We start from the raw sequence: 144179 nt of genomic DNA, 5'->3' as shown, positions 1-144179 counted from the left end.
AATAATATTCACTTTGGTGAGATCGTAGTGTGGTCAGACAATGTGGCAGTCTTACAATGGGGGAGAAACAATAATAATAAAATTCCATACGTCAGCAATCGTGTTAGGGAAATCCATGAATTATCTGCAGGATATAAACTCAGACATGTTCGTACCAAGGACAATCCAGCAGATTACCTCTCGAGAGGTTTATCACTAAAACAGCTGATCAAGTCTCTGATGTGGTTTAATGGACCTTCATTGCTTGTTAGTGGTCAGTGGCCTAAACAGAAACAAGAAGTCATAGTGACCAATATCACTAATCCCATGACAGACCCAGAACCTCATCAGACCTTAGCTATTAACTCTCACAATTATTCCAACTTGAGTAAGTTACTAAGAGTAACGGCACATGTATTTGATTTTCTTGCTAAGATAGGAATCAGACATAAGTTTCCCAATCCTATCCTCTATTGGATCAAATGTGCAGAACAAGAAACGTATGGAAGTGAATATAAAAATTTTCCAGATAAATTAACTAAGTCTCTAGGTATCTGGTATGATGCCAACATCTATAATATATTAAGGTGTAGAGGACGTCTGCTTCATGCAGAAATTGATTTGGATACAAAAAATCCAATACTTCTACCACGTCACCACATTATCATAAAACTTCTTGTTTTGCACCATCATCAATATGGTGCTTTACATGGAGGAGTGTTAGACACTCTCACTGACCTAAGACAGAAATATTGGCTTCCCTAAGGTCGTGAAACTGTCAAATCACTTATTAATTCTTGTGTAATTTGCAGAAGGTACGACGCTCGAGTGTGTCCTTATCCAGGACCTCCACCACTCCCTAAGGAGAGATAATCCATCTTCGTCCTTTTGAGACCACTGGTGTCGATTACACAGGAGCCTTACTTCTCACTGGCACTCCAGATAAGGTACCAGTGAAGCCTTATATTTGCCTCTTCACGTGTGCAACCACACGAGGCGTACACTTAGAAGTAACTTCTGACATGAGTGCAGAAGTCTTTATCCAAGCCTTTCGTAGATTTGCTGCGCTCAGATCCTGCCCCAAACTAATGATATCCGACAATGGATCAAATTTTGTGGCTGGAACAGCCTGCCTACGAGAGATATGGCATCACCCAGAAGTGCAGTCTGTAATGCAAAGACGACAATGCCACTGGAAATTTATACCTCCCAGAACCCCCTGGCAAGGTGGTTTCTACGAACGTATGGTAGGGACTATCAAGAAATGTTTAAGTAAGACCTTGCAACGACAGAAAATTAGTTTCCCTGAATTAGAAACACTCGTCGTAGAAATTGAGGAACGAGTCAATAACCGTCCCTTAACTTACCTATTGGATAACTTCTCTCAGAGAGAACCCCTGAGTCCCTCACATTTAATCCATGGAAGCCTACTGAGCCCTCTGATACCTTTAGCAGAAGAGGATCCAGTCGACCCTTCACATGTGACTAGGAGTGATTTAGTGGAGAGTTATCAACATCTTTTGAGGGTAGTCAAAAAGTGAAATGAGGTGTGGACTCGAGAGTACTTCACAGCTCTAAGGGAATACCACTATGGAGCTTCGAGCCCCTATAACAAAGTTCTACTCAAACCAGGAGACCTAGTGTTGATTGATAGTGATGGACCCAGGTCAGAATGGTCTATAGGCAAGATTGTCTCTGTTCACCCAGATCACCAAGGCGCCGTGAGAGTAGCACGGGTTTTGTGCCGAGGCTACCCTAAAAAACATTAGAGAAGTTGGTACCTCTCGAATTAGCAGAATGAGAGTGTTCTACAGAACCAACTTTACCTACAGTTTCCGAGGACAACAATTCTGATCCACCGAGCACCCAACCATTTAGAGCCACTGCTCAACAATGCAAACGGAAACTACAACAATATTATAGCTCTGACTAAGGGCAAATAATTTACCATCCAATTTAAGGTAGTCATGATGATACCGTGTTGTGATGTCCAGTAACTAATCAGTTACAAGCCACAGTGACCAGGACATTCACCTCACTGTAGATTCTAAGTCTCCTTAACTTGCATGATTTAACCATTAATTTAATTTGTGTAGGCCACAGACTACACCATTATTACATCTGGAGAATATATCTGAGTTTACAAGACTTTAAGACTTAGTGACACAACCGTTACACGTCATAGTGACACCAGTCATTGAATACATTGTAAGTTTTAGTAGTTAATAACTTTAGATGATTTAACAATTCAATGTTTTACATTTAACATGAGTTCCCTGCAAGACTTAGGGTCTTATCTGTCTTTGACAAATACGGGATATCCATTATGTGCGTACTAACATAAGAATTGTGGGAAATTTTACCCACCATATCAATATTATCATTTAAGAAATGTATTATTTCTATATCATATCAAAATCATAGCAGAATCACTATAGATTCATTATACATCTTGATCCTAGATGACAATGCCACTAGGATCACGTACACCATAGGGGGCCCTATAGGTGCCTACGTAACTTTGTGCATGATCTCTCAAGGATCCAGAAGCTTCTAGAAGGATTTCTTAATTAAAAAACTATTGGAACATTAATCAACATCCGGTAGAGATTATAAATCGAATCCTTAATAAGAATCAGTAGTACTATCAAGTACTACTTATAATCTTTATATCCTATATCTAATTATATTATAATCACATCTTATCTCAATCATATGTCTAGACAGTAAAAATAATCAATCAATATTCATTGAAAGCTACCCCTCTCAAGGGAGAGGGAGGGGTATCTCAGGAACAAGAAGCGCCCACCACACTCCACGGCCAGAATTCGTTTGTTTACTAAGGAGTGAGAACATACAACAGTGCCTTAGCGAACGTTACTTAGCTCAGGACACCTTATCGAATTATCTTTATCACCAGTGATTACTTTCTACAACTGGGGAAGTACCTGGACAATATCTACAAGGAAAATTCCTTGAACATTTATATCAAATAAGAGTGTATAGTGGAGCACACAGTGACACTGTCTCCACCGCCACCCTCATCTTTTGTGCAACTGCAATTAAGGACAATCACGTAGCTATGCTACTAGAACATCAAACAGCAAAGCTGTAATATAAAATATCGTGCCTAAACTCATGACAAGAGAGTTATCCAGTCTGGCACACTTTGTCAGACAGGCACCCAGGCATTCAGAGAAGTATATTGAAGGTTATTTAGTATATTAATTGACCAATTGTATGCTTGTGTAACTTTGATATATCCTATAGTCTGTCTGTCGGTTATAGAGCGAGGCAACGCCTCATATTTCAGTAAGTTTATTAATATTGTAGTGCAGCAGTTGAATCTTTAAGCCCCAAACTTCATGAGTGTCCATTGTGTGAGAAAAGATTCAGTCGAGGTAAACAAATCCTCATGAGTGTCCATGGTATGGGAAAATATTCAGTCAGGCTGACTGAACTTCTTCATATAAATCTACATCTATATATATCCTTGAATATATCTGCATATATCCTTTAATATATAAATTAAGTTAACAATTGCTTGCTTAGTTATCATATAAGTTCATTTAATTAAATATAATTTCTAGTACTTAGTAACAGTACTTAGACTACATTTAAGGTGATTTATCATACTTATACAATTTAAATTGTTGTTTATAGTATAAGAATATATTGGCTGTTAATAGTTATGGAGCTAGGCTAGACTTTGTATGTTTAAATCCCTGATTTAAACAGAACCAGTTTTCAGTCAAAGAACTGAATTTATTAAATCTTATCCTTGTATAAAATACAAGCTGATGTGAGATACCTGTCTACAGGTGGACTGTGGATCTTCCATCAACCTATCAACTAATTCATTCACCCCACCTGTCCCTTACAGCCCACAATCTGTCATTAAGAAAAGAGGAGCTAGGATTTACGACCCTAGCTAGAGACTTTAGTTGAATTAATTTGCAGACAGTAATTTTTAATTTAGTTCAGTACAAGTCCCTGGTAGTTTTCTCATATCAATCCCAGCAGGTTTTTCCCACAAGAATAACTTCGGAATGGGTACGTCAGCACTCAACATTGAACTGCGACCCGAGTTCCCCCCCCCCCCCTGGGAGTTATGTTGGAAAGTTCCAACACTAATACATCCTTATTGTATCATAATACATCATCACTATTGTATACTAAGCATAGTATCTACTAACCCTACTAACTGTAGTACTAATATAAATTAATATTTTCCTATCCGCTGATCATTTATTAAAATTCTCCCCACATCGAGGGCAGTATTGCGTCAGATAATATCCAGGGGCCGGATTCAGAAAGGTACTTACGAAGGTTTTTCCTCTTAGCTAAGAGCGTTTTCCGTCTTAGTGCCTTCATGGCGGCTACGTCGGTATTCAAGTAACTACACTAAGTGGAAAAACCTTCGTAAGTTCATTCCGGGATTTAAGTGTGGTTTCGACCACTCGTAGCTTTACGTAAACTGGATATAAGTAATTTTTTCTCTACTACATAACACTGGGATCGATTTATGATATTGGACAACCCATTCTCACAAATTTAATAAGTCAATATTGACTTATTAAATATGTACATAGTTGACATACTTAACGTAATAGTTTCCCTTGAAAAGCTTCATAGAAAACACCGACCTTACCTAACCTACTTAGTATGTTAAGATAAGCATCTTATTGCTTCGTAATTACAATTATTACCTAACCTATACCTATAATAGGTTAAGTAGCAATTGTAATTACGAAGCTATAAGATGCTTATTTTAACATACTAAGTAGGTTAGGTAAGGTCTGTGTTTTCTATGAAGCTTTTCAAGGGAATCTATTATGTTTAGTATGTCACCTATGCACGCAACTAATAAGTCAATATTGACTTATTAAATTTGCGAGAACGGGTTGTATTGGAACATGACCAAAATATTATAGCTGGTGAATCTAGTGAAGAGGAGTCCTTCGTGTTAGTTATATAAGCATTCTCTGCTTGAAACTTGAAGTAAATATGTGTTTGATGATAGTAGAATTAGTTTTATAATAGCAAGATATTATACCCGTAGTTATTAAGTAAATAAACACTGGTGAACATGAAATATGAGAAAAGGTGATGAGCCCTGCCTGATGGGATCATTTACTATCACCAAATGCCCCTGTTCACCTAGTAGTAAGGTTGTACCTTAGCTATACATACCCATTTCTAATTTATTTAGTTTGGTTTTATTTTGAAATTAAATCTGGGTGAGACATAAAATAAAAATATGCTGCACAAATGATGTTTGGTAAGGAGAAGGGTAAAAATGTTAAAAACTTTATTCATTGAATCATTAAATACTTAAAGCTATAATTATGAATATATAGACTATTAAAAAAGAGAGAGGGAGGTAGGGGTCCAAGACCTCTTCCTGTTATACAATTTGGGTGTGGAACAAGTAATTATCAAAAGAAGGCACCATGCCGGGAAGGCTATGTAGCAGTAAGGCAGTGAGGTGAGGCAGCTACTTATTTGAGAAATGCTTATTTTATTTACCTTATAAGCTGAGGCAACTTATTTTATTTGAGGAATACTCAGCTAATTCCTCTACATTTAGCATGGAACAAATTTGTGTCCAAGACCTCTTCCTGTTACTCAATTTGGCTGTGTGTAACCAAACTAGAAGTGCTCTACAAATCGAGGGACCCAGAATGTGCAATGACCTCCCGAATCATGTCAAAGGCTGTACCTCTCTCAACCAGTTTAAGTTAAACCAAGTACTGCTTAATTAACTCCATGTAACCTAACTTACCTCCTAAATGTCAACCCATGTCTTGCTATTTTTTAAACAACGCTGTTCACCAACATGTGCAATTGCTGATTTATGCTATGTTAACCCCCCTTTTTGTATTTTTTATTCCTTCTTTCAACACAATTTATACCTAATCCTGATTACTATTAAGTTTTAGTCTGTTTTTTTCCCCACACCTTGCCCGAAATGCTATGAGTATTAGTGGCTTTAGGTATTGTATGTACTAGCTCTGTCTATAAATCCAACATTATGTTTGTCAGTCAACTGTATGTACTTTTCCTGAATAAAATGTATTTATCATTTATATTTTAATCAGTAAGTATTAAAAGAAGGCACCAAGCTGGGAAGGCTATATAGCACCATTGTGTGTAACAATAAACCAAATTTTTTTTAACAAATAATGCACCTGTATGGTAAAACAAATCCTGTCAGCTGTAAAAATATTGATGCAGTTATTTAAATGAAAAATATAATGAAAGAAATATTACTGGTTTATTTTTATCCTATCTTTTTGTACTGTACAGTATATCCAAGGAAGTGAAAAATTGAGACATAATGCACAATTTAATGAATGATTAGCATGGATTAGCAGTTCAAAAGAAATATGACTGTTACATATCAACATAAGATCTTAATGATCCATGGTCAACATGATTTAATAAGGATAATACAGTACTGTATTTGTAATAATACAAACTATAATTTAAAATCTTTATTACTGATTTTTTTTATTAAGAAGATTAGGTATACACAGCAATGTGCTGCTACCCTATTCTATATGGAATATTACACAGTGTAGATAAAAAACTAGCTGTAAGTTTATCTAATACTCCCATCTCACAGGATGGTTAGACATACAGTACTGTACATGGAATCAATTTAGAAAATACCAGCCTCAATACAAAAAACAAATCAACTCTGACTAAACAACTCTTCGCGATTTTCACAAGAGGTAAGCACTGAATCATGGAAACATTATATTATAATTACTCTTACCAGTTTCTACAAGACTCCTCTCAAACAATGTATTTTTTAAACATGTTTAGGTATACACAGCAATGTGCTGCTTCCCTATTCTGTCCCCCTCCCCGCTCAGCTCGTTGTCGCCGTGTGGGGGCTTAGTGGGCGGCTGCCGGAGTGTGATGCTCCTTAGGACAGTCCTCTGTCCTTTTCTAGCCTTGTGCTCCTGCTGCCGTCCTCTCCAATTCTGCTGGGCATCTTTTCCTTTTCCTTCTGTTTCGTTTTTCTCCCCCCTCTTCTCCTATCTGCTTGCCGTTTCCTACCGACCTTTTGCTCGTTCTGGTTCTTCCCTTGGACTTCTTCTATTTTGACGCCCGGGTGCTTGAGGAGGCATACTCATGCACCCGTAGAACTGCAGTACCCGACGTCGAGAGCGAGGGGAACCTTTTATTGTCAATCCCCACTTCGTCACTGAACCCGATCTCGACGGACTGTCGGTTTCTTAAGGTGGCGTTTGTGGGGCGTATACTCGCGACGCAACCCTAGGAGGCCCCGACAAGATCGGCGATAGCTTCTTGTTGGGTGTCCTGCCTCTAATTGTGGCTCCATGGTGGGTGTGGGGGCACATTCGTGAGTGAATTCTTTCTTTCGTCAAAATGATTACCCTGCTTCGGCTTCTTCTGGTTTACCTTCTCAGGCTCGTGGGGTGGGCGACCAAGCCCCCGAGTCGGTCCGTATTGGAAGACCGGGCTCTGTAGCCTCCGCTGCATTGGGCCCCGACCTTGCTCCTCCTTTGGCCTCTCTGACTCCTTCCTCTGGCTCCCCTCCCTCCTCTGTGGTTGGGTCGAGCCCCAAGCCCCCAGTGGTGACTACCTCGTCCCCTGGCGCGGCTCCTTCTCTAGTTGTAACTACTGCGCCTTTTAACCCCTCTCTCTCTGGGGGTTCTCACCGCCGTCCTCGTCACGGCCGCCCTCGCTCGATTCCTTCCAGTTCTGCTACCTATCAAGCCTTGTTTTGTCCCGCTTCGTGGGCCAAATATTTTGATCTCCTCCCTCTTGATTCTGCGCCTCCTGACGATTTCTCCCTCCATCGACATCTCATTGATTCCGTGGATGCCTCCATTACTTTCAACCCCACTAGTCTCGGTACACGTGTCGTTGCTGCTCCTTCTCAGGATGCTGCTTCCCGCTTGGCTGCCTTATCCTGCCTTGGCGAGACCCCCGTTCGGGTCTCGAAGAACGTTCAGTTGAATGCCAGTGTTGGCACTATTTTGCTCCCGCCCCATGTTGCGACCGGTGTTCGGGACCTGCGCGACTGCCACGACGATATTCGACATATCCTCGCTGCCCAGGGCCACTCTATTCTCCAGGTGGACACGTTTACTCGTCCCCCTCGTGGTAGTCGCCGTCAACCCCTCCGGGTTGTGAAGATTACCTTTGATGGTAGGACCCTTCCACCCTCTGTCATTCTTGCTGGTGCCAGGTGCTCTGTCCAGGAGTACATTCCTTCTCCTCGGCTCTGCAACAAGTGCTGGAGGTTTGGGCATGGTGCCCTCCGCTGCTCCGGGACTGTCTCTCTCTGTCCTTTGTGTGGTGGCGAAGGTCACTCTAAGTCGGAGTGCGCTTCTCCCCAGGCTCGTTGCCTCAACTGCGGTGAGGCCCATCCTACCTTCTCCCGTGCGTGTGTCCATTACAAGCTTGAGGCAGCCGTCCTCAACTTGAAGCACCGGGAGCGTTTATCTTTTCCTGAGGCGAGGCGCCAGGTTCGCCGGCTCCCGCCTTATGCTAATATCTCTTATGCTCGTGTGTTGCGCTCTTCCTCTCCTCGTCCTTCCCGCCTTCCTCAGACTCACAACCGTTTCCGGGCCTTGGACCCTGATGCGCCCACTGCCCCCTCCTCTGTCCCTTTGGGTTCTCTCCCGAAGGATCCTCCTCCTGGTCCTCTGTCTGGGGTTCCCCTTCCTTCTACCCGGTCTGTCGTGTCTTCTGTGTCTTCTTCCTCGTCCCCCTCCGATCCTCCTTCCCATCCTCTTCCTCCATCTATCGGCTCTCCCCGCCGCCTGTCGGTGCGGGCGGATGTCCATCGCTCTCCTAACGGCCGTCGTGTGTGCTCTCGTTCGGCTTCTCCTGTTGAGACACTGGAATCCGTTGCCCGGTACGTAGTTGCTGGGACACCGGTCTCTTTAAGTCAGAAGCGTAAGCCTGGCTCCTCTCCTTCCTCTTCCCCGGCGGGTAAGAAGGCTTCGCTTTCTTCCTCAGCTCCTCCTTCTGGCTCTGTTGCTCCTTCCCCTCCTGTTTCAGTGCTTGCGCCCCCTGTTCCTGCTATGGAGGTTTCTTTGGCCCCTGCTTCCCTTTCGGTTGCTGCTCTTGCTGGGGTGCGCTCCTCTCTTTCTACTCCCCCTCTTCCTGCTGCTGTCCTTGACTGCTCCTCTCCGTTGTCTCCTCCTCCTCCTCCTCCTCCGGACCCTGCCCGCCCACCTCTGATCTGTTCTCCCATTTCCTTCCCTCCGTCTTTGCTCAGTTTACCCATGCCCCCTAACCCTGACTTTGCTGACCCTGATCCCGACCCTGATATTCTTTAACGTGCTCTGTTGGTCTTTCGCCTTTGTTTCTTCCTTGTTCTCTGTTTTTGTCCTTTCTCTTCTCGTCGTTGTCCATTCTTCAATGGAACGTTCGAGGTTATTACGCCAATTTCCTCGAACTCCAACTTCTGGTTTCGCGGTTTTCGCCCCTTTGTGTCTGTCTCCAGGAGCCAATGCTTGGTGCTCGTCCTGGTCGTTTTCGTGGCTATTCCTTTCTCTCCCCCCCCCCCCAGCCATTGCTGGGGCTTCTAATTCTTCTGCTCTCTTGATTCGGGCTGATGTTCCCTTTGTTCCTTTACTTTTTCCTTCGCCTCTCCATTGTTCTGCTGCTCGTATCTTTGTGGGGAAATGGTACACAGTTTGTTCCATTTATCTCCCCCCGAGTGTCCCGCTCTCTCTCCTGATTTGAAACACCTCCTAGACTCCTTGCCGGAGCCTGTGCTCCTGCTGGGTGACTTCATTTGTCGTCATTCTCTTTGGGGTGACGTTCTGACGAATACCCGGGGTCGCCTCCTTGAGCCGTTTCTCCTCTCTTCTTCCCTGTCTCTTCTGAATTCTGGTGAGCCCACTCATTTGGACTCTCGAACTCGCACCCTTTCTTGTCTTGATCTTTCTCTCTGCTCTTCTTCTCTTTACTTAGATTTCACGTGGCAGGTTCTTGATGACCTCCATGGAAGTGATCATTTCCCCATCCTTGTTTCCTTTTTCTCTTTTCGCCCTTCCCTCTCTTTCCCTAGGTGACAGTTTGCTAAGGCGGACTGGACCCTATTTTCCCTCAGTGCTACTCTCTCTGACCTCTCCCTTCTGCCCCTCTCTCGCGCTCTCCTCCTTTTTCATGACACTGTCTTCGACGCTGCCCTCCGCTCTATTCCTCGCTCTTCCTCTCGGGGTCCACGGAAGTGCGTTCCCTGGTGGAATGCGGACTGTGCTCGGGCTGTCCGCTGTAAGCGTGCAGCCTGGAAGAAGCACCGCCGTAGGCAGACGACCGATTCTTTTCTTTTCTTTCGGAAAGCGAGTGCGGTGGCCCGTAGGGCCATCCGTACGGCTAAACGTGAATGTTGGGCATCTTATGTCTCGACAATTACGTCCGAAACCCCTCTGGCCCAGATCTGGAAGCGTATCCGCAAGATAGCGGGTAAGTTCGTTCCCGATGTTTCACCGGTCCTTCACCTCCATGATACTCTTGTGGCGGACCCGTTGCAGGTCGCTTCCGAACTGGGTTCCCACTTTTCTTCTGTTAGCTCTGGTCTTCATCTTCCCCAATCTTTCCTTCTTTGTAAACCTGTCCTTGAGTCTCGTCCTTTAGATTTCTGCACTCATCTTCAGCTTCCCTATAATGATCCCTTCTCTCTCTCTGAACTTCGTTCTGCCCTGGCCCTCTGCGGTTCTACGGCGGCGGGCTCCGATGGTATTCATTATGAGATGCTTCGCCATCTCCCTCCGAGCACGTCTCAGTATTTACTGAGTCTGTATAATCGGATCTGGGAGTCGTCGTCAGTCCCTGAGGACTGGCTCGATGCCGTTGTCCTCCCTGTTCGCAAACCGGGGTCTCTGGGTACTTCCCCTAAGGACTTTCGCCCTATTGCTCTCACAAGTTGTGTCTGCAAACTCTTTGAACGTATGGTTAACGTTCGTCTGATGTGGTTCCTGGAACACCATCACCTCCTCTCCCCTTCTCAATTTGGTTTCCGCAAGTGCCGCAGCACGACAGATGTCCTGGTGAACTTGGAGGTCTATATTCGTACTGCTTTTGCTGCGAAGACCTCCGTTGTTGCCGTCCTTTTTGACCTAGAAAAGGCTTACGACACCACTTGGCGTTATCATATCCTATCTCAACTTCATTCTTTTGGCCTTCGTGGTCATCTCCCTCTCTTTCTCCGCAGCTTCCTCTCTCGTCGTTCCTTTCGGGTGCGCCTTGGTACCGCTCTGTCTCCCTCTTTTCAGCAATACGAAGGTGTGCCCCAGGGTAGTGTTCTGAGCACTGCTCTTTTTCTGGTTGCCCTCAATGGTCTTCTTTCCTCTCTTCCTTCTGGTGTCTTCTCCGCTCTCTATGTCGATGATCTTACCCTTTGTTGTCAGGGTGATGATTCGCCTCTCCTTCAACGCCGGCTTCAACTTGCAATTGATGCCGTGTCGTCTTGGGCCACAGGTCATGGCTTCAAGTTCTCTACTTCTAAGACTTGTGCCATGACTTTTACGCGGAAACGGGTTGTTCTTCGTCCCTCTTTGTCACTTTATGGTCATCCCCTTGAATACAAAGATTCCGCGAAGCTTTTGGGGTTATTCCTTGACACTCGTTTGTCTTGGTCTCCCCATATCTCTTACCTCCGTGTTGAGTGCTCTAAGGCCCTTACCCTCCTTCGGGTCTTGTCCCATACTTCTTGGGGGGCAGATAGGCGCACTCTCCTTGCTTTACATTCCTCTCTCGTCCTGTCTAAGCTCGATTATGGTTGCCCTGCTTACTCGTCTGCTTCTCCTTCTACTCTTCGCCGTCTTGATGCTTTGCACCATACTGGGTTGCGCCTCAGTTCTGGTGCCTTTCGTTCGACTCCCGTCCTTAGCTTGTATGTTGACACTGGCTTCCTGTCTCTCCAGGACCGCCGTGATCGCTACTGTCTTCGCTATCTTGCGTGGTCCTTGCAACATCCTTCCTCTCGCCTCTGTCGTGCTTTAACTTTTACCCCTCCTGCGGTTCCTGTTCCTCTTCACCACCTCCCTCTTTCTGTCCGGTTATCTCGCCTACAGGATTCTCTTTCCGTTCGTATTTCTGATGTTTCTCCTCGTGTTGTTCCTTCTTTGCCCCCGTGGAGGGTCCCTCTTCCGCGGTTTTGTACATCCTTGACTCGTATCACTAAAGCTTTTACCCCTCCTACGGTTCTAAAACGCCTTTTCCTCGAGCACTTTTCTTCTCACTCCCGCTCCGTTTCTGTCTTCACCGATGGGTCTAAGTCAGCGGACGGTGTTGGCTACTCTGTTGTTTTTCCTGATCGCACTTATATGTGTCGCTTGCCTCCGGAGACTAGCATCTTTACAGCGGAACTTTATGCTATTCTCTATGCTCTTCGTCTCCTGCTTTCTCGTTGTCAGTCTTCCTTTGTGGTTGTTGTTGACTCTCGTAGTGCCCTCATGGCTCTCGGGTGCTTTAATCCAGTTCATCCAGTAGTTGTCGAGATCCAGCATTGGCTGTTTCTCGTTCACAGTAAATTTAAGTCGGTTGAGTTTTGTTGGGTTCCCAGCCATATTGGCGTGTCTTTAAATGAGCGTGCGGATGCTGCCGCTAAGGAAGCTGTCCGCTCTTGTCCCATCTCTCGTAAAGGCATTCCGTATTCCGACTTTTACCCGGTTATCCATTCCTCAGTCCTTACCCGTTGGCAGGCTTCTTGGTTGTCTGTTACTGGTAACAAGCTACGTACTCTTAAATGTTGTGTTTCCTCGTGGCCGTCCTCCTTCCACCGTAACCGGCGGTGGGAAACAGCTCTGGCGAGGTTGCGTATTGGCCATACTCGCTTAACCCATGGTCACTTGATGGAGCGCCGCCCTGCTCCTTATTGTCCTAGTTGCATTGTCCCTCTTACGGTCGTGCATGTCCTTCTTGAATGTCCTGACTTCCAGGACGAGCGTGTGTCTTGCTTTCCGACCGCCCCTCGCGGTCACCTGTCCCTCGATAGAATTCTTGGTGACTCGGATACTTTTGATATCGTTCGCCTTATGCGTTTTTGTTCTCGTATTGGCATCCTTGGTGATATTTAGCGCCCTCTGATTATTTTGCGTATTTGATGGTGCTACATAGCCTTCCCGGTTTGGTGCCTTCTTTTGATAATTACTTACTTACTTACTTCCCTATTCTGTATAAAGGACCACACAGTGTAGATCAAAAACCAGCTACAAGCTCATCCAACATCCTCATCTCACAGGATGGCCAGTCATACATGGAATTAGGAGAGAACAAAATACTTAATGCTGATCTATTAGCCTCCACTGGCAAAATCTGGGTGCAGCACAAGAATATCTTCCAATATTCCTGAGTGTATGAAGTAATTACAGAGCTCAAAATACCTCATACCATTTGGTATGAAGTCACTGATAACAGGGCAATCACAGATATAGTGTTGGAGAGTATGTTCTCTCAAGTAGGACTGAAAACAGATGTTTTTTTCTACCAAGAGGGCTATAAACCCATGGAACCGCCTACCCGCTGAAGCCGTAAATGCCAAATTCCAGCTAAAAAATATCAGTAGACAATTGGCGGGCCCTTTAACAAGCCGCCGGCTTTCTGTCCTCTTCGAGGCCACTAGATAGTTAGTGGCCCTTGGGTAAATTCAGTAAATATATACAATAATTGTCAGCGCATCTTCCGAGCAACATGGACAGCTACACAGTATCTCTTAGAATTACGTAGGTAAACAACAAATGTAACATATTTGTTTACTACAATGTCGGTGCTGGCTGTAGAAGTTGAAAAAACATTGTTTTACATCGAAATATACTAATTTTATAAGAAAATTTGACGTAAATAGGAGGCAGTAGAGCTCCGATAAGCCAACGCTAAATCTTCAATATGAATAATGTTGCTGCTCTCTGATTGGCCAAACGAAACACAGTAGTGACCTCTATCGGCACGCAGGTGAACCAACAATTTTCTTCCTAAGTGGACCTTATTGAATCGCACCTAAGCATCTTCTTAGGGCGCACTTAGGAACCTTCGTAGCAAACCCACTTACGAAGAAATACACAGAGCTTCCTGAATCTAGGTCCAGCAAGACATAATTATTGCCAACATGCCAGAGAATTGAATAATATTCTCAACTTTTATCAGTATTCTTTATGAAAATTAATACCTGATAATATAACAACTAATGATTCAATAACAACGAGTTATTAACTAAAATATCACTATATAACAGTTTATCTGTTATATTAAACCGTCATGGAAGAAACAGAACTTCTCTCCATTTCTCGTTAAATAAGAACACTGTTCATAATTATTGTTATTCAGCGAGAATGGAAACAATATTTAACTTCCTATAATTGCAACCCAATTCTCATTGACGTATTAAGTAGAGTAATTACAAGGAAAATAATTTTCCATTTCTACTAATATGTTGCGCATGCGCGAGAGAGGGGTAGAGGAAGGGAGGAGTCGGATGCCTGAGCTCCATGCGGTTGGACGACACTTAGACAATGTGGCGGCCATTAGTCCAGGGAGAGGCGAAGCTTTCATCAATTACACGATAGGCCCATGCTATTAATCGGCCTTGGAGTGTGCAACTACTCCATTAACGATCCAAGGATTGCATCGGTGGACAACCAGCAGGTTAAGTGTTCTAGTATTTTTATAGGAGCTCTCTATATTATTACTGTGCACTTAGTCCATCGTTACGTTATAATACCTTCCCTAACGCCATGTATGTCCGCAAAGAATTTAATTTGTCTCATCCATTGAATCGTAATGACATAATCTAATTTGTGTAGACAATTTTTACATTCTATTGGGTTTCCAGCGTGTGTTGGAGCTGCTGTGATAGCAACAATTTCCCACGCTATGCTAGTGGATCACGTGTTCCAGCAAGTCCCAGATGACGCCATCTCGACACCGCACCTCTGTTCACTGTTACAGCTAAGCAGCTGAAATTATTCTAATTTACTTACTATTTACTAATGAACGGTTGAAACCTAATAATAACTTGAGATTATATTTCATTTACGTGATTTAGGAAGTCAAGTATAATTTCATAGCCTCATGAACTTTAGATGAGAACAATCTTCTGATTTAATCATTATACAATATATTCTTTCTACTAACCAAATTATCAAATGTCTATTTTATTTATATCTTAGTAAGAGTTACTAACTTTTTTCGAGGAAGAACCAGCCTCGATGAACCGTACCAGGAGTACTCAACTTCTGGTATTAACCCTCCATTTGTGAAGTTTGGGAAAGTTTACCTCTTGAATAGTAATTTTATCTATAGTCCATTAATATTCAAGGAATAATTCTTAATAGTCACATTATCCACAGGCATGGATATTTCAGTCCTTTTCTATTGCTTATTTATCTGTTTCCCTTTTCAGTAAAAATAGGGTGGTACTTCGAGTAATTTAAGTCAATCAATTAAATATCAATATATTGAGAGTTAGCTTTCCTTCATGCCATGTGTAAACCGTTTTTCATTCATAAACAGGGGGTTTGGCGGGTGCATGGAATCACTTTTGCATCTTTGGAGGACGGGCTGGACAAGTGTTTTACTGACGAATTTTATTCGAACCACAATGCTATAAATGCTTCACCCACGTACTACAAATACAAATAATTGCCAACAGAACCTAAAGACCTAACCTTTGCCTATATATGAACAATATGCTAATTTATTATAATATTAATTTATAAATGAGAAAATTCCTGTTTTGAATGAGCAGCATGTTAAAATTTATGAATGCGTCTGTAGGCAACCACTGGATGTAATAAACTTGAGTCGAGGATGGGTTGCAAATACAAATAATCTCCAACAGAACCTAAACACCTAACCTCCGCCTAACTATACATAAAATTTTTTGCATAGTAATATTAATTTATATATGAGAACAAACTCGATTTTAATGCACATGCAGTATGTTAAAATTTATGAATGCGTCTGGGGAGAACAGATGCTGCTTTAAATAGCCTAGTTATTTATTTATTTATTTATTTATGTATATACAAGAAGTTACATTGAGATTGTGAGGATACATAATATGGTAATTACAATCTTGTAAAGCCACTAGTATGCGCAGCGTTTCAGGCAGGTCCTTAATCTAAGAAAATTTAAAGTAGGTAAATATGTGCAAAATTTATAAAAAATTATAACAGTTGCAAGGCAAGAAAAAAAAAGATGAGAGAAAATTGTAGGTGTATTAAAACACATAGATTGCTCAGATTGATTGCAATGACAGCTTGAATGGTACTTGACAAAAATTGGTAGGTACAATACAGCATATGGCTAGCACATAAAAGAAGACAGCAATGAACACAATGATAAGGTTGTTTGGGTTAAGTACATAAAAATTGGGAGATTGGGTAACAATAGATACAGAGCAAATTTAAAGCTCAGTGTAGGAAACTAAGAAGATGAAATTAGGTACTTTTTGCTTTTGCTCTTAAATATGGCAAAAGTTTGACAGCTTTTCAATTCACTAGGGAGTGGGTTCCATAGACTAGGTCCCTTAATAATTATCACTTTCGCCACTCAGTGGCGCACGAGCGCGTCAAGTTTTGTTCGGGTTCCGCAAAGCTGACTCTGACGGGAGTCACGAGAATAAATATTTGTATAAATTCCAATTTCGATCAGATCTACTTGGGGATAGTTTAGAAATGTTTGCCATGAAATTTACGTTCTCTCTAATAGCCGAAGAGCTTATTTGGGGAGAACGGCATGGCAGAGAATCATCGTGGTAAAACAATTGTATTACTGACACAACGAGTATGATCGACGTAGTTTTTATATTTGTTGCCAGTCGAACGCATCCTTATGTGATGTTTTATACTTATGTTCTTTTAGAACATTCTATTGCGAACACATTGGTACAAAAATGAAATACGTACATCGAAAAATAATGTCAGGACAGTGAATTGAATATACATATTTCGATGCGGTTTCGCCGATATGCCGCCGCGGGTAACACTTCGGCCACTTCCCACACTCTTGTGGGTCGGTTGTGACATTGATTCTATATTTATATGCATATGGCCATGTAGAGAATTTTATTGCAATTTCAGTGATACCAAAATTAACCCTGTAGGACAAGTATGAAGTTGACAACCCTGAAAATAGTAGAAACATTTCGTTGCTGTAGTTTCGCGGAAGTGTTTGCATAGAGTGTTTACACAGATTAAGTTTGACCCTGGGGATATCAAAAATATATTTATTTCTGGTGTGGTGATTATAGATCCTATTACATCTGTCCAGGGAGAGTTTCAGAGCATGGTTTGCATTTAAGAACAGGGTTTTGTAAATGTAGTTGACACAAGAGAATGTGTGGAGGGAGTTAATATTTAGCAAGTTTAGGGATTTAAACAAGGGAGCTGAGTGTTGTCTGAAAGCAGAGTTAGTTATTATTCTGATAGCAGATTTTTGCTGGGTGATGATGGGCTTAAGGTCGTTTGCAGTGGTAGACCCCCATGCACAGATACCATAATTAAGATAGGGGTAGATTAGTGCATAATATAGTGAGAGGAGAGCAGAGTTAGGAACATAATATCTTATTTTAAAGAGTATACCAACTGTCTTAGAAACTTTCTTAGTTATGTGTTGAATGTGGGTGCTGAAGTTGAGTCTCTTGTCTAGGAATAGGCCAAGAAACTTGCCATCATTTTTATTACTGGTGTTAATGTTGTCTATCTGTAGCTGAATTGCATTTGATGATTTGCTTCCAAATAAGATGTAGTAAGTCTTTTTTATGTTTAATGTTAGTTTGTTAGTTGACATCCATAAGTGGACTTTTTTTAATTCATTATTCATAACATTATTTAGTGTATGTGGGTGGAGTCTGAATAGATAAGGGTAGTATCATCAGCAAACAATATAGGTTTAAGAATATTAGAGACATTAGGCAGATCATTTATATATATATATATATATATATATATATATATATATATATATATATATATATATATATATATATATATATATATATATATATATATATATATATATATATATATATGTCGTACCTAGTAGCCAGAACTCACTTCTCAGCCTACTATTCAAGGCCCGATTTGCCTAATAAGCCAAGTTTTCCTGAATTAATATATTTACTATAATTTTTTTCTTATGAAATGATAAAGCAACCCTTTTCTCTATGTATGAGGTCAATTTTTTTTTATTGGAGTTAAAATTAACGTAGATATATGACCGAACCTAACCAACCCTACCTAACCTAACCTAACCTATATTTATAGGTAAGGTTAGGTTAGGTAGCCAAAAAAAGCTAGGTTAGGTTAGGTTAGGTAGGTTAGGTAGACGAAAAAACATTAATTCATGAAAACTTGGCTTATTAGGCAAATCGGGCCTTGAATAGTAGGCTGAGAAGTGCGTTCTGGCTATTAGGTACGACATATATATATATATATATATATATATATATATATATATATATATATATATATATATATATATATATGTCGTACCTAATAGCCAGAACGCAATAGCCTTGAATAGTAGGCTGAGAAGTGCGTTCTGGCTATTAGGTACGACATATATATATATATATATATATATATATATATATATATATATATATATATATATATATATATATATATATATATATATATATATATGTCGTACCTAATAGCCAGAACGCACTTCTCAGCCTACTATTCAAGGCCCGATTTGCCTAATAAGCCAAGTTTTCATGAATTAATGTTTTTTCGTCTACCTAACCTACCTAACCTAACCTAACCTAGCTTTTTTTGGCTACCTAACCTAACCTTACCTATAAATATAGGTTAGGTTAGGTTAGGTAGGGTTGGTTAGGTTCGGTCATATATCTACGTTAATTTTAACTCCAATAAAAAAAAATTGACCTCATACATAATGAAATGGGTAGCTTTATCATTTCATAAGAAAAAAATTATAGTAAATATATTAATTCAGGAAAACTTGGCTTATAAGGCAAATCGGGCCTTGAATAGTAGGCCAAAAAGTGAGTTCTGGCTACTAGGTACGACATATATATATATATATATATATATATATATATATATATATATATATATATATATATATATATATATATATATATATATATATATATATATATAAGAAGTTGTATCATTGATGGTTACACATTGGTGTCTGTCAGTAAGATAGGATCGGATGTAGTCAAGGGCAAGGCCTCGGATTCCACAATGCTGGAGTTTAAGTAAGAGGTGGTTGTGATTAACAGTATCAAAGGCTTTTCTTAGCTCAATGAAGAGTCCAATCGGAAACTCATTTTTGTCAAGGGCTGAGTAGATTACGTCAAGGAGACTAATGATTGCATCATTGGTGCTTGCTAATATACTGTACCTATAATTTTCTCTCATCCTCTTTTTTTTTCATTCCATGTAATCTGTTATAATTTTTTTGTCTATAAATTTTGCAAGTATTTACCTCCTTAAAATTTTCTTAGATTAAGGACCTGCCCGAAACGCTGCGCGTGCTAGTGGCTTTACAAGACTGTAATTACCATATTTGTATCCTCACATTCCTTATGTACATTCTTGTATATGCATAAATAAATAAATAAAATAAATAGGTAGGAATAGAGCTGTTTGTAAATAATTTTTTCAAATATTTTTGATAGAATGGGGAGATTTGATATTGGTCTATAATTGTTTATGTCCGCCGGATTGCCTCCTTTATGGACTGGCGTTACTCTTGCTTTTTTTAAGGATATCAGGGAAGGTGTGACACTATAGATTAGTTGAACAGTAAAGCTATGGGTGGGGCAAGGGCATGGGAGGCTCTCTTGTATACAATGGACGGAATTTCACTGGTGTTCCTTGCCTTGGTTTTTAGAGAGTGTATGATGGACACAACATCTGCCGGGCTGATTGGTGAAAGGAGAAGAGAGTTTGGATAGCTGCCTGAGAGATATGTGTTAATATGTGTCTGAGTCTGTGGGATTTTGCTGGCAAGATTAGCACCAACCGATGAAAAGAAACTATTAAATTTATCTGCCATTTCTAAGTCAGTTGACGGTATATCCCTATCCTTGTAGAGTTTTATTTGATTATGTGAGTGTTGTTTAGTTCCTAGGATACTAGATATTGTTTTCCAAGTGCTTTTCATGTTGCCTTTTGCTTCATTGAATCTATTCACATAATATGCAAATTTTGCCTTTCTTATGATATTGGTAAGCATTGATGAGTACCTTTTAGCTACTTCCTTTGAAACTAGGCCAATCCTAAGTTTCTTTTCATATTCATGTTTCTTGTTGATTATGTTGAGAATGCTACTTGTGAGCCATGGATTGCTTAATCTTTTGTCAGTTACTTGCTTGGTAAGAAGGGGACAATGAAGGTTGCAGAGGCTTAGAGTTTTGGAGAGGAAGAGGTTAGCTAATGAATTTATATCCTGGGTATTATTGAATTCAGAATCCCAGTTAATATTGTGAAGTGCATTTGTAAGATTGCCTAAAGCTGATTCACTGTGTAACCTAAATGAAAGTGTCTTGCTTTTTGGGGGTGTTATGTCCATGTTCGCTATGAGAAAGGTAGGATAGTGGTCAGTTGTTCTGTCGTAGATTATACCAGGTACAAGGGGAGCTGTTATGTTTGTTCATATGTGGTCCAAGGTAGTGGTTGATGTTTGAGCCTAGTGTGAGGACGGGTTGGATAGTTAGATCCTTGTGTTTCCCGCTCCCTTTTTTGATGGCTCCCCATCTTTTTGTGCCTCCCTGAATGTCAATGGGCTTCGTTCTCTGGCCACTCAGATGGGTCTGGACTCGATGCTTCATTGACACATGGTTGACATAGCTTTTATTCAGGAGTATAATGTCCGGGATGTGAGCTTGTTGCAGGGATTAGCTGATAGGTTTAGAATTTTGTTGATTCCTACCAGATTATTATAAGGGTGGTACGCTAGTTCTCATTTCCTAACGGGCTCCGATTTCGGTGTTGCACACGGATATGGATGAGGGCAGGATTCTGTTTGTGTGGATTTCGTATCTATGGTCAGTAATTCCTTTGTTGAATGTTTATGCGCCTTCTGGTTCTGCTCGGCACCAGGAGAGGGAGGCTTTTTTTAATATCGAGGTGTGGCACTTTCTGCGAAATGATACTCAATTGATGGTTTTTGGGGGTGATTTAAACTGTGTTACATCGGCTCGGGACTGTAGTAGTCCGATATCTGTAAATGCGTCCCCAGCATTGGTGGAAACTGTGTTGTTGTGGGTTTAAGAATGCGGCTATGATTCAGGGGGAGCTTTGGAATTTACTTATGTCTCTTGTGTTTCGTGCTCACTTAGGATAGGGTTTATATTCATAAGTGGGAGGAAGCAGTGCACTCCTTTCGAACAGTTCCGGTTACTTTCTCTGACAACGGTATGGTGTTTGTGAAGGTTGGTGTTCGGAGCCAGGTGCGGGTGGGGAGGGGGCTTGTGAAAGCTCAATTGTAGTTTGCTGCAGTGTCCCGACGTCCATGAACTGGTTCGGGTTCGATGAGCTTCGATAGTCTAAAGAAAACGTTGTTTCCCTTGTATTTTGGATTGGTGTAAGGAGAAGTTTAAGATGATGTTTATTGTATAGATTTTGTTGTGTAAGACCAGATTCGTGAGATTGGAGGAGGAGATGGCCGCGGGGGTGCAGGTCCGAGCTAGGATGGTGGAGCGGTTGTTTGGGGAACGTATTTCACAGTTCTTGCTCTGAAAAGAGGAGGATGATCGTTAGTCGGTGTTGTTGACTAGTTTTCGTATGCCTTATGGTTCAGTTTTGTCGAATACAGATAGTGTGCTTTTGTATTCTTGACGGAAGCTTGAAGTTCTTTATAGGAGGGTCGAGGGGGAGGGGGGGATAGGAGTATGGAGGAATTTTTTCTTGGATTTTGTTCTTGAGGGTTGTCTGTTGGACTGCTCGCTTTTTGGAGGGCACGGTTGGTTGTACGGAGGTCTGGGATATTGCACGGTCTTTGAGAAAGGACCAGGTGCCTGGGTTTGCTGGACTGCTGACGGAGTTTTATGTATCCTGCTGTGATATTATTGGAGCTGATTTCATAGAGGTTATCGCTTAGAATTGTGGGGCTCTATTCTAAGCCTAGCAACGCGTGCTTTACTAATTGGCGTCCGATAACGCTTCTAAATCAGGATTACAAGATCATATTGAAACTGTTAGCGAATCAACTTTAGTCAGTGGTGATCCTGCTTTCATGGGATCAGTTTTGTGGGATGCCCAGAAGGTCGTTGTTCCATTGCCACACCTTGGTCCGGGATCCGATTGTCTATCTGTTGCAGACTGGGGGTTCGGCAGCTTTGATAAATCTGCACTGGTCCAAGTCCTTGTGTGGCCATTAATATATTATTGTGGATTTTGGAGAGGCTTGGCGTTGCCCCCCCCTTCCCCCCCGGTTTATACTTTGGGTTCATATTTGTTGTATGAAGGGTGATGTAGTCGAGTGTGAGTGGATGGGTTGTTTAGTACTACGTTTTCCATTGGGCGCTCGGTTCGCCAGGGTTGCCCCCCCCCATCCCACTGTCGATGCTTTTGTATGATATATTTCAGGAACTGTTGTTTCGAGCGGTGCAGGCCAGTGGCTCTATCGTCTCCGCATGGTTGCCCAACGGGTTTAACCTGAGAGTGGGTGGGTATGCCGATGATATGACATGTTTGTGGTTACAGTGGTTTCGGAGGTCTGTGCACCACGTGCAGGACGTGGTGCATAGTTTGGAGCTGGCCACAGGTGCTGTCATCAATCGTCAGAAATCTTGTATTATGGGGCTGGGTAGTTGCGCTGGTCGGGAGTCGTGGGAGGGCTCGTGGCTGCCGGAGGTGCGATCAGTTCGTATGCTGGGTATCACATGGTTTGTTTCTTATGAGGAATCATTGTTGCATAATTGGGTGGCGGTTGCTCGCTCGGTGGTGGCGGCGGTGGGGATGCTGTCCAAGAGGGTCTTGACGATTTTTCAGCAAGCACTAATCATCTGTTGTCGAGTTCTTTCTAAGGTATGGTATTTAGCCCATTATTTCCCATTGAGCAGGGCCCGTGCGCTGGATTTAGAAAACAATGTTTTTCGGTATGTGTGGTGTGGCCGCTACCACCCGATGGTTCGCAGGTCCTCCTTGTGTCAGGGTCTGGCGGAAGGTGGGATAGTGCTGGCTGATGTGTATGTAAAGTTGATGGCTGTTTTTTGGGTGATGTTTCGTAGGGTGCTTGAGTTAGGGGATGGTCTCAATTCCTTGACTCTGTACTTTAGTTCGATGCGGGTGAGTTATCTAATGGAGGTGCCGGTCTGTATGGACGTAGCTTTCGTCACGCCGTCGGTCTACTCCTGTGCGGTACTCATTCTTCGCTCCTTGTCAAGGTATCATGGGTATGTCTTTTGGTTGACGGAAGGTGTATCGGGTTCTTTTGGGTCGTGTGGCCCACCGTGTGGAGGGATTGTACCCGGTATTTGATTGAGGGGCGGTGTAGGGCTCTCTGCGGGCGCCGTTTCTGGTCCTTAAACAATGGGAGTTGATGTTTCGATTTCTTCATGAGATTCTGGCTACCAATGAGCGGTTGTTTAAGTTAGGTATTGTGGGCTCAATTGATTGTGTTCATTGGGGGGGGGGCCCGAGTCCCAATTTCGTGTGTTTTACTTTTGTCGGCGAGTTTCTTGTTTGGTAGATTGGTTCGGGGTATGAATGTAACCTTCTGTGGGTCTGATTTGCGGGTAGATTTGCTGCGGCTTTTCCTCTTGTCGTTTCCGGAAGGGAATAGTAGACTTTTATCATGTTAGGGATGTTTGTGTCGGACTACATCTTTTGTTTGTGGGTTGGTTGGTTAGAAGGGTACAATGTGGCTGAGATATTGGGGTTCTTGAGGGGGTAGGCTGCACTACACGCAATCCGTCCTCGACTCAAGTCCATTTCATCCAGCGGTCGACCCCACAGATGCATTCATAAATTTTAATATGCTGTTCATTCAAAACGGGAATTTTCTCAAGTATAAATTAATATTTTATTATATTAGCATATTGTGCATATATAGGCATAGGTTAGGTTAGGTGTTTAGGTTCTGTTGGCGATTATTTGTATTTGTAGTACGTGGGTGAAGCATTTATAGCGTTGTGGTTCGAACAAAATTCGTCAGTGAAGCACTTGTTCCGGATATGTTCGAACGTCAGCAGTTGTGAGTCGTGTGTAAACCGCTTTTCATTCATAAACAGGGGGTTTGGCGGGTGCATGAAATCACTTTTGGATCTTTGTTTGGAGGACGGGCTGGCATTTCAACCCGTCCTCGACTCAAGTCCATTACATCGAGCGGTCGACCCCACAGACGCATTCATAAATTTTAATATGCTGTTCATTCAAAACGGGAATTTTCTCAAGTATAAATTAATATTATAATATATTAGCATATTGTGCATATATAGGCATAGGTTAGGTTAGGTTAGGTGTTTAGGTTCTGTTGGCGATTATTTGTATTTGTAGTATGTGGGTGAAGCATTTATAGCGTTGTGATTCGAACAAAATTCGTCAGTGAAGCACTTGTTCCGGATATGTTCGAACGTCAGCAGTTGTGAGTCGTGTGTAAACTGCTTTTCATTCATAAACAGGGGGGTTTGGCGGGTGCATGGAATCACTTTTGGATCTTTGTTTGGAGGACGGGCTGGGTGGCTACAGCAAATCGAAGGTTCTTGCTCGGTGGTTCACGGCGGCTTATGTTGCTGCTGCTCGAGTCTTATAGGGTTTAGCAGGCGGCGGCGTTAGTCGTTGTATTGTTTTCTTAACCCGTGGGTTGAGGCTGCATCCTCACCCTTAAATGATTATATGGGTTTCCATAATCCTGTTATTTTGATTGGATGTTTGTGTGAATCGGCTGATGTAGGTTTTATTGTGTTAGGCTTTGTTACTGGACCCTTGAGTTGGGTGTCCGCCCTTGCTTGTCATGCTGCTGGGTGGTGTCCAGCCTTGCCATGAGAACTGCAATATATTTTTATTATTGCCATTGTGTGGGCTGGTCCATTTTCTTTATTAGATTTCCCTTGTAGGGAATTATTATGATGGTATGTTTTCTGTATTTGTTACATATCTTGGTGGGTGGTAACGGCCTCCGTTAGTTGAGGACCATTGTGTATGTTATTATGTCTTATGATTTCTGTATATACTGTTATGTGTTTTTAGTGCTCTGTTTTTACGGTACCTTATTTGTGTTCCACTAGTGTGGTTGTTGTGGTACCTTATTTGTGTTCCACTAGTGTGGTTGTCGTGGTACCTTATTTGTGTTCCACTAGTGTGGTTGTCGTGGTACCTTATTTGTGTTCCACTAGTGTGGTTGTTGTGGTACCTTATCTGTGTTCCACTTGTGTGGTTGTTGTGGTACCTTATTTGTGTGGTTGTTGTGGTACCTTATTTGTGTTCCACTAGTGTGGTTGTTGTGATACCTTATCTGTGTTCCACTTGTGTGGTTGTTGTGGTACCTTATCTGTGTTCCACTTGTGTGGTTGTTGTGGTACCTTATCTTTGTTCCACTTGTGTGGTTGGAGTAAATTTAGTGCGCGGCTACACGCCGTGCCCTGGGAACCGGTGTTTTGTATTAACGTTGTGTATGTATTTTTTGTTTGTTTGTGTATTTGTATGGTGAATGCTTGAATCTTGTTTTGGTTCACTGTTTCTCTCACTGTGTCTGGTGGTGTTTGTGTACCGCAATGTTCTTTAGTAGCTTTCCTTTAATTGCATTTATTTTATAATTTTATATTAAAAAAAGGGTTTACTATTCAGAATCACCCCAAAACGCTGTGACAGGTGTTTATTATCTTTTCACATAATGTGTAGGTTGTGTTTGGCCTGTTTTCCCCCTATTCTGCATTCCATTATATTTGTTTACATAATGGAATGAGATACATAATCAATTCGCCATGTATAGCTACACTCACTCACTTTGTCATGATCATTTTGGAGGTCAATACAGTCTTCTAATTCCCAAACTCCCTTCTCCAATGTTGCATCATCTGCAAACATATAATGTTGTATGTCCTCTAGCAGATATCCATTTACATAGTTAATACACATTACTATTGGTAGTGAACTATATGGTACTCCGCTGGGGACATTTCCAGTCAGATAACTTTCCTTTAATTACTGATCGCATTTGTCTTTTAAAAGGCTTCTCATCCATTGTGAAACTTACAAATGTGTGCAACTACCCTGAATTACGCTTCAAAAAAAAGAACTAAAACATCAGAATTTAAATATCCATCATAGTTTTTAACCTTCAGGTCAATATTGGCAAAATAGGAGAAATCTCAATTTTCACCTGTGGTCATATTTCCCGTATAAAAAGATGGAATTTAAAACTTCAAATATATGCAATCACCCTGAATTACAGTAAAAAATAACGGTCACGAGTAATATTTCCAATATGAATCGAATTTTTCAAAGTGGAGGTCAATTTGGGTAAAATGCAAAACATCTCCGTTTTCTATTACGTCCATTTCTATATAAAAACTCCACTTCAAACCGTGTCCAATCACCTCCCAATCCAATGTGTCCAGTCACATTTTTGCGCAATCATAATGCGCAAAAATACCACTCGAGTATAATATATTATGATGATTTACCTAATAGAGACTTTAGGGTCTTCGTAGTACAGTCGGGTTCGTTCCCGACTCACAAACGGGAACTCCGAGAATCACCTAATGCATCTGTTCACCGCATCCTGGGGAGGATCAGTAGTTCGACCCTGGGGTGAGGGGGGGGACCGATGTATAAATATATACATCGGATGTATAAATATACCAGTGTATAATATATTGGCCAAATATGCCAATGTATAAATATACTCTGGCTGTCTGTCCCCGACACAATGGATTATTAAAATAAACTAACCATACAAGGCAATGAACTCGACTTTATACCTTGTGGAGACTATACTTTAAGAATTAGTTTAATTAGAGACGTTAGTCTTGACCAAAAATCTGTACCTTTTACTCTAAAATTACAACACCTCTTCATCAACTATTTCGACTAAAGTTCCAAGTAGGATTAAGTTCACTGGTACAGATGGAAACACCAGGTTTCTCTCTATAGGTCAGTGACAAAACTACAAATCTCAATATTCTCGATTTTGGCTGCAACAAATATTTAGCCTTATACCTGCAAAGGGTTAAGACAGCACAGGATCGGAGCAAATGGAAAGACTTGCTGTGGTTGCCAAAAACTAGAAAAGTTATGTATAATAAATGGCTTTTCCGGAGAAAGATTATATTTTTTTTGACAAAAACTGTTTAATTGTTCCAGTTGCAAACAATAAGGCACATGTTTACTCTCACTCAGAATACACACAACTGATACTGCTGATATACGCACGTGTAAACAGACTTTTAATTACCGATGGAAAATTAAAATGCACAATAACCAAAAAGGACACGAGATAATACATACACAAGTAACTGGCAGATGTCCCTTTTGATTGGTAATAAAATTATAGGCAAACATTATTGCAAGGCAAACAGATAATAACGGAGAGATGATAACTGTAGGATGAAGTCGGATGTGTTCGTTAACATAGTCCACCACTTTTGCAACGTTGGAATCTTCTAGAAATTTATGAATGAATGTCAGTCCTAGCATCAGTTGTTATCCCAGCACAAGCTATTGATCCTAGCATCATTTTAGTATACTAGGAATACTATCAGAAGTGTATGTCCTAGCGGCACTCAGTTGGAGGAGGAAGCGTGTAGCTCTGCAATGAGAGAAGAAAATATATATTAATATTTTGGTTGTGGCAAACTACGACCATATAAATAATAAAGTTGAGTCTCCTGAACCAGTTGCACCTCTTCCACCTATTGCTTCTCACCTTTCACAGCAACGTCTACCATTTTTTACAAACTCCTCACTGCACCAGAGTTTTCAGACAGTATAGTAAATTAGACAATCAGCAAAACAAACTACATACCTTGATAAGGGAAAAACGATGGAAGAAGAGTACGGTAATTTGTCAATGTCAAGATAACTTGCATTAGTATCGAAGAGCATCACCAAATGGCAGCTAAAGTCAGCTTAGTGTTTGTTTCACTTGCGAGTCCGGTTGACTCACATGGCTGGCCCCAAGACGCTCTTTTGTAAAGACCATCATTGTTGTCTAACATAGGAGGAGTTAACGTTACTTTGGACATATATTGTCTTTATCTTATGGGGTGGGGGGCAGATAGCTTCCTTAGTTTTATTTGTCATTACTTTTCACAATTGTGGTTCAGTTAAGAAGAGAGAAGACGGGTAATACCCTGAATGTATTTCAGATTTATCTTTCCTGACATCATCTTGTTTCCTGTTTCTGCAGCAGAGCTATCGCCCTATAGTGTGGGCATCAGTTGCCCCGGTGTCTGAATAATACTTGGGTCCTCAACCAAGACTTGTTGAGGGGAGATTCTAAAGGTCCTTGTGCACACAAGTAATTATCAAAGAAGGCGCCAAGGCAGAAGTCAATGTAGCACCGTCTGTGTCGCAAGATTTTCAAACGGAGCATGATATCACTCAAGATGCCAATACGAAAACAGAAGGGGGCCTAAGGTGAATGATATCAAGGTATCGAATTCACCAAGGATTGTAATCAGAGACAACGACTCCTAGAGAGATTAGGAAAGGAAGACACACGAACAGCCAGAAAATCAGGGCAATCGACAAGGAGGTTTAAGGCTGGACATGGACAACGCAGTTTGGACAAGAGAGAGCAGGACGTTGTTCCATTAAGTGACCACAAGTCAGGTAGGTGTGCCTTGTGTGCATATTTTGTTATGTTTTCAGTATATTCGTGCTTCGTCGTGCCCTGTGTAACGATGTATCTTGCTCGTTTATACGATTCCACTTCAGTGGAAGATATGGATTCGTGGGATTGATATCAGTGGCACCGTCTACTTTTTCCTCGTTTGTACTTTCTTGAGTTGGCCCACGCTCCCCTTGTGTCCGGTGCGTCTGGACGTTTATTAATAAATCACCCATATAGTTCCCATTGGGATTGGGTGGCTGGTTAACCAAACATTTTTCATAATAAAGTTTTGTATGTTTTGGGATTTTCTGTATCATTTGATTCGTTAATGCAAGCAGAATTAACTCGGTTAATGCTGTTTGCAGCTTTCAGGAAAGCAAAATTTGCTGTTGCTCTTTGCCTATGTTGGCTGAGCCGCCCTCCTGGATGACAGCTTCAGACACTTATTGTACTCCATCCAGACACCTCAAGGTTTCGGCTTTTGCAAGTCTTCAATTGTGGCCAACACTGTGGGAGGCGAGCCTCCTCTTTTTTAAGAATCCTGAAGTTTTGGTATAGTGACTTGAGTTAAATTCTTAGTTTTACTGTCTGGGGCTGGGAGATCGGCTGGCATCTTTACTTGCCTCTGCCACCGCCTTTGATAAGGGTTATTAAACAACCTTGGCCTCAGACTTCTGCTGTTTCTGACATATTAACGGTGGATCCTTGTGGGGTAAGTGACGGTATTGTAGAAGCCTAGTCCCTTCTTCTGAGTTCGTCCATTGTGTTTGTGAAACGATGGGAGTTCCTTTCCCATCGAATCAAACTTTCCCATCATCAAACCCCATCAAGATGGTTTCTCATCACCCCCCCCAACTTTTGTTGGAGGGGGGGGGGAGGGGTCAAGGTTTTTATAGAAGGCATTTATACCCATCCTCCCTAGGTTGTAATAGCGGGCATCTCTACGCCTCCTCTTTCCCTTTGTTGTGAGGGAAGGGTAGGGTTTTAATAGAGAGCATCTCTTCTCCTTCTCTTTCCCTTTGTAGGGGTGAAACACCATAAATTGTTTTATTTACGATATTCACTGAAACAATTAGAGTCAGTCCAGGAATTGTGTGGCGAGCGTCTGTCGGTCCTTGAGAATAACAGTCACACTTTTTAATGCGCTAATGTTTACATGTTGGGTATAGGTCAGGTTGTGTCAGGTGTCCTTGTCCTCTACTATACTGATACCTGCAGACAGTGTTGTGATCTTTCCCTAATACAAGCCCCTGTCTAGGTGTGATAGTAAGATATTTAGAGCTGTGTGCTGTACACTTTCGAGCTGTGGGTTGAAGACGCTATTACAGTGTTGGCTGCTGGGATACCTTTCTCAGCTGTTCGTCCCCCAAGCTCTGTGGTCCCGGCCTCTCACCCCTCACTGGCCAGCCTTTCATCTTTGTGCTTCTTTATTACTCTCTCTTTCAGTTCAAAGTTGGTTTTCGTCACCAAGGCGCAGTTGGGTATTTGCTCCGGAAAGCTACCGAAGACCAGCCCAGAAATCAAAAATTTAAAGTCATGAAATTCGCTTGTTTGGGCGGCCTCGTTTGCTCCCTGTTCCTGTAGTTGTTCCCTGTGTTGTTCGGGGCTGCTTTAAGGCGGCTCGTAGTATGTTGACATTCAGCAACCTACTTCTTCCCTTGTTTCCTGTTCTCTCTCATCGTGACATCCAATTTGTCTTTGTTCACTAGTACTTCCTGGGCAGTATTTACCGATTATGAGGTTGCTCTAGGATCCCTATCGCCACTATGAGCTCACCAGATTATTTTCCTGTGTCTGGGGTGGGTGGGAACAAGTCCAGAGGTGTGACGGGTCAGTAGTGCCGGGGCCTGGCCAGCTATTTAGGCCGCCCAAAAAGGGCCATTTCGTTACATTCAACCCATAATTATACATAAGCTCTAAGAGATCTGTAAGTACAATTTCGGTCTAGCTATAACGTAGGAGTGTTATGAAAGAATACATGAATAGTTCAAAAGCTACAGAGCAAAATCAATTTGTACTGAAACTGGAAACTATTCCAGTAATAAAAATGTGATGCAATACATTTTAAATAAGACAAATTTAATTATTAAAAAACTATATTTTATTGGAAAGTCAATTCATTTAATTTCATTTTTTATATTTAAGTTATAAATATTTAGCAGAATAAAAAATAGCATTTTGTTGTTGAGGAAAGATGAGGAAGGAAAGACAACCCGGAACGATGGACTGACCTTTGAGATCTGGAACTCTGGCTGATAGTAGTCATAGAGACGCACTGTGCCGGGCTTGACCTCCTCCACCTCTATGTCTCTTATTACACGGAAGTTTGCACAAGTGTCTTTAGCAGTTAATTCTTCAATATAGAAAGCTATCTTGCTGCCATCTACATCATATCGCTTTATATTTTTATCCTTTTTAAGAAGTTCCTTCAGATCATCTTTCTCTGGGATGTAACCGGAAATGAGATTGACCTCAATGACGGCCATATTGGACTTGCCGTCCGGGAGGCGGTAGGAGGCGCACACAGTGATGCGCTTGGTGACGCACTTCTCATCCGGCACGGTGTTTGTGTTGACGGTCATGTCGAAGGCGTCACTCGCCTCAGCCTCAGGAATGTTGTACCGCAGAACAGCCTGAAACAAATTATTAATGCAATAATTATCAGAATGCACTAAGCCTGCATGTCAATTGTTACAATCTCGCAGCTCATTACTTGGCTTGCCTTTGGCCTCGTACTCGCCAACTTCCACCATGAGAAGCTGGCAGTCAATACCACCTTTATGAACCTTTGGCCTCATACTCGCCAACTTATACCATGAGAAGCTGGCAGTCAATACCACCTTTATGAACCTTTGGCCTCATACTCGCCAACTTCCACCATGAGAAGCTGGCAATCAATACCACCTTTATGAACCTTTGGCCTCATACACACCAACTTCCACCATGAGAAGCTGGCAGTCAATACCACCTTTATGAACCTTTGGACTCATACACGCCAACTTCCACCATGAGAAGCTGGCAGTCAATACCACCTTTATGAACCTTTGGCTTCATACTCGCCAACTTCCACCATGAGAAGCTGGCAGTCAATACCACCTTTATGAACCTTTGGACTCATACACGCCAACTTCCCCCATGAGAAGCTGACAGTCAATACCACCTTTATGAACCTTTGGCCTCATACTCGCCAACTTCCACCATGAGAAGCTGGCAGTCAATACCACCTTTATGAACCTTTGGACTCATACACGCCAACTTCCACCATGAGAAGCTGGCAGTCAATACCACCTTTATGAACCTTTGGCCTCATACTCGCTAACTTCCACCATGAGAAGCTGACAGTCAATACCACCTTTATGAACCTTTGGCCTCATACACACCAACTTCCACCATGAGAAGCTGGCAGTCAATACCACCTTTATGAACCTTTGGACTCATACACGCCAACTTCCACCATGAGAAGCTGGCAGTCAATACCACCTTTATGAACCTTTGGCCTCATACTCGCCAACTTCCACCATGAGAAGCTGGCAGTCAATACCACCTTTATGAACATGAGAACAAGAATTAAGGACGCTGCAGAAGGACTATTGCCTTACTCGTGGCAGCTCCTGTTTATATCCACCCAACCTCATCTATCTATGTCTATCCTACGCTTGAAACAATCAAGGTATCCCACTTGTATTATGTAACCCTGGTAATTTGTTCCACAAATCAACAACTCTGTTTTCAAACCAGTATTTACCCAGGTCTTTTCTCAAATTAAACTCATTCAATTTATATTTATTACTTCATTTTGTATTTTGTGTTTAAATATTTAATACCTTATTACTATCCTTCCTGTTATGCCCACTCATTTCTGTCACTCTTAACTCTTCACTTTTCTTTCTTAATATGGAATGTTTCTAGTTTGTGGGATAAACTTAGTTATCCTTTTCTGAACTCGTTCTAGTGAATTGATGTTAATCCTAAAGTATGATGACCAAAACTGTACTGCATAAATCATACATTTATATACAAATTGTTTGGCTTTAAATTTCTACTAATCATGACCCCCCCCCCCAGATATTCTTTGTAATAAACTGCTTAAAATAAACAAGACAAGAGTGAAAGTAATTTAGCGAAACATGGTCTGTTCTTAGTGAAACTACATTGTGTTTAATTTATTAATCCATGTCTTTAAAGACGAACAAATGAATTTTGTGATTATCAGTTCAAGCAATGTACCTACAATGAATATAAAGCTAATTGGACAATGATCTCTTGCAATGTCCATTGCAAGAAATCTATTTCCATTCTTGAATATGGGAACTACATAAGCAACCCTCCCCGGCTCCTGAACTCTGCTAGACTCTATCCATTTATTCAATAAGCAAGATAGGGGCTCTGCAAGCTCTTTTACAAGCTCTGGCAAACACTATTCTGGCCCTGGGGACTTTAATATCTTCAATGTTTGTTTATTAATTTGCTCATTGATTACCACTTAACCAGTTAATTTGTACAAAATTACTAATTGCAGTAGCAAGATGGAATATAAACAACGATGTTAACAAAAATTGCACACCCGCTGTGAATTTGAGCTGCCGCTAGAAACTGTCAAAGTATATTCCTGCTGAACCGTTCCAGCAGAGCTTGCTATAAAGCAGGAGAGGTAGATGATTTTAAGTTAAACATTAAGTAATGATTTACACAAGAACACGATCAAAGCTGTAGGATAAAGAGGAAGAAATATTGCATAGAAGGAGAGGGATTAAAGTAAGGCCATTCTAATATCCCGTAGGAAGCCCGCAGTTCACCCGAAAAGTAAGTCAACGGAGGGAGCGCCGGTGAAGGAAGGAAGGGAATTTTGGTTGTGGGTGATTCCCAGGTGAGGTATTTGGGTAGAACATTTTGTGCCCGGGATGGAGGGAACAAGTTATGGTCTTGATATCCGGGAGCAGGAATAGAGGATATTGTAAACAATATGAATGATATCAAGGCCGGAAATGAGAACCAACCCGTAGCTTGTATCAGTGTGAGCGTATGTCTTTGGCTGTACTCACCTATTTGTACTTACATGCTTGCGGGGGTTGAGTTTTGGCTTTTTGGTCCCGCCTCTCAACTGTCAATAAACTGGTGTACAGATTCCTGAGCCTACTGGGCTCTGTCATATCTACATTTGAAACTGTGTATGGACTTTGCCTCCACCACATCACTGCCTAATGCATTCCATCTGTTAACTACTCTGACATTGAAAAAGTTTTTTCTAACGTTTCTGTGACTCATGTGGGTACTCAGTTTCCACCTGTGTCCCCTTGTTCGCGTACCACCAGTGTTGAATAGTTTATGCTTGTCTACCTTGTCAATTCCCCTGAGGATTTTGTAGGTAGTGATCATGTCTTTCCTCACTCCTCTGTCTTCCAGTGTCGTAAGGTGCATTTCCCGCAGTATTTCCTCGTAACTCATGCCTCTTAGTTCTGGAACCAGTCTTGTGGCATACCTCTGAACTTTTTCCAGCTTCGTCTTGTGCTTGATAAGGTACGGGCTCCATGCTGGGGCCGTGTGTGTGTACTCACCTCTGTGAGTACACACACACGGGGGTTGAGCTCTGGCTCTTTGGTCCCGCCTCTCAACCGTCAATCAACAGGTGTACAGATTCCTGAGCCTATCGGGCTCTATCATATCTATACTTGAAACTGTGTATGGAGTCAGCCTCCACCACATCACCCCCTAATGTATTCCATTTGTCAACCACTCTGACACTAAAAAAGTTCTTTCTAATATCTCTGTGGCTCATTTGGGCACTCAGTTTCCACCTGTGTCCCCTTGTGCGTGTTCCCCTTGTGTTAAATAGACTGTCTTTATCTACCCTATCAATTCCCTTCAGAATCTTGAATGTGGTGATCATCTCCCCCCTAACTCTTCTGTCTTCCAGCGAAGTGAGGTTTAATTCCCGTAGTCTCTCCTCGTAGCTCATACCTCTCAGCTCGGGAACTAGTCTGGTGGCAAACGTTTGAACCTTTTTCAGTTTAGTCTTATCCTTGACTAGGTATGGACTCCATGCTGGGGCTGCATACTCCAGGATTGGCCTGACATATGTGGTATACAAAGTTCTGAATGATTCTTTACACAAGTTTCTGAATGCCGTTCGTATGTTGGCCAGCCTGGCATATGCCGCTGATGTTATCCGCTTGATATGTGCTGCAGGAGACAGGTCTGGCGTGATATCAACCCCCAAGTCTTTTTCCTTCTCTGACTCCTGAAGAATTTCCTCTCCCAGATGATACCTTGTATCTGGCCTCCTGCTCTATACACCTATCTTCATTACATTACATTTGGTTGGGTTAAACTCTAACAACCACTTGTTCGACCATTCCTTCAGCTTGTCTAGGTCTTCTTGAAGCCTCAAACAGTCCTCTTCTGTTTTAATCCTTCTCATAATTTTAGCATCGTCCGCAAACATTGAGAGAAATGAATCGATACCCTCCGGGAGATCATTTACATATATCAGAAACAAGATAGGACCGAGTACAGAGCCCTGTGGGACTCCACTGGTAACTTCACGCCAATCGGAGGTCTCACCCCTCACCGTAACTCTCTGCTTCCTATTGCTTAGATACTCCCTTATCCACTGGAGTACCTTACCAGCTACACCTGCCTGTCTCTCCAGCTTATGTACCAGCCTCTTATGCGGTACTGTGTCAAAGGCTTTCCGACAATCCCATTTATATCTGAATCTTATATCACCCACTGAATTCCATTTCCTCATATCCCACTCATTTAGGGTAAATATCAAATCAAGCATTGCTGGTTCATCTTTTCCTCTCATTCTTGTTGGTTCTTTGATGTGCTGGCTTAGAAAGTTTCTTGTTGCCACGTCCAGCAGCTTAGCTCTCCATGTTTCTGGTCCTCCATGCGGGTCTCTGTTCTTCCAATCTATCTTCCCATGGTTGAAGTCTCCCATAATTAGTAGTCCAGATCCATTCCTGCTAGCAACAGAAGCTGCTCTTTCTATTATGTTAATGGTGGCCATGTTGTTTCTATCATATTCCTGTCTAGGTCTTCTGTCATTTGGTGGTGGATTATATATGACTACGACTATAATTTTTTTTCCCTCCATTTGTTACAGTACCTGCTATGTAGTCACTGAAACCTTCACAGCCCTGAATATCCATCTCCTCAAAATCTCAAAAATGTGTGTGTGTGTGTGTGTGTGTAATTACCTAAGTGTAATTACCTAAGTGAAGTTACAGGATGAGAGCTACGCTCGTGGTGTCCCATCTTCCCAGCACTCTTTGCCATATAACGCTTTGAAACTACTGACGGTCTTGGCCTCCACCACCTTCTCCCCTAACTTGAAACTGTGTATGGAGTCAGCCTCTACCACATCACTTCCTAATGCATTCCATTTGTCAACCACTCTGACACTAAAAAAGTTCTTTCTAATATCTCTGTGGCTCATTTGGGCGCTCAGTTTCCACCTGTGTCCTCTTGTGCGTGTGCCCCTTGTGCGTGTGCCCCTTGTGTTAAATAGCCTGTCTTTATCTACCCTATCAATTCCCTTGAGAATCTTGAATGTGGTGATCATGTTCCCCCTAACTCTTCTGTCTTCCAGCGAAGTGAGGTTTAATTCCCGTAGTCTCTCCTCGTAGCTCATACCTCTCAGCTCGGGTACTAGTCTGGTGGCAAATCTTTGAACCTTTTCCAGTTTAGTCTTATCCTTGACTAGATACGGACTCCATGCTGGGGCTGCATACTCCAGGATTGGCCTGACATATGTGGTATACAAAGTTCTGAATGATTCTTTACACAAATTTCTGAATGCCGTTCGTATGTTGGCCAGCCTGGCATATGCCGCTGATGTTATCCTCTTGATATGCGCTGCAGGAGACAGGTCTGGCGTGATATCAACTCCCAAGTCTTTTTCTTTCTCTGACTCTTGAAGAATTTCCTCTCCCAGATAATACCTTGTATTTGGCCTCCTGCTCCCTGCACCTATCTTCATTATATTACATTTGGTTGGGTTAAACTCTAACAACCACTTGTTCGACCATTCCTGCAGTTTGTCTAGGTCTTCTTGAAGCCTCAAACAGTCCTCTTCTGTCTTAATCCTTCTCATATTTTTGGCATCGTCCGCAAACATTGAGAGAAATGAATCTATACCCTCCGAGAGATCATTTACATATATCAGAAGAAAGATAGGACCGAGTACAGAGCCCTGTGGGACTCCACTGGTGACTTCACGCCAATCGGAGGTCTCACCCCTTACCGTAACTCTCTGCTTCCTATTGCTTAGGTACTCCCTTATCCACTGGAGCACCTTACCAGCTGCACCTGCCTGTCTCTACAGCTTATGTACCAGCCTCTTATGCGGTACTGTGTCAAAGGCTTTCCGACAATCCAAGAAAATGCAGTCCGCCCAGCCCTCTCTTTCTTGCTTAATCTGTGTTACCTGGTCATAGAATTCTATTAAGCCAGTCAGGCAAGATTTACCCTCCCTGAACCCATGTTGTCGATTTGTCACGAAGTCCCTTCTCTCCAGATGTGCTACCAGGTTTTTTCTCACGATCTTCTCCATCACCTTGCATGGTATACAAGTTAAGGACACTGGCCTGTAGTTCAGTGCCTCTTGCCTGTCGCCCTTTTTGTATATTGGGACCACATTCGCCGTCTTCCATATTTCTGGTAGGTCTCCCGTCTCCAGTGACCTACTATACACTATGGAGAGTGGCAAGCAAAGTGCCTCTGTACACTCTTTCAGTACCCATGGCGAGATCCCGTCTGGACCAACAGCCTTTCTAACATCCAGGTCCAGCAGATGTCTCTTGACCTCCTCTCTCGTAATTTCAAACTTTTCCAAGGCCGCCTGGTTTACTTCCCTTTCTCCTAGCACAGTGGCCTCACCTTGTTCTGTTGTGACGACCTCTTGGAACCTCTTGTTGAGTTCATCACACACCTCTTTGTCATTCTCTGTATACCTTTCCTAGCCTGTTCTAAGTTTCACTACCTGTTCTTTCACTGTTGTTTTCCTTCTGATATGACTGTGGAGTAGCTTTGGTTCGGTCTTAGCTTTGTTTGCTATATCATTTTCATAACTTTTCTCTGCTTCTCTTCTCACCCTGACATACTCATTCCTGGTTCTCTGGTATCTCTCTCTGCTTTCTGGTGTTCTGTTATTCCGGAAGTTCCTCCACGCCCTTTTGTTCAGTACCTTTGCTTCTATACATGCCCCATTATACCATGGATTCTTCTTTTGCTTCTCGGATTTTTCCTTTTGGGCCGGAATGTATCTGCTTACTGCCTCCTGACACTTTTGGGTGATTTAGTCCAACATATTTTGTACAGACTTAGCTCTGAGGTCTGTGTCCCAAGGTATTTCCCTTAGGAAGATTCTCATCTCCTCATAATTTCCCTTTCGGTATGCCAGCCTTTTTTTTCCTAGTTCTTTTTTTGGGGGGATAATTCCTAGCTCTACCAGGTACTCAAAGTTCAATACACTGTGATCACTCATTCCCAAGGGTGCTCCCATCTTGACTTCCCTTCTATCCCACTCATTTAGGGTAAATATCAGATCAAGCATTGCTGGTTCATCCTCTCCTCTCATTCTTGTTGGATCCTTGACGTGCTGGCTTAGAAAGTTTTTTGTTGCCACGTCCAGCAGCTTAGCTCTCCATGTTTCTGATCCTCCATGCGGGTTTCTGTTCTCCCAATCTATCTTCCCATGGTTGAAGTCTCCCATTCTTAGTAGTCCAGATCCATTCCTGCTAGCAACAGAAGCTGCTCTCTCCATTATGTTAATGGTGGCCATATTGTTTCTATCATATTCCTGTCTGGGTCTTCTGTCATTTGTGTGTGTGTGTGTGTGTGTGTGTATGTGTGTGTGTGTGTGTGTGTGCGTGTGCGTGTGCGTGTGCGTGTGCGTGTGCGTGTGTGTGTGTGTGTGAAAAAATTAGTTGTTTGTAACAGTTAATTGAGTGACAGTTGAGAAGCGGTCCGAAAGAACAGAGCACAACCCCCGCAAGCACAACTAGTTGAATACACACACGCAGCCACAGACACACGCACAGACATACGCTCACACAGCGACAGACACATGCACACACAGCCAGAGACACACGCACACACATGCTTTCACACAGTAACAGACACACGCACACACAGCGACAGACACATGCACACACATACGCACACACAGCCACAGACACACGTACACAGACACACTCACACAGCGACAGACACACGCACACACACATACACTCACACAGCCACAAACACACGTACACAGAAAGACTAACAGAGTAAGCTCACCTGCAAGACAGCACATCCCTGGCCCTCCATAGTGATGGAGACCTTGGTGGGAACAGTGGGCAGCTTTACCAACTGCTGCAGCAGTTTGTTGTCGTCGGTGACGGTGAAGGGGTGTGCCAGGCCGCTAGCTGTCACCGTTGCCACCACGTTCAGAGGTCCCTGGTACAAGTGGGTCTCGTACAGTGCCAGCGCCTGGAGGGCCACCACCGTATCCTGCGTATTGGGCACAAAACGTCCTGTTAGCAAAGACATTTTTCAATTATGATTTTTCCCTAACATTCACGATGCTTCCTTTAATTGAAAATATGTTTCATTATGTACCTATGTGTTTGTCCCAGATTCAACAGCATAGATTTGGAAAAGTTTCAGAAAACATAATTCTTTTGAGCAATTCCAAATTTTATATGCACAGGTTCAAGTATGATATGCGCAATCACTTGCTGTGTACAATCCGCTCTTCATGCGGATATTCTCAAAGTACTTCTGTTCTCATATTACCTAACCCACAGCTGTCACCATCAAACTACCCTAACTCTTACATTTTGTTAACAATTATAATTGCTACAAAGGCTTAATACATTGGGGGTTCTGTGGTACAAGGGCTTAATACACTGGGAGTTCTGTGGTACAAGGGCTTAATACACTGGGAGTTCTGTGGTACAAGGGCTTAATACACTGGGGATTCTGTGGTACAAGGGGTTTAATACGCAGGGAGTTCTGTGGTACAAGGGTTTAATACACAGGGAGTTCTGTGGTACAAGGACTTAATACACTGGGGATTCTGTGCTACAAGGACTTAATACACAGGGAGTTCTGTGGTACAAGGGCTTAATACACTGGAGATTCTGTGGTACAAAGACTTAATACACAGGGAGTTCTGTGGTACAAGGACTTAATACACTGGGAGTTCTGTGGTACAAGGGTTTAATACACAGGGAGTTCTGTGGTACAAGGGCTTAATACACTGGGGATTCTGTGGTACAAGGACTTAATACACAGGGAGTTCTTTGGTACAAGGACTTAATACACAGAGAGTTTTGTGGTACAAGGACTTAATACACAGGGAGTTCTGTGGTACAAGGACTTAATACACAGGGAGTTCTGTGGTACAAGGACTTAATACAATGGGAGTTCTGTGGTACAAGGACTTAATACACAGGGAGTTCTGTGGCACAAGGACTTAATACACTGGGAGTTCTGTGGTATAAGGACTTAATACACTGGAGTGCTACATAGAGGACAGCCTAGAAATATGTTATCTGCTTCACGGTGCTCAACTTGCGTATATTTCTTTGTAAGTTTCTTTCATATCAACATTTCTTTCCTTTAAAAAATATATACGAGTTTTTCTATTGCTAAAGAACATGAATATATAAAAAAATCTGTTAACTTCCACACAATAAAATGGTTGGTTGTATAGGCAAGACATGTGGGTAACAATGATGGTTGTATAGGCAAGACTTGTGGGTAACAATGATGGTTGTATAGGCAAGACTTGTGGGTAACAATGATGGTTGTATAAGCAAGACATGTTGGGTAACGACGATGGATGTATAGGCAAGACATGTTGGGTAACAATGATGGTTGTATAGGCAAGACATGTGGGTAACAATGATGGTTGTATAGGCAAGACATGTGGGTAACAATGATGGTTGTATAGGCAAGACATGTAGGTAACAATGATGGTTGTATAAGCAAGACATGTTGGGTAACGACGATGGTTGTATAGGCAAGACATGTTGGGTAACGACGATGGATGTATAGGCAAGACATGTGGGTAACAATGATGGTTGTATAGGCAAGACATGTGGGTAACAATGATGGTTGTATAGGCAAGACATGTTGGGTAACAATGATGGTTGTATAGGCAAGACATGTGGGTAACAATGATGGTTGTATAGGCAAGACATGTTGGGTAACAATGATGGTTGTATAGGCAAGACATGTGGGTAACAATGATGGTTGTATAGGCAAGACATGTTGGGTAACAATGATGGTTGTATAGGCACGACATGTGGGTAACAATAATGGTTGTATAGGCAAGACATGTTGGGTAATGACGATGGATGTATAGGCAAGACATGTGGGTAACAATGATGGTTGTATAGGCAAGACATTTTGGGTAACAATGATGGTTGTATAGGCAAGACATGTTGGGTAACAATGATGGTTGTATAGGCAAGACATGTGGGTAACAATGATGGTTGTATAGGCAAGACATGTTGGGTAACGACGATGGATGTATAGGCAAGGCATGTGGGTAACGAAGGAGAATACTACCTGTGTGGAATAGAATCCTCCTTGGCCATTCCTCTGCGCCGTGATCCACTTGACCACCTTCCTAGCCTGCTGCTCGTATTGTTTAGGGTCAAGGGTCATCATGGCCATGATGGCGTAGCCAGCTGTTTCCACCCCAACAGCCTTCGTCTTGCCTGATTATACAATACGTAATTGTTGTATGAAACATATCAATCATTTGGACACAGGTAAAATATATCCCTGACCACAAGACACGTAGATAATAATTTTTTTTCGCTTTGCCCATCAGAGCCTCGAACCCAGAACCAACAAAGCTGAGGACTTGTTCTACCAACCAAGCTACGAGCACCCACAATAAGGGAGGAGCTCAGAGAGACAGCTGGTTTCTCAGTCAGATACCAGTTGTGGTGCTTGTAGCCTGGTTGGTAGAACTAAAGTTGTCTGCTTTTGTGGCATTTGGTTCGAGGCTCTGATGGTCTACGTGAATGAAATGTAAAATAAATTAAAACAAATGCTGTAAACAATCATCTTAAAACTAAAATTCTATTTAAAACTTCTTTTTAACCGAACAAAATATATTACGTGAATATTTTGATTAGGCTGCAAATATCAAGCCACAGTACACGGGTTCTTTGATTAGATATATTTATATTGATTTACCTGTGTTTATTTTCAAATATAAATTTTTCTAGGAGTTACATTTAATAATAAAATAATGAATGACATTCGTCTCAATTTTGTTTTGGATTTTAGCTTTATTTAAGGCCTATCAAGCTCGCCTAAAATTATAACCATAACTACTTGTCAGTACAACCAGCAAGATTATTCAGTCGTAAGCAAAGTTAAAGAGAAAATAAATATAGTGCTTACGCACTTACTAAGGTAACACCTTATACCCTTCTTCCCCCGACTATACCTGGTCCCTTGGCCAGCTCCCAGTAAGTGGAGTTCTTTGTCACAACAGCTTGTTCCAGCAATTTCTGGAGAATTACTTCGGCTTCAGGAAGCTTAGCCAAGGCGTAAGCATAGGCTTTGAGCGCCATAACGTAGGGGTCAGAGGAGGAGTCTGCTTGTAGACACTGGGCAGCCAAACAGTCGGCCTGGCTGCATGACTTGTCATTGGCCTCCAGGAGAGCAATCATCACATAGGCTGTTAGAGGCACGGGAGAGTCACTTCCATCAATTCCTCCCTGTTAGAAATGTGATAACATATTGTTATAGGATCGCCTGAGTGTTGAACTCTACTGCATGTTCTTGCAAATTCAATCATCAGTTCCTAACACAACTTACTTTCAATTATTTCATTCTGAAAATCTTCCTCCTCATTTAACCTTAAATTGCGCATCGCATCATATGATGCTTTGACCGACTTTAAGTAAATTACACATCGCATCATATGATGCTTTGGAGTACTATGCCAGATTTAAACGGCCCGCGGATACACGGGGGTTCACCACACCTTCATCAGGGCTCTTGTAAATAGACGCCATTTTTTTTTTAAAATCGTGGGCCAAATTCCCGGGTGTTAGGGGCCTTAGTATTGAGCAAGCTACCAAGCCTGACGCATGCAGCATGAGCTCACAGCACTGCTGTTCAGCTTGTGACCACAACATCGCCTAAAAATACCATAATATACTTGTTCATGCTATTATGTAGTGATATTATTACAGAAAACCCCTGACTGTGATAAAACTGACCAGGGTTCTGATAATAGCAGGATTGTGGTGATATTTAGCATTGTGCTCCAAGGAGGGAGGAGTAATGCAGTGGGAGGGAGGGTAGTGGCGCTGTCTTCTGACTGTGTTTGGTCACCTTTTATTGACTGCACTCACCATACCAGCTTAGTGGTTCGCTATGGTGAACACAAATGTAGATACTTATATATAACGTGTGTATAGAGGGTATAAATAGCGAGAGGAGTAGGTTGGGTGCCGCCATTTTGGTGAGTGCGGTGGCGTCGTCTGCACGACTTATCATGTTGTTTACTGGTGACCACGATGGTCTTTGGGCACCATACCAGTTTACTTGTACAAGTATGATGAATAAAACAGGTAGATACTTATACATAATGTGTGTATATAGCATAATAACACCACAAACAGTAATGTTGGAGGAGAAATATTAGTGAGCCTGGCCTTGAGGGCGGCAGCCACCAGCTGACTGTGTGAGTAGCTATGTCTTTGTGCCTTTACTCACCATACAAGCTTAGATATACAGTTATGGTGAACAAAACATGTAAATACTTATATATAACGTCTGTATATAAAAGCAAAAACAGTATGGTGGGAGGAGAATGGTGGCTAGTCAGGTGAGGTGAGGGAGGGAGGGAGTGGCAGCCAGTGGCGGGCTGCCACTGCCACTCAGCATATATACTTAGTGGTTCGTTATGGTGAACACGAATGTAGATACTTATATATAACGTTTGTATATAGTGAATAAAAGCAAAAACAGTATGGTGGGAGGAGAATGTGGGCAAGTGAGGTGTTGAGGGAGGGAGTGAGTGGCTGGCTGGTGTGTGGCGGTCACTCCTCGTTAATTTTTGACTCATAATAGCAACTTAGTGGTTCGTTATAGTAAACAAAACATGCAGATACTTATATATAACCTGTACATATAGTGTAATAACCGACAAAGTATTATGTTTGATGAACATAATTGAATCAACAATATGTACACCATATTTTTGAGTACAGCGATGATTCACTCATTTTATTATATAAATATATCACAATACACACTATTGAATAATATTACAGCAAAAAAACTATGAAAAATCAATCAGAGACATTGAAATAATTAGGTAATTATCTCTCTGTGGCAACTCAGGCCTGACAGCTGGTGAGCAACAGACCGCCTGGGACTCACGCTGGGTCAGCGCCTGTTTTTTGCCAGACTTCCCTGTCCTATAGCGGGCAATATATGCCACTTACGATTTTTTTATTATTTTTCCCATGATCAGTGAATACAAATTAACAGGTTAGGAAGAAAAAATATATTTTTTTTTGTATGCGCCTGTGGGTGTCAAATGTCAACAGCCATGCGCCATTTAAGGGTTAATATCTAACACTTCTATAGCATATATTTTTTAAATTGTGAATGACTTAGGAAAATTATAACCGCTATTTACTTACATTTGAAAGTTCTGAAAACTTGCACTGAAATAATGGAATGCCTCTTTCTGGGGAAAAGGGTCTCAGGGACATGCAGTAGCTACCAGAACTGAGAGTTCCACACATTCCAGTTACATCAGCCCTTATAAGCCCTCAAAAGTGTACTGGAAACCAAAGGCCAAAATCTTGAACCATCGCAGACGTGCAGGGGATTCACGATCACTTTCTCCAAAGAATTAAACCCCAATAAAGGAAATGAAGCAAAACAGACAAATGCAAAGTTGAAAGAAGGCAAACAAACAATGCAGCAAACTATTCGACAAACAATCCGTCCAGTAGTTTGGTCTTACATCCCCTAGTAACAGCTACTCATCACCAGGTGGCAGCACCACGGAAACTACTGGCTTTCCCCTATCATCATTCCTGTCCTAAGTCAGTAAAAAACCAACCAACAAATGGGGAGATTCACCCTCTGTCGCCAGAGGGTGTGGATGTCGAACTCTGGCTGCCTGTAGCTGTTTGTCGCTGCTTAGTGGTGGCTGCCCGTTAGTGTGGAGCGCCTGCTGCCCGGCCACCGGTTAGCAAAATGGCGGCGGCTGGTAGTGGCCGCATCTGCCATGTAAATACTGTCCAATTGGATTTTTCTGCTACGGTGAATTGGAAACATGTGGCGGTTGCACTTTTGGATGCATTTGACTTGAAGATTCCGAATCTCCTCGGCCTTGAGAAGTTTTCCCCCACACGTGTGGTGGTGACGTTTGCCACGTTACCGGCGGTGACATAACCACGTTTGTTGGCTGTGTGCAGTTTGTGGAGCGTTGGAATGAGCGAACGGTTCCCCTCCCTGGTACAGCTCTATCAGTAGCCGTCTCTTATCTGTGGGCCCCCTGACCTTTGTGAGTGTGCACGGGATGCATGTGACTTTTCAAGAAGCGGAGCTTGGCTCGGTGTTTGCGAGGTCTGGTATGGTGCTACGGCAGCTGCAGGGTCTCCATCTGGGTACTCGTATGCTGCAGATGCGTCTCACGGGGTCCATCCCTTCCAAGCTTTTATGTTGTGGTGTTTATCTCCATGTTTTTTATCATGGTCAGGCCCTCACTTGCTTCCAGTCTGGGGAGAAAGGCCACAATGCGGCCTGGTGTGATGTTCCTCGCATGGAGGCCGCTTCTGTTTTTCGGGTGGAGGATTTCCCTCATAACCCCCTAGGTGTGTGGACGGCCTCCCCGGAGGGTCCTCATCCTGGGGGCTTGCCTGGTCGTGTACCTGCGGCAGATGTGCCTGCAATTCCATCTGTGCCTGGGGTGTCTCCTGTGCTGGCTTCGGTGGAGGACATGGCTGCCCCTGCTTCGCGTCTTCAGCTTCCGGTGTAGGCGGAGGAGCATCAGGTTCCTGGTTCTTCCGTGGTGGTGTGGGTGTGATGCCGGTGCTTCCCATTGAGGGGGTGTTACGGCCCTCTCGGGACGCAACGGGGTTCTCACTCTGATGTTGTTAGAGGAAGATATATGTATCCGTTCCCAAGCCAGTAGTGGCTATCAAGGGATGACATCCGTGACGCAAGTAACTTAAAAGGGAGTAGGGAAAGAAAGTTAAGAACTTAATATAATATAATGTTCACCATCACAGTTTAAATATATAGAATAAAAGAGTACACAAGGGGGAGGGGTATTAACACTTTACAAAGGGGATCATGCACAAACTAGTCTTCTGCTGAAGACTCTTGATCAAGAAGCTAGGTGCTGAGTCCGCGGTGCTTTCTTCGTGGCCTCAAGACGTGTCTTCTGAGAATACCGAGCCTACCCTGGCCACAGGTCAGCCACAACACATGTCCACTGGGGGCACCGTCGTGGAGGCCGTCAACCACACGTCCAGCAGGTCTGCTGGCAGGTACTGAGCCACCAAGGCTGGTACGGCCACTCCACGAACGATATAAGAGGTACGCCCTAGACAGGAGTCTCGTGTGATATCACCAATCACCCTCCTGTCCTCAATACCCCAGTGGATTATCGTCTCCAACCGTCGGTCCCGGGTAAATCCTTTCACTGCCACTCCACTGGCAGGCTTAACACACCACAGTGTTCTTCCGGGGGGACGACGTCACAACAGCTGCAGCAAACTTCACTGTATGGAGACTGGCTGCCTCGGGTAGACTGACTTCACCTTCAACACAGTGGTCCCAGGTCGGCTCTGTAAGCAGACACGTCATCAATAACTGGGACACTAATACATCACACTCATAGGCTCAGATACTAACACCTGACGTATCCAGTCCATAGATGGCGCTGTCGTCGGAGCACCACCTCACCAGAGGTCAGGAGCGGCGGTGTTGAGCGCTGAACCAGACTGGAAACTGGTCCTCGAGGCCAGTACACGCTGTCCTCACCAGGTGTCGTCGTCCGTTTGGCGGGGGTTTCGGGAGCTGACCCACAGATGGCGTGGTTGTCACTGCTCCAGGCTCGGACGTTGGATCCGGGTTCGTAACAGGGGGTGTGCTTCCTGCGGATACGGGTGTCGTCGTCTCCCCGGTGGTTATCCTCGATGGTGGCGGCGTTCCTGATGCCTGTGTTGCACGGCCACCTTTTGCCCCTCTTGGCAGTGTGTTCCGTGAGGGGGCAGTGTGCTCCCCTGCCCCTCACCAGAAGTGCACTTCAGGGGTGGGGGCGGGGGGCTCGCGCAGTAGGGAGCCCCCTGGCAAGCAGGTTGAGGCTTCGCAAAGGCTTGGCCTCGGATGGTGCCCCCTCCCTTCCTCCTAATTCTCCTGCATCTGCTGAGGATTCCGGAGGTGATGTGGTGCCTGATGGTGGCGCACTTTCCTTGATGATGGTGGGCTTGAGTGGTACCAGGACAGTGGCGGCAGGGTCTCGGCAGGCTTTACTGGGTGATACCGGCACCGTTCGCTTCCTGAAGGTCCGAGGCCCGGAGTTTCTGTGGGTTCCTCCTCCATGGAGCTGCAGGCATTGGCCCTCGCTTTGCAGACCCTGCCTCTGCAGTGAGTGCCGGTGTTACCCCTGGTGGGCCTGTGGGGTTAGGGGGTCCTTGATGGGTTTCAATTGCACTTGCTTTTGTTTGCGCGTCTTTGAATGTACGTGGTCTGAATGTGCTTGCGATCCAGTTGGGCCTTGTGGATGTGCTTTGGGAGCAGCGTGTGGATGTGGCGCTGATCCAGGAGCACAATGCTCGGGATGTGTCTGTTCTGCCAGGGTTGTGTGCTGATTTTCATATTGTGTTGATCCTGCCGAGAACGTCCTTTGGGGGGACGCTCATGTTATTTTCATGGAGGGCTTCTATTTCCGTGCCTCACACGGAAATGGATGAAGATGGGTGGGTCTTATTTGTGTGGGCAGAGTTTTGGGGGGTTGGAATTCTGTTCTTGACGGTGTACAGGGGTGGCACATCGTTGGGACCAGGAACTATTTTTTCGGGAGGGGCTACCGCCCTTCCTCTGGCATGATACGAGGGATTTGATCTTTCATGGGGATTTTAATTGCGTCACGAGTGTGCGGAATATTTCTAGTGCCCACCCGCAGAATGTTTCGGCCGCTTTGTGTGAGATTTTGCGTTCATGCGGTTTTCAGGATACTGCCGTTTTGTGTGGCAGCCCACTGGAGAATACCTTCGCTGCATGTCGGGCATGTTCTAGGATAGATAGGTTCTATGTTTCTCGTGGGAAGTGTTCTGTGTTGGACCTTCGCACGGTACCGGTGGCTTTGTCTGATCATTGTTTGGTGGTGGTCCGGGTTGGTGTCTGGATACAGGTCTGGGTTGGTAGAAACTTAATTGCCGGTTGTTACGTTGTCCGCGTATATGTGCCCAGTTTTTTGTCTGGTTGGTTGGGATCCTTGCCTGGAGGGCTGCCTTCTCTTCTCTCTTCGTTTGGTGGAAGTGGTGTAAGGTGAAGTGTTGGAGGTTTTTTGTCGCTAAGCAGGAGGCAGCCAGGAGGTTTGGCCTGCTGCGGGTTGCTTCAGGCTCGACTGTCTAGTGTGTATGTGCAGTTGAATGCTGGGGTTTACTGCTTTGGGGAGATTTTTTAGTGTAAGGAGCGTATTTGTAGGTTGCATACAGAGTTGGCTGAAGGAGTTCGGGTGTGTGCTCGTGTGGCTGAGCGTGTGGATGGGGAGAGGCTCTTCCCCCTTTCTTTTAGGGTGGGAGAAGGCTGCGAGGGATTCTGTTCTTCTTACGGGCCTTCGCCAGCCTGATGGTTCTGTTTTTTCTTGCATGGAGGGGGTTCTGCTTTACATGCGGCGGTAATTGAAGGCTCTCTATGGGGCGGTGCAAGGGGATGGTGTGCTCGCAGATTTTTTTTTGGATGGGTGTACCCTGGTTTGTCAGAGGCGGAGTGTGCCCGCTTGGTGAGGGATGTTTCGTTGAGGGAACTCCTGGATGTGGTCCGGTCGTTTCGTATGGGAAAGGTGCCCGGTGTGGATGGCCTTCCCGTTGAGTTCTATATTACCTTTTGGGATGTGTTGGGGGAGGTCCTTTTGGAGGTGGTGCAGGCTTGTCTGCAGGTGCGTGCCCTGCCTGACTCCTATTGTGATGGGGACGGGCGGCTGCTCCCGAAGCCGAGCGATTTGTAGTTTTTTTTTTAATTGGAGGCCTATTACGCTCTTCAATGTTGATTATAAGATTTTGTCTAAGGTTTTAGCTTGTCGCTGTGGCGTTGTCAGGCATCGGTGGTCTCTGTAGAGCAGTTTTGTGGTGTTACTGGTCGTGCCCTTGTGAATTGCAATTCTTTGATTCGTGACGTACTTCTGTACGCGTCCGAGAATCGCTTTTCAGCGGCGATGATCAGCTTGGACTGGTCGAAGGCCTTCAATCGGGTGTCGTTGACGTTTGAGTTCCGTGCGATGGAGCGGTTTGGTTTCCGTCGATGTATGTGGATTGGGTGCGCATGTTGTATGCCAGGTGTCACAGTCGCATTTGTGTGAATGGGTTTTTTAGTTCCTTTTTTCGATTTGCCGTTCTGTGCATCAGGGGTGCCCCATGTCTATGCTCTTGTATGTGATGTTTCAGGAACGTCTTTTTCGGGCGGTCAAGGCTTGTTCCTTGATTGTGCCTCCTCTATTGCCTTCCGTCTTCGGCAGCCTATTTGCGGGTATGCTGACGATACCGTTTGGTTTTGGCTACATTGGGTTCGGTTGGTGCTGTTCAGGACGTTCTCGTGCAGTTTGAGTCTGCCACGGGGGCATATCCTGCAAAGTTGGGTTTGATGGGTATCGGTGAGTGGGCCTCCTGCCTGGTGTAAGGAGGGTCGGGGTTTCCGGTGGTCTCGTCGCTTCGGGTTTTTGGGGTTACCTGGTTTGCCTCTTATGACTGTTCCTTGGAGTAGAATTTAATAGCTGTCTCTCATTCAGTTGGGGTTGCGGTTAGGTTATTGTCGTGTCGTCAGTTGACGATCTACCAGCGGGCGTTGGTTGTTGCGTGTAAGGTTCTGTTGCGAGTGTGGTTGATGGCTCGGTGCTTTCCTTTGGATCGCCGGAAGGCCTTGGATCTGGAGAGCCTGGTGTACAGGTATGTGTGGTGTGGTCATTATAAGCCGGTATGTCATTCGACGCTGGTGTTAGGGGTGAGGGAGGGAGGTGTTGGTATTCCCGACGTCTTTACTAAGGCCAGGGCCCTCTTCTGGGTCTCGCTGTGTCAGGGGCTGGTTCTGGGCGGGAGGGGGGGGGGGGTTTAATGCGCTGTTTTTTTTCTGCTCAATTCGGTTCAGTTGCTTTGCTTGGTTAATTTGAAGGTTAGTTGGGAGGTAGCTTTGTTTACCCCCCTGTTTATTCTTGGGTCGTGGAGGTTCTTTGGGCGCTCTGCCGTCATCCTTTTTTTGTTTTCCTTTTCGTGTAAGGCTATATATAGGGTGTTGTTGCCTCGGAGGACTTGTTACCGTGTTGGATTGGGGTGGCATCTGGTCGTGTTTGAGGGGGAGGGTCTTGGCGCCTCAGCAGCGGGAGTTAATGTTGCAGTTTCTGCAATTGTCGCTGGTGACAAATGAGCGGTTTTGTTTGCTTGGCTTGCGTGATTCTGCGGCGTGTGTGCACTGTGGCTTTAGTGAATCGCAGGTGCATGTCTTTTATTTTTGTGACCAGTTGCAGGGGGTTGGTTGCCTGGTATCAGGATGTCCTGGAGGTGTTTTCTGGACCGGAGTGTCGGAGTGGTGTTTTGCAGTTTTTGTTCTTGCATTTTCTGGGTTGTTTGCAGAGGGTGTGCAAAACGTTGTGTTTTGGTTGTGGATTATGTGTTTTGTGTGTGGTTTGGGAGGCGGGAGGGTTATGGGGTCACTCGCATTTTATTTTTGTGTGAGGGTGCATGTGGTTTACCTGGTGGTGGTTGCAACGCGCTTTTCCTGCAGAGTTTGGTCAGTGGTTTACGTATGCCTATGTTAGTGGGTTCCTTTTGAGTGCTTCGGTTGGGGCGTTGTTATGGGTTTGGGGGGTTGAGGAGGTTTCAGGGGGTTGCTTTAGCTGTGTGTTCCCTTCCCCGTCCCTTTGGGCCTCCTTGGCGGGGGTTGCATGTGGTTGTGTGTGTCTTCCTTGTGGTTGTGCTGCTCCTGTACGCGTGTGGTGTGTTTTCGTGCCTCCGGTCACCGAGTGTGTCGGTGTGCATGGGGAGTGTGGGTTTGGGGGCTGTTTTCGACTTCTGCGTGGACCTGAGTTTTTCTGTTTTTTAGTTTTTCAGTTTTTTTTTTGGTCCTCGTCCGCCTTGGCCTATGCTCTTTGTATTTGAGTGTTTTGTTGCTGTGTGGTGTGCAGTTGTGGTGTGGGTGGTTGTGTGTGTATTTTTCTTGTTGTTTGCATGGGTGTTTCGTGTGCGTGTTCAGGTTTTTCTGTGCTTTTGTCTCTATGTATATATTTTTGTGTCTTGTGTGTTTGTCCTGTGCTCCTTTGTTAATGTGTGTGCGTGGTGTGGTTGGCGTTGTGTGCGTGGTCATTTATCCACGTCTGTTATGTGTCTGTTTTCTGTATTCGGTTGAGAGTGTGTTTTATGTTATTTATGTTCTTTATTTTATGTATTTTTCTGTGTTCTGTTATATGTTACTACGTATCTGTGTTCTGTTTAGACTTGTTTTTTATGATGCCCGTGTCGGGATATCGGGGTTTTGCCCTGTATTGTGTTATATTTTTTATGTGTCGCTTGTGTATGTTTTTTTTGTTTTTAACTGTTCCTGATGCTCTTTACTGTTCCTGTTACTGTCCCTGTTTACTGTTCTTCATTGTTATTTTATATATGTACCGGATTTCTTTTGTGTTTTGTGTGTTTTGGTATTTGTTTTATTTTTAAAAATTAAAAAAAAATAATGGGGCCCACTAATGACCCTCAGAAGGAGGGGTTTCATTTTATACAATGTAGTTTATCTAGGAGGGGGGCTGAACTGTGGCTCCCTGTAGCTCACCTCTGAAAAGATAAAAATGGGACTTACCAGGGAAGAGAGCAAAGATCAGCCCACCTTTGGTGGGTAGATCTTTGACATATATGAGGGAAACTCCTTCCAAGGTCCACACAAGCTCAAAGGGACCAAGAAAACCAAGTAATGAAATGATTCGTGGTATATCCAAAGAGCCCTTAAAAAACGAAGCCCACGAAAAATAAGAAAATTCTGTCAGCAAAGCCGCAAGGTCCCAAATAACACGTGCCCAAAGACACACTGCGGCTTTCTAAATACAAAACCGTGAAGTGCTGCAATCAGACAACAAAGGATGCACTCCCTGCCAAACAAATCAAAGACCAATACCCAAAGGACCCATCTGAACGCCAACCGTCTCAATCTGACAAAAAAAAAAAAAAAAAAAAAAAGAGGAAAAAATACGCCATGGACGAAAGAACAAAACGCACACTTCCAGAGGAGAGCGAGAAGCTTCTCAACACCACAACTGGAAGCAATGCCCAACAAAAACAAAGACCTCCAAGGAGAAGTCATAGACCAAAGGGACAACCGAGAACAGAGGAGACGAAAAAACCCTGATCCAGAGACCAAGATGGTCAAGGAGTAAAATGAGCAGGCCAAAGGTGAACAATTGCCAGAGACAATTTGGAAAATGATGTCAAGATAGTATAGACACCGAAGGACAGCAAAAGTAGCTCCTCCTAGACCGAATTACAAAGAGGCGACAGAATTCAGCACATGATGTTGACCAACAAACAACTAAGATTAAAAGAGAGAGGACCACCACAACTGAAGACAAACCATAAAGTGATACAAATGAGTGAAACCTTATACTGCCCCTGCGACAAATGAGGCAGTTATGATTCTTAAGCTTATTTATAGCTCGCCATACAGATGGCGAAAGATCAGAGTAAGAAACTCCACGCATGAAGAGTCCAGAACGTCAAACCAGAGGGAAAAATCTCTGGAGAGATTTGCTGAGAGACATGTGATCGGAAAAAAGGTGCTTCAAATGATTATTGTGTATGTAAACATTCAGTGTGTGGAAAATTTCCGCCAACTACATCGTTATTATAATCATAGAAATGAAGTACATCAGAATAATTATTTCTATATCATACATCTGAATCCTACATCAGAATTATATCAAAATCATCTATTAGATCCTACACGACAATACCACAACGGTAACGTCCAGCATTAGGCCTATGTATGCCTACGTGACTTTGCTCCTGTATCTTCAAGGATCTATAAAGTTCAATAAAAAGCTGTCTTAATTGAAATACCATTGCAACATGTTTTGGACTTCCGGTGATGTATTTTCAAGTTCTAAATAAAGAATCAATCTGTACTACTAGTACTATCTATAATCATTAGATCCAATACATATTCATCTTTCAATCCCGATTGCTCTCAATAATCTGTCTAGACATTAACAATTATTAATCCATATTCAATGTTGGCCTCTATCACTTGAGAGAGGGAGGAGCTACCTCCGAGAGCAAGTGTCCACGAGCGCCTTGAGGCCCAGAACCCATTGTTTACATACAGAGTGAACACGTGACGATGCTTGAGACTTTTATAATAAGACTAACCCCGCACAAACAATATAATAATCACCAGAATAGCTCCCTAAGACACTCAGGGAGGTGGTGAACTATAAATCAGAACAAATTACTGATACATGTATCTAAATACGAGTGTAGAGAGCGGTACCCCCAGCATGTGTTGACTGTTGACCGCTCACCACTACCACGGATAGCTTAATCCTCATAAAAACTCTTCAGCGTGTATCTATTCACTGCAGCAATGCGGTTATATCATTAAAATACTGTGGCTAATCTCATCAGGAGAGAGATAATCTGGCAACTGGTCAGTTGGGCATCAGTTCTCAATTTGGATATTTATTAGTTATTATAGTTATTACTAGTTATTTGTCTTAACTAGTTATTAGTATTAACTAGTTATTATTAGTTATAACTAGTTATTAGTATTAACTAGTTATTATTAGTTATAACTAGTTATTTACTAGTTATTACTAGTTATTACAGTTATTATTATAAAAGTAATTATAGTTAATAACTGGATAATTATTAGTTACAAACATCAGTTATTAAGTGTTTGTAGAATGTAAATTGGTCAATTGCATGCTCTTATGACCTTAATATGTCCATATAAATTGTTAATCGTTATGTAGAGGGGAAAAATTAAGCAATCAAGTGAGCATCTATCTTAATCTTTACAATTTGTTCTGAATATATGTACAAATATCTGTATATATATATATATATATATATATATATATATATATATATATATATATATACATATATATATATATATATATATATATATATATATATATATATATATATATATATATATATATATATATATATATATATATATATATGCAACAATGATCACAAAAACACTGATCAAAGTATGCAGAATAACCACATATGAAAAATAGAAAATGCTTAACGCGTTTTCGGCTAATTCACCTTCATCAGAGCAAAGTAGAATTCTACTTTGTTTCTATGATGTTTCTATGATGGTGTCTGACGCGACACGAGCGCGTTTCGTAAAACTTATTACATTTTCAAAGACTTTAGTTTACAAGTACACAACTGAATAGAACTTACACATCTCGGTTTTGTTTATATCTACATTTGAGTGAGGTGGATGGGGTGAGGTGGCATTAATAGGGTTTTAATTTCATCAACACAAGACAGAACAAGAGGTGGCATTAATAGGGTATTAATTTCATCAACACAAGACAGAACACGAAACAATGGGTATTGAAATGGAAGTGATTGTAGAAAGCCTATTGGTCCATATTTCTTGATGCTTCTATATTGGAGCAGAGTCTTGAGGTGGGTAGAATATAGTTGTGCATTAATTGGCTGTTGATTGCTGGTGTTGACTTCTTAATGTGTAGTGCCTCGCAAACGTCAAGCCGCCTGCTATCGCTGTATCTATCGATGATTTCTGTGTTGTTTACTAGGATTTCTCTGGCGATGGTTTGGTTGTGGGAAGAGATTATATGTTCCTTAATGGAGCCCTGTTGTTTATGCATCGTTAAACGCCTAGAAAGAGATGTTGTTGTCTTGCCTATATACTGGGTTTTTTGGAGCTTACAGTCCCCAAGTGGGCATTTGAAGGCATAGACGACGTTGGTCTCTTTTAAAGCGTTCTGCTTTGTGTCTGGAGAGTTTCTCATGAGTAGGCTGGCCGTTTTTCTGGTTTTATAGTAAATCGTCAGTTGTATCCTCTGATTTTTGTCTGTAGGGATAACGTTTCTATTAACAATATCTTTCAGGACCCTTTCCTTTGTTTTATGAGCTGTGGAAAAGAAGTTCCTGTAAAATAGTCTAATAGGGGGTATAGGTGTTATGTTAGTTGTCTCTTCAGAGGTTGCATGGCGTTTCACTTTCCTTCTTATGATGTCTTCGTTGAAACCATTGGAGAAGCCGTTGTTGACTAGGACCTGCCTTACCCTACAGAGTTCTTCGTCAACTTGCTTCCATTCTGAGCTGTGGCTTAGAGCACGGTCGACATATGTGTTAACAACGCTCCTCTTGTACCTGTCTGGGCAGTCGCTGTTGGCATTTAGGCACATTCCTATGTTCGTTTCCTTAGTGTAGACTGCAGTGTGGAAACCTCCGCTCTTTTCCATGACTGTTACATCTAGAAAGGGCAGCTTCCCATCCTTTTCCATCTCGTAAGTGAAATGCAGCACGGAACTCTGCTCAAATGCCTCCTTCAGCTCCTGCAGATGTCTGACATCAGGTACCTGTGTAAAAATGTCGTCAACATACCTGCAGTATATGGCCAGTTTCAAGTTCATGTCGACTAAGACTTTTTGCTCGATGGTACCCATGTAAAAGTTTGCAAACAGGACACCTAGGGGAGAACCCATGGCGACCCCATCTACTTGCTTATACATGTGCCCATCTGGGCTCAAGAAGGGTGTCTCTTTAGTACAAGCTTGGAGTAGTTTCCTTAGAATATTTTCGAGTATGTCAAGAGGAGTACAGGCTGGATCACGATACACTCTGTCGGCTATCATCCCGATTGTCTCGTCCACAGGTACGTTGGTAAACAGCGATTCTACATCCAACGAGGCTCTTATCCCTGTGGCCCGTGTGCCCCGCAGTAAGTCAACAAATTCCTTTGGAGACTTCAGGCTGAAGGCGCAAGGAACATAAGGAGTCAGCAGGCCGTTGAGTCGCTTCGCCAGTCTGTACATGGGTGTGGGTATCTGGCTAATGATTGGCCGAAGTGGGTTTCCAGGCTTGTGTGTCTTGACATTTCCATACGCATATCCAGGTGGGGAATATAAACCTGCTCCAATTTAGAAGCATCAAGAAATATGGACCAATAGGCTTTCTACAATCACTTCCATTTCAATACCCATTGTTTCGTGTTCTGTCTTGTGTTGATGAAATTAATACCCTATTAATGCCACCTCTTGTTCTGTCTTGTGTTGATGAAATTAATACCCTATTAATGCCACCTCACCCCATCCACCTCACTCAAAAGTAGATATAAACAAAACCGAGATGTGTAAGTTCTATTTAGTTGTGTACTTGTAAACTAAAGTCTTTGAAAACGTAATAAGTTTTACGAAACGCGCTCGTGTCGCGTCAGACTAGAAATAAAAAAGAATTTTGGAGAATTGATTTTTGAATTACCTCCAACAGTGAAAAGAAATGTACGAAAAATTGAGAAAATTCGTGTTAGAATTATTAATCTTACTTTTTCGGTCATATTTAATAATATATGTCTACAGGAAAGACTGCTACCAAAATATACTAATATATATATATATATATATATATATATATATATATATATATATATATATATATATATATATATATATATATATATATATATATATATATATATATATATATATATATATATATTGGTGTATACTGGCAGCAGGTTTTCTTTCAAACATGTTTCATTGAATATGACCGCATATTCTGTATTTATTATTTTCTGGTTTAGGGCTTCTATCCCTCTAACTATTTTCTTAGCATCAGGGCTTAATTGAAATAGGAGTTCTCCAAAACTCATTTTCGTACTTTTAAGGTGAAAAAAAGAAGTGATTTACTATAGTGTATTACACTTATTTGTATAATTTGCACGACGTTTCGAACCTCCATGGTTCATTCTCAAGTGAACAGATCTTACAATACTAGTTGATTTTATACCCGCATTAGGTCAGGTGATAATACAATGAAGGTGAAAACATGGGGGGATACATAAGGGATAAACATAGGGGCTGCAGAAGGCTTATTGGCCCATACGAGGCATCTCCTATCTAAACACAAAGATTAATCCAGTGTAATTGGCCTGTTATGTTGGACATTGTCTTCTGTGTTGGCATCGATATGTTCTTGTCTTGTCCTTACTCTCATGGTGGGTAGAGTAAATAGTTCCGTGATTTGGGTGTTCATGGTAGGTCGCTCTATTCTTATGTGAATTGCCTCAAGAATTTGTAATCTTCTTGAATCTTGGGTTTTGTCTATTATGCAAGTATTCTTGTTCAACATTTCTCTTGTTAGAGTAATGTCATGGGCTTGTCTCATGTGATTCCTAGGGGCACCAGATTGAAGATGGCATGTCAAACGCCTCGTCAGCTTGGTCGACGTCATACCAATGTACTTACATTGAAGGTTACATCCTTCGTGGGGGCAAGTGTACATGTATACAACGCTTGACTGCTGTAGAGGGTTCTCCGTCGGCTTCGGGCTGTTTTTGATAAGGAGTTCGGAAGTCTTCTTGGTTTTGTAGAATATTATCAGGTTTATGTTTTGGTTAGGAGTAGTGCTTTTTACTCCTTTACGGATTATTTCTTTTCATTATTCTTTCCTCTTTTATATGTTCACTGTGCATGGTTGATTTGTAATATAATTTTATTGGGGGTGTTGTGGTTTCTGTTCTAGGTTCTGAATTATACCAACGGTCCAAGTGTCTTCTTATAGCAGCGTTTATTTCCGCGTTGCTATATCCGTTGTTCACCAATACCTGAGTTACTCTTTCAAACTCTCTACTCACGTTGCTCCATTCAGAGCAGTGGGTAAGCGCTCGACGAATATAAGCATTGAGAACACTGGCTTTGTATCTTTGGGGGCACTCACTTCTACCGTTCAGGCATAATCCTATGTTGGTGGGCTTGGTATATACGTTGGTGCTTAAAGAGGTTCCTGTTTTTGTTATTAGCAAAATAACAAAAATAGCCTCGGCTATCACTTCCTTTTGACGGCCGTGATGGTCAAGCGGATTAAGGCGCCCTGTAGTTACCAGTTGCGTTGCTTCTGGGAGTATGGGTTCGAGTCACTTCTGGGGTGTGAGTTTTCATTCGCATATAGTCCTGGGGACCATTCAGGCTTGTTCGCATTTGTGTTCCTCACGTGTGCCCCAAAGAATGAGGTGATTTGGTGAAATGCTATGCCCAAGATTACCATCCGAGTTGCCGTCGGGGAAGTGGCTCAAATAGCCTCGGCTATCACTTCCTTTTGACGGCCGTGATGGTCAAGCGGATTAAGGCGCCCTGTAGTTACCAGTTGCGTTGCTTCTGGGAGTATGGGTTCGAGTCACTTCTGGGGTGTGAGTTTTCATTCGCATATAGTCCTGGGGACCATTCAGGCTTGTTCGCATTTGTGTTCCTCACGTGTGCCCCAAAGAATGAGGTGATTTGGTGAAATGCTATGCCCAAGATTACCATCCGAGTTGCCGTCGGGGAAGTGGCTCAAATAGCCTCGGCTATCACTTCCTTTTGACGGCCGTGATGGTCAAGCGGATTAAGGCGCCCTGTAGTTACCAGTTGCGTTGCTTCTGGGAGTATGGGTTCGAGTCACTTCTGGGGTGTGAGTTTTCATTCGCATATAGTCCTGGGGACCATTCAGGCTTGTTTGCATTTGTGTTCCTCACGTGTGCCCCAAAGAATGAGGTGATTTGGTGAAATGCTATGCCCAAGATTACCATCCGAGTTGCCGTCGGGGAAGTGGCTCAAATAGCCTCGGCTATCACTTCCTTTTGACGGCCGTGATGGTCAAGCGGATTAAGGCGCCCTGTAGTTACCAGTTGCGTTGCTTCTGGGAGTATGGGTTCGAGTCACTTCTGGGGTGTGAGTTTTCATTCGCATATAGTCCTGGGGACCATTCAGGCTTGTTCGCATTTGTGTTCCTCACGTGTGCCCCAAAGAATGAGGTGATTTGGTGAAATGCTATGCCCAAGATTACCATCCGAGTTGCCGTCGGGGAAGTGGCTCAAATAGCCTCGGCTATCACTTCCTTTTGACGGCCGTGATGGTCAAGCGGATTAAGGCGCCCTGTAGTTACCAGTTGCGTTGCTTCTGGGAGTATGGGTTCGAGTCACTTCTGGGGTGTGAGTTTTCATTCGCATATAGTCCTGGGGACCATTCAGGCTTGTTCGCATATATATATATATATATATGTATATATATATATATATATATATATATATATATATGTATATATATATATATATATATATATATATATATATATATATATATATATATATATATATATATATATATATATATATAGTTTAGGAGAGTTGGGCATATATATATATATATATATATATATATATATATATATATATATATATATATATATATATATATATATATATATATGTATATATATATATATATGTATGTATATATATATATATATATATATATATATATATATATATATATATATATATATATATATATGTATATATATATATATATATATATATATATATATATATATATGTATATATATATATATGTATATATATATATATATATATATATATATATATATATATATATATATATATATATATATATATATATATATATATATATATATATATATATATATATATAATTCATCTGTATAAATTATCAATTGCTATCACATTTATCATTAATTTATCATAAGTGCTTGCATATTTGCATATAATATCTTGCTTGTATCATATAACTAGTTGTTATAATTACTAGACATGATCTCAGTTATTGGCTATGCAGTTTAAGAGCGAGGTTAGACTGTGTAGTGTTCAGAACTTTTGATACTAAAAGAGAACCAGTATTTAGAGTCACTGAACTGTGTTTTATCATTTAATCCATTGTAAACTACAATGCTGATGTGTTTTAAATGCCAACAGGTACATTGTGTTTCTTCCATCGCTATCCTGGTGTTAGTAAGTAAAGCCCACATAGCATCCTAAGACAAGAGGATTGGCAGGACTTTGTATAAGCTGAGGAATTATAAGTTCATCTATTTTGCATTCTTATTTTAAAGTATCATTTATTAAGTTCCAGTCCATTTAATTTCCTCATTTAAGTCCCACATAAATGAGACTTTAGCCTTCAACGTGTGACATATCACACATGTGTGACATGTGTGGCATGAAAGAGTAATGCCACAACAGATCACATTATTCCAGCAATATGTATATGGAACTTGTTGAAGTCTCCTTCATAATACTGGTGTATATATATTGAACGTCCTTTTTTATATTTTTAACAATTAATCAATAAACAAAGAAATTACAATAGCGTTATATTACAAAAAAAAAAAATAACAATGCAGGATGTGACCTAGCGTTCTAGAGCGTATGGGACTCACCAGAATGATGGTTCAAATTCCCACATTTCTCCAAATGATTCTCTTTCAATCGGTGTTATGCATGAGAAAAATACTCACTTTCATGGCCTTGCTGAAGACTTTACCAGTGTTGTTGAAGCAACCGTCCTTTCTCTGATTAGACTGAAGCCAAGTGCTTGTTTGGTTCAAATCATTCTTGTCAATCTGCAATTACCAACATCAATCAGATTCAGGTAGTATACAGTATACACCAAATAAAACATGAGTAAGAAAGTTATTGCCATTTGCTTCAACGACAATTAGCAGCGTTTGGGCGCTTAATTGATAGTATTACCACAGCTCATGGCAGCTCAGTAATTACATCTCATGAAAAAATACCAAACCCAAACATTTGAAAATGAAAAATCCCTGATGTATGGGTAATTTCTATATATGTTGGCTGGGTATCAGGTGTGTGGGCTGGGTGTCAGGTGTGTGGGCTGGGTATCAGGGGGTGTGGACTGGGTATCAGGTGTGTGGGCTGGGTATCAGGGATGTGGACTGGGTATCAGGTGTGTGGGCTGGGTATCAGGGGGTATGGACTGGGTATCAGGTGTGTGGGCTGGGTATCAGGGGGTGTGGACTGGGTATCAGGTGAGTGGGCTGGGTATCAGGTGTGTGGGCTGGGTATCAGGTGTGTGGGCTGGGTATCAGGTGTGTGGGCTGGGTGTCAGGTGTGTGGGCTGGGTATCAGGGGTGTGGGCTGGGTATCAGGGGTGTGGGCTGGGTATCAGGTGTGTGGGCTGGGTATCAGGTGTGTGGGCTGGGTGTCAAGTGTGTGGGCTGGGTATCAGGTGTGTGGGCTGGGTATCAGGTGTGTGGGCTGGGTATCAGGTTTGTGGGCTGGGTATCAGGTGTGCGAGCTGGGTATCAGGTGTGTGGGCTGGGTATCAGGTTTGTGGGCTGGGTATCAGGTGTGCGAGCTGGGTATCAGGTGTGTGGGCTGGGAATCAGGTGTGTGGGGTGGGTATCGGGTGTGTGGGCTGGGTATCAGGTGTGCGAGCTGGTTATCAGGTGTGTGGGCTGGGTATCAGGTTTGTGGGCTGGGTATCAGGTGTGTGGGCTGGGTATCAGGTGTGTGGGCTGGGTATCAGGTGTGTGGGCTGAGTATCAGGTTTGTGGGCTGGGTGTCAGGTGTGTGGGCTGGGTATCAGGTGTGTGGACTGGGTATCAGGTGTGTAGGCTTTGTATCAGGTGTGTGGGCTTGGTATCAGGTGTGTGAGCTGGGTATTAGGTATGTGGGCTGGGTATCAGGTGTGTGGGCTGGGTATCAGGTGTGTGGGCTTGGTATCAGGTGTGTGGGCTGGGTATCAGGTGTGTGGGCTGGGTATCAGGTGTGTGGGCTGGGTATCAGGTGTGTGGGCTGGGTATCAGGTGTGTGAGCTTGGTATCAGGTGTGTGGACTCGGTATCAGGTGTGTGGGCTGAGTATCAGGTGTGTGGGCTGGGTATCAGGTGTGTGGGCTGGGTATCAGGTGTGTGGGCTGGGTATCAGGTGTGTGGGTGGGTATTAGGTGTGTGGGCTGGGTATCGGGTGTGTGGGCTGGGTATCAGGTGTGTGGGCTGGGTATCAGGTTTGTGGACTCGGTATCAGGTGTGTGGGCTGGGTATCAGGTGTGTGCGCTGGGTATCAGGTGTGTGGGCTGGGTATCAGGTGTGTGGGCTGGGTATCAGGTGTGTGAGCTGGGAATCAGGTGTGTACTCACCTAGTTGTACTCACCTAGTTGTGTTTGCGGGGGTTGAGCTCTGGCTCTTTGGTCCCGCCTCTCAACCGTCAATCAACAGGTGTACAGATTCCTGAGCCTATCGGGCTCTGTCATATCTACACTTGAAACTGTGTATGGAGTCAGCCTCCACCACATCACCCCCTAATGCATTCCATTTGTCAACCACTCTGACACTAAAAAAGTTCTTTCTAATATCTCTGTGGCTCATTTGGGCACTCAGTTTCCACCTGTGTCCCCTTGTGCGTGTTCCCCTTGTGTTAAATAGACTGTCTTTATCTACCCTATCAATCCCCTTCAGAATCTTGAATGTGGTGATCATGTCCCCCCTAACTCTTCTGTCTTCCAGCGAAGTGAGGTTTAATTCCCGTAGTCTCTCCTCGTAGCTCATACCTCTCAGCTCGGGTACTAGTCTGGTGGCAAACCTTTGAACCTTTTCCAGTTTAGTCTTATCCTTGACTAGATATGGACTCCATGCTGGGGCTGCATACTCCAGGATTGGCCTGACATATGTGGTATACAAAGTTCTGAATGATTCTTTACACATGTTTCTGAATGCCGTTCGTATGTTGGCCAGCCTGGCATATGCCGCTGATGTTATCCGCTTGATATGTGCTGCAGGAGACAGGTCTGGCGTGATATCAACCCCCAAGTCTTTTTCCTTCTCTGACTCCTGAAGAATTTCCTCTCCCAGATGATACCTTGTATCTGGCCTCCTGCTCCCTACACCTATCTTCATTACATTACATTTGGTTGGGTTAAACTCTAACAACCATTTGTTCGACCATTCCTTCAGCTTGTCTAGGTCTTCTTGAAGCCTCAAACAGTCCTCTTCTGTTTTAATCTTTCTCATAATTTTAGCATCGTCCGCAAACATTGAGAGAAATGAATCAATACCCTCCGGGAGATCATTTACATATATCAGAAACAAGATAGGACCGAGTACAGAGCCCTGTGGGACTCCACTGGTGACTTCACGCCAATCGGAGGTCTCACCCCTCACCGTAACTCTCTGCTTCCTATTGCTTAGATACTCCCTTATCCACTGGAGCACCTTACCAGCTACACCTGCCTGTCTCTCCAGCTTATGTACCAGCCTCTTATGCGGTACTGTGTCAAAGGCTTTCCGACAATCCAAGAAAATGCAGTCCGCCCAGCCCTCTCTTTCTTGCTTAATCTGTGTCACCTGATCGTAGAATTCTATCAAGCCTGTAAGGCAAGATTTACCCTCCCTGAATCCATGTTGGCGATTTGTCACGAAGTCCCTTCTCTCCAGATGTGTTACCAGGTTTTTTGTCACGATCTTCTCCATCACCTTGCATGGTATACAAGTCAAGGACACTGGCCTGTAGTTCAGTGCCTCTTGTCTGTCGCCCTTTTTGTATATTGGGACCACATTCGCCGTCTTCAATATTTTTGGTAGGTCTCCCGTCTCTAGTGACTTACTATACACTATGGAGAGTGGCAATCAAAGTGCCTCTGCACACTCTTTCAGTACCCATGGTGAGATCCCATCTGGACCAACAGCCTTTCTAACATCCAGATCCGGCAGGTGTCTCTTGACCTCCTCTCTCGTAATTTCGAACTCCTCCAAGGCCGCCTGGTTTACCTCCCTTTCTCCTAGCACAGTGACCTCACCCTGTTCTATTGTGAAGACCTCCTGGAACCTCTTGTTGAGTTCCTCACACACCTCTCTGTCATTCTCTGTATACCTGTCCTCGCCTGTTCTAAGTTTCAATACCTGTTCTTTCACTGTTGTTTTCCTTCTGATGTGTGTGGGCTAGGTATTAGGTGTGTGGGCTGGGTATCAGGTGTGTGGGCTGGGTATCGACCTAAACATCTGGCAATCCGGAAATCCATTCAGTAGATAAAATGTTTATTATTGTTAACAACACAGGTCTCTAGTGACCTACTGCCAGCATTTCAAAAGATCAGTCTTGCCTCAGAACCTTCTCAGCCGTCATGAGCAATACGATCAGTCTACCTGTCCCAGTGGCCGCATTTGTGATGAGGATATTGCTAGATTATTGTACTGATAGTTCAGCCAATAGTAATGAATTGGTCTCATCGCTTTAGGGTGCTTAGGGTGTGGAAATACAATCCGATATTAACAATTGTGTTGTACTTATAGAAGCAGTGGTCGAACGTACAAAACTTCACCCCTGCACCCAAAACAGTCAAACTCCTGGGGCTCCGTCTGTTGGGATCCGTCTGTTTGGCTCCGTCTGTTGGGCTCCGTCTGTTGGACTCCGTCAGTTGGGCTCCGTCTGTTGGGTTCCGTCTGTTGGGCTCCGTCTGTTGGACTCCGTCTGTTGGGCTCCGTCTGTTGGGCTCCGTCTGTTGGACTCCGTCTGTTGGGCTCCGTCTGTTGGACTCCGTCTGTTGGGATCTGTCTGTTGGACTCCGTCTGTTGGGCTCCGTCTGTTGGGCTCCGTCTGTTGGACTCCGTCTGTTGGACTCCATCTGTTGGGATGCGTCTGTTGGGCTCCGTCTGTTGGGATGCGTCTGTTGGGATGCGTCTGTTGGGATGTGTCTGTTGGGATCCGTCTGTTGGACTCCATCTGTTGGGATGCGTCTGTTGGACTCCGTCTGTTGGGCTCCGTCTGTTGGGATGCGTCTGTTGGGATGTGTCTGTTGGGATCCGTCTGTTGGACTCCGTCTGTTGGGCTCCGTCTGTTGTGCTCCGTCTGTTGGGCTCCGTCTGTTGGGCTCTGTCTGTTGGGCTCCGTCTGTTGGGCTCCGTCTGTTGGGCTCCGTCTGTTGGGCTCCGTCTGCTGGGCTCCGACTGTTGACCGCCATTTACACTAGGAAGTTCAAGTTAGCTTGGCGTGAAACAATTGGCTTAGAATGAATGCTTGAGTGTAGAGTAATGTAAAACACAGCAAGAGGAGGTCCACTCACCACAATAAACTGTTGGGCTCCGTCTGTTGGGCTCCGTCTGTTGACCGCCATTTACACTAGGAAGTTCAAGTTAGCTTGGCGTGAAACAATTGGCTTAGAATGAATGCTTGAGTGTAGAATAATGTAAAACACAGCAAGAGGAGGTCCACTCACCACAATAAACTGTTGGGCCTGGCTGAAGGACTTGAGGACGAAGGCCGACAACCAGGTGGAGCCGGAGTCGTCAGCGTTGCCGAAGGCGCTGAAGGAGCCGTCACCTCTACGGTAGAGGAGCTCCCGTTGGTACCCTGCAGGCAGCCACTAATGTAATTATCGCCAACTAATACATTAACTAGTCGCTACAACACGCTCTTATAACAAAATTATAAAAATTAAAGAAACAACAGAAAGCCAATAGCCATATACATGTCTCACCTGCACTAGAAACAATTAAGTGATCTACACGTCTGTTACGGTATCCCGAAATTTGTAACACAAATCAACAAACATGTTTCCATACCAGTATTTACCCAGGACTTCGACGGGTATTTCGACGGTCTTCCTGATTGTTTTGCACGTTATGGGAATATTGCTTAATTCATTTTCTTCCTCTGCTTAAAACATCTGTTTTTATTTTTTAAATTGTCTAATCTTTCTAGTGTGAACACTGATGTAAAGTATTCATATACGTTGGCTGCCTTTTTATCATTAATTGAAATTTGGTTGGACTTATCTTCGAAGGGTCCTATCGAGTCTTTTGTCTTTATTCTACTTCTCTGGTGGGCATAAATATACTTTGGACCTTTCATTATATTTTGAGCAAGTTTTCTTTCATAGTTCCTTTTACCTGTTCTTGTGCCCTGAGCAGAGAAATAAATGACCTTCTATATGTGTGAACCCGTGTGCCTCCTGGTGGACTCTTAATTCTTTCAGAGGTTTTGCCTTGCTGTTATAGCACTGGTGACAACCCGTCATCCACCTCCTCCTCCTTTTACTTTTCCTTCTTGGTACTCACTCAGATCCAAGCTCAGTGTTAAATTTTTTAAATTTCCCCACGAAGCTTCCACGTCTCTGACTACCAAGAGATATTTTGCAGTTTCTGTATCATTCTGTGATACAGGAACTGCATCATACAGGAACTCCTCGAAAGCAGTCTAGAACCTCATCGTTCCAGACCTTTATATGGGTTTCTATAATTGTGTTCTATCTTAGAATATTACGGGGCGAGCTTCTCCTCTTGCTGAGTTTGATCGACCACGACCTCCTCTGGTGTTAGCACAAGGTCCAGAGTGTTGCTGCCTCGTGTGGGCTCTACCACGTGCTGAATAAAAAATATGAGTCTTGTACCAGGCCAAGAAATTGTTCCTCTTCGGCTAGTGATTTTGGATTTACCCAAAATCCAATGAGTAGTGATTAAAATCTACCATTATAAGAGCTTGGACTTCACCATATTTTTTACGATATGTAAATCTTGAAATTTCTCTTCTAAAGCTGTTTCTGCCTTGTAGCCTACTTCCACACTCTATTATAATTTCCAGTAACGATGAGCCAGCTGCCACCGTTACAGCTGCCACTGCCTACCAGCTGTAACGGTGAGCAAGCTGTACCTTTGTGCTAGCTGCAACGGTGAGCCAGCTGTAACTGAGCCAACTGCAACGGTGAGCCAACTGTAACGTTGAGCCAGCTCTAACTGAGCCAGCTGTAACAATGAGCCAGCTGTAACGGTGAGCCAGCCAGATACCAATCAAGTGGTAACCCGGCATCTGGTCCCCGCGGTGTTCCACACTCTGGATGCCATCGACAGTAGAGTACAAATTTCGGCGTTTTAAAGGTATTTTATCAATTATAATCATTGTGATAATTAGCATATACCTCTTTAGTTTGGTACCCAACCACTTGGGCTGGACGGTAGAGTGACGTTCTCGCTTCATGCAGGTCGGCGTTCAATCCCCAACTGTCCAATTGGTTGGGCACCATTCCTTTCCCTTGTCCCATTCCAAATCCTTATCCTGACCCCTTCCAAGTGCTATATAGTCGTGATGACTTGGCGCTGTCTCCTGATAATTCCCTTCCTTAGTTTGGTTCGTGTAGTTTCAAATGCTTATTGTTAGCACAGTGGTCTACGTATTTGGTTAATAACCTCGGGATTTATTCTCTAGGTCGGACAGAAACGGTTGGACATTTTTTCCCTGCGCACGATGTTTACCTAGCAGTAAATAGGTGTAAATCCACCTAAATCCACTCACCTAGCATTAAATAGATAGTCACCTAGCAGTAAATAGATACTCACCTAGCAGTAATTAGGTACTCACCTAGCAGTAAATAGGTACTCACCTAGGGTAAATAGATACTCATCTAGCAGTAATTAGGTACTCACCTAGCAGTAAATAGATACTCACCTAGCAGTAAATAGATACTCACCTAGCAGTAAGTAGGTACTCACCTAGCAGTAAATAGGTACTCGAGAGTTTCTAAAGTGTAGTAGAGCCACCAGGGTTAGCTATAGTTGACTACGGGGGACCTGGAATAAACCCAAGTACGGGCTCTCTGCCTGACGACGATATCAATAAGAGACGTATACCACATTGTTAGAGTTTGCTGACGAGGCAGCCAGAGTTGTTCTGAAGCACATGTAAACTCCGGCCCACACTTGTTCACAGTAAACTAACGCGTTTAGCATTAACTCAGGTTATAAACATGGGCACGTCCAGGAACCATTGTGGGCCGTAGTTTTGATGACTAATATGGGCTCACCATAGTCCGTGCTGCTTGGAACTTTTGTTCCGAGTAGCTGAATCTAAAACAACAACAACATTACTTAGCTTCAGGGACAGCAGGTACTGACCAGTCATCACCCACGTTGTCAGACCTCAGACCGACCATAGCCAGAAATATTGGCTAACTGTCCTTACATAGATAGAGATAATAATGAGGTTACCGGTCTTCATGTAGGTGAGGAGCCTCCTGGTGGTCTCCGGGGTGGTCTGGTTGGAGGCCTTCAGGTACTGCATGATGAAGATGTTGGGCACGAAGTTGATCATGTTCTGCTCCCCACACCCGTACGGCATCCGGATCAGGCTCCCCAAATTCTTCAAGGAATTATGGAAATATTCTGGGTTATAATGTGTTAAGAAGCCGTTGCACATGCACCAAGCATCCACCGTTGTATGCATGCAACACGGTGTATGTAAAGTGCATGCAACACTTTATTATTAGTGTCATCAGCAAGTCTCTTTCACTTCACAAGAAATTACAGTGTAATAATTTCTTGTGATGTCAAATCAGAAGGAAAATTATATTTAAAATGACTACTATAAGAACTATATAAGATGATATTTAAACGGAGATTGAATTATTGTTCTAAATATTTGAAAAATAATTGTTTCATTAATTTACTTAACTTCAAAGAAAGGACACCACAAAATTTTATAAAAATAGAGAATGGAGCATTAATTGTTCTATAGTATCCAGCATGAAAGTCGATAAGGCATATAATTTTTATTTTAATCAATTAGTGTATATAAAGATATCATGACGCCCAAACAGGTGATATGAGAGCCCAAAATATCTTACCTGACAATGGTATTGAGCTGCACTAATGTTTACTCTGATGCATGTTAGTATGTAACCAACATATGGGGGGATATTGCTCACCTTGTTACACTGATCTCTCAACAAGATAGTCTGTATGGTTTAAGGTTTACACATAACTATCACAGAGAACATGAGTGAGTGAGTGAGTGAGTACCTCGAGTGTGAGAGCGATGAGGTCACCGACGGCCGTGACCCAGCCTCGCTCTGACCCCTCCACCATGACCTGTGGGGTCTCCAGCTCCCACGCCTCCAGCGAGTCCTCGCCAGTCTCAAAGTCTGCAACAACAACAAATATACTTCACCAAATATCTAAACAATATACAATGAGTATTTCCTAAAACAAGTCTTGTGTAGGTCATTTCTAATACAAAAATAATGGCTAGCACTGAAACAAAATTTTGGTAGAGCAGTGTGAGGACAGCATATATAACTCTAGATGTGGTACCCAGCGATGTCCGGGTCTCTCTCCCCCCCCCCACCCCTCCTCCTCACTCCAACTCCCTAATTCTCTGTCATTCCCATCCTACCTCCCTCCATCCAGTAACAGCCGAGAAATCTGCTTGTGAGCAAACTATGAAATTAATAATATTGGGTTGATTGTCCTTAGAGTCGGTCTTTGTAGCAATAGGAGCCAATCCAACTTAAAGAGGGGCATGAGGGGTCGAATGCATCCACCTTTGACGATTACCATACAATAACAATTCACCATGGAAAGTTGAATGAGGCTAATTACAACCATCGCCTCCAACCGAAGATAGACTAACAAGCAGACATTCTCTTTTACAGATATACTAAAGGAGGATACCCGGCTGTGCTCGGGTCTCCCTCGCCCCTATCTCCGAATCTTCCCCTTCTCATCTTGCTTCCCCTGTCCCGTCTTTTCTTCCCATCTCCTCCCATGTCAAACTTTCTCCCCGTTGATCCCCCCTTCTCTCCTGTACACCTTTTCCAATCTCCCCCTCTCTCCAGTACCCTATTTAAGCATCCTTCTTCTACCCATTGTTCAAGCATTCTTCTTCTACCACCTTTTCCTTGCCTGTGAGCTGCCGACGCCTGACCTTACCACTGTACCGCGGTGGAGTAAGCGGCTGACAGCGCCTTGGTCACCAGTCACTAAACAGCTCCAGGTGATAGTCTCTGATATATATCACATTAGTGTGATTTATCTGTTTATTATTATTAATTATCGTTATCAGTATAATGACAAGGTCAATATCACCAAACATCTCACCGAGTCTAGTGTAAGAGAGAGATGGGACTGATGGCATATGATCATGCAAAATGATCTGGTCGTTAGCCGCGTGAAGCACCAATGTAGAGTTGGGCCTAGAGCTTAAGTAACGAGCCGAGTGTTGACAGTCTCAGTGTCTGTCACCCTCAGTGACTGATCACTGAGGGTGACAGTCACACTGATCACTGAGGGTGACAGTCACACTGATCACTGAGGGTGACAGACACACTGATCACTGAGGGTGACAGTCACACTGATCACTGAGGGTGACAGTCACACTGATCACTGAGGGTGACAGTCACACTGATCACTGAGGGTGACAGTCACACTGATCACTGAGGGTGACAGTCACACTGATCACTGAGGGTGACAGTCACACTGACCACTGAGGGTGACAGTCACACTGATCACTGAGGGTGACAGTCACACTGATCACTGAGGGTGACAGTCACACTGATCACTGAGGGTGACAGTCACACTGATCACTGAGGGTGACAGTCACACTGATCACTGAGGGTGACAGTCACACTGATCACTGAGGGTGACAGTCACACTGATCACTGAGGGTGACAGTCACACTGATCACTGAGGGTGACAGTCACACTGATCACTGAGGGTGACAGTCACACTGATCACCGAGGGAGGTACACGGCTACACAACAATGATGGTAAATCCTTACCTTTAGAGCAGATGTACTTGCTCCAGCTCTTCTCTCTCAGGAACCCCTCGGCCTCCACTGTGATGGGTTTTATCAGTGAGTCTCTGAAAACGATTATAGGAAAGTATTTAAACCATCTCGTTCTATTTATACTAGCATACTGTTTAGCTAGTTTATGAAGAACTATTACAAAGTTATTATGATTGTATTGGATGAATTAAGCAATTAAGTGTATCTCTTGGAGTGTGCTAATCTCTAGGTTCTGGTTTACCCTTATTCACTATTCTTAAAATTTTCTATTTTATCTTTTACGAGTTTCTTTTTGCAAAAAAGGGATAAAAATCTAGAAAAAAGTGCTAAATGTAATGAAATTTCTCTTTTCTGTTGGAGCCCAAGTGGTCTTTGGCCTGCTGGATGTAACAGTGCAAGTATTTTGCACTTATGTAACAGTGCAAGTATTTTGCACTCTTGCACGTATAATTGTGAGTTGTAATTGTGTGTGAGTGTATACGTGTGTGCGTGTTAGTCGAGAGCGAGGTGGTAGTTGGTGAGGTGAGCCTGCACAGCTTTGCTGACAGCAGTACTTTCAACCAAGAAGCCATGTTCTGGCTTGCGAGAGTACCCGCCCCTGGCTCGGCCAGCGAGGTGGTTGAGCAGTGAGAGTGGAACCTTTGTAAGGGTGAGTACATCCAAGCAGCTCCTCCATCCGGGCTGGTGATTAGCCATCACCCACCCCTGGGTGAACTTGTTAGTGAGGTAAGAGTTCAGTTATGCATTGTCTTAAACCAGAAGTGTGTCTTAGTGGTGACAAGCTAGTAGAGTCTAAACCATTTAGCCATGTATGGTGTGGGCGTGCATGGAGTGGGTGACCCCCCCCCCTTCCTTTTTTAATTTGGTCAATATTATGTTAAATAATTGGATGTTAAAATGTTAAATATCAATTGCTGTAAATTGAAATAATTTTAAATAATTTGATTCGATAAATTTCTATGTGTAGAATAACAAGCTTGACTTTTGTTCAGTCCTCTCTTTGAACCAATGTCCCCTCAAGTAAGAGTTAAGACTAGAGAAATAACGAGATGAACAAGGTAGGAACGAGAGTGAGGGCACCGTGAGGTGAGTGAGGGAAGGTGTGGCTTGATGAGAGGAGCTCGCGCGCCACCTCGCCTCACTTAACCAGTCGGGTTTACTTAGGAATTTATTTAGAAAGTGATAAATTAAACAGTACTCCTGTCACATTGTTTAAGTGGAATTTATATTTAGTTTCAATGACAGGTGGTGGCAGCAAACATCAGAACATCTTAGAATATCAGTATAGTATAACATCATAGATAGTATAACAGAATAACAGTCTTGTCTACTCTCCCTACTCCTTCTTATCCCTCCTTCCTTCCCCCTCCTACTTCCTTCATTCCTCCTACCTCCACTCTTCCAGTTCGCTCCCCGTTTTCTATCCCCACTCGCTTCTCTCTACCTTAGTTCCCCCCTCAACTTTATCCATGTTATCCAACCTTATCCCCTCCTTTCTTCCTTACTTTGCTTTACTTTTTCACAATCACAGAGTAGATAGAAAAATCAGATGTTATATGGAGATCAAAGCCAGAACCTGGCCTCTTGAGTGAGGTGCAAGAAGCAGGTGACTTGTCAACATCCTCACTGAGGAATCCATCCAGAAAGTCAGTCAAGCTTGACAGACAACTGCAGAGTTCATGGGAAATGAAGCATCAAACCTGCCAAACTATTCATTCCAAACAATTTGTTCACTCAAAACTAGCTCACGCCCGTTAATACTTATGGCCGGCACCAATCGGCTCGAAGCCTCTGCCAAGAGCCTGTTGCAGGTCAGTTCGGAGTGATGCACAAGGAACTGACTAACCTGGCAGGGATGGAGTCTGGGAGCCACCAGAACGAGGCGTTTTATTATATTCAATGATAGTTTTGTGGGAGGAGCCGCTTCATGGCTTCTTGAAGCTAACTAAAGAGCAGAAGGCAAACAAGGAACTAATCAGGGAGGATGAGGAGAAACGGCAGGTCTTAGGTCAAACAAGACCGACTGGGACCAGGAACTTTCACCAAATCCCCAGTGAGCACAATATCCAAGAGTGGTGCTGGTTCGACGATGCATCAGCATTATCAAAGTAAATTAAACGTTGATGACGTTGATTCGGCGCTGTTCTTGGATACTGAGCCCACTGTGTTGGGCCCACAAGACCCGGTTAAACCATGTAAACCTCTAAGCCCCAAAGTCCTCGACATTTTTAAAGAAAAAACTGCAGCCAAAGTTGCATATTTACGAATATCAGAGGCCTGAGGGCAGACCACAAGCTGCTTAGCTTTCCTGACACAAAGAACGGGATACCCAGGGAGTGGGGTCTGCCAACATAGCACCCACGAGGCAGAATCGGGAGCACGAAGACCTGCCAGGCATCAGTCATCTCGGGACCCCTCCGGGAACCACCTGAATCATTCTTGGCCAGAGAAGTAGAAGACAACAACCGAACAAACCGCCCACCAGTGACCAAAGAACAGAACCTCAGCCTGCAGAGGAGAGCATGAAGCTCCCCAACTCTGCAGCCTCATCTCCCCAGCCAGAGTGCATGCGGATTATCCATTACCTATGGATAATCTGCCATGCACTCTGGCAGGGGTAAAGGATAATCCCTATGCACTCAGGCTGGTAATGGAGTTCTTCACTCTGCCGCATTGCTCAAATTGATTTTATCATAGATATTATCACATAAAGATTATTTACTTGTGTATTATCATTATTATTATTATTATTATTATTATTATTATTATTATTATTATTATCATTATTATTATTATTATTATTATTATCATTATTATTATTATTATTATTATTAAAATCCTCATCATGACTTGAATGCTGATGAGTAGTGAGGAAAGAAGGAATATTTTGCTGACCTTCTGTTGATGGATGAATCTCCGGAGCCGCAGGGCTGCGAGTACTCATGGTCGACGAAGGCAGCTACGCTAATGTTGACTTCTCCGATCACCAGGGGTTTGATCCTCACTATGTGAACGACCTTGTCGTGTGCCGGGACACAAGAGCTACGCTTCCCGAGCACAATCTGCTCAGTCGCCTCCTCCAAGATCTGGTACTCCTCACTCTCCTGCACCCTCACAGACACCTAAACCAAGACAGTAGACACATAAGTATGAATGGCATCATTAATGTTTTGAGTGACTTGAAGCAGTTACCGCTCCAGGATGATCTGTGAATGGCATGACTTAAGTTAGAATGAGGAGGTTAGACATTATCGTAAGTCACTGTTAGAAGAAGGAGCAAAGCCTAACACAGTCTGTATCTCTGGAAGCCAGGAAGACTGTGTAGCACAGTCTGTGTCGCTGGAAGCCAGGAAGACTGTGTAGCACAGTCTGTGTCGCTGGACGCCAGGAAGACTGTGTAGCACAGTCTGTGTCGCTGGAAGCCTAGAAGACTGTACTCACCTAGTTGTGCTTGCGGGGGTTGAGCTCTGGCTCTTTGGTCCCGCCTCCCAACCGTCAATCAACAGGTGAACAGGATCCTGAGCCTATTGGGCTCTATCATAACTACATTTGAAACTGTGTATGGAGTCAGCCTCCACCACATCACTTACTAATGCATTCCATTTGTCAATCACTCTGACACTAAAAAGTTCTTTCTAATATCTCTGTGGCTCATTTGGGCACTCAGTTTCCACCTGTGTCCCATAGTGCGTGTGCCCCTTGTGTTAAATAGCCTGTCTTTATCAACCCTGTCGATACCCTTGAGAATCTTGAATGTGGTGATCATGTCCCCCCTAACTCTTCTGTCTTCCAACGAAGTGAGGTTTAATTCCCGTAGTCTCTCCTCGTAGTTCATTCCTCTCAGCTCGGGTACTAGTCTGGTGGCAAACCTTTGAACCTTTTCCGGTTTAGTGTTATGCTTGACTAGATATGGACTCCATGCTGGAGCCGCATACGCCAGGATTGGTCTGACATATGTGGTATATAATGTTCTGAAAAATTCCTTACACAAGTTTCTAAAGGCTGTTCTTATGTTAGCCACCTGGCATATGCTGCTGATGTTATCCTCTTGATATGAGCTTCAGGGGACAGGTCTGGCATGATATCAACCCCCTGGTCTTTCTCTCTCTCTGACTCTTGAAGTATTTCATCTCCCAAATGATACCTTGTACCTGGTCTCCTGCTTCCTACCCCTATCTTCATTACATTACATTTGCTTGGGTTAAACTCTAATAGCCATTTGTTCGACCATTCCTGCAGCTTGTCCAGGTCTTCCTGAAGCCTCAAGCTGTCCTCCTCTGTCTTAATCCTTCTCATAATTTTGGCGTCTTCAGTAAACATTGAGAGGAATGAGTTTATACCCTCTGGGAGATCTCTTACGTATATCAGAAAAAGGATAGGCCCAAGAACAGAGCCCTGTGGGACTCCACTGGTGACTTCACGCCATTCTGAGGTCTCACCCCTCACTGTAACTCTCTGCTTCCTATTGCTTAGGTACTCCCTTATCCACTGGAGCGTGCTACCAGTTACTCCTGCCTGTTTCTCCAGCTTATACATCAACCTTTTATGGGGTACTGTGTCAAAGGCTTTCCGACAGTCCAAAAAAATGCAGTCCGCCCACCCTTCTCTTTCTTGTTTAATCTTTGTCACCTGATCGTAGAATTCTATCAATCCTGTAAGGCAAGATTTACCCTCCCTGAACCCATGTTGATGGGTTGTCACAAAGTCTCTTCTCTCCAGATGTGTTACTAGGTTTCTTCTCACAATCTTCTCCATCACCTTGCATGGTATACAAGTTAAGGACACTGGCCTGTAGTTCAGTGCCTCTTGACTGTCACCCTTTTTGTATATTGGTACTACATTAGCAGTCTTCCATATTTCTGGTAGATCTCCCGTTTCCAGTGACCTACTATACACTATGGAGAGTGGCAAGCAAAGTGTTCCTGCACACTCTTTCAATACCCATGGTGAGATTCCGTCCGGCCCAACAGCTTCTCACATCCAGCTCCAATAGGTGCTTCTTAACCTCATCTCTTGTAATTTCGAACCTATCCAAGGTCACCTGGTTTGCTGCCACCTCTCCTAGCGCCGCGGCTTCTCCCTCTTCTATTGTAAAGACCTCCTGGAACCTTTGTTGAGTTCTTCACACACCTCTTTGTCATTCTCTGTGTACCTGTCCTCGCCCACCCTAAGTTTCATCACCTGTTCCTTCACTGTTGTCTTCCTCCTGATGTGACTGTGTAGTAGCTTTGGTTCGGTCTTGACTTTATTAGCTATATCATTTTCATACCTTTTCTCAGCTGCTCTTCTCACACTGACATACTCGTTCCTAGTTCTCTGGTATCTCACTCTACTTTCTGGTGTTCTGTTATTACGGAAGTTCCTCCATGCCCTCTTGTTCAGCTCTTTTGCTTTCATACATTCCTTATTAAACCACGGATTCTTCCTTTGCTTCTCTGGTTTTTCCTGTCGGGCTGGGACAAACCTGCTTACAGCCTCCTGACATTTTTGGATGACATAGTCTATCATGTCTTGTACGGACTTAGTTCCGAGTTCTGTGTCCCAATGTATATCCCATAGGAATTTATTCATTTCCTCATAGTTTCCCTTTCGGTACGCCAGCCCTTTGGTTCCCAGTTCTTTTTTGGGGGTGATAATTCCCAGCTCAACCAGGTACTCAAAGCTCAATACACTATGATCACTCATTCCCAAGGGGGATTCCAACTTAACTTCCCTTATATCCGACTCATTTAGGGTAAATATCAGATCAAGCAAGGCTGGTTCATCCCCTCCTCTCATTCTTGTCGGTCCCTTGACGTGTTGACTTAGAAAGTTTCTTGTTGCCACATCCAGCAGCTTAGCTCTCCATGTGGGTCTCTGTTCCCCCAATCTATCTTCCCATGGTTGAAGTCTCCCATGATTAGAAGTCTGGATCCGTTCCTGCTAGCCACAGAAGCTGCTCTCTCTATTATATTGATGGTGGCCAAGTTGTTTCTATCATATTCCTGTCTGGGTCTTCTGTCATTCGGTGGGGGGTTATATATGACTACTATAATAATTTTCTGTCCTCCAGTTGCTATGGTGCCTGAAATGTAGTCACTGAAACCTTCACAGTTCTGAATTACCAGTTCAGAATTGTTCTTCACAGTTCTTCGAAACTCCAACCTTCTCTTAGTAGCAGAGCTACAGCACCTCCTCCTCTCCCTTCTCTCTCTTTCCTCACTACATAGTAGCCCTGTGGAAACACTGCGTTTGTTATGATTTTCGTTAACTTTGTTTTTGTGAGTACTATTATGTCTGAGTTTTCTTCTAGTGCCCATTCTTCAAGTTTACTTGTTTTATTTGATATCCCATCTATGTTAGTGTACATCGCCTTGAAGCTCACTTTCTTCTGTTCATTTTCATGTCCCTTTCTTGGCAAGCATTCTGCTGGTGTGGGAAGCTGTTCTGTGGGTGAGAGGATCTGTGAGGTGGTTTGCAGAGTCTCAGAGGATTTTGGGGTGGGGGGTGGGGGGTTTAAGGGAAGGGGGGACAGGTATGGTGTGGTTTAAGGAGGTAGGGGGGACATGGAGGATACGGGGTGAGGGGGGAGGAGGGATAGGGAGGGTATGGGATGAAGGGGGAGGGGGGACAGGGGGAAAAAGGTGGGAGGGGGGACATGATGGGAATGAGGAAGGGGTGTCAGGGTCAGAATGGGGTGAGGGGGAGGGAGAGTTGGGTGGGAGCAGGTAGGGTGAAGGGAAGGGAGGGTTTCTATGCAGAGGGGGGTGGTGGTGTGGCCCTCCCCTCTGGTGTTGCTGGGATGCTGGTTTTGGGTTCTCCTCTTGTCTCTGGGACTGTTGTGCTAAGGGCTGTGATTTCCTGGTTTGCTCCTCTCTCCCTGCGCTTTCTCCTTGCCTCTGCTGCCCTGGCTCTCTCCTCCTTCGTCCTGTCCCTCTGCAGGAATACTTTTTTGTATCCCTCCATATGCTGCAGACGATTCTTCCTTTTGAGAATGTCCTCCTTCGTGGTTTCGTTTGTAAACACCACCTTTAAATGTCGGTTTCTGTTCTTGTTGTACCAGCCCAACCAGAAAACCTTCTCTATGTTATGTACAGCCCCTTCCATCTGTAACCCCTTCAGTAGCCCATGTACTGCCTCTCTATCCTTGCCATTTCATTCTTGCCTGTTGTCATTCTTGCCAGATCCTTCCTGTTCTTTGATGACTACAACTACCACTGATCTTTTTTTCTCTCCAGCAGTTGAGTGGTGCACCTTGCTGCTTCCTGTGACGTAGATGCTTGCATCGCTACCTCCCTCACTGTGTCCATTGCTTCTGAGCTCTTTTTCAGTATATCCGCAAATGTATCAGGTACAGAGGCATTTCCTTCCAATGTAACATTCCCACCTTCCCTTTAGATGATAATCTGATGCTCAGTCTCTTTATTTTTCTCTGTGAGAGATTTGATCTCCTCCCTTGCTGATGCTAGCTCACTTTGCAGATTGTTAATTGTAATCCACATTTCATTCATCTCCCTCCTGAATTCCTCTAGAACTTGGGTTAGCAATTCCTTTGTTTGATCTCCCTGGCTGCTTCCCGTCTCCCTGTTGCGGCCTCCTGCCATTTTGTCCCTTGTCAAGAGAGAGAGAGAGAGCAAGAGAGCAAGAAAGAGAGCAAAAGAGAGCAAGAGAGAGCGAACAAGAGAGAGAGAGCAAGAGAGAGAGAGAGCAAGAGAGAGAGAGCAAGAGAGAGAGAGAGCAAGAGAGAGAGAGAGAGAGAGAGAGAGAGAACGTGTGTGCGCTTGGGATGGGGTTACTAGGAGGCGAGGTGTTCAGCTTACAGCAGGTAAGAGAGGGGGGTGGATTATGAGAGGTTTTATCTCCTTTCCACAAAAGGTGTTAATCCCTTCTAGCCTGTGTGTGTGTGTGTGTGCATACATACGTGGGCTTGAATGCGTGCGTGCGTGCTTGTGCGTGCGTGTGCATGCATGCGTGCGTTTACGTGTGTCACTAGTTCCCAGAAGCGGTAACTTCTACCCAGAATGAGCCTGTAACGGTTCTATTGTTACGTAAAGTATGGTGACAAATAAACACAGACACTAAGATACTATATATATATTTGGTCGAATATACAGAAGTACACAGGTGATACTTTGGTGTGAGTTGAGCGCACTGAGCGTCGGTACAGTATCTCGCAAGTGTCTGCTCTAGACCACACTTGAAAGTAGACTAGCCAATGTTCGCTACTCCGCTGCTTAAATGCTCGGGCAACACCTCACCGTGTTGCCCGGGCAACGCCTCACCTCATTCATCTCCAAAGGTTGACAGGAATATTAACAATGCATTTGGAGCGAGTATATTATTGGGATAATCTACTCGCTACAAGCCACACCGAGATTTTAAATATATATAGTATCCTGAACAAGAATTTGATAATATTTTACCTCACACTGTACACCTGATTACTTGACCAGAGAGGGGGGGGGGGTACATACCAGTATGATTCCCGCTCACACAACTAGATGAGTAATGATGTATGGTTGACGATGGTGCTCAGTCGTCGCCTTTCCACTTGGTGATTCTCTAAGTGCTAGTAGATTGACGATGTCGATTCTTTTCTACACAAATCTCTGGAGTCACAGTCACCACCCAAAAAACACAGTCAGCAGTTCCATGGCTGGCCGTCCCACCTGGCCGTCAGGTCAGGTCAGGTCAGGTCACTACTCGGTCCTCCACGCTGTATGCACCGGTGATTCCACTAGCTAAATTTTTTTTTTTTGCACTATCGCTAGCGATATGACTATGCTATGTAGCACCCTGCTAGCTACACACTGCAAGAGGTGTGATCTAGCCTCAATAATCCTTTAATGTCCCGAGAAATTGACGAATTTCCGCGTACCTCGCTAATCGCGTGTGTCTTCTACCGTCGCTGGCCTACTACCCGTCGCTGTGTGTGTGTGTGTGTGTGTGTGTGTGTGTGTGTGTGTGTGTGTGTGTGTTTGCGTGTGTGTGTGTGTGTGTTCACCTAGTTGTGTTTTGCGAGGGTTAAGCTTTGCTCTTTCGGCCCGCCTCTCAACTGTCAATCAACTGTTTACTAACTACTTTTTTTCCCGACCACACACACACACACACACCTAAGGAAGCAGCCCGTAACAGCTGACTAACTCCCAGGTACCTATTTACTGCTAGGTAATAGGGGCATTCAGGGTGAAAGAAACTTTGCCCATTTGTTTCTGCCTCGTGCAGGAATCGAACCCGCGCCACAGAATTACGAGTCCTGCGCGCTATCCACCAGGCTACGAGGCCCCGTGTGTGTGTGTGTGTGTGTGTGTGTGTGTGTGTGTGTGTGTGTGTGTGTGTGTGTGTGTGTGTGAGTGTTGATGGCAAGTCAGAGATAAAGAGGCGGACTTACAGGTATGGGTTGGTCGAGGTAGTTGAAGACAGACATCTTGACGGGGAGGATCTCTCCACGCTTGAGAGAGGGGGGAAGGGTGAGGTCGACGAAGAAGGGGGTGAAGGTGGTGATGGACTTCCTCTGGGAGAGTCCTACACCCTTCTGTGGGTGGGCACACACGGCCTTGCCCACCCACTGTGTGATGGTGTCCGGTACAGTCACCTGCTGGGTGCTCACGCCTGACGACCTGCCAACAACCACACTCAACACTAATTATTACATTTACACCTTTATGCCAAAACTGTAACCAAGTTCATAATTATTCCAACACTGATTATATATTCCGATTTCAATTATTACTGAGATCTCCCAGTAGAAGTGATGATTAGTGAAGGAGTGTTCATCATCCTCATCATACTTACGCATCTCAGGAGGCCGTGATTTACGCTGCACCAATTGCTCATCACCCTCCAGTTACAGTACAACAATTGACCATCACGTGCAACTCCACACAGTCAATCAGCTCCTCCACCAACCGACACGTCGACAGCCTTCCCCTCCACCTACCGACATGTTGACAACCAGCTCCTCCACCCACCGACATGTCGACAACCAGCCCCTCCACCCACCGACACGTCGACAACCAGCCCCTCCTCCCACCGACATGTTGACAACCAGCTCCTCCACCCACCGACATGTTGACAACCAGCCCCTCCACCCACCGACACGTCGACACCCAGCCCCTCCACCCACCGACACGTCGACAACCAGCCCCTCCACCTACCGACATGTTGACAACCAGCCCCTCCACCCACCGACACGTCGACACCCAACCCCTCCACCCACCGACACGTCGTCAACCAGCCCCTCCACCCACCGACACTTCGACACCCAACCCCTCCACCCACCGACACGTCGACAACCAGCCCCTCCACCCACCGACACCCAACCCCTCCACCCACCGACATGTCGACAACCAGCCCCTCCACCCACCGACACCCAGCCCCTCCACCCACCGACACGTCGACACCCAGCCCCTCCACCCACCGACACGTCGTCAACCAGCCCCTCCACCCACCGACACGTCGACAACCAGCCCCTCCACCCACCGACACGTCGACAGCCAGCCCCTCCACCCACCGACACCAAACCCCTCCACCCACCGACACGTCGACAGCCAACCCCTCCACCCACCGACACGTCGACAGCCAGCCCCTCCACCCACCGACACCCAACAACTCCACCCACCGACACGTCGACAGCCAACCCCTCCACCCACCGACACGTCGATAACCAGCCCCGCCACCCACCGATAAACAGTGCATGAATGCGTGACACTAGAGGAAGATAAGTGTGAAGTTCTTTAAGTAAGTGGAATGAAATGTCAGTTGTCGTGTTCTGCATGAAAGTGGATTATAATGCATTCTGGATTTGAACATTTGCTGGAAACCTTTGGAAATAAAGACCAAATACAGCCCCCAATATGGTCTGTGAAGATCAGTGTTCACAGACAAACAAAACGGAACACCTTCACACCTAAATCTATAAGCTGGAGACTTACGGGACAACGATGATGTCCCAGAGCCAAGTCTCCGGGAAATTGGTCCTAGGAACATCTGGCTGTTGTTCGCTGCCTTTCTTACTGGCGCTGTCTGTGGCGAAGGCCGGCGGGGGTGACTGAGGCCGGGCGGCGGCGGGCGCAATATCACCAGCGAGGCCGCTACCAAAACCACCCACATGTGCACCTACACTCAATAGGTACAAAACCTCTGAATAGGGACGACGCTCTGTAAAGTGAAGAGTTTTTATGTTCATCAGATGATTCAAGTTAAGTAATTACCCCCACCTCTCTAATATAATTGAGGCGAGAGCCGGCGTGTCTCGGGTCTCCCAGCACAGCCCAGCTAGCATATACTTCACAAGCAACACTGTCTCCACCACCACACATTTCCTGCCCTCCTCAGGCAGGCGGTCACATATCAACCATACTTACACTCCATTATAATTTATTCATATATTGTTATTTTATTTTAATAAATATTTGTTAAAAAGTTGCAGATAACACACACTTTTTCTTTTAACACACAAAACATTATTTCGCTCAACGTTAATATTTTATTTATTTTTACTAAATACGTAATTGAAGTGTTTTCGCTTCCCCGTTCATCAAGGACCAGCAGCTGGCGCTGTTTTTGTTGATAATCCATGTTGGTGTCACTAATTAACATTTACCTTATGCGTACAGCGTTGTGCACCTACACCACGGTAGTGTGCACAACACTAGCAGGGGTAACATGTGCACCTACACCGCGGTAGTGTGCACAACACTAGCAGGGGTAACATGTGCACCTACACCACGGTAGTGTGCACAACACTAGCAAGGGTAACATGTGCACCTACACCACGGTAGTGTGCACAACACTAGCAGGGGTAACATGTGCACCTACACCACGGTAGTGTGCACAACACTAGCAGGGGTAACATGTGCACCTACACCAAGGTAGTGTGCACAACACTAGCAGGGGTAACATGTGCACCTACACCACGGTAGTGTGTACAACACTAGCGGGGGATAACATGTGCACCTACACCACGGTAGTGTGCACAACACTAGCAGGGGTAACATGTGCACCTACACCACGGTAGTGTGCACAACACTAGCAGGGATAACATGTGCACCTACACCACGGTAGTGTGCACAACACTAGCAGGGGTAACACCATGTGCACCTACACCACGGTAGTGTGCACAACACTAGCAGGGGTAACATGTGCACCTACACCACGGTAGTGTGTACAACACTAGCGGGGGATAACATGTGCACCTACACCACGGTAGTGTGCACAACACTAGCAGGGGTAACATGTGCACCTACACCACGGTAGTGTGCACAACACTAGCAGGGATAACGTGCACCTACACCACGGTAGTGTGCACAACACTAGCAGGGGTAACACCATGTGCACCTACACCACGGTAGTGTGCACAACACTAGCAGGGGTAACATGTGCACCTACACCACGGTAGTGTGCACAACACTAGCAGGGGTAACATGTGCACCTACACCAGCGTAGTGTGCACAACACTAGCAGGGATAACATGTGCACCTACACCACGGTAGTGTGCACAACACTAGCGGGGGTAACATGTGCACCTACACCAGCGTAGTGTGCACAACACTAGCAGGGATAACATGTGCACCTACACCACGGTAGTGTGCACAACACTAGCAAGGGTAACATGTGCACCTACACCAGCGTAGTGTGCACAACACTAGCAGGGGTATCATCATGTGCACCAACACCACAGACCCAAGCCTCCAGTCTGAGTCAGCATATCAAATCACTCTGGTCATTAAGAGAGTAATTGCTAAACATTTGCTCATGTTAATGTGGACTAACATTACTGAGCTTGAAGCAAACAAAAGTGTAATTTTATCACTTATATTATCTAACAAACAATCGCTATAACAGAGATTGTTGGAGACACTTATGTCCGCGATGGACATGTGACACATTTATTGTGTTCGTGTAAGACTTCAAATACTTGATTCCTTCGATATTTGTACATCTATGACTGGGAGGAAAAAAATGCTTAAAAATCGTATAAATTGCTTGTTTCGAATTGAGGCTGTGAAATGTTTCTGCATTCTATCTATGTTAAGTTTATTCTGTTCAAGCGTGTGAGAACTCGAGGATCAGCTAAAATTTGTCTTTGAGTTTGACTTAATATATTATTATTATTATTACTAGTATATAAATTTCAGGCTTTTTACTTAGAGCTGATATATAAATATAAATTTACATGTTAACAGTTGTAAAATCTAAATGGACAACTAATGTGCATTTCAAATTTGTGATTTAATACTTCCGAATTCTATTACATGCTGAATATGATGTGATTTTATGGAAGTAGGAGGAGAAAGGTGCTCCTGGTCTTGTTTGGCAGTAAATATGCTGTACAAATAACAGTGCAAAATATTTGTAGCAATACAGACAGTTACAATCATGTAACACTTACAATTAGAAGTCTGAGAAAAACTGCTTGTTACGGCCCTCTCGGGTCGCAACCGGGTTCTTTCTCTGATGTTGTTAGAGGTAGGGTATCCGGCCCCAAGCTAGTAGTGGCTTTCAAGGGATGTGATCCGTAACGCAAGTAAATTAAAGGAAAAGGGAGACAAAGACAAAAGCTTAATAATATAATTATTACCGTCACCATAAATAATATATATAAAAGGTTACACGGGGGAGGGGTATAAACACTATTGTACAACGTTGTCTTCTTCTGAAGACTCTGGACGTTCACGGTGCTCAACGATGCTAAGCTCTTGGTCCTCTTGTGGCCTCACTATGAATCCTTCGATCCTCTTGAGTCTACCCTGGCCACAGGCCAGCCAAATCACAGTTCCACTGGGGGCACCATCGTGGAGGCCGTCAACCACAAATCCAGCCTGGCGCTGGCAGGTTGCAATCAGCAATGCTGGTTAGGCCACTCCACGACCGATACTAGGGTAGCGAGCCCTAGTCAGGAGCCTCGTGTGATCCCACAGATCACTCTCCTCACCACAACACCCCAGTGGTTAAGCGTCTCCACCAGTCAGTCCCGGGTACAACAATCCCTCAGCTGCCACATCACAGGCAGGCTAACACCTCAGTGTTCATCCGGGGGGTGACTCACAGCTGCTGCAGCAAATACTTGGAGACAAGACGGCTGCCTTGGGTAGACTGATCCCACTTCCATTACAGCAGTCCCAGGTCGACTCTGTAATCAGACACGTCATCAGTACCGGTTACACTCTAGGGCATTTCACTTACCGGCTTAGACACAAACGCCCACCTATCCACTCCATAGATGGCGTTGCTGTCTAAGCGCCACCTCACCAGAGGTCAGCAGCGGCTGTGTTATGAGCTGATCAGGACGGGAAACTAGCCCTTGTGGCTGGTATTTCTCGTCCTTACTAGATGGCGCCGTCCATTTGGAGGGGGTTTCGGGAGCTGACCCACAGATGGCGCGGTCGTCACTGCTCCGTGCTCGGACGCTGGGCTCCGGTCCGTAACACCTCCCCACCAAAAAGAATTTGGTTTGGGGTTCTATAAAGAAAAACACAAACCAAATTAGTACGTGGATACAACTCCACACGGACTCACGTACACTATAAACTGGAGTGATGAGGCTGTCTTGTCCACAGAACTGTCCTAAGGAGAAACCCTGGCACAATGGAAACTTGAAGATAGAAGACAATGACCTGCCTGATGTAATCTTCCACACTTCCACTGCGATGTCAAGCAGGGGCTTAATCTCAAGTGTTCTGAGTAAGGACTGGTATAAACACGACCTGGGGCGACTCGACACTTCCCTGTGTCGTGGCACCGATGATGGCTGGTTACAGACGGCATTTCTAGTACCGGTACGGTAGTCCTTCAGGGAGACGGGAACCTGGAATACAGGGGTCTGATAATTTAGAGTGATAGTGATAGTTAAATCAGTACTCACAGCATATTCCTCTACTAGGCCCACACCTAGTCCCAACAGGGCTGCTCGTACATCGAGGATGACATTCGCTCTGCCACCGTCAGGTCGACCAACGTTCCATATAACGCTGCGTTTAGGCTCAGCAATCACGCGGGGGGTGTCATCCTGTCGGAAACAGTTACTCATAATTTCACATCTCGTACCTCCTGTATCTACCATCACCTTCCAGGTCCCTTCTTTGACTGCACTACTCACAGTGCACGTCTCCAATCCCTGGGGTCTCTTCACGATGTTCATGGGAGCCATCATCCGTCGGGTCGTCCACTGGTCCTTACTGAGAGCACACACGAGAATAAAACAAAATACCGCTAAGAAACATTTGGTTACCTCAGGGATAAGTTTCACGAGCCTGAAATGTCCATAGCCAGCTATATCCATTAGCCTGGTTTGGACCGAAGAGGGCTCTAGAACCTTCACACATACCTCACATACCTCCGACGTCTGGGGAATCTCTGGCTAGTTCAATGAACGCTGTACCTTGCCATACCGCAAGTACACATCCGCCTTCGCTCCAGACTCTTTGGTATCCTTGGGTACCTGCACACGAGACTTCTCTCCATGCTCAGTTGCCTCTGCCATCGTAACCTCATGTTCCTTATTGGGAGAAGAATCAGGAGACTCTGCTAGGATGCTGTCAATCTGTAGGTGAGAGGAAGGATTAAACATTTTATCTGATTCCGGGTCTGACTGTACCTGGACATTACCACTGCCTGCCGTTACCTCAGACCTTGCTGTTCCGGCCGACTCGTCCACAATCTTGGGATGATTGGTGCTCCAATCTGTCACCAAGTCGTTGGCTAGTATCACGTCAATCCCAGCTATAGGTAGGGTATCGACTACTGCCAACGCACATGTGCCGCTGAAGTAAGGCGAGTCGAGATGTATCGGCACTAAAGGGGCGATGTACTGCGTCCTCAAAAACCCAACCAGGATAACCTCTTGTCTCCCATCCACACTCACTCCCTCGGGTAACGAGTTTCTCACGATCAGGGACTGGGCTGCTCCACTATCTCTGAGCACTACTACCGATCTACCAGTATGATCACTCGTTACATACCCGCCTGAAGTGTGTGGGGAAAACAATCTTGGTTCTCCCTGCGTAGTCGTAGACTGGCTTCCTGCTGGTAGTGTCACACAGTTCATCAACATCACCTCCCTACGAGCGCCGTTACCTCTTCTGCCTCGGTACATAGCAGCTACATGCCCTTTCTGCCCACAAGTCCAACACACCATATTCCTCCTCGGACTGTTAAGACTAGTCCTTCGAGGGCTACTTGGGAGCGTCTTCTCAGCGCTTCGTGGGACGGGTCTCTCTTCTTCCTGACTAGGCTTGTCAAACCGGCGTGGGTAATTCCTCGGGACGTACTTAGCAGAAGGCCTATGCGTCAGGATGTATTCCTCAGCCATGGTGGCTGCCGCACTCAAGGTCTCTACCTGCTGCTCTTCTAAGTATGTCTTGAGGTCTCCAGACAAACAATCCTTGAAGTCCTCTAACAGTATGAGCTGCTCGAGGTCTTCTTTGGTCTCCACCTTCCGAGAGGCACACCATTCCTGGAAAAGCCGCTCCTTGATTGTGGCGAATTCGGTGAAAGTGTGCTCTGAGGTCTTCTTCAGGTTTCTAAACTTTTGCCTGTACGCCTCAGGTACCAATTGGTACGCCATGAGCACGACCTTCTTCACCTTGTCATAATCGCCGGAGTCGTCAAGGGACAACGTGGAGTAGACGATTTGGGCCTTCCCAGTCAAGACTGACTGTATCATGATGGCCCAATTCTCCCTTGGCCACTCCAAAGAGGCAGCGACTTTCTCGAAGGCCACAAAGAACTTCGACACTTCCTTCTCATTGAATTTTGGGACCATTTTGATGTTCCTTACCGGATCGAAAACACTTGTTTCCATTCTTTGCCTCCCACCACCTAACTGCAATACTTCTAGTTCATGTTGTCTCTGTCTTTCTTTTTCTTCTCTCTCTCGCTGTTTCTCTTCCCTTTCTCGCTCTTCTCTTCTTTCTTCTCGTTCTAATTCTAAACGCCTTATCTCTAATTCTTTATCTTGTCTCTCTCTTTCCATTTCTAATTTCTTCCATTCTATCTCGCGATTTATTTCCAAGGCACGCATTTTGACTGTTAGCAAGCTAATATTCAGCTCACCTGCATCGCTGTCAATGTCGCTGCCTTTATCTTCCTTTTCAGTGGAAGCTATTTCTTCACTTTTTGTACCTTGTGCCTCGCCTTCCTGTTTTTCCTCGGCCTTCAAATGCCGGTGAACCTTGGACAAGATCTCCACACGGGAATCACTGGCACGGATCTTGATCTCCAGGTAGGCACTCACCAGTACGAGTTCCTGTTTGCCCAGATATTTCAATCTGGCAAGACAGTCCTCCCTGTTCAGAAAAGCCAGAACATCGTCCAGATCGTCTATGGTCGCTTTTTCCACCATCGTCACTTGGTACACTAGCACTTAACACACCGCTTCACTTTAGCACTTGGCGCACCGAGTACTGTTCTACGTCAATATTGCACTTAGCCACTCCGAGCACCGCACAGGACGTTTAACGTCCTAATAGTCCTCACCACCCCTGTCAAACATACTTGACAAGGGGTCGGATCCCGCTGGGGATGCCAATTATGTTACGGCCCTCTCGGGTTGCAACCGGGTTCTTTCTCTGATGTTGTTAGAGGTAGGGTATCCGGCCCCAAGCTAGTAGTGGCTTTCAAGGGATGTTATCCGTAACGCAAGTAAATTAAAGGGGAAGGGAGACAAAGACAAAAACTTAATAATATAATTATTACTGTCACCATAAATAATATATAAAAGGTTACACAGGGGAGTGGTATAAACACTATTGTACAACGTAGTCTTCTTCTGAAGACTCTGGACGTTCACGGTGCTCAACAATGCTAAGCTCTTGGTCCTCTTGTGGCCTCACTATGAATCTTTCGATCCTCTTGAGTCTACCCTGGCCACAGGTCAGCCAAATCACAGTTCCACTGGGGGCACCGTCGTGGAGGCCATCAACCACAAATCCAGCTTGGCGCTGGCAGGTTGCAATCAGCAACGCTGGTTAGGCCATTCCACGACCGATACTAGGGTAGCGAGCCCTAGTCAGGAGCCTCGTGTGATCCCACAGATCACTCTCCTCACCACAACACCCCAGTGGTTAAGCGTCTCCACCAGTCAGTCCCGGGTACAACAATCCCTCAGCTGCCACGTCACAGGCCGGCTAACACCTCAGTATTCATCCGGGGGGTGACTCACAGCTGCTGCAGCAAATACTTGGAGACAAGACGGCTGCCTTGGATAGACTGATCCCACTTCCATTACAGCAGTCCCAGGTCGACTCTGTAATCAGACACGTCATCAGTACCGGTTACACTCTAGGGCATTTCACTTACCGGCTTAGACACAAACGCCCACCTATCCACTCCATAGATGGCGTTGCTGTCTAAGCGCCACCTCACCAGAGGTCAGCAGCGGCTGTGTTATGAGCTGATCAGGACGGGAAACTAGCCCTTGTGGCTGGTATTTCTCGTCCTCACTAGATGGCGCCGTCCATTTGGAGGGGGTTTCGGGAGCTGACCCACAGATGGCGCGGTCGTCACTGCTCTGTGCTCGGACGCTGGTCTCGGGTCCGTAACACAGCTGAATGATAAAATAAATATTGATAATTTTGACATTGGGAAGAGAGGCCGTTGATGAAGAGAAGTGAACATTACCTTCCTCACACGGTCTCGTCTCTAGTGTCAAGTCGCTGAAGACGAACAAACCAGAGTTCTGAAAAACAAATTAAAGAATTAATACATGTTTTACAATGGCAGAAAGGCATCACAAATAACGGAGACTATAAGAACTATATTTATTACAAAACTTACCAAGAACATCAATACCAATAATAATTCAAACGATAATGTCAAGAAACTTCACTAACTGCTAGAAAGTTAAGCTGTATAATATATCTGGCATTGTCTCCAGTTGCTTTAATACGAATCAATGCTACTATTAGTACGTCCTTCACACGATGATAACTGAATATTAGGCAAGACTCGAGGTCAGCAAAGACCCAAGCAAGAGCTTCCAGGAGGTCAGCAAAGACCCAAGCAAGAGCTTCCAGGAGGTCAGCAAAGACCCAAGCAAAAGCTTCCAGGAGGTCAGCAAAGACCCAAGCAAGAGCTTCCAGGAGGTCAGCAAAGACCCAAACAAGAGCTTCCAGGGGGTCAGCAAAGACCCAAACAAGAGCTTCCAGGAGGTCAGCAAAGACCCAAGCAAGAGCTTCCAGGAGGTCAGCAAAGACCCAAGCAAGAGCTTTCAGGAGGTCAGCAAAGACCCAAGCAAGAGCTTCCAGGAGGTCAGCAAAAGACCCAAGCAAGAGCTTCCAGGAGGTCAGCAAAAACCCAAGCAAGAGCTTCCCGGAGGTCAGCAAAGACCCAAGCAAGAGCTTCCAGGAGGTCAGCAAAGACCAAAGCAAGAGCTTCCGGGAGGTCGATGATGACCCAAGCAAGAGCTTCCAGGAGGTCTGTGATAAACCAAGCAAGAGCTTCCAGGAGGTCAGTGATGAACCAAGGAAGAGCTTCCAGGAGGTCAGCGATGAACCAAGCAAGAGCTTCCAGGAGGTCAGCGATGAACCAAGCAAGAGCTTCCAGGAGGTAAGCGATGAACCAAGCAAGAGCTTCCAGGAGTTAAGCGATGAACCAAGCAAGAGCTTCCAGGAGGTAAGCGATGAACCAAGAAAGAGCTTCCAGGAAAAATGTACAATACCGTTCCAGCACTCGCCACCTGAAGATGTGAACATACACGAGACCACTCTCAAGGAAGTCATTGTAGCTGCAGCAAAGCAATTCCAGTCATCATCCCAGATAATACAAAACGAAAGAATTATTTGTTCTACAGTTAAGAAGTTAAAGAGGAAGAGCTGAGTCAACATCTTTAGAAAGCCTCTGAAAGAAAGAAGAACTCTGCTAAGAGCAGTGATATCTGAAGCAAGATAGTTTCTAAAGAGATGAAGGAACCAAAGATAGTTTGAGTGGTGTCAAATTCTAAATGAACATAATAGTCTTGGAGAGACATGAGGCCAGATTAAAGCCATATCAGTGTGACCATTCCGACCACAGACATATATTCAACCATTACAAGAGGCTGAGACACTTCCTCTCCAATTTCCAGAGAGAGCAGCTTAAACATCAGCGTACTGCAACGGTCAGAACAAGTAAATCATGAGAGGTTGACAGCCAATCATGAGAACATAGCTAGATTCAACGAATGAGGCACTCCCTTCACCAAACAAGAAGGTTCTCCCGCTGGAGAATAAGCCATATTGGACGCTATAGATGCATCTGGGGTAAACTACCGACCTCTTAGAAGAAAGGAGACATAATTCCGTTTCCTAAGCCAAAAGAACCTGGCAATTATAGACCCATTATCATCATGTTGCAGGACTGAAGGTCTTAAATAGGCTTCTGTGGAAAACTGGAGGTCTGCATTAGTACATATTTGACTTCACTAGAGCAGTAGGTACTGCCAACGGCATAGCAACATTACTAGGAACAGTTAACTCAGGTTCTGCTATAATAATCTCCGTATATTTAGTGAAAGGATTCGAACTTGCAAGTCCGCAATCAATTTTATAGATGTTAAAAAAAAAAGTGTCGGAGGAAAACTGCCTTGATTCAAAATTTCCTGAAAGGTATGCCAGAGTAAACCTGCAAGGCCAAGTGTCAGATTACCAGTTGCATGAGAATGGGACTCCACAAGGAGGAGTTACAGACTCAGTGCTAGTCATTAACATCCTTATGAAAAACCTCGCTTCCCTGACATTTCCAGAAAGGGTTAAATTCCTAAGCTATGCTGATGTATCATTAGTCGTCACAGGTCCTTCTCTTTTGAATAAAGTCCAAATGACGCTAGATAAAGTAACATTTGAATGCTGCATTTTTGGGCAAAAAATATCTGCACATAAATCTAAAGCAATGAGACTGGGTGGCAATAATCAGGAGTCACCTACGCATTCAAGACATTAATCTTAAGGGGTTACACAATATCAATATCTCGGAGAATAAATTGGTTCTAAAAACCATTCAACAAGCAAATTTAATGTCTGAAGGAGAAACCAAAATCACGACTGAATATAATGAAAATAATCACAGGGCCCCATCCAGGAGCGAGACACAGAGTGTTAATAATGTTTAACATACACACCGTTCATTCCATAGTTGATTATGCAGCGCTTGCCTTACTCACCCTTTCTCCTGGTCAGTGGGCAATGGTTGAGGGTATTCAAATTGATGCAATGCGAGTCATAACAGGGACTCCCAGATGGACTAAAATACAGAACCTAAGACTAGAAACTAAACTAACATGGGTTGAAATAATGGTAAAAGGGCCTGCTGCCTGCATGCTGACCTAGATATTGACTAGACTAATAATCAGTTCACTCAAATATATTATCACTAGAGAAGTTACTTTGGATAAAAGAGCTTTAAAAAAAAACAGGTGGACTCTCCATGCAATACATTCAAAATTATAAATAGAATTAGAAAGGGATAGCACGAAATACACGCAGACCTCGTCTTGCAGCCCCATGGGAATCACTGGCACCAGACAAAGATTATGACTCTTTAAGTAAATAAAGAACTAGACTAATCCTCATCGTCTATGCATCATTGCACAGATGAATATAGAATCAAACTTGGCATCTGAAAGCATCATTTACTTCACAGATGGATCAGTAGACCAGCAGGGACAAGAAACCGGAGCTGCAGTTAAGGCAGGAAAGTTTGTAGTTAGATGGAAACTCTCAAACGGGTGTTCAACTTCTCAAACAGAGATGCTAGCCATTCAAAAGGCTTTGGAACATGCTCTTGCTGAGCACCAACAACATGTTATCATACACACAGATTCGAGAACTGTCATTGAAATCTTGCAACAAGAACACATACATGACAACATCCATCTGATCACAAATGTCATATCATTAATACAAACACCCATACGTCAAGACCGTCGGATACACCAGAGACCCGCTAGAGAGAATTGGTCAACTCGACCACACCTGAGACCCACCAGAGAGAACTGGTCAACTCGACCACACTAGAGACCCACCAGAGAGAACTGGTCAACTCGACCACACCAGAGACCCACCAGAGAGAACTGGTCAACTCGACCATACCAGAGAAAACGGGTCCACTCAACCACACCAGAGAAAACTGGTCAACTCGACCATACCAGAGACCCACCAGTGAAAACTCGTCAACTCGACCACAACAGAGACCAACCAAGTCGCCATTACAGAACAGGACGGCAGGTAACACCTAACCTAAAACTCCTGACCTAAAACTTCTGAAATGCGAAAAGGTTAATTAAAGTTGACCACATTCCGCCAGGCCGCCGGCAGACAACTTGGCAGGTATGTACATCATGGGTCCAGGAGCTGGCAAACATATTGTCATTAAACGGGATTTAATGAGGTACCTGAGGGAGGTAGAGAATGAACTACCACTATACGACCTATCCCAGTCAATCCTCCTGTTTCCGTTGTATAGTAACGATAGCGACCATAGTACATATACCGTCGTACACCGCAGTTAGGAAGTAGAAATCGGTACTTTTGAATTAGAAAAACCGGAAAAAATTTCCGATTTTTGTTGTGAAGACAAACTCACGTAACCTAACCTCCCTAGGCCTAACTCACGTTGTATGAGGTCTAATATAGTGCATAAGGGAGCTTTACTAGCAATATATAGTTTGTTTTTTACCTTCATTTTTCGGACTATAATGCGAATGGTATTATTATTTACTATTTACTTTACCATTATACAGTGTAATGAATAGTACCATATTCTACTCGCTAATTGCCTAGTATGTCAAGTTTTATTCTATTGTGCTCATGGTTACAAAAGGTGCTATCTGAACAAGAGGATGGGTTACCTAGCCCTAGCAACCTCTAAGGCGTGTTGCTAGGGGGATGAGAGCAGTGTGAGACACACTGACAGTGGGAGACTCACACTGATAGTGTGAAACACACTTATAGTGTGACACACACTGACAGTGGGAGACTCACACTGATAGTGTGTGACACACTTATAGTGTTGGACACACTGATAGTGTGAGACTCACACTGACAATGTGAGACTCACACTGATAGTGTGAAACACACTTATAGTGTAAGACACACTGATAGTGTGTCACTGATAGTGTGAGGCACACTTATAGTGTGAGACTCACTGATAGTGTGAGACTTACTAATAGTGTGAGACACAGTGACAGTGTGAGACTCACTGATAGTGTGAGACACACTGATAGTGTGACACACACTGATAGTGTGACACACACTGATAGTGTGAGACTCACTGATAGTATGAGACACACTGATAGAGTGAGACTCACACTGATAGTGAGACTCACACTGATAGTGTGAGACTCACACTGACAGTGTGTCACTGATAGTGTGAGACACACTGCTAGTGTGAGACTCACTGATAGTGTGAGACACACTGATAGTGTAAGACACACTGATAGTGTGTCACTGATAGTGTGAGACACACTGATAGTGTGAGACTCACTGATAGTGTGAGACACACTGATAGTGTAAGGCACACTGATAGTGTGACACACACTGATAGTGTGACACACACTGATAGTGTGACACACACTGATAGTGTGACACACACTGATAGTGTGACACACACTGATAGTGTGACACACACTGATAGTGTGACACACACTGATAGTGTGAGACACACACTGATAGTGTGAGACACACACTGATAGTGTAAGACACACACTGATAGTGTGAGACACACACTGATAGTGTGAGACACACACTGATAGTGTGAGACACACACTGATAGTGTGAGACACACACTGATAGTGTGAGACACACTGATAGTGTGAAACACACACTGATAGTGAGACACACACTGATAGTGAGACACACACTGATAGTGTGAGACACACACTGATAGTGAGACACACACTGATAGTGTGGTAACTCACAATAAATGACAATAATAACTCACGTCAAACATGTGGAGAGCGTCGACGTATTCACTATAGTAGTGATATCTTTCTGGGTCTATTGTTGCAAATTCTGTAGAGTTAAAAAATTTAATGAATTGATAGTGAAATTTATAAAATATATAAATTTTATTGTACATCATATGAGCATCATATGATGTACAATATATTAAAAATATTGTACATCATATAAGCAAATGAGAGCTCTGGTCCATGATAACTAACTCCACCCAGCACCAAGTGAGTCAACTGAGAGCTCTGGTCTATAATAACTAACTCCACCCAGCACCTAGTGAGTCAACTGAGAGCTCTGGTCCATGATAACTAACTCCACCCAGCACCTAGTGAGTCAACTGAGAGCTCTGGTCCATGATAACTAACTCCACCCAGCACCTAGTGAGTCAACTGAGAGCTCTAGTCCATGATAACTAACTCCACCCAGCACCTAGTGAGTCAACTGAGAGCTATGGTCCATGACAACTAACTCCACCCAGCACCTAGTGAGTCAACTGAGAGCTCTGGTCCATGATAACTAACTCCACCCAGTACCTAGTGAGTCAACTGAGAGCTCTGGTCCATGATAACTAACTCCACCCAGCACCTAGTGAGTCAACTGAGAGTTCTGGCCCATGATAACTAACTCCACCCAGCACCTTGTGAGTCAACTGAGAGCTCTGGTCCATGATAACTAACTCCACCCAGCACCTAGTGAGTCATCTGAGAGCTCTGGTCCATGATAACTAACTCCACCCAGCACCTAGTGAGTCAACTGAGAGCTCTGGTCCATGATAACTAACTCCACCCAGCACCTAGTGAGTCAACTGAGAGCTCTGGTCCATGGTAACTTTTTTTTTTTTTTTTTTTTTGAGATATATACAAGAGTTGTTACATTTTTGTACAGCCACTAGTACGCGTAGCGTTTCGGGCAAGTCCTTAATCCTATGGTCCCTGGAATACGATCCCCTGCCGCGAAGAATCGTGTTTTCATCCAAGTACACATTTTACTGTTGCGTTAAACAGAGGCTACAGTTAAGGAATTGCGCCCAGTAAATCCTCCCCGGCCAGGATACGAACCCATGACATAGCGCTCGCGGAACGCCAGGCGAGTGTCTTACCACTACACCACGGAGACTGTAAACTCTGTAAACTAACTCCACCCAGCACTTAGTGAGTCAAGTGAGAGCTCTGGTCCATGATAACTAACTCCACCCAGCACCTAGTGAGTCAACTGAGAACTCTGTTCCATGATAACTAACTCTACCCAGCACCTAGTGAGTCATGTGAGAGCTCTGGTCCATGATAACTAACTCCACCCAGCACCTAGTGAGTCAACTGAGAGCTCTGGTCCATGATAACTAACTCCACCCAGTACCTAGTGAGTCAACTGAGAGCTCTGGTCCATGATAACTAACTCCACCCAGCACCTAATGAGTCAACAATTATGTATAGGACTGCACCTTATAATATATTTGGAACAAATTATTTAACAGCTTTAACGTGAGCAAAAGTTAGGAAGATTTATTTGCCAAAAAATGCAGATAACGGATCAACGTTAATCATGTATAACTCTCCTCACCTTCATGTATAACTCTCCACACCTTCATGTATAACTCTCCTCACCTTCATGTATAACTCTCCTCACCTTCATGTATAACTCTCCACACCTTCATGTATAACTCTCCACACCTTCATGTATAACTCTCCTCACCTTCATGTATAACTCTCCACACCTTCATGTATAACTCTCCTCACCTTCATGTATAACTCTCCTCACCTTCATGTATAACTCTCCTCACCTTCATGTATAACTCTCCACACCTTCATGTATAACTCTCCTCACCTTCATGTATAACTCTCCTCACCTTCATGTATAACTCTCCACACCTTCATGTATAACTCTCCACACCTTCATGAATAACTCTCCACACCTTCATGTATAACTCTCCACACCTTCATGTATAACTCTCCACACCTTCATGTATAACTCTCCACACCTTCATGTATAACTCTCCTCACCTTCATGTATAACTCTCCTCACCTTCATGTATAACTCTCCACACCTTCATGTATAACTCTCCTCACCTTCATGTAAAACTCTCCTCACCTTCATGTATAACTCTCCTCACCTTCATGTATAACTCTCCACACCTTCATGTATAACTCTCCTCACCTTCATGTATAACTCTCCTCACCTTCATGTATAACTCTCCACACCTTCATGTATAACTCTCCACACCTTCATGTATAACTCTCCACACCTTCATGTAAAACTCTCCACACCTTCATGTATAACTCTCCTCACCTTCATGTATAACTCACCACACCTTCATGTATAACTCAACACACCTTCATGTATAACTCTCCACACCTTCATGTATAACTCACCACACCTTCATGTATAACTCTACACACCTTCATGTATAACTCTACACACCTTCATGTATAACTCTCCTCACCTTCATGTATAACTCTCCTCACCTTCATGTATAACTCTCCACACCTTCATGTATAACTCTCCTCACCTTCATGTATAACTCTCCACATCTTCATGTATAACTCACCACACCTTCATGTATAACTCTACACACCTTCATGTATAACTCTCCACACCTTCATGTATAACTCTCCTCACCTTCATGTATAACTCTCCACACCTTCATGTATAACTCAACACACCTTCATGTATAACTCTACACACCTTCATGTATAACTCTACACACCTTCATGTATAACTCTACACACCTTCATGTATAACTCTACACACCTTCATGTATATCTCACCACACCTTCAAGTATAACTCTCCACACCTTCATGTATAACCCTCCACACCTTCATGTAAACTCACCACACCTTCATGTATAACTCTCCACACCTTCATGTATAACTCACCACACCTTCATGTATAACTCACCACACCTTCATGTATAACTCTCCACACCTTCATGTATAACTCTCCACACCTTCATGTATAACTCTCAACACCTACATGTATAACTCTCCACACTTTCATGTATTACTCTCCACACCTTCATGTATAATTCTCCACACCTTCTTGTAATACTCTCCACATCTTCATGTATCACTCTCCACACCTTCATGTATTACTCTCCACACCTTCATGTATAACTCTCCACACCTTCATGTATAACTCTCCACACCTTCATGTATAACTCTCCACATCTTCATGTATCACTCTCAACACCTTCATGTATAACTCTCCTCACCTTCATGTATAACTCTCCACACCTTCATGTATAACTCTCCACACCTTCATGTAAAACTCTCCACACCTACATGTATAACTTTCCACACCTACTTGTATTACTCTCCACATCTTCATGTATAACTCTTCACACCTTCATACATAACTCACCACACCTTCATGTATAACTCTCCACACCTTCATGTATTACTCTCCACATCTTCATATATCACTCTCCACACCTTCATGTATTACTCTCCACACCTTCATGTATAACTCTCCACACCTTCATGTATAACTCTCCACATCTTCATATATCACTCTCCACACCTTCATGTATTACTCTCCACACCTTCATGTATAACTCTCCACACCTTCATGTATAACTCTCCACACCTTCATGTATTACTCTCCACATCTTCATGTATCACTCACCACACCTTTATGTATAACTCTACACACCTTCATGTATAACTCTCCACACCTTCATGTATAACTCTCCACACCTTCATGTATAACTCTCCACACCTTCATGTATAACTCTCCACACCTTCATGTATAACTCTCCACACCTTCATGTATAACTCTCCACACCTTCATGTATAACTCTCCACACCTTCATGTATAACTCTCCTCACCTTCATGTATAACTCACCACACCTTCATGTATAACTCTACACACCTTCATGTATAACTCTACACACCTTCATGAATTACTCTCCACACCTTCATGTATAACTCTCCACATCTTCATGTATTACTCTCCACATCTTCATGTATCACTCTCCACACCTTCATGCATAACTCTCCACACCTACATGTATAACTTTCCACACCTACATGTATTACTCTCCACATCTTCATGTATAACTCTTCACACCTTCATATATAACTCACCACACCTTCATGTATAACTCTCCACACCTTCATGTATTACTCTCCACATCTTCATGTATCACTCTCCACACCTTCATGTATAACTCTCCACACCTTCATGTATAACTCTCCACACCTTCATGTAAAACTCTCCACACCTTCATGTAAAACTCTCCACACCTTCATGTATAACTCTCCTCACCTTCATGTATAACTCACCACACCTTCATGTATAACTCTACACACCTTCATGTATCACTCTCCACACCTTCATGCATAACTCTCCACACCTACATGTATAACTTTCCACACCTACATGTATTACTCTCCACATCTTCATGTATAACTCTTCACACCTTCATATATAACTCACCACACCTTCATGTATAACTCTCCACACCTTCATGTATTACTCTCCACATCTTCATGTATGACTCTCCACACCTTCTTGTATTACTCTCCACACCTTCATGTATAACTCTCCACACCTTCATGTATAACTCTCCACACCTTCATGTATTACTCTCCACATCTTCATGTATCACTCACCACACCTTTATGTATAACTCTACACACCTTCATGTATAACTCTCCACACCTTCATGTATAACTCACCACACCTTCATGTATAACTCTCCACACCTTCATGTATAACTCTCCACACCTTTATGTATAATTCTCCACACCTTCATGTATAACTCTCCACACCTTCATGTATAACTCTCAACACCTTCATGTATAACTCTCCTCACCTTCATGTATAACTCACCACACTTTCATGTATAACTCTACACACCTTCATGTATAACTCACCACACCTTCATGTATAACTCTCCACACCTTCATGTATAACTCTCCACACCTTCATGTATAACTCTCCACACCTACATGTATAACTCTCCACACCTTCATGTATTACTCTCCACACCTTCATGTATAACTCTCCACACCTTCATGTATTACTCTCCACATCTTCATGTATCACTCTCCACACCTTCATGCATAACTCTCCACACCTTCATGTATAACTCTCCACACCTTCATGTATAACTCTCCACATTTCATGTAAAACTCTCCACACCTACATGTATAACTTTCCACACCTACATGTATTACTCTCCACATCTTCATGTATAACTCTTCACACCTTCATATATAACTCACCACACCTTCATGTATAACTCTCCACACCTTCATGTATTACTCTCCACATCTTCATGTATCACTCTCCACACCTTTATGTATAACTCTCCACACCTTCATGTATAACTCTCCACACCTTCATGTAAAACTCTCCACACCTACATGTATAACTTTCCACACCTACATGTATTACTCTCCACATCTTCATGTATAACTCTTCACACCTTCATATATAACTCACCACACCTTCATGCATAACTCTCCACACCTTCATGTCTTACTCTCCACATCTTCATGTATCACTCTCCACACCTTCATGTATTACTCTCCACACCTTCATGTATTACTCTCCACACCTTCATGTATAACTCTCCACACCTTCATGTATAACTCACCACACCTTCATGTATAACTCTACACACCTTCATGTATCACTCTCCACACCTTCATGTATAACTCTCCACACCTTCATGTATAACTCTCCACACCTTCATGTATAACTCTCCACACCTTCATGTATAACTCACCACACCTTCATGTATAACTCTCCACACCTTCATGTATAACTCTCCACACCTTCATGTATAACTCTCCACACCTTCATGTATAACTCTCCACACCTACATGTATAACTCTCCACACCTTCATGTATTACTCTCCACACCTTCATGTATAATTCTCCACACCTTCATGTATAACTCTCCACATCTTCATGTATCACTCTCCACACCTTCATGCATAACTCTCCACACCTTCATGTATAACTCTCCACACCTTCATGTATAACTCTCCACACCTTCATGTATAACTCTCCTCACCTTCATGTACAACTCACCACACCTTCATGTATAACTCTACACACCTTCATGTATAACTCTACACACCTTCATGTATAACTCTACACACCTTCATGTATAACTCTCCACACCTTCATGTATATCTCACCACACCTTCAAGTATAACTCTCCACACCTTCATGTATAACTCTCCACACCTTCATGTAAACTCACCACACCTTCATGTATAACTCTCCACACCTTCATGTATAACTCACCACACCTTCATGTATAACTCACCACACCTTCATGTATAACTCTCCACACCTTCATGTATAACTCTCCACACCTTCATGTATAACTCTCCACACCTACATGTATAACTCTCCACACCTTCATGTATTACTCTCCACACCTTCATGTATAATTCTCCACACCTTCATGTATTACTCTCCACATCTTCATGTATCACTCTCCACACCTTCATGTATTACTCACCACACCTTCATGTATAACTCTCCACACCTTCATGTATAACTCTCCACATCTTCATGTATCACTCTCAACACCTTCATGTATAACTCTCCACACCTTCATGTATAACTCTCCACATCTTCATGTATCACTCTCAACACCTTCATGTATAACTCTCCTCACCTTCATGTATAACTCTCCACACCTTCATGTATAACTCTCCACACCTTCATGTAAAACTCTCCACACCTACATGTATAACTTTCCACACCTACTTGAATTACTCTCCACATCTTCATGTATAACTCTTCACACCTTCATACATAACTCACCACATCTTCTTGTATAACTCTCCACACCTTCATCTATTACTCTCCACATCTTCATATATCACTCTCCACACCTTCATGTATTACTCTCCACACCTTCATGTATAACTCTCCACACCTTCATGTATAACTCTCCACACCTGCATGTATTACTCTCCACATCTTCATGTTTCACTCACCACACCGTTATGTATAACTCTACACACCTTCATGTATAACTCTCCACACCTTCATGTATAACTCACCACACCTTTATGTATAACTCTCCACACCTTCATGTATAACTCTCCACACCTTCATGTATAACTCTCCACACCTTCATGTATAACTCTCCACACCTTCATGTATAGCTCTCCACACCTTCATGTATAACTCTCCACACCTTCATGTATAACTCTCCTCACCTTCATGTATAACTCACCACACCTTCATGTATAACTCTACACACCTTCATGTATAACTCTACACACCTTCATTTATAACTCTACACACCTTCATGTATAACTCTACACACCTTCATGTATATCTCACCACACCTTCATGTATAACTTTCCACACCTTCATGTATAACTCTCCACACCTTCATGTAAACTCACCACACCTTCATGTATAACTCTCCACACCTTCATGTATAACTCACCACACCTTCATGTATAACTCACCACACCTTCATGTATAACTCTCCACACCTTCATGTATAACTATCCACACCTTCATGTATAACTCTCCACACCTACATGTATAACTCTCCACACCTTCATGTATTACTCTCCACACGTTCATGTATACCTCTCCACACCTTCATGTATTACTCTCCACATCTTCATGTATCACTCTCCACACCTTCATGCATTACTCTCCACACCTTCATGTATAACTCTACTCACCTTCATGTATAACCCTCCACACCTTCATGTATAACTCTCCACATCTTCATGTATCACTCTCCACACCTTCATGCATAACTCTCCACACCTTCATGTATAACTCTCCACACCTTCATGTATAACTCTCCACACCTTCATGTAAAACTCTCCACACCTACATGTATAACTTTCCACACCTACATGTATTACTCTCCACATCTTCATGTATAACTCTTCACACCTTCATATATAACTCACCACACGTTCATGTATAACTCTCCACACCTTCATGTATTACTTTCCACATCTTCATGTATCACTCTCCACAACTTCATGTATTACTCTCCACACCTTCATGTATAACTCTCCACACCTTCATGTATAACTCTCCACACCTTCATGTATTACTGTCCACATCTTCATGTATCACTCACCACACCTTTATGTATAACTCTCCACACCTTCATGTATAACTCTCCACACCTTCATGTATAACTCTCCACACCTTCATGTATAACTCTCCTCACCTTCATGTATAACTCACCACACTTTCATGTATAACTCTACACACCTTCATGTATAACTCTACACACCTTCATGTATAACTCTACACACCTTCATGTATAACTCTACACACCTTCATGTATATCTCACCACACCTTCATGTATAACTCTCCACACCTTCATGTATAACTCTCCACACCTTCATGTAAACTCACCACACCTTCATGTATAACTCTCCACACCTTCATGTATAACTCACCACACCTTCATGTATAACTCACCACACCTTCATGTATAACTCTCCACACCTACATGTATAACTTTTTACACCTACATGTATTACTCTCCACATCTTCATGTATAACTCTCCACACCTTCATATATAACTCACCACACCTTCATGTATTACTCTCCACACCTTCATGTATAACTCTCCACACCTTCATGTATAACTCTCCACACCTTTCTGTATAACTCTCCACATCTTCATGTATCACTCTCCACACCTTCATGTATAACTCTCCACACCTTCATGTATATCTCTCCACACCTTCATGTATAACTCTCCACACCTTCATGTAAAACTCTCCACACCTACATGTATAACTTTTTACACCTACATGTATTACTCTCCACATCTTCATGTATAACTCTTCACACCTTCATATATAACTCACCACACCTTCATGTATAACTCTCTACACCTTCATGTATAACTCTACTCACCTTCATGTATAACCCTCCACACCTTCATGTATAACTCTCCACATCTTCATGTATCACTCTCCACACCTTCATGCATAACTCTCCACACCTTCATGTATAACTCTCCACACCTTCATGTATAACTCTCCACACCTTCATGTAAAACTCTCCACACCTACATGTATAACTTTCCACACCTACATGTATTACTCTCCACATCTTCATGTATAACTCTTCACACCTTCATATATAACTCACCACACGTTCATGTATAACTCTCCACACCTTCATGTATTACTTTCCACATCTTCATGTATCACTCTCCACAACTTCATGTATTACTCTCCACACCTTCATGTATAACTCTCCACACCTTCATGTATAACTCTCCACACCTTCATGTATTACTGTCCACATCTTCATGTATCACTCACCACACCTTTATGTATAACTCTCCACACCTTCATGTATAACTCTCCACACCTTCATGTATAACTCTCCACACCTTCATGTATAACTCTCCTCACCTTCATGTATAACTCACCACACTTTCATGTATAACTCTACACACCTTCATGTATAACTCTACACACCTTCATGTATAACTCTACACACCTTCATGTATAACTCTACACACCTTCATGTATATCTCACCACACCTTCATGTATAACTCTCCACACCTTCATGTATAACTCTCCACACCTTCATGTAAACTCACCACACCTTCATGTATAACTCTCCACACCTTCATGTATAACTCACCACACCTTCATGTATAACTCACCACACCTTCATGTATAACTCTCCACACCTACATGTATAACTTTTTACACCTACATGTATTACTCTCCACATCTTCATGTATAACTCTCCACACCTTCATATATAACTCACCACACCTTCATGTATTACTCTCCACACCTTCATGTATAACTCTCCACACCTTCATGTATAACTCTCCACACCTTTCTGTATAACTCTCCACATCTTCATGTATCACTCTCCACACCTTCATGTATAACTCTCCACACCTTCATGTATATCTCTCCACACCTTCATGTATAACTCTCCACACCTTCATGTAAAACTCTCCACACCTACATGTATAACTTTTTACACCTACATGTATTACTCTCCACATCTTCATGTATAACTCTTCACACCTTCATATATAACTCACCACACCTTCATGTATAACTCTCTACACCTTCATGTATAACTCTCCACACCTTCATGTATTACTTTCCACATCTTCATGTATCACTCACCACACCTTTATGTATAACTCTACACACCTTCATGTATAACTCTCCACACCTTCATGTATAACTCACCACACCTTCATGTATAACTCTCCACACCTTCATGTATAACTCTCCACACCTTCATGTATAACTCACCACACCTTCATGTATAACTCTCCACACCTTCATGTATAACTCTACACACCTTCATGTATAACTCACCACTCCTTCATGTATAACTCTCCACTCCTTCATGTATAACTCTCCACTGCAGCCAACGTTCTCTCGACTTAGTCCTGCAAGACGACTAAGTAAACCGCCGCCGATATAAAGCAGTGTGTGTCGACTGATGTTTAAGTAGAACAGGAAGAGATTTGCGTACCCCGGGACCGGCTTAGGGGAGAAACGGACGACAGTGAGGGTGCCTGTTGGGAAGCGCTGCTAGCCAGACGCTAGAGGCTTTTGCCAGAGGTTCACTACCCCTGTATCGACTGTTTAAGTGGCCCCGATCAGCGTGTGGGCTGAGGTTCTCTGCCAGGAAGTGGCCGGAGAGTGGTCGTGGGGTATAGGCACCTCGTGAGACTGTCAGTGGGCTGGCCCACGTACAAGATGAACCTCGCCAGTGTTTTCCAGTATGGTTGGACAAAGTACTGAGTGAGAGAAGCCTAGCTCTACCAAGTACTCAAAGATCAATACACTGTGATCACTCATTCTCAAGGGTGTTTCCAACGAAACTTCCCTAATATCCCACTCATTTAGTGTAAATATCAAATCAAGCATGGCTGGTTCATCTTCCCCTCTCATTCGTGTCGGTCCCTTGATGTGTTGGCTTCGAAAGTTACTTGTTGCCACATCCAGCAGCTTAGCTCCCCATGTGGGACTTTGCTCTCCAAGTCTATCTTCCCGTGGTTGAAGTCTCGCATGATTAGTAGTCCAGATCCATTCCTGCTAGCGACAGAAGCTGCTCTCTCTCTCTATTATGTTTATGGTGGCCATGTTGTTTCTATCATAGTCCTTTCTGGGTTTTCTGTCATTTAGTGATGGGTTATATATGACTATGACTATAATTTTTTGTCCTCCAATTGTTATAGTACCTGTTATGTAGTCACAGAAATCTTCATAGCCTTAAATAACCATCTCCTCAAAACTCCGGCCTTTTCTTACCAGCAGAGCTACACCACCTCCCCTTCCTTCTCTCTCTTTCCTCACTACATAGTTCTCCTGTGGAAACACTGCATTTGTTATGGTTTTCGTTAACTTTGTTTCTGTGAGTGCTATTATGCCTGAGTTTTCTTCTTGTTCCTATTCTCTAAGTTCATATGATTTATTTGTAATTCCATATATGTTAGTGTACATTGTCTTGAGACTCACTTTCTTCTGTTCATTCTCATGTCCCCTTCTTTGTGAGTGTTCTGCTGATGGGGGAAGCTGTTTCATAAGTGAGAGGATTTGTGAGGTGGATAAGAGTCTCAGAGGATACTGGGGTGAGGTGTGGGGGGGGTCAAGTGAAAGGGAGACTGGGAGGGAATGGGATGAAGGGGGACAGGGGACAGGGAGGGAAAGGGGGGAAGGTGGATATGGTGGAAGTGGAGAAGGGAGTAGAAGGGAAGGAATGAGGAGAGAAGGGAAGGAGTACCTGGGAAGGTATGGGGTTAGGAGGGAGGGAGGGCTGACAGAGCATTTGAGTAGGGTCAGGGAGGGTTCAGGGTAGGGGGGGTTTTCTTTGAAGAGGAGGGTGGTAGAGTAGCCCTCCCCTCTGGTGTTACTGGGCTGCTTATTGTGGGTTCCCCCTCTCACGTCTGGTGATATTGTGTTAGGGGCTGTGATTTCCTGGTTTTCTCCTCTCGCCATGCACTTTTTCCTTGCTTCTGCCGCTATCGCTCTCTCCTACCTTGTCATGTCTATTGGGCTCTATCATATCAAAATTTGAAACTGTGTATGGAATCAGCCTCCACCACATCACTGCCTAATGCATTCCATTTGTTAACTACTCTGACATTGAAAAAGTTCTTTCTAACATCCCTGTGGCGCATTTGGGTACTCAGTTTCTACCTGTGTCCCCTTGTTCATGTACAATCCATACTAAACAGTTTATTTTTATCTACTGTGTCAATTCCTCTGAAAATTTGGTAGATCGTGATTATGTCTCCCCTAACTCGTCTGCCTTCCAGTGTCATGAGGTTCAGTTCCAGTAATTTTTCCCCATAGCTCATTCCTCTCGGTGTACTCTCTTTCTCCTCTCATTCCTTGGGGACTAGCCTGGTGGCATACCTCTGAACCTTTTCTAACTTCGTTTTGTGTTTGAATAAAGGTGGACGCCACGCTGTGTGTATGCGTGTGTGTGTGTGTGTGTGTATTTACTATATGTATCTTGAATTTGTATGTATATTTGCATCTATTTGTATCAAGGCACAATGGGTATAATAGTTTATTGCATGTTCTATCTTCTTGTTATACTATGTTGGTTCGGGGTCTTGAAGTAGGTAGAACGTTGTTATGTGTTAACTGGCTGTTAATTGCTGGGTTTGAGTTTTTGATGTGCAGTGCCTCGCTGATGTCGAGTCTCCTGTTGTTGTTGTACCTGTCGATAATTTCTGTGTTGCTTGAAAGATTTCTCTGGTGATGGTCTGGTTGTGTGAGGAGATTATATGCTCCTTAAAGGAGCCCGGTTGTTTGTGCATTGTAAATGTAAACTGTGTCTTCTGATTTTTGTCTGTGGTGATAACGTTCCTATTAATAATATATATCCATCAATCACTGCATGGGGAATTGTGTAAAACCCTGATTTGCGTCTCGGAGAGGCTGCAGGATCCGTGTGAATTCAATGGAATTCCCGGTTGCAATTCTTTTGACCGTGTCGTGGCCTAGTCGACTAAGGCGGCGTCTGGGATCATCCCAGTCGAAAGTTCGAATCCTCATCACGGCCCTTGTGGATTTGTTCATAAGTAAGTAATTATCAAAAGAAGGCACCAAACCGGGAAGGCTATGTAGCACCATCAAATACGCAAAATAATCAGAGGGCGCTAAATATCACCAAGGATGCCAATACGAGAACAAAAACGCATAAGGCGAACGATATCAAAAGTGGGCGGTCGGAAAGCAAGACACACGCTCGTCCTGGAAGTCAGGACATTCAAGAAGGACATGCACGACCGTAAGGGGGACAATGCAACTAGGACAATAAGGAGCAGGGCGGCGCTCCATCAAGTGACCATGGGTTAAGCGAGTATGGCCAATACGCAACCTCGCCAGAGCTGTTTCCCACCGCCGGTTACGGTGGAAGGAGGACGGCCACGAGGAAACACAACATTTAAGAGTACGTAGCTTGTTACCAGTAACAGACAACCAAGAAGCCTGCCAACGGGTAAGGACTGAGGAATGGATAACCGGGTAAAAGTCGGAATACGGAATGCCTTTGCGAGAGATGGGACAAGAGCGGACAGCTTCCTTGGCAGCAGCATCCGCACGCTCATTTAAAGACACACCAATATGGCTGGGAACCCAACAAAACTCAACCGACTTAAATTTACTGTGAACGAGAAACAGCCAATGCTGGATCTCGACAACTACTGGATGAACCGGATTAAAGGACCCGAGAGCCATGAGGGCACTACGAGAGTCAACAACAACCACAAAGGAAGACTGACAACGAGAAAGCAGGAGACGAAGAGCATAGAGAATAGCATAAAGTTCCGCTGTAAAGATGCTAGTCTCCGGAGGCAAGCGACACATATAAGTGCGATCAGGAAAAAAAAACGAGTAGCCAACACCGTCCGCTGACTTAGACCCATCGGTGAAGACAGAAACGGAGCGGGAGTGAGAAGAAAAGTGCTCGAGGAAAAGGCGTTTTAGAACCGTAGGAGGGGGTAAAAGCTTTAGTGATACGGGTCAAGGATGTACAAAACCGCGGAAGAGGGACCCTCCACGGGGGCAAAGAAGGAACAACACGAGGAGAAACATCAGAAATACGAACGGAAAGAGAATCCTGTAGGCGAGATAACCGGACAGAAAGAGGGAGGTGGTGAAGAGGAACAGGAACCGCAGGAGGGGTAAAAGTTAAAGCACGACAGAGGCGAGAGGAAGGATGTTGCAAGGACCGCGCAAGATAGCGAAGACAGTAGCGATCACGGCGGTCCTGAAGAGACAGGAAGCCAGTGTCAACATACAAGCTAAGGATGGGAGTCGAACGAAAGGCATCAGAACTGAGGCGCAACCCAGTATGGTGCAAAGCATCAAGACGGCGAAGAGTAGAAGGAGAAGCAGACGAGTAAGCAGGGCAACCATAATCGAGCTTAGACAGGACGAGAGAGGAATGTAAAGCAAGGAGAGTGTGCCTATCTGCCTCCCAAGAAGTATGGGACAAGACCCGAAGGAGGGTAAGGGCCTTAGAGCACTCAACACGGAGGTAAGAGATATGGGGAGACCAAGACAAACGAGTGTCAAGGAATAACCCCAAAAGCTTTGCGGAATCTTTGTATTCAAGGGGATGACCATAAAGTGACAAAGAGGGACGAAGAACAACCCGTTTCCGCGTAAAAGTCATGGCACAAGTCTTAGAAGTAGAGAACTTGAAGCCATGACCTGTGGCCCAAGACGACACGGCATCAATTGCAAGTTGAAGCCGGCGTTGAAGGAGAGGCGAATCATCACCCTGACAACAAAGGGTAAGATCATCGACATAGAGAGCGGAGAAGACACCAGAAGGAAGAGAGGAAAGAAGACCATTGAGGGCAACCAGAAAAAGAGTAGTGCTCAGAACACTACCCTGGGGCACACCTTCGTATTGCTGAAAAGAGGGAGAGAGAGCGGTACCAAGGCGCACCCGAAAGGAACGACGAGAGAGGAAGCTGCGGAGAAAGAGAGGGAGATGACCACGAAGGCCAAAAGAATGAAGTTGAGATAGGATATGATAACGCCAAGTGGTGTCGTAAGCCTTTTCTAGGTCAAAAAGGACGGCAACAACGGAGGTCTTCGCAGCAAAAGCAGTACGAATATAGACCTCCAAGTTTACCAGGACATCTGTCGTGCTGCGGCACTTGCGGAAACCAAATTGAGAAGGGGAGAGGAGGTGATGGTGTTCCAGGAACCACATCAGACGAACGTTAACCATACGTTCAAAGAGTTTGCAGACACAACTTGTGAGAGCAATAGGGCGAAAGTCCTTAGGGGAAGTACCCAGAGACCCCGGTTTGCGAACAGGGAGGACAACGGCATCGAGCCAGTCCTCAGGGACTGACGACGACTCCCAGATCCGATTATACAGACTCAGTAAATACTGAGACGTGCTCGGAGGGAGATGGCGAAGCATCTCATAATGAATACCATCGGAGCCCGCCGCCGTAGAACCGCACAGGGCCAGCGCAGACCGAAGTTCAGAGAGAGAGAAGGGATCATTATAGGGAAGCTGAAGATGAGTGCAGAAATCTAAAGGACGAGACTCAAGGACAGGTTTACGAAGAAGGAAAGATTGGGGAAGATGAAGACCAGAGCTAACAGAAGAAAAGTGGGAACCCAGTTCGGAAGCGACCTGCAACGGGTCCGCCACAAGAGTATCATGGAGGTGAAGGACCGGTGAAACATCGGGAACGAACTTACCCGCTATCTTGCGGATGCGCTTCCAGATCTGGGCCAGAGGTGTTTCGGACGTAATTGTTGAGACATAAGATGCCCAACATTCACGTTTAGCCATACGGATGGCCCTACGGGCCACCGCACTCGCTTTCCGAAAGAAAAGAAAAGAATCGGTCGTCTGCCTACGGCGGTGCTTCTTCCAGGCTGCACGCTTACAGCGGACAGCCCGAGCACAGTCCGCATTCCACCAGGGAACGCACTTCCGTGGACCCCGAGAGGAAGAGCGAGGAATAGAGCGGAGGGCAGCGTCGAAGACAGTGTCATGAAAAAGGAGGAGAGCGCGAGAGAGGGGCAGAAGGGAGAGGTCAGAGAGAGTAGCACTGAGGGAAAATAGGGTCCAGTCCGCCTTAGCAAACTGCCACCTAGGGAAAGAGAGGGAAGGGCGAAAAGAGAAAAAGGAAACAAGGATGGGGAAATGATCACTTCCATGGAGGTCATCAAGAACCTGCCACGTGAAATCTAAGTAAAGAGAAGAAGAGCAGAGAGAAAGATCAAGACAAGAAAGGGTGCGAGTTCGAGAGTCCAAATGAGTGGGCTCACCAGAATTCAGAAGAGACAGGGAAGAAGAGAGGAGAAACGGCTCAAGGAGGCGACCCCGGGTATTCGTCAGAACGTCACCCCAAAGAGAATGACGACAATTGAAGTCACCCAGCAGGAGCACAGGCTCCGGCAAGGAGTCTAGGAGGTGTTTCAAATCAGGAAGAGAGAGCGGGACACTCGGGGGGAGATAAATGGAACAAACTCTGTACCATTTCCCCACAAAGATACGAGCAGCAGAACAATGGAGAGGCGAAGGAAAAAGTAAAGGAACAAAGGGAACATCAGCCCGAATCAAGAGAGCAGAAGAATTAGAAGCCCCAGCAATGGCTGGGGGGGGGGGAGAGAAAGGAATAGCCACGAAAACGACCAGGACGAGCACCAAGCATTGGCTCCTGGAGACAGACACAAAGGGGCGAAAACCGCGAAACCAGAAGTTGGAGTTCGAGGAAATTGGCGTAATAACCTCGAACGTTCCATTGAAGAATGGACAACGACGAGAAGAGAAAGGACAAAAACAGAGAACAAGGAAGAAACAAAGGCGAAAGACCAACAGAGCACGTTAAAGAATATCAGGGTCGGGATCAGGGTCAGCAAAGTCAGGGTTAGGGGGCATGGGTAAACTGAGCAAAGACGGAGGGAAGGAAACGGGAGAACAGATCAGAGGTGAGCGGGCAGGGTCCGGAGGAGGAGGAGGAGGAGGAGGAGACAACGGAGAGGAGCAGTCAAGGACAGCAGCAGGAAGAGGGGGAGTAGAAAGAGGGGAGCGCACCCCAGCAAGAGCAGCAACCGAAAGGGAAGAAGGGGCCAAAGAAACCTCCATAGCAGGAACAGGGGGCGCAAGCACTGAAACGGGAGGGGAAGGAGCAACAGAGCCAGAAGGAGGAGCTGAGGAAGAAAGCGAAGCCTTCTTACCCGCCGGGGAAGAGGAAGGAGAGGAGCCAGGCTTACGCTTCTGACTTAAAGAGACCGGTGTCCCAGCAACTACGTACCGGGCAACGGATTCCAGTGTCTCAACAGGAGAAGCCGAACGAGAGCACACACGACGGCCGTTAGGAGAGCGATGGACATCCGCCCGCACCGACAGGCGGTGGGGAGAGCCGATAGATGGAGGAAGAGGATGGGAAGGAGGATCGGAGGGGGACGAGGAAGAAGACACAGAAGACACGACAGACCGGGTACAAGGAAGGGGAACCCCAGACAGAGGACCAGAAGGAGGATCCTTCGGGAGAGAACCCAAAGGGACAGAGGAGGGGGCAGTGGGCGCATCAGGGTCCAAGGCCCGGAAACGGTTGTGAGTCTGAGGAAGGCGGGAAGGACGAGGAGAGGAAGAGCGCAACACGCGAGCATAAGAGATATTAGCATAAGGCGGGAGCCGGCGAACCTGGCGCCTCGCCTCAGGAAAAGATAAACGCTCCCGGTGCTTCAAGTTGAGGACGGCTGCCTCAAGCTTGTAATGGACACACGCACGGGAGAAGGTACGATGGGCCTCACCGCAGTTGAGGCAACGAGCCTGGGGAGAAGCGCACTCCGACTTAGAGTGACCTTCGCCACCACACAAAGGACAGAGAGAGACAGTCCCGGAGCAGCGGAGGGCACCATGCCCAAACCTCCAGCACTTGTTGCAGAGCCGAGGAGAAGGAATGTACTCCTGGACAGAGCACCTGGCACCAGCAAGAATGACAGAGGGTGGAAGGGTCCTACCATCAAAGGTAATCTTCACAACCCGGAGGGGTTGACGGCGACTACCACGAGGGGGACGAGTAAACGTGTCCACCTGGAGAATAGAATGGCCCTGGGCAGCGAGGATATGTCGAATATCGTCGTGGCAGTCGCGCAGGTCCCGAACACCGGTCGCAACATGGGGCGGGAGCAAAATAGTGCCAACACTGGCATTCAACTGAGCGTTCTTCGAGACCCGAACGGGGGTCTCGCCAAGGCAGGATAAGGCAGCCAAGCGGGAAGCAGCATCCTGAGAAGGAGCAGCAACGACACGTGTACCGAGACGAGTGGGGTTGAAAGTAATGGAGGCATCCACGGAATCAATGAGATGTCGATGGAGGGAGAAATCGTCAGGAGGCGCAGATTCAAGAGGGAGGAGATCAAAATATTTGGCCCACGAAGCGGGACCAAACAAGGCTTGATAGGAAGCAGAACTGGAAGGAATCGAGCGAGGGCGGCCGTGACGAGGACGGCGGTGAGAACCCCCAGAGAGAGAGGGGTTAAAAGGCACAGTAGTTACAACTAGAGAAGGAGCCGCGCCAGGGGACGAGGTAGTCACCACTGGGGGCTTGGGGCTCGACCCAACCACAGAGGAGGGAGGGGAGCCAGAGGAAGGAGTCAGAGAGGCCAAAGGAGGAGCAAGGTCGGGGCCCAATGCAGCGGAGGCTATAGAGCCCGGTCTTCCAATACGGACTGACTCGGGGGCTTGGTCGCCCACCCCACGAGCCTGAGAAGGTAAACCAGAAGAAGCCGAAGCAGGGGTAATCATCTTGACGAAAAGAAGAATTCACTCACGAATGTGCCCCCACACCCACCATGGAGCCACAATTAGAGGCAGGACACCCAACAAGAAGCTATCGCCGATCTTGTCGGGGCCTCCTAGGGGTGCGTCGCGAGTATACGCCCCACAAACGCCACCTTAAGAAACCGACAGTCCGTCGAGATCGGGTTCAGTGACGAAGTGGGGATTGACAATAAAAGGTTCCCCTCGCTCTCGACGTCGGGTACTGCAGTTCTACGGGTGCATGAGTATGCCTCCTCAAGCACCCAGGCGTCAAAATAGAAGAAGTCCAAGGGAAGAACCAGAACGAGCAAAAGGTCGGCAGGAAACGGCAAGCAGATAGGAGAAGAGGGGGGAGAAAAACGAAACAGAAGGAAAAGGAAAAGATGCCCAGCAGAATTGGAGAGGACGGCAGCAGGAGCACAAGGCTAGAAAAGGACAGAGGACTGTCCCAAGGAGCATCACACTCCGGCAGCCGCCCACTAAGCCCCCACACGGCGACAACGAGCTGAGCGGGGAGGGGGGATTTGTTCATAAGAACTTTCACTTTAGAAGGATGGGCTGAACAGAGACCAGGGGTTCCCCTAGCTATATATGAAAGAGAAAGTATTTGTCTATCCAAGGATGGAAGCCATAGACTTGAGGTTAATCTCGCACAACTTTGGACGGTGATTGGTGATATTTGGAGTGTTTGGGGGTTGTGGTGGGAGACCTGTGAGGGAGTGCTACTGGTCTAGGCACGGGGTCCACCCGGGTACTGCTGGGTACCGCCTCTAGTAACACAAAGGGTGCATTACCGGCACTAACCTTACGACCAACCTCCTCCAAAGGATCAGCTTCTTGTTAGACAATACACATTTAATTATTGCAACATTATTGTAAGATACCTGAAGAAATTCTCGTTCAATGGTGTTAATTTGAGAAAATTTGAAATTTCTCAAATTTCTTAATTTGAGAAAGCTTTTTTAAGAAAAGAAAATAATAAATGATTATTTGGTTTATAAAATTATTATAAAATGATTCCGCAAAATGTAAAAAAAATATTGAGACTAGTCTGTTAGTATACTTTAAAAGGAAGTAAATTTACTTAAATTTATCCGAGGGCTTCTATCTCAAGTGGTCTTGATGGGGCCAGAAAGCCGACGGCTTGTCAAGGGTCCATCTTTCTTTCTTTCTCCATGGAAACACTGTTATACTGAACCATAACATGGCAACACTGTTATACTGAACCATAACATGGCAACACTGTTATACTGAACCATAACATGGCAACACTGTTATACTGAACCATAACATGGCAACACTTATACTGAACCATAACATGGCAACACTTATACTGAACCATAACATGGCAACACTGTTATACTGAACCATAACATGGTAACACTGGTATACTGAACCATAACATGGCAACACTTATACTGAACCATAACATGGCAACACTTATACTGAACCATAACATGGCAACACTGTTATACTGAACCATAACATGGTAACACTGGTATACTGAACCATAACATGGCAACACTGTTATACTGAACCATAACATGTCAACACTGTTATACTGAACCATAACATGTCAACACTGTTATACTGAACCATAACATGGTAACACTGTTATACTGAACCATAACATGGCAACACTGTTATACTGAACCATAACAAATTTGAACCAACCTATATTAGAGCTTTCAGGTTTCGCACTCGCTATCCTTTCTCTCCTCTTTCTTTCACAGTATTTATAGTCGTCGATCTGAGAGCCGGGCCATCGTCCCACATCAAAACTTCCAGCAAAGTTAAACACTGCTTCCAGGGAAATGGGGTCAGGGTTTACTGCCAGCAGCTCTGTGCTTCTGTCTACCACTCCTGGGTTTAGGAAATAATAAAGCTTTATGTTAGTGTCTGGGCTGGCATATGAATATAAATATATAGTATGGTAAAATAAGAATACAATTTTCTTACTGTACTAGAATAACAACAAAATTTGCTTGTCCTGCTTGAATGAGCATCAGATTTTCTCAGCACACGTTTCCCTCAAGCAGGTCTAAGTCAGCCTTGGCGTGCTTTACTTACCCAGGCTACACACAGAGTCTGGCTCTGAGGAGAGGGACAGAGAGGCTTGTTCCCCAGGTTGTACGCGAGAGGCTGACCAAGTGAGGTCTACGGTGTTACTGAGGCACTTGTCCACCTCCAGCTCCCTCGAGTCCGCCACAACCTCCCCATCTTGACGGGTATACCACACCAACACCTGCAAAACATTATCAGTCTTAATGCCTGTTACGGCCCTCTCGGGACGCAACGGGGTCCTTACTCTGATGTTGTTAGAGGAAGATATATGTATCCGTTCCCAAGCCAGTAGTGGCTATCAAGGGATGAGATCTGTGACGCAAGTAACTTAAAGGGAGTAGGGAAAGAACGCTAAGAACTTAATATTATAATTTTCACCATCACCGATTAAATATATAAAATAAAAGAGTGCACAAGGGGGAGGGGTATTAACACTTTACAAGGGGATTAATCCACAATCGATGTCTTCTGCTGAAGACGCTGGTGCCATAACTCTCGGTGCCGAATCCTTGGTGCTTTCTTCGTGGCCTCACAATTAATTCTCCAAAGAAGTTGAGCCTACCCTGGCCACAGGTCAGCCAAAACACGGGTCCACTGGGGGCACCGCCGTGGAGGCCGTCAACCACATGTCCAGCTGGTCTGCTGGCAGGTTCTGAGCCAACAAGGCTGGTACGGCCCCTCCACGAACGATCAAAGGGGAACGCCCTAGACAGGAGCCTCGTGTGACACCTCAAATCACTCTCCTGTCTTCAGTACCCCAGTGGATGATCGTCTCCAACCGTCGGTCCCAGGTAAATCCTTTTACTGCCACTCCACTGGCAGGCTAACACACCACAGTGTTCTTCCGGGGGGACGACGTCACAACAGCTGCAGCAAGGTTCAAGGTATGGAGACTGGCTGCCTCGGGTAGACTGACTCCACTTCCATCACAGCAGTCCCAGGTCGGCTCTGTAAGCAGACACGTCATCAATAACTGGGACACTAAAACACCTCACTTACGGGCTCGGGCACAAACACCTGACGTATCCAGTCCATAGATGGCGCTGTCGTCGGAGCACCACCTCACCAGAGGTCAGTGGCGGCGGTGTAGAGTGCTGAACGGGACTGGAAACTGGCTCTCGTAGCTGATACACGCTGTCCTCACCAGGTGTCGTCGTCCGTTTGGCGGGGGTTTCGGGAGCTGACCCACAGATGGCATGGTTGTCACTGCTCCGTGCTCGGACGCTGGATCCGGGTTCGTAACAATGCCCCTCTTCATATGGCATACCAAACCTGGAACATATTATTGTTTTAGATTTATTAATGGAGGGGGAGAAAATAAGGTTAATGCCATCATTCCACGTTACACATTCTACCAACAGTGTTACAGACCCAATAGCTGGTCATATTTGGGACGGGAAGATGATTAACTAGCACCCACCATCCCAGTATATTGAATTAGCTATTTAGTTGTTATACATTGATAGCAGTATTGGTGTTGAGCTCGGCCCGCAAGCTGTTCACACTCGGGGTCCTTTCCAGACTTTTCTTCTGAACATGAAATTAAAATGTCAGTATTTTTCACATTTTATGTAAGTAAATACACAATTCTAAGACGTGGGACAAAATTTTAGCAGTGTAGCCTTAAAAATTAATTACAAATAAAATAAAATTGCATCTTTAAAAACGAAACGTGAACAAAAAAATGTTGACTTAAAATTTTGAAACATTTAAATTGTAACTGATTATTCGTTTCGAAGTTGCAAAAACTCACTTTTCAATAAATAAAGTTAAAACTTTTCACCACTAATAGGAGAGGCAGATATGGGCTGATTATTATCAAACTTTACACATCTGTTGAGTCTGGCGGACTCATTGTGGTACGTACTGTTGCAACTATATTGATTTTGAAGCAAATGAGAACAAATTCACGTAACAATGATAATTTTACTCATTAGCAGATATATATTTCTGCATATGTATATCTAATTTCTTTAGTTAATGCATTTAGTTTTATCTTGTAGCACATTTATACACTAAAAGGCATGTATTCGGTATGGCTAATATATGTATACCCTGTATACACGGTATGTTGTATATAATTTAGTATACCATGTATAGTGTCTATTTATTATTCATTTATTGCAATAAAAGTCCAGGGCCTTTCTCTTACAACAAGCCACAATTGTGTCCGCTTACAACAACCACAATTGTGTCCGCCTACAACAAGCCACAGTTGTGTCCGCCTACAACAAGTCACAGTTGTGTCCGCCTACAACAACCCACAATTGTGTCCGCCTACAACAAGTCACAGTTGTGTCCGCCTACAACAAGCTACAGTTGTGTCCCCCTACAACAAGTCACAGTTGTGTCCGCCTACAACAAGTCACAGTTGTGTCCGCCTACAACAAGCCACAGTTGTGTCCGCCTACAACAAGCTACAGTTGTGTCCGCCTACAACAAGCCACAGTTGTGTCCGCCTACAACAAGCCACAGTTGTGTCCACATACAACTGTTGTAATCCACAAGTTATTAGGAATTATTAGCTAGAGGGTCATTACTACAACATTTAACGAATGATGATTGGAAGTACATGTAAGTAGACAGACTATGGATCACATATCTAAGAAAGGTCAATGGATTAAGACCGAAGCTGTTTAGCCAAATTAATAATTCCTGGAAAGAGGAATTATTCTTCATCAGGCTTCTAGGATCAAGGTTACTGCTCTAGGGATAAGGTTAATCGGATTATACCTTCCTTGAGAGGCGGGGTGAAATGGTTGAGATAGATGGCTGACTGGAGTCAGTCTGATCGTGGGAGTTGAACTGGCAAGTCCTCTGGATCCCCGCCGCAACGAAGTGTAGCAGACAGCTATGCGAGAACCTGATGTGATCTTAGTGACCAAGTTAAGTCTGCAGTATGTGAGTATTGAATGAAAGACTAACCGGGTGTGGAGCGTTGTAGTAATCATTCCGTATTAGGGACTTAGGCGGAAGTTATGAGTGTGGGTGGTGATCGCGGAGGTCAAGTGGTCTATGGGTATTGGAATCGTATTGACCTAATAGAGTATGTTAATATGTATTTATTTGTCAGAGTCTATTCTTTGTAATTAAATGACAAAACCCGACGGCCTTTAAATACCTTCCATATGTTCATTCATTGAGTTCCAGTACAAACCGAGTGGTACGCCTCAAGGGTCTGGTGTGTGTAGGAGTATAGGTGGTAGTAACGGTTGCTGAGGCAAGGTGTTATGTGTTGTGTAATAGCTGTGTTCGGGATGAACCGGGATTCAGCGTCACGACATATTTGGTGGCAGCGCAAACAGGTTTGGAACACTTTGAGAGATGAAGGAAGTGTGTTACTGGTTTAGTTGGTGAGGGAATGTTCGGGAATTGGTAGACGTCGGGTTGTGTTCAGGACGGTGGATATTGGAGTGAGGAAGGGAAGGTGTGTGGGCCAGTGACCAAGTTAAGTCTGCAGTATGTGAGTATTGAATGAAAGACTAACCGGGTGTGGAGCGTTGTAGTAATCATTCCGTATTAGGGACTTAGGCGGAAGTTATGAGTGTGGGTGGTGATCGCGGAGGTCAAGTGGTCTATGGGTATTGGAATCGTATTGACCTAATAGAGTATGTTAATATGTATTTATTTGTCAGAGTCTATTCTTTGTAATTAAATGACAAAACCCGACGGCCTTTAAATACCTTCCATATGTTCATTCATTGAGTTCCAGTACAAACCGAGTGGTACGCCTCAAGGGTCTGGTGTGTGTAGGAGTATAGGTGGTAGTAACGGTTGCTGAGGCAAGGTGTTATGTGTTGTGTAATAGCTGTGTTCGGGATGAACCGGGATTCAGCGTCACGACATATTTGGTGGCAGCGCAAACAGGTTTGGAACACTTTGAGAGATGAAGGAAGTGTGTTACTGGTTTAGTTGGTGAGGGAATGTTCGGGAATTGGTAGACGTCGGGTTGTGTTCAGGACGGTGGATATTGGAGTGAGGAAGGGAAGGTGTGTGGGCCAGTGACCAAGTTAAGTCTGCAGTATGTGAGTATTGAATGAAAGACTAACCGGGTGTGGAGCGTTGTAGTAATCATTCCGTATTAGGGACTTAGGCGGAAGTTATGAGTGTGGGTGGTGATCGCGGAGGTCAAGTGGTCTATGGGTATTGGAATCGTATTGACCTAATAGAGTATGTTAATATGTATTTATTTGTCAGAGTCTATTCTTTGTAATTAAATGACAAAACCCGACGGCCTTTAAATACCTTCCATATGTTCATTCATTGAGTTCCAGTACAAACCGAGTGGTACGCCTCAAGGGTCTGGTGTGTGTAGGAGTATAGGTGGTAGTAACGGTTGCTGAGGCAAGGTGTTATGTGTTGTGTAATAGCTGTGTTCGGGATGAACCGGGATTCAGCGTCACGACATATTTGGTGGCAGCGCAAACAGGTTTGGAACACTTTGAGAGATGAAGGAAGTGTGTTACTGGTTTAGTTGGTGAGGGAATGTTCGGGAATTGGTAGACGTCGGGTTGTGTTCAGGACGGTGGATATTGGAGTGAGGAAGGGAAGGTGTGTGGGCCAGTGAGTGGCCATAGTGGGGTGTGGGGCCAAGGTGTGTGGCCAAGTGGAGTGGCCACGTTGTGCGGCAGGGAAAGGTCCCCTAAGGGGTGGAAACAGTAGTATGGGGAACTGATAAGTGACGTTGTTGATGGTGGCTTAAAATTATAAGTGATTCTAGTGAGATTAAGGGAATAAGGCCAAGTAAGGTTACTGTACGGCAAAGCGTCAAGCTGGTTCATACACGAGCACATAAGGGGCGAGTAGCCATGACGGGTACGGGTAGTAATAGGGGCGCAAGTGGCCAGGCCACGAGTAATGTCGGTCAGGGTGAGAGTGGTGATAACACGGCGGCGTTGCTTACGGCGCAGGCGGCAGCGTCAGAGACAACTGGGCAGGTTTCACAGTGGTTGAAAAATGTGTTGAGCACGCATGAGACGACTAATGCAAGACCTAAGGTATATAGAGACATACCCACGTTTTGGGGCGCCAAACGGGATTCGAAAGGTCAGTTACTGACGGATATTAGAACATTTTTCTTTGCTCTAGAGAAGGCGACTAGTGTGGGGTCATGGTCGGATCAGGCAAAGATTGCATTGTAATATTCCAAGGTGAAAGGGGAAGCAAAGACCCTGCTCAACTCGGCGGAAATTAGAGAAATAAATAGTTATAGCGAGTTTAAGCAGGAACTGATAGATCATTACGATGTGCAGCACGATGCAGTAGAACTAAAGGCTCAGTTAGCTGCACTTAAACGAGAACCAGGGGAACAATTAAGGGCGTTTGGCCATAGAATAAGACTCTTGGGTGATGTGATTGAGCGGACGGAAACGCAGTTCACGGGGTAAGTAAGAGATTCTATGCAACGGAGTGTTTTTTCGGTGCATTACCGCGGGAAAGTGCGTTACACTGCAGGGAAGCTAAGTCTTTTAAGGAAGCGGTGAAACATGCAGTGTTTTGGGCGGAGAATAGCCCGACACATAAACTGACAGAGGATGATATTTTCAAAGAAGTGTCCCCTAAGGAACAGGCAAATCTTGCAGACACGCAAGAGAGACAAGCTCAGCTCTGGGCCCCAGTAGCTCAGCCAGTGGAGGATGGACCAGCGGCGGGGGTCACACATTCCAAGGGCAAGGGGCGAGGTGCTCCTCGACGTAACAATAATAAGGGCTGGGAGCCAAGGGTGTTCCAGGGACACAATACGAGTGGGGTGTCGTGGGGACCCCATCAGGGTACTCGTGGGCAGCGAGGAGGCTATAATCAAGGGGCACGTGGAGGCAGGTTCACTCCTGCTCCACAACGATACACGCCTGCTCAGGGAGCAACAGGAATATACCACCAGAACCAGGGTACCGGTAGAGGGTATCCCCGGGGAACGGGGTACACTGCAGGTAAACACGAGCCAGAACGACCTAAGCAGACCAAAGTGTGTAAGCTGAGTGGTGACGGTAGTCACTTGGCCTGGCAGTGTAAGCTTTTTGTTCCGCCTAATTACCCAGTGTGTACAGTAGGGGGTGGCGGACAGTGGTTGTGTACCGTCGGGTCGGGTCATCCCATAAAGGTGCATTTACGGTTAAAGGGCACTATCTATACAGCCTTGGTGGACACCGGTGCTTCTGTGTCCATCATGAGTCGTAGCGTGTTAGGCTCAGACGTCAGGCTGATACCGAACAACAGGAGATTAACGGCGATGGGGGATAATGCGTTGCGGGTGTTGGGAGAGACAACTGTGGATTTCCAGCTAGAAGATAGATGGTTTAAACATAGTTTTGTAGTAATACAGGATATAGGGCTGAAACATACCAACATTATCCTGGGAATTGATTTCCTCGAAAAATACTCATGTACTATAGCGTTCAGCGCAAGAAGGAATAAATTGGTATGTGGGGGTCAAGCGGTAGACGTTAACAAGGTGAGGAGTAGAGAAGGAGTAGCAGTAGTGAGGGGTAACTGTGGTAACTCGGCTGGGGACCAGAATATACAGTGGGCAGTCACGGTACCCAAGGATGTCACCATCCCGGGAGAAGCGTCCTTAGTGATTAAAATGGCATGTAAAGCCAAGGGAGTAGAAGTTGTGCAAATTGAGCCACTGGATAATCCAGCAGGGTTGGTGATAATGGAGACTATTGAAGACATAAATGAAGGGGTAATTCGGTTGAGGGTTTTTAATCCCTCTCGGTGGCCAGTCACCTTGAGTAAGCATACACAGGTAGCGTGGGGGCTCCCTGTGGAGGAGATTATTGCCGCCATGTCAATAAGTCAGAGTGAGGGCGATGAGGATAGAATGGATAAATTAATGGGCATAGTGGATAGGATGTCCATGGAAAGGGAGGTTAAGGAAGCCTTAAGGGGCTTAGTCAGGAAGGTTCCCGGATGTTTTTGCGTTGAGAGGGGAACCCCCAGGGTGCATTACTCAAGGAGCACATAGGATTGACGTAGAGGGCGCACATCCAGTATATACGAGAGCATATAGCATACCAGTGGCACACCAGAGGGAGGTGAAGGAGGAGATAAGCCAGCTAAGGGAGCATGATATCATTGAACCATCCAGTTCACCGTGGCACAGCCCTCTCGTAGTAGTCAGGAAAAAGAATGGGGGAGTGAGGTTATGTGTAGATTTCCGCAGAATAAACAAGCTGACGAAAGACGAAGCATACCCATTACCAAACATACAGGACACATTGACACACTTGAAGGGTACACAATATTTTACCACATTAGACCTACTCAGTGGGTATCACCAGATACCGCTGGAGGAAGAGTCGAGGGAAATCACAGCGTTTAGTGCGTGCAACGAGCTCTGGCAATATAAACGACTTCCTTTCGGGTTGAAGTCAGCACCTGCTGTGTTCAGTAGGCTAATGATGAGTGTATTATCGGGGTTGATAGGTCCCACAGCGTTGCTGTACCTCGATGACGTAATCGTGCTGGGAAAGTCATTAGAGGAGCACATGCATAATTTGAGGAAACTCTTGCTAAGGCTGAGGTCACACAACCTCAAAGTGAATTTCGAAAAATGCAGTTTTTTTGGAGAATCGGTAACATTCCTGGGTCATACAGTGGGCCGGATGGGTATCAGTCCATTGCCAGATAAAACCAGGGATATTCAAGAGTTCCCAGTTCCACAGAACAAGAAAGAGTGCAAATCTTTCCTGGGGTTGGTTAGATATTATCGGCGATTTATTAAAGATTTTTCAAAAATTGCAACACCATTACATCAGATCAGTGGACTTGCAGAGTTCGTGTGGGGGAAGGAACCACAGCAGGCGTTCCAGGTACTGAGGGCTGCTGTCAGCTCTCGCAGTATCTTGGCGCACCCAGATTTTAGCAAACCGTTTCTGGTGTATGCGGATGCTTCTGGCGCAGCGATAGGTGGTGTGGTAGCTCAGGTGGATGAGCGAGGACGGGAGCGTCCCATTGCATTTTGTTCACGAGTACTATGTCCTGCAGAGAGGAACTATAGTACAATTGAGAGGGAAGCGCTAGCGATCACATTCATATTACAACGGAACCGGTACATCTTGCTTGGACATGAAATTTGGCTCAGAAGCGATCACAAACCCCTTAAGTATGTGTTCGAGTCCAAGGAGCCTTGTCAGCGACTGGCACGGTGGGTTACCTCACTCTCAGAGTTTAACATTACAAACTTTGAACATGTTCCAGGGAAAAGCAATGTGGTCGCTGACGCGTTGTCAAGGTGTCACAATGTAGCAGTGGTGAGTGAAAGGGGGGAGGAAGATGTGTCGTGGAATGTGAGGGAGTTGATACGAAGTCAGGAAGGTCACCCCCTGTTAGGTTAGGGGGAGGTAAGGAAGTTTTTGAGGGGTCAGCGTGCGGAGTTGAGGAAGTCACTTCCAGCACCAGTGGATGAGTTTGTGGTTGAAGATGAGGTGTTGTATCATCTTGGTAGGGTCTCGGGTATACGGTCTGAACCAGTATACTAGGCAGTCTTGACACCGGAGTTCCAGAGGACTGCAATGTATCTGTGTCATAACATCCCAGCAGCAGGCCATGGAGGGGGGTCCAAGACGTTGCAGAGGGCACGGCATAGGTTCTATTGGCCATCCATGGGTAAAGATATCAAGGTCTATGTACCCTCTTGTGACAGTTGTCTGAGGTACAAGGCACATAGGTTGGGGGCGGAACCTTTGCGTAGGTGGCCAGAGGTGAGTACTCCCTTCGAGGGAGTACACATAGATCTCATTGGGCCGCTACCACAAGCTCATTCAGGGGCGAGGTACATATTTGTAGCGGTGGATGCACTCACACGGTTCACTGTGGTGAGTGCACTCCGTTCTAAGTCGGCAGAGGATGTGACCCAGGCCATGGTGGAAAGTATGTTAACCAGGTTTGGGGCTCCTCAACAAGTTGTGTCAGACCAAGGGTCAGAGTTTATCAATCAAGTATTTTAAAGCATCGCGAGTGTGTATCAATTCAAACATACTCCAGTGCTGGCATATCGACCATCGGCGAATGGTTTGGTTGAAAGACACAATGCTGAAGTAATCAGTATTCTGCGGCATTTGGCTGCAGATGATGTGCTTGCATGGGATCAGAGTTTGTCGATGGTGGAGTCGGCGCTCAACACGGCGTTCAGTAGGTCGGTGGGAGAAACCCCGCATTTTTTGTTGCATGGGTTCGATCCCCGACTTCCGTTCACGACGTTCACAAGCAAGCAACCGCCATGCTATGCGTTAGACTTCAAAAGTGTTGTCTGTAGGCGAGCAACCAAGGCATTTGACTTGGTGAAACTACATTTAAGAAAGTCGACAGAGGTAGCAGAGGCATATTATAATGCGCGGAACAAGGTCCAAGCAAAGGTGATCAATGAAGGTGATAGGGTATTCGTGAAGCAGATGCACGCTCAGGCAGAAGGTAAGTTGGCACCCAAGTTTGTGGGGCCATGTCGGGTAATTAGCAAAAAGAATGCAGAAGTGAAGGTTAAGGTGCTAAACACAGGGCATGTGTTCTCCTGTCACCCAGACCGCGTCTATACACTGACCGGTCAGGTAAGTGAGGAGCCATACCCGACGGAGAGTGTGCCAGGGGAGAGCACACCAGCGGCTGAGAACATAGGTAGGGGTACGAGGAGTTGGCAATCAAGGGTAGATAACACAGAACAGCCTTCGCAGGACCGGGGACAAGGTCCACAGGCGACGGTGACACATCGCTATCCGACCCGCTCTCGTGGGGTCATGAACACAGAAGGAGCATAGTATGTACTGTAGAGTAGTGCATGGGCATGGTAGTTTTTGTAGAGTGTGGGGTAGTGTGTAGAGAGTGGTGTTGAGTGGTGCATGGGCATGGTAGTTTTGTAGAGTGTGGGGTAGTGTGTAGAGTGTGGTGTTGAGTGGCGCATGGGCATGGTAGTTTTTGTAGTGTGGGGTAGTGTGTAGTGTTGTGTAGAGTAGCATGTGTAGTGGGTGGTGTAGTGTTGTGGCGTTTGGACGCCTGGTATGGAGTGTGGTGTTGTGGAGTACATAGCGGCACAGGAGGCCAGGTGGTGGTGGGTACGGTGAGTATCGGTGTAATGAGGTCAGGTGCGTCAGGACGCAGAGCCTGGCTGTTGAGAGACGTGGTGTTATAATGAGGTCATCAGTGGTTGGGTTGACCAGAGGTGATGGTGTGTCGGAGTGGGTAAGTCTTATGGATAAGATTATAATGTAGAATTTCAAAATTTCAGGTGTTGGTGGTTGCAGTGGGTGAGCCAAGTAGATATACTAATTTCTCATTAATTAAGTTGTTACAGGAATCTCGCTAGAAGCGAGCCAGTGGCAGTATGATGCTTTAGTGACATTAGTTGTGAAATTATTTTAATGAGGTATTTATTGTGATAATGTATGTGTATGTATATACTGTATATTACCTCATCGGCACCATTACTGAGTGTTAGGCTTGAGAAGGTCCCCCGGGATCATGTCACAGAGCTTCAGGTAGAGTAGAAGGGAAGCCATGAGGCTACACTCAGTAATTCTAGAAAAAAAGGGGATGGAAGTGAAGCCAACGTGACGTTATAGGCGAAATTCGCCCCCTGACATCAAAGCAGGGATAAGGGCCAGCTGCAATGGTTTTGCAGCTGCGCTAAGGATATATACGGGGAGAGAGTAAGGAGCCGAAGGGGTGTCATGTAATAATGGGATCGAGCCAGGGGGCTCCGAGGGAATATTTTGCAGGAACAGCGGTCGGGAAGGTGTGAATACACGTGGACACACTCTGGGCAGAGGGGCTTAGAGTAATGTGCTACAGCTGTGGTGAGCACAGCAAGGAAGGATGACTAGAGAGCTGTGAGGTATCTACAGCGTTCTGGGATTGGTGCCCTGGAACGAGACGTCAGCACAGACCCGAGGGAACATGACCCTGGGGTAGGAATCTCCGTTGCTCGGGAGGCCAGGATCACGTTAGCTCAGAGCAACGATGGGACATTGACAACATTCACCAGGCTGGACAGCCTGGGTTTTGTCTGGGTCATGGAGGATCTATGACCTAGCAACCATGGGACACGAAGACAAGAGAAGTGATGCTGCCAATTGTGGAGGAGGCCAGTGAAACATTGTGTGATCATTGTAAGCCCTTATGTCAACAGTACAGGGCAAGATGTTAAATTATAATTAACTTGTTACTAAGGATGAAGAACCTTAGATATATATGTGTTGTGTATATATTAATGACTAGTGTCATTTCTGTTTAAGTGCCAGCATTCTGGTCCAGGTAATTTTATGGTTATGTTTGTATGTAATTATATGTCAGCAGTTTAGGTATATGTGCATTGTTGGAGATGGGAAAAATTATTACAGACTATTTTACCTGTGCTATGATGTGAATATAATGTATATGTTGGAGAAGTGTTGTGAGTCATGTCGGGGAAAATTTTAATTTATTTCATCGTGTGTATGATGAACTTATTGGATGATTTTTTAGTTGTACACATATGGTGGGTGCATCCTCCAGGTCCTTGCACTAATGGAACCATTGCAATGATGCATATGGGGACATATGCGTGTTTAAGGAGGGGAGTGGTGCTGTAATCCACAAGTTAGTAGAAATTATTAGCTAGAGGATCATTACTACAACACTTAACGAATGATGATTGGAAGTACATGTAAGTAGACAGACTATGGATCACATATCTAAGAAAGGTCAATGGATTAAGACCGAAGCTGTTTAGCCAAATTAATAATTCCTGGAAAGAGGAATTATTCTTCGTCAGGCTTCTAGGATCAAGGTTACCGCTCTAGGGATAAGGTTAATCGGATTATACCTTCCTTGAGAGGCGGGGTGAAATGTTTGAGGCCATGGCTGATTGGAGTCAGTCTTGTTGTGGGAGTTGAACTGGCAAGTCCTCCGAGGTCATCGTTTGCGGCAGCAGCGAAGTGTAGCAGACAGCTATGCGAGAACCTGATGTGATCTTAGTGACCAAGTTAAGTCTGCAGTATGTGAGTATTGAATGAAAGACTAACCGGGTGTGGAGCGTTGTAGTAATCATTCCGTATTAGGGACTTAGGCAGAAGTTACGAGTGCGGGTGGTGATCGCGGAGGTCAGGTGGTCTATGGGTATTGGAAGTGTATTGACCTAATAGAGTATGTTAATATGTATTTATTTGTCAGTGTCTATTCTTTGTAATTAAATGACAAAACCCGACGGCCTTTAAATACCATATGTTCATTCATTGTGTTCCAGTACAAACCTAGTGGTACGCCTCAAGGGTCTGGTGTGTAGGAGTACACGGTGGTAGTAACGGTTGCTGAGGCAAGGTGTTATGTGTTGTGTAATTGCTGTGTTCGGAATGAACCGGGGATCAGCGTCACGACACACCACTACCACACTGGCACCCCTGGCACCACCACCACCACACTGCCACCCCTGGCACCACCACCACCACATTGCCACCCCTGGCACCACCACCACCCCCACACTGCCGCCCCTGGCACCACCACCACCACCACACTGCCACCCCTGGCACCACCACCACCACACTGCCACCCCTGGCACCACCACCACACTGCCACCCCTGGCACCACCACCACACTGCCACCCCTGGCATCACCACCACCACACTGACACCCCTGGCACCACCACCACACTGCCACCCTTGGCACCACCACCACCACACTTCCACCCCAGGCACCACCACCACCACACTGCCACCCCTGGATCCACCACCACACTGCCACCCCTGGCACCACCACCACACTACCACCCCTGGCACCACCACCACCACACTGCCACCCCTGGCACCACCACATTGCCACCCCTGGCACCACCACCTCCACCACACTGCCACCCCTGGCACTACCACCACCACCACACTGCACCCTTGGCACCAACACGACCACACTGCCACCCCTGGCACCACCACCACCACACTGCCACCCCTGGCACCATCACAACACTGCCACCCCTGGTACCACTACCACCACACTGCCACCCCTGGCACCATCACAACACTGCCACCCCTGGCACCACTACCACCACACTGCCACCCCTGGCACCACCACCACCACACTGCCACCCCTGGCACCACCAACATCACACTGCCACCCCTGGCACCACCACCCCCACACTGCCACCCCTGGCACCATCACAACACTGCCACCCCTGGCACCACTACCACCACACTGCCACCCCTGGCACCATCACAACACTGCCACCCCTGGCACCACCACCACCACACTGCCACCCCTGGCACCACCACCACCACACTGCCACCCCTGGCACCCCCACCACCACACTGCCACCCCTGGCACCACCACACTGCCTCCCCTAGCACCACCACCACCACACTGCCCCCCTGGCACCACCACCACACTGCCACCCCTGGCACCACCACCACCACACTGCCACCCCTGGCACCACCACCATCACACTGCCACCCCTGGCACCATCACAACACTCCCACCCCTGGCACCACTACCACCACACTGCCACCCCTGGCACCCCCACCACCACACTGCCACCCCTGGCACCACCACCCCCACACTGCCACCCCTGGCACCACCACCACCACACTGCCACCCCTGGCACCACCACCCCCACACTGCCACCCCTGGCACCACCACCACCACACTGCCTCCCCTGGCACCATCACAACACTCCCACCCCTGGCACCACTACCACCACACTGCCACCCCTGGCACCCCCACCACCACACTGCCACCCCTGGCACCACCACCCCCACACTGCCACCCCTGGCACCACCACCACCACACTACCACCCCTGGCACCACCACCCCCACACTGCCACCCCTGGCACCACCACCGCCACACTGCCACCCCTGGCACCACCACCACCACACTGCCACCCCTGGCACCCCCACCACCACACTGCCACCCCTGGCACCACCACACTGCCTCCCCTAGCACCACCACCAACACACTGCCTCCCCTGGCACCACCACCACACTGCCACCCCTGGCACCACCACCACCACACTGCCACCCCTGGCACCACCACACTGCCACCCCTGGCACCATCACAACACTCCCACCCCTGGCACCACTACCACCACACTGCCACCCCTGGCACCCCCACCACCACACTGCCACCCCTGGCACCACCACCCCCACACTGCCACCCCTGGCACCACCACCACCACACTGCCACCCCTGGCACCACCACCCCCACACTGCCACCCCTGGCACCACTACCACCACACTGCCTCCCCTGGCACCACCACCCCCACACTGCCACCCCTGGCACCACCACCCCCACACTGCCACCCCTGGCACCACCACCACCACACTGCCACCCCTGGCACCACCACCCCCACACTGCCTCCCCTAGCACCACCACCACCACACTGCCTCCCCTGGCACCACCACCACACTGCCACCTATGGCACCACCACCACACTGCCACCCCTGGCACCATCACAACACTGCCACCCCTGGCACCACCACCACCACACTGCCACCCCTGGCACCACCACCACCCCCACACTGCCGCCCCTGGTACCACCACCACCACCACCACAACACTGCCGCCCCTGGCTCCACCACCACCACACTGCCACCCCTGGCACCACCACCACCACACTGCCACCCCTGGCACCACCACCACACTGCCGCCCCTGGCACCACCACCCCCACACTGCCACCCCTGGCACCACCACCACCACACTGCCACCCCTGGCACCACCACCACACTGCCACCCCTGGCATCACCACCACCACACTGCCACCCCTGGCACCACCACCACACTGCCACCCTTGGCACCACCACCACCACACTTCCACCCCAGGCACCACCACCACCACACTGCCACCCCTGGATCCACCACCACACTCCCACCCCTGGCACCACCACCACCACCACACTACCACCCCTGGCACCACCACCACCACACTGCCACCCCTGGCACCACCACATTGCCACCCCTGGCACCACCACCTCCACCACACTGCCACCCCTGGCACTACCACCACCACCACACTGCCACCCCTGGCACCAACACGACCACACTGCCACCCCTGGCACCACCACCACCACCACACTGCCACCCCTGGCACCATCCCAACACTGCCACCCCTGGCACCACCACCACCACACTGCCACCCCTGGCACCACCACCACCACACTGCCACCCCTGGCACCATCACAACACTGCCACCCCTGGCACCACCACCACCACACTGCCACCCCTGGCACCACCACCACCACACTGCCACCCCTGGCACCACCACCACCCCCACACTGCCGCCCCTGGCACCACCACCACCACACTGCCGCCCCTGGCACCACCACCACCACCACACTGCCACTCCTGGCACCACCACCACCACACTGCCACCCCTGGCGCCACCACCACCACACTTTCACCCCTGGCACCACCACACTGCCACCGCTGGCACCACCACCACCACACTTCCACCGCTGGCACCACCACCACCACACTGCCACCCCTGGCACCACCACCACACTGCCACCTCTGGCACCATCACCACCACATTACCACCCTTTGGCACCACCACCACCACCACCACACTGCCACCCCTTGCACCACCACCACACTGCCACCTCTGGCACCACCACCACCACACTGCCACCCCTGGCACCAACACTCTACTGCCACCCCTGGCACCACTACCACCACTGCCACCAATATCACCACTGCCACCCCTGGCACCACCACACTGCCAACACTGGCACCACCACCATACTGCCACCCCTGGCACCCCCACCCACTGTCACTCCTGGCACCACTACCACCACTGCCACCCATGGCACCACCACCACACTGCCACCCTTGGCACCACCACCACACTGCCACCCCTGGTACCACCACCACCACCACCACACTGCCACCCTTGGCACCACCACCACCACCACACTGCCACCCCTGGCACCACCACCACACTGCAACCCTTAGCACCACCACCACACTCCCACCCCTGACACCACCACCACACTGCCACCCCTGGCACCACCACCACACTGCCACCCCTGGCACCACCACCACACTGCAACCCTTAGCACCACCACCACACTCCCACCCCTGACACCACCACCAACACTGCCATCCCTGGCACCACCACCACACTGCCACCCCTGGCACCACCACCACCAATGCCACCAATGGCACGACCACCACACTTCCAAACGTGGCACCACCACAAATGCCAACAACACCACCACACTGCCACCCCTGGCACGACGACCACCACACTGCCACCCCTGGAACCACCATCGCCACACTGCTACCCCTGGCACCACCACCACCACACTGCCACCTCTGGCACCACCACCACCACACTTCTACCCCTGGCACCACCACCACCACATTGCCACCCACTGGCATCACCACCACACTGTCACCCCTGGCACCACCACCACCACACTGCCACCCCTGGCACCACCACCACTACACTGCCACTCCTGGCACCACCACCACACTGCCACCCCTGACACCATTACCACCACACTGCCACCCCTGGCACCACCACCACCACACTGCCACCCCTGGCACCACCACCACCACTACACTTTCACCCCTGGCACCACCACCACCACATTGCCACCCACTGGCACCACCACCACACTGCCACCCCTGGCACCACCCCCACACTGCCACCCTTGGCACCATCACCACCACACTGCCACCCTTGGCACCATCACCACCACACTGCCACCCCTGGCACCATCACCACCACACTGCCACCCTTGGCACCATCACCACCACACTGCCACCCCTGGCACCATCACCACCACACTGCCACCCTTGGCACCACCAACCACCACACTGTGTGACGGTGTTCCCCCCCTTATATTTCTCCCACGCCTGCTGTAAGAGTCATGTCAACTTTACCCGAGCGTTCTCTGCTTCGCGGGCATCAGTTTGATATATGTGAGAGAGTGTAGTGTTCTCGAGGTGGCGAGAAATTTGTAAAAGAAGAGTATTTTGGCCTGTGGTGCAGGTCCTTTAGGACGCCAATATGGCGCTGGCCCCTCCGTTTTGCCGCCAAAACTGTGTGACGTCAGTGGCGCCAGATTGGTCACCAACAGCGACGTGGCACTGGGAACCAATGAAAACCTCCCTTGGCAAGTATAACGTCACGAAGGCAGGGGGGTCCAGAGATCGAGCCTCTGGGGCACCACGAGTCTGAGATAGCACACCAAGGCGGTCGGACGTGCGGTGGGGGGGGGTCCTGTCAGTTTCCACAGTCTCCGTCGTGTAGTGGTAAGACACTCGCCTGGCGTTCCGCGAGCGCTATGTCATGGGTTTGTATCCTGGCTGGGGAGGATTTACTGGGCGCAATTCCTTAACTGTAGCCTCTGTTTAACGAAACAGTAAAATGTGTTCTTAGATGAAAAAACGAATCTTCGCGGCAGGGGATCGTATTCCAGGGACCTGCCCGAAACGCTACGGGTACTAGTGGCTGTACAAGAATGTAACAACTCTTGTATATATCTCAAAAAAAAAAAAAAAAAAAGTTGGACAGTTTACCCCGTCTCCGGAGGATTTTATGCATCACCAGTGGTCTGCCAGCACCTGTGGGGTCTTCCTTCATTCATGTGTTCGACCAGAGAGGTAATTAACGGAATATTGAGCAATAAGTGCTCCAGGGACAGGTGTTGTGCAGGTGGAGTCTAGACAGTGACGTATGGGACGTCTGATAGCTTCACAGTGATGACGTAGTGGCCGGGCCAATCCTCCGTGAGGGAATCAGTCTGACACGACACGTCAAGGTGGATGGATGTGTGAAGGTTGGTCCTGTCAGTTTGACAGTTGTACCCCGATCCCGTGGATCTTACGCGTCACCCGTAGTCTGCAAGCACGCCGAGAGGTCTTCCTTCATTCCATGTGTGGACCGAAGAGGGAATTGACGGAATATTGAGCAGCAAGTGCTCCTGGGACGGGTGTTGGGCAGGTGAAGTCTAGGCAGTATCGTCTGGGACGTCTGATAGCTTCACAGTGACGACGTAGCGGCTGGGCCAATGCACTGGGAAGCAGTGAAAGAAGATACTAATTGGGAATCCGTACGACTGCAGCCGAGAAGTAGGTTGGCAGCCGTAGTTGGGAGGAGAAGTCGACAGCCAGGAGACCGACTCCAACCCTAGAAGACGTTGAGGAGGAGCACGGACCTGCGGAGGCCAGAGCACGGCGACGACGCGTTTATTTTGGGACGTTGATTGGGTTCCTGGAGGACACATCAGTGTGTGTGTGGGGGCGCTCCCTACACGAGGCGAGAGCCTGGACCAGGAGCTACAATTCGACTCTCACCGGAGGATAGGTGGAAGTAGGTGATTCTAGTTTCCCTCCCAATTCCCCTTTAGTCAGCTATATATTTGGACAGAGTATCTTTCATGTCGTGAGCAAGTCTCACCTTGGTCTATGTCACGTTAAGGCACAGCTGTGCAGAGTGAGGCTGTATAGAGCACTCACAATATTTATTATATATGGTGTGTGCAGGCACCTGGAATTACAGAAGAATTTATTGTGTCGATAATTTCTTTCATGTGACTTTAATATGATAACTTAGAGAGAGAATATATATATATATATATATATATATATATATATAAGTGTACCAGTTATTGGTGTTAGGCTAAGTGCCCAGTATTTGTATTATTACTATTATTGATATCTATGATTTATCTTTATATATATATATATATATATATATATATATATATGTCGTACCTAGTAGCCAGAACGCACTTCTCAACCTACTATGCAAGGCCCAATTTGCCTAATAAGCCAAGTTTTCATGAATTAATTGTTTTTCGACTACCTAACCTACCTAACCTAACCTAACCTAACTTTTTCGGCTACCTAACCAAACCTAACCTATAAAGATAGGTTAGGTAGGGTTGGTTAGGTTCGGTCATATATCTACGTTAATTTTAACTCCAATAAAAAAAAATTGACCTCATACATAATGAAATGGGTAGCTTTATCATTTCATAAGAAAAAAATTAGAAAAAATATATTAATTCAGGAAAACTTGGCTTATTAGGCAAATCGGGCCTTGAATAGTAGGCCAAAAAGTGAGTTCTGGCTACTAGGTACGACATATATATATATATATATATATATATATATATATATATATATATATATATATATATATATATATATATATATATATATATATATATATATATATATATATATATATATATGCGCTTGTGTGTGAATAATTTCTCATGGGTGCATTGATCAATTGAATATTCGCCTACGAAAGGAATTACTTAGAACTCCAGTACTATATCTTGTTGCATTCGTTATCATTATATGAAGTAAAGTGTGTTACGCCATGATAGTGAATTATTATGTTCATTAATATAGAAATGTTTGATTGAGCTCAAGATCAGTGCAGTGACTCATTTGCGTTCCATTGCCATTGTCGCAAATATTGTGTTGTGTGAACCTTTAGTGATTCTTGAGAATTTAAAGAAACAGGCGCCTTTCGCCAACAAACAAGTGCAGTAAGAGATCACGCAGTGAGGGGGGAGTCGCCCCAGCTGATTTTGACGACGTTGACGTGAGGGGGAGCATTGCCCTCTTGGTGTGTTCCTGATTATATGTGGAGAGCAAGCGACTTTTGCACGTACTAGCTGTTTGCTTGTTGATATAAGAATAGGATGTCTTGAGTTTTAAGTAAAATACAAAATACCTTGGCGTTTGTATCATCCCCTCCATATTTCTTGTGGCTATTATTATAGTGTGGGTTGGTGGTGTTGTCGCCGTTGATCCTTCTCTACGGACAACCCAACTCACAACTCAGTAGAGTGCTTATACCTCTCTAGGAGATCACCCTTGGCGCTTTTGGCTCTTGGAAGAGGGGCTCAACGTCACACGTTTAGGGGATGCGGCTCCAACACTTAGCCTCATTGTCACGTGCACACACCCACTCGAGCCGCTGTGACTCCCCACTCTCTCCTTAGGTGATATGATCTCCTCAATCCCCCTTTGACTTATTAGTATTACCTTCTACCCTGTCCACAGCAGTGATTCTTGGTTCTTTCTCTTTCTCTCTCCTTCTTTACTACCTTCTGGGAAGCCTCACTAGGACAAGGGCAAACACCAGCAAATTGGGATACATTTACCGGACAAAGCACATACACGATACATACACACATATAATAATAATGAATCCCATACTCTATAATATTACAATCAGGTTGCTCTCCAACACCATCAGAACTCTATTATCAGTTTACCAAGTGGTATCCTATCTTCTGATTCACCACCTGATACTATCACCCTCCTCAAGTAGATCAAGTCTACATACACTGTTGCACTATCAACAAGAGGAATATATATATATATATATATATATATATATATATATATATATATATATATATATATATATATATATATATATAATGTGTACAATGAAAATCAGCATGTGAATGCAATAACATATATCAGCATAAATGTTCCTTGCTACACCGCAATGATCAATCGATTGTGAGATTTTTCTCTACGCCTACCTCCCTTAGGAGGTGGACTGCAAGTTTAAAGTCTGCTCAAGGCAGTTAAGCATGAGTCCAGTAGAAAAAGGAAAAGCGGGAGCAAACCGCCAGGCCTCCACCAACAAGGGTGAAAACCTGTCCACAATAGGCCGCTGGCTCCTCCTAGTTAAACAGGACGTTAAAACTAATAAAGGGTAACCGACGGGTTCTCACAATCAAATATTTATATATGAAGTGGCGCTATGAATTGGAATTCGAATTCCCAAGAACAGCCGCCTTATCAAGATCACATCAACATTTAAAAATATTATGCAGAAATATGGTGGAATAATATGGTTGAAGGGTTGACATCAAAGACTCTTCTCTATAACATAACAATTTATTAATAACAAGAGACTAACTACTACATTACCGAGTTTACGTTACGTTAATGTCAATCCAGTGGCACGATAACAAACAGCTAAATAGCAACCCTTACTGTGAGGCTGCATACTGAACTAACCTGAACACAGGTGTGCCCACTGATGACACAATATTGCAAATCAAAGAAAAATATCACAGACTAAGTTACACCACAGCGAATGGTTACGTTATTGTACATCAAGTGGCATTTGCAACACAGCTATTCAACAGCCCCTCGAGAAGTGACAGCAGGCTCCATCTTGCTGACACTTCGGGCTGACAACATGAACTAACTGAACAAATGAAGGATCCACTGAAACAAAGACACAAGCAGGCAATCAATAGTATCTTGGTTTCCCTGACAGCTACTATAATCACAAGCTTAGGGGTCCTCCCGCCCCCCAGGAGAGACCCACGTAACTAGGCGGAAGTCTAACAGTGACTCCCCCCTATCACAACCCCGTGTGAACACTCTTTGCAACTCCCACTAAGAAGTTGCCCTGTTGTAACCCGATACACCGACAGGCAAGGCGGGAATTCTGGGACACAGCTCCACAGATCCCTAGTATGACTCTACTCTCGTCACCAGACGACAACCAAAAGAAATTGCCTGAAGTGATTAATTACGTTAATTGACTGATCGCAGCAGTCAGCAACAAAGTACCACGGTAATCACAAACAATTGTCTCCCACTAGACAACAACATGATGATACTCAACGTTAATCTTTAACACTTGTCTCTCTCTTGCTAACAATAACTCAACATATTACAACACACTTGACTCCTTGCAAGTATTCAGTGAGTAATTCTCAATTAAGGTCAAACGGACCACTAATTACATCCCCATTGAGTTACGTTAACTAAGCCTACCCTAACTTGGTAGCTTCTCCACAGTCTGTGTCAAAAATTTACTAGTGAGTGTTAATTACCCTAATTAGGGCACTAATTACTGCTGAGCCATTAATTACCTGTCACCAGGACCGATAATTAATCATCCATAAATACGTCCCACTCAGCACTGCCTAAGCAGGTCTCATCAAACACTGTGAATTCACGGGAAAGGAGTTAATTACCCTAATTAACAAGATGTGTCAATAATCCACTGTCCTCAGACAGGATATGATTAATACAACGATTTATGCTAGCTCCATGACCTCGCTTTATCGAGTCACCGGAGCTCTCCAATGCTAATTACTCCACCAATTAACATGAGCCACTAATTGCCCCTGAAAGGTAATTAGTCTCGAGCATATTACGTTAACACATATACTGACAGACTCTGACAGAACCTCTCCCACTACGTGAATTCATGATGAGAAGGCTAATTACATAATTAGCTAGAGTGGTCAATTAACTGTCACATGGACAATTAATTGCTCCCGAGACGTATCTCATTCTCGCTCAACACTGTTCCCTTAACAGCCCCCACTCACTCCCCAATACTAAGTGTGCACCCCTTATCCAGTTAATTACCCCTTAATTAACTCACTGAATCCTTAAGTACTCAACATAACTTAAAGAACAAAGTAACCCCAGCGTTACATAGGTCACACTATAATGGCATGCAACAACATAAAAGCACTGCCCACACAATAAAACACACGGTTGTGCAACACACACCAGTATACTAATATTACTGCCCCTCCTCTTCTTTTACTTGCACCCGATTGCAAAGGAATACTGTGAACACACACATACTTCAGCCAGGCAATTAACCCATCAATTGCCTGCTCTCATTAAGTACTGAAAATTCCCCTGAATAATCCTAGAGGTCCCTTACCCTCAACACAGTTCCTGGGGCAATAATATTGTATACTGATAACAACACTGCACAAACCTGCCACATAATGATGCCGTCAGCATACCCCACATGCTAATGACATTATTAGGCAATCAGTCAGCAATCACCTCTACTGACTACCACACAACACAGTACATAGACATGCAAATGAACACATAGAAATGGCCTTCACATACTCTCTGAAAATTATATCACCAAGTAATATGTACTAATTACACAGACTTCAGGGGTCCTCACTGACACTCCTGACTACCTCTAATGATTATAATTTTACCGTACTCTATGGCATTAATCCAGCCTGAACGATTATATAGAATCGACAGGCTGGATCACTTATATGGTAAATCTCTACACTGACTGGTCACACACTCCAGTCAGTCTACACACTTATATAAATATATATATAACTACTTGTGCGCTACCGTGTACAACATCCATCTCCAGGTACATCCCAACCAATCACCTGGACGACAGTACAGACAGGTGTCTCTCAGCTGCTTCCTCACTGTAACAAACTTTTATTGTACTCACGGCTCCTTTCTATTGCCTTCTTTCCCTTATTTTTCCTCATTACCAAAATGACTACCACACTAGCGGACCCACTTAGCTTGCTTGCTCCTCATGCGTCGACAAGATGTGGCCCTAGGCTGTCCCGGGAAAGTGGCCAAGGCATGTGGCCAAGGCAGGTGGCCACAGCGCCCCTCCCGAGCTGAGAGAGGGGGGGGGTATGGTGGCCTGGGGTGGCCGGCGCGTGGGTGGCCTGGGTGGCCTCCGCGCGGGCAGGCGGGTGGGTGGCCTGAGTGGCCCATGACGTCATACCACCCCACCGGCCGGGCTAGCGGGCGGGGTGGTGTTTGCCTGGGTGGGAAGCCTCCACCCGCGGGCGGGCGGGCGCGCACATGGCGCTTGCCTCAGGCTGGCTGGCTGACACCCACCAGCATACACACGTGGGTGGAAGATCACTTACACTCCCATCAAACCAGCATGCTCGCTCGTACACTCGGGTGGCAATGGCCGGCGGCGTCACCACATGGACACTGCCAGGTGGAATGCAAAGTCCAGCATGGGCCTGATATCACATACGCTTACACTGCCCAACATCAATTGTCCAATGCCACTAGACAGGATACTCTCACCCCTGTTACACCCTGAGGCCCTGCCAGCCTGCCTCATGCGTTCACACAGTCAACTGTCTCTTAGTTTTTTACTGTTTCTTCCTTAAATCCCTGGCCCCAATTCACTTAATTGGGCCTTGATACAACCCCTGATGGCAGGAGTGCCATCAGTCGAGTAATTTGGACGACAGAAGCGATTAACAGGGGGTGGAGACGGCAAGTGTGCCGCCCCCACCCAAACACGTCTCCTTTGTTTGACACAAACTAATGACCTCTTCTTAGAATGTATGTTGAAGACCTTCTCGAGGAGGAGTTGCAAGATGAAAGTGTATGTGTATGTAACGTAGAGTTAAGCAGCATATGTGATTTGTAGTTAAATAATATTAATTTAGTATGTAGAATTGAGATGGGTATATTGAGGATGGATAGCCCCCCCCCCCACACACATGGGAACATAGACCTAGGAGATCGGATATATTAAGGTGTAAGGTTAGGGAAGGGTGTGTGAAGTGAGTGGCATGGGGGGATGTGAAGGGCCAGCCCAGGGAGTCATCTGGGTGGCATCAGCAGTCAGTCCTCAAACTCTCCCTCTCTCTCTCTCTCTCTTGATTAAACAATAAGGTCTGTGGTATGTTAGCAAAAGTTAAGATGTTCCCAGAATGCATAGTTGACAGTCTGAAGGAGTTGTGTGTATTTCCAACAGGACCCTTCTCACCGCCGCCGCCGCCACCGCCATAACACACGAGGGTAGAGGCGGGTCTCACAGCAGCAGTCGAGAAGGTCTTCAACATACATTCTAAGAAGAGGTCATTAGTTTGTGTCAAACACAAAGTATATGTTCTTGAGTATAGGTGTTCACGGTGGCTCGCCTCTGCTGCTACTGAGAGGGTGAGTGAGGAATCCACAATATTTGTAAACAATGGCCCTTCACCCCTCCCCTCCCCTTCACCCTCCAGCTAGAAGCATAGGGAGTTCCACATGCCACATGGCAAATACTACATGGTGCACAGTGCATGGCCCATACCACATGGCACATAACTAGGAGAGAGGGTAATAGGGTGCCATGGGGATCTGTGTTCGTCACTGCCTAAGCTTTCATAGTTGTGTATCACCTCCTCCACTTAGAGTTAACTGGCAACCCACACCATAACACACAAGGGGTAAGGTAACTCGCCCAATGACCTAGGAGGTAACATTAGTCCATGTCAAAAAACGGAAATAAGAGGACTGGTCTAGCCTCTTTGATGTGTCGAGTGATAGTGTGGTACATGAGTGGGAGAGGGGAGTATTAGTCAATTACACCCCCACTCCCCTCCCCTTTGTGCACTCCCCATCACCTAACACTCATCGGTGGGTGTGTGTGTGTTTTGTAATATTGTTTAGAATAAGGAAGGTCCACACATTCTGTTCTGCATTAGTTTAAAATAGCTTGCCAGGTAGGCTGTTCCTTGATAATATTGATAGTTTTTATGGAATACAGAAGGTGTGTATCTGTTCATATCGCTGCATCTTCCATAGTTGTTGTTGTTGGCTGTCCTCCCTTTATCATATCACACAAGGAGTCTCCGCTTCTGAGGTAAGAGAGTTTAACACCAGGTGGGTGGGAGCAGTGGGTCTCATATCTGGTTATGTTAAATTTACGCGATGGGATTGTCGCGTGTTTGTCACGGATGTGTATTACCACTACGGGTGCTCCTGGCCACTCCCTCCCCCCCCCCCCCCCCCCTTACACTTAGCACTCACTTAACATCCCTCAGGATAACAGCCGACATGCATTTCTCTGTATTCAGAATAATAAATAAATAGTTAGGGAAGTAAACCCATTTATATATAATTTTATTCGTATATTAAACACTTAAGACATTTACAATGACAAAAATAATAATAATATTACAATTTTTATTCGTGCAACATAGTGTGACGTAACATAACGGAATATGCAAACATCGTTCTTTTGTCCAAATAACAGGTTTTTTAAGAGTAACATAACAACAACAGCCATAAGGCAGTCTTCATTCTTCTTAAAACAAATTAAAATCAATGCTACTAATGTGTTTTACACCTCATAACGTAACATGATCAACATGCGAACTTCGTTCTTTCCCCAAATTTTGTTAAGAGTAACGAGTGTCGTAAAGCAGTCTTCAATCTTATTCTACCATATAAATATAACTGTGTGACTGTTTTTAGTCCTTGTAACACACAACGTAACATAATGCAGAAATCATCTGTCTGTTGTCCAAAATAATATTTTTGAAATGTAAAGCATGTCTAGTCCATCTCCATTACATCCAAAACCAAATAAATATTACTGTGCGACTCTAACGTAATGTAACATAACGTGGAAATCAGCTTTCTGCTGTCCAAAATAACATTTTGTAATGTAAAGAATGACTAGTCCATCTCCATTACATCTAACACCAAATAAAATATTGCTATGTGACCAACTCCAAATAAAATATTATTGTGTGACTGTTTTTAGTCCTTGTAACATAATGTAGAAATCAGCTTTCTGCTGTCCAAAATAACATTTTGTAAGGTAAAGTAAGTTTTAGTCCGCCTCATTACATCCAACACCATATAAATATTACTGTGTGACTTTTTTTTTTTAGTCCTTGCCACTATTAATCTTGTAACAATAATGAAGCATAATATAACGTCCATTTCTTAAACTGAATAGAATTTAAAAAAAAAATGTAGGGTTGGGCTTAGCCGATCTACATTATAACACTCAAGCTACTATAGTTTAAAGGTCCTACACATCTCGACTAAGCCAAAAAAAAAAAAAAAGTTTCTGACCGGATCGTGAGATGTTAAGTTGCGTCAGCAGCAGTTAACCCTCATTAGGGTTATATCCAGACATCATGTAATCAGCGGCTCATCTCTTAGTCCAACCTCATGTGTTAACGGCGAAATTAAGGGGATTAGACTAGCCCACCCCAATGTGGGAGAATATGTTCCCTACATCTTATTTACTTGGTATAAGAAGGGTGAACCACTAGGCAGTTATCAAGGCTGGACACTGACACAGAATATTTATCACTCTTAATAATTTATTCAATGTCTGGTAAACATAAAGTAAAATAATGTAAGTGCATATTTTTTTATTCACCATTTTTCGCATGTTCATTTTTATCTTAGTTTAAAGTTTTACATCATAAAAAGTAAATAATATGATAATCAAGCCCGTCTATATGTTGTCTCACAGCCAAGTAGCAGATCAGGAAGTGTTTACTGAATGTGGGAATCATTTCTTGTGGGAACATTTCCAGTTTAGTTAAAGGGGGCATCAGTAAGTTTTTTAAAAGTTGTTCAATGTCAAGAAATCTTTTTTGACTAGATGTATATGAAAAAGGCTGCAGTTGTTCCAAGCTTCAGTATTGCAGCCTAAATAGAAATTAAGATTTTTTTTTGTTTTTAAACGAATTTTACGTATTTTCGAATCAAATCTTCAACCACAAGTTTCAAATGAAATCATTTCCTTGACACTTTTCTATCACAATAGCATATATTAGAATATTTACAGTGAATAATTTAATGCCAGAATTTATGGCTTGATGTTTAATGTGTTTTACTCTTATTGTTGCTCAATATTTCCTAATCTTTCAATATATTCATTATTCGATGTGTCATATCTTTGATTCTATTTTTAGTTCAGATTTGCCATGTTATTAACTCAACAATGAACTAGTGACGAACAACACTGGTTCCTAGATATATATGAACTTCTAGAAATACACCTCCAATGTTGATATTTGAGGCTTTGACTTTAATAATACAGTCTGTTCATTATCTTCAAGTGATTAAGTTAATTATCGCACATAGGCACTGGTTCTCTAGTGTCACTCTAATAATCACCTTTAGTCGTTTTCCCTCTTTTCTCAAAAGTGGGTGGTCCTTCGATTTATTTTAATCATAACAATCAAATAATTTAATGAGTTAAAGCTCCAGATACCCAACAACCAGTACCTTCAGTACCACCACCAGTATCCTCAGTACCACCACCAGTATCCTCAGTACCACTACCAGTATCCTCAGTACCACTACCAGTATCCTCAGTACCACCACCAGTATCCTCAGTACCAATAACAGTATCCTCAGTACCACTACCAGTATCCTCAGTACCACTATCAGTATCCTCAGTACCACTACCAGTATCCTCAGTACCACTACCAGTATCCTCAGTATCACCACCAGTATCCTCAGTACCACCACCAGTATCCTCAGTACCACCACCAGTATCCTCAGTACCACTACCAGTATCCTCAGTACCACAACCAGTACCCTTAGTACCACCACCAGTACCACCACCAGTACCCTCAGTGCCATCACCAGTACCCTCAGTACCACTACCAGTACCCTCGGTGCCACCACCAGTACCACTACCAGTACCACCACCAGTGCCCTCAGTACCACCACCAGTACCACCACTTGTACCCTCAGTACCACCACTAGTACCCTCAGTACCACAACCAGTACCCTCTACCACCACCAGTACCCACGGTACCACCACGAGTACCCTCAGTACCAGCACAATTACGACCACCAGTACCCTCAGTATCACCACCAGTACCCTCAGTGCCACCACCAGTACCCTCAGTACCTCCACCAGTACCCTCAGTACCACTACCAGTATCCTCAGTACCACCACCAGTACCACCACCAGTACCCTCAGTACCACCACTAGTACCCTCTGTACCACATCCAGTACCCTCTACCACCACGAGTACCCATGGTACCACCACGAGTACCCTCAGTACCACCACAATTACGACCACAAGTACCCTCAGTACCACCGCCAGTACCCTCAGTACAACCACCAGTATCCTCAGTACCACTACCAGTATCCTCAGTACCACTACCAGTACCACTACCAGTACCACCACCAGTACCACCACCAGTTCCCTCAGTACCACCACCAGTACCACCACTTGTACCCTCAGTACCACCACTAGTACCCTCAGTACCACAACCAGTACCCTCTACCACCACCAGTACCCACGGTACCACTACGAGTACCCTCAGTACCACCACAATTACGACCACCAGTACCCTCAGTACCACCACCAGTACCCTCAGTACCACCA

The 144179-nt window shown here is 45.0% G+C and overlaps 1 protein-coding gene across 1 annotated transcript; it reads right to left on the bottom strand.

Moving 5' to 3' along the window:
* Positions 1–27210: 27210 nt before the first annotated feature.
* On the bottom strand, positions 27211–116513 carry LOC123752824 (alpha-2-macroglobulin-like). The gene is made up of 18 exons (XM_069314670.1): positions 116460–116513; positions 115322–115496; positions 114926–115114; positions 94459–94529; positions 89164–89221; positions 81477–81702; positions 79934–80162; positions 73459–73685; positions 70555–70637; positions 68798–68919; positions 67988–68138; positions 65224–65357; positions 60507–60611; positions 42197–42470; positions 41302–41453; positions 39022–39234; positions 30966–31367; positions 27211–27708 (listed from the first exon to the last, which is right to left on the bottom strand). Exons 1-18 carry the CDS (start codon positions 116511–116513, stop codon positions 27673–27675), a joined length of 2901 nt encoding a protein of 966 aa, XP_069170771.1. The 3' UTR covers positions 27211–27672.
* Between the last annotated feature and the right edge of the window lie 27666 nt (positions 116514–144179).

Source organism: Procambarus clarkii, chromosome 79 (assembly GCF_040958095.1).
Source record: "Procambarus clarkii isolate CNS0578487 chromosome 79, FALCON_Pclarkii_2.0, whole genome shotgun sequence".
NCBI lineage: Eukaryota > Metazoa > Arthropoda > Malacostraca > Decapoda > Cambaridae > Procambarus > Procambarus clarkii.
The sequence above is the reverse complement of the archived record's forward strand: the minus strand, read 5'-3'. Positions and strand labels throughout refer to the sequence as shown.

Bases quoted from the DNA above. Each gene is read 5' to 3' on its own strand.
- LOC123752824 (XM_069314670.1), bottom strand. From the start codon at position 116,513: ATGCCATCTGTGGGTCAGCTCCCGAAACCCCCGCCAAACGGACGACGA. The intron at 115,115-115,321 runs GTAAGTAAAGCA...TCCTAAACCCAG, and splicing joins AGACTCTGTGTGTAGCCTGG to GAGTGGTAGACAGAAGCACA. The intron at 73,686-79,933 runs GTAAGTCCGCCT...GTCTTGGTTTAG, and splicing joins ACCTCGACCAACCCATACCT to GTGTCTGTGAGGGTGCAGGA.